Source organism: Entelurus aequoreus, linkage group LG03, assembly GCF_033978785.1.
Source record: "Entelurus aequoreus isolate RoL-2023_Sb linkage group LG03, RoL_Eaeq_v1.1, whole genome shotgun sequence".
NCBI classification, from domain to species: domain Eukaryota; kingdom Metazoa; phylum Chordata; class Actinopteri; order Syngnathiformes; family Syngnathidae; genus Entelurus; species Entelurus aequoreus.
This window is the reverse complement of record NC_084733.1, coordinates 21,408,640-21,531,685: the sequence shown is the minus strand read 5'-3', so window position 1 is coordinate 21,531,685 and position 123,046 is coordinate 21,408,640. Positions and strand designations below refer to the sequence as shown.

Here is a 123,046-nt window from a genome sequence, read left to right as displayed (position 1 = left end):
TATATATATATATATATATATATATATATATATATATTTACTCTTCCGTTCAAAAGTTTGGGGTCACCCAAACAATTTTGTGGAATAGCCTTCATTTCTAAGAACAAGAATAGACTGTCGAGTTTCAGATGAAAGTTCTCTTTTTCTGGCCATTTTGAGCGTTTAATTGACCCCACAAATGTGATGCTCCATAAACTCAATCTGCTCAAAGGAAGGTCAGTTTTGTAGCTTCTGTAACGAGCTAAACTGTTTTCAGATGTGTGAACATGATTGCACAAGGGTTTTCTAATCATCAATTAGCCTTCTGAGTCAATGAGCAAGCACATTGTACCATTAGAACACTGGAGTGATAGTTGCTGGAAATGCGCATCTATACACCTATGTAGATATTGCACCAAAAACCAGACATTTGCAGCTAGAATAGTCATTTACCACATTAGCAATGTATAGAGTGTATTTCTTTAAAGTTAAGACTAGTTTAAAGTTATCTTCATTGAAAAGTACAGTGCTTTTCCTTCAAAAATAAGGACATTTCAATGTGACCCCAAACTTTTGAACGGTAGTGTATATATATTCCTCGCGCACTAATTGACTAAAAGAGCACGCACTTGGTGCGATGATGTCATGTTATCAATGGGAAAATGCATTTTTAGACAATATGATTTGCCTGAGGGGCTAGTAGACCCCGAGAGTAACAAACGGTTGCCTTGTTGCCTTTCCATTAAGAAAAATAAACTACTTTTTAGTGTAAGTTTGCTGATTTCAAGAAATGTAATGTCAAGATAATGGCACTAGCATTTATTTACTTCATTTAAGAATATTTTTCAACATATTGAGAAAAAAGGTCTCATATCTTTTTTTTCTATCAAGAAAAGTGCACTTGTTATTAGTGAGAATATACTTGTTTTAATGTATTTTTGGGTTCATTGAGGTTAGCTACTTTTACTTGTTTCGGAAAGTCTTGACAAGCCAGATTTTCTTGTTCTATTGGCAGATAATGTTCCTTAGTTCAAGTAAAATGCCCCTAATTATTTTATTTTTTTTCTTGTTTTTGAACACTGACTTTTTGCAGTGTATACACCTGTGGCCAGGCCAGTTGATTAGGACACCTGATTCTGATCATTTGGATGGGTGGCCAAATACTTTTGGCAATATAGTGTATTATTGATTTTCATTTCATTTCATTTCATTTTTATTTATCTCCTTCATTGATGTGCATCTTTGATAGACAATTATACCACAATTATTCAGTTACACAGTTACACACCAATGCCTGAGAAGGAGCAGGATGAAGAAAAATCTTATATTTTCCTGCCCCCTTCAACATAATACATAGTCTTACTTAATGATATATGAACCAACAATTACATCCAAATATAACGAAAACAAACAAAAAAACCACACAAAAAAACACAAGTGCAAAACTTCATGAAGTACAAACCGAACAAAAAAACAAAAGAAGTAATATACACCTCACGGGATGATCCAAAACAAATACAAAACCATGCAAAAAATAAGTAAAATAATAAATATAAAGCAAAATTGTAAACACTTATGGCTGTCCATATGATTTTATTGTTCTGTCTTTATATTTTTTTTTCAATTGGAATATATTTTTACAATCTTTTATCTCATTGTAATGTGTATTATTGATGAACATGTATGTAGTATAAAATCTGTGTCATAGGCCTACAATCTTTTAGCAAGTTAGACTTGGCATTATTAGTGAGAGATTTGTCCAAGGCCTGGGTTGACTTTTTAAGATTTCGCCATTGACATATTTTATTCTCTGCTGAGTCACTCGATTGCAGACATTTGGAAAACACACTTGGTGAGAGATTGTTTTTAGGAGACGTCCAGGTGCAGTGGACGAAATGGAATGCTGTGTTTTACAATGATTCAGGCCTGTTCTCCGTCTCCACTTTCTCCCATTCCCACTCATCCACGTCGACCAGAAAGAGGGGCTACTTTACCGTAATCCTGGGCCTCCTGCCTTGACGGGGCTAGTAAATTGATAGCAGGACCTGGCCGGGCTGAGTCAACCAGGAGGAATGGAGAACATTGAGGGTGGTGGGGTGCGGGGGGGGGTGTTTCGGAGGGGGCTGCTGGGAAGTAGCGAGGAAGTCCGGTACGGGAAGACGCCCTGGCGACCTCACTCCTCTGCTTCCATATAACTTTTGGCAAGGCTTATTTTTTGGCAACCACAGTAGGAAGCGCATAAGGCGGAGCCTAATTACAGGCAGCATGGCAAAAAGAGTTCTGGCTCTTCCTCCGCTTGCAATCTCCCCTGTGTCTAAGTACATGGCCCGAGCAGACCGGTTTGTTGGGTTTCTACAAAAAACACCCAGGAAAGCTGGAAGGCTGGCAGCCACACAAAAGCAGGGCCTCTTTTACAAGGGGCCCGCAAAGACACTGAAGGAGGGTATTGTTGGGACGCTGCAAGACTGCATGACGTCAGCCCAGACAGGAATCATGTACGCAGAATACATAATGCAAGCATGGGCGCCTCTCTGAATTGATTAACTAACCAAGGGGCTGGACTCTAAACCATGGGGGGGTCAAACTCGTTTTTTATTGACGGCAACTATGTCTGTGCTCAGAAGACCACATCTAACAGTGAATATGTATGAATATGAACATATAATGGCCTTGTGACACAGTTTACAAAAGCAACTATTTATGATTATGATATTTTTTTACGGCTTGATGGATAACTTGCTTTGAAATCGTAAGTCAAGATGAAAAGGCGATGTTTAAACGTTTATTTTTGGTAACCAAAAAAATAATTAAAAAATGCAGGGAACATTAGAGTGTGCTGATGAGTAAAACATACGCAACATTTTTCTGTCCAAATTGAAAGAACAAATTCATTTAGCCAGAAAGTGCTTTTTTTATTATCAGCCTTTCGCAGGCCACATAAATGATTAGAATCAGAATCAACCCCGAGGGGAATGATGATTTTCAGCACAATCCCATTCAAGAGCAGAAAAAAATTACGGAGAGACAGAACATGATCGCTGACGGGTCTGCCAACTTCCGGCGCCCCTTACAAAAAGGGTGAGAAATAGGTAAACACTGGGGGGGGGGGGGGGGGATTCAGTCTAAGCCTGGGCCCCTGGAGAGGGGGTCCAGACTGAGGCCAAGGAAAAAAACAAAAACAAACAAAAAATAAAAAAACTAATAGCCATAGCACACAAACATGTGTGTAAGAGGGAAACATCAAAGAACACAAAGGACCTTAAAGGCCTACTGAAACCCACTACTACCAACCACGCAGTCGGATAGTTTATATATCAATGATGAAATCTTAACATTGCAACACATGCCAATACGGCCGGGTTAGATTAGTAAAGTGCAATTTTAAATTTCCCGCGAAATATCCAGCTGAAAACGTCTCGGTATGATGACGTTTGCGCGTGACGTCACGGATTGTAGCGGACATTTTGGGACACCATTGTGGCCAGCTATTAAGTCGTCTGTTTTCATCGCAAAATTCCACAGTATTCTGGACATCTGTGTTGGTGAATCTTTTGCAATTTGTTTAATGAACAATGAAGACAGCAAAGAAGAAAGCTGTAGGTGGGAAGCGGTGTATTAGCGGCCGGCTGCAGCAACACAAACACGTAGCCGGTGTTTCATTGGTTACATTCCCGAAGGATGACAGTCAAGCTTTACCATTGGCCTGTGGAGAACTGGGACAACAGAGACTCTTACCAGGAGGACTTTGAGTTGGATACGCGCTACCGTGAGTACGCAGCTGCGGCTTCCAAACATTTGATCGCTTGCCCGTACGTGCGTGCCGCTATGTGCATGTCACGTATGTAACTTTGGGGACTTTGGGGAAATATATGTGCTGTATGAACTTTGCGGAGGTGAACAGTACTTTGGGCTGTGGGATTGAGTGTGTTGTGCGGGTGTTTGATTTGTATTGGCGGGTTATATGGACGGGAGGGGGGAGGTGTTTGTTATGTGGGATTAATTTGTGGCATATTAAATATAAGCCTGGTTGTGTTGTGGCTAATAGAGTATATATATGTCTTGTGTTTATTTACAGTTTTAGTCATTCCCAGCTGAATATCAGGTCCCACCCGCCTCTCACAGCATCTTCCCTATCTGAATCGCTTCCACTGCCCTCTAATACTTCACTTTTACTTTCCTCATCCACAAATCTTTCATCCTCGCTCAAATTAATTGGGTAATCGTCACTTTCTCGGTCCGAATCGCTCTCGCTGCTGGTGGCCATGATTGTAAACAATGTGCAGATGTGAGGAGCTCCACAACCTGTGACGTCACGCTACTTCCGGTACAGGCAAGGCTTTTTTATCAGCGACCAAAAGTTGCAAACTTTATCGTCGATGTTCTCTACTAAATCCTTTCAGCAAAAATATGGCAATATCGCGAAATGATCAAGTATGACACGTAGAATGGACCTGCTGTCCCTGTTTAAATAAGAAAATCTCATTTCAGTAGGCCTTTAAAGACATTAAAAGAGCAGAGCTGATGCAACCAGCCATTTCTACACACAGCCACAAAAATAAAATAACAACAAAAACCCAAAACATATACACTGTGGTGGCCTCTGAGGTGTTCCACGCCATCGTCTGCTGGTGTGGGGGGAGCATGGCCAGAGAGAGGAGCAGACCCAACAAAGCAACCAAGAGAGCCGACTCCACCCTCTGCCGCCCGCCAACTCTCGGCCAGTGTCCAGTCCGCATGGATGAGCGAGGATGCGTCTAAGGAGACTGAGGTGTCCGATACATGCTCATTAAGCCAAGACACTGTGAAGCTTGTCCGTCCCGGCCTTTAGTGCCAGCTCCGAAGCCCTGTCTCTTCATCTGCATCTCCTCCAGTCTCTCCAAACGGACTCTGGTGTGGCAGAGACCCAGCAGCTGGTCTCCATGGCCAAAAGGTGGGCCACATAAATAACGATGCGTGCTACTCAGTGGCCTAGTGGGTAGAGTGTCTGCCCTGAGATCGGTAGGTTGTGAGTTCAAACCCTGGCCGAGTCATACCAAAGACTATAAAAATGGGACCCATTACCTCTCTGCTTGGCACTCAGCGTCAAGGGTTGGAATTGGGGGTTAAATCATCAAAAAATGATTCCCGGGCGGGGCCACCGCTGCTGCCCACTGCTCCCCTCACCTCCCAAGGGGTGAAAAAGGGGATGGGTCAAATGCAGAGGACAAATTTCACCACACCTAGTGTTTGTGTGACTATTAGTGGTACTTTAACTTTAACATAAAAGGACGTGGCGGGCCACATTGGAATTATGTGTCTTGCGGCATTAAAATTATGGGACAGGCCAATTTGTTTTAAAGTGATGAAATGTTATGGCGGACCTTATGAAATGATGTGCCCCACATGAATGTTTGTTCTTCAAAAAAATCTGCTCAAGTCTATGCTTTTGTCTTTGTTCCAGGGAGGTAGAAAAGGTGTTGCGGAAATGGACAAGAAATGTGTGCAATTGCCATGCATTACATGCATTCATGCTGCTCGCTCTCTCTCTCTCTCTCTCTCTCTCTCTCTCTCTCTCTCTCTCTCTCTCTCTCTCTCTCTCTCTCTCTCTCTCTCTCTCTCTCTCTCTCTCTCTCTCTCTCCATATGTAGGTATATATGTATACAGTATATATATACAGTATATGTGTATATATACAGTACAGGCCAGAAGTTTGGACACACCTAATTTCAATGCGTTTTCTTTATTTTAATGACTATTTACATTGTAGATTGTCACTGAAGGCATCAAAACTACGACACCTGTGAAGTGAAACCCCTTTCAGGTGACTACCTCTTTAAGCTCATCGAGAGAATGCCAAGAGTGTGCAAAGCAGTAATCAGAGGAAAGGGTGGCTATTTTGAAAGAACTGGAATATAAAACATGGGTAACAGTTTGGTATGGGGAACACATATTCACCATTAATTAGTTGCTTATTAACATGCAAATTAGTAACATATTGGCTCTTAATTAGTCATTATTAAGTACTTATTAATGCCTTATTCTGCATGGCCTTATTATACAACCAGTAAGCCATTAACCAAGAGTCTTCCCTCAATAACCTCAGAATTATTGCTTATTAGTAACCCTAACCTAACCTTAACCCTTATATGTTCCCTTAGTGTCCAAATAACTCTAATTTAAGTCTTTGTTACTTTAATAAGCAAATAATTAACGGTGAATATGTTCCCCATACTAAAGTGTTACCAAAACATGTTTTCAGTTATTTCACCTTATTTTGTTGAGTACATAACTCTACATGTGTTCATTCATAGTTTTGATGCCTTCAGTGACAATCTATAATGTAAATAGTCATGAAAATAAAGAAAACCCATTGAATGAAAAGGTGTGTCCAAACTTTTGGCCTGTACTATATGTACTATATATATATATATATATATATATATATATATATATATATATATATATATATATATATATATATATATATATATATATATATATATATATATATATATATATATATATATATTTATATATATATATATATATATATATATATATATATATATATATATATGTATATATATATTTATATATGTATATATATATTTATATATGTATATATATATATTTATATATATATATATATATATATATATATATATATATATATATATATATATATATATATATATATATATGTATATATATATATATATATATATATATATATATATATATATATATATATATATATGAGGTTTCTCGTTGTCCCATTGGGTTGAGTTTTTTTCTTGCCCTGATGTGGGATCAGAGTCATTGTGGTTTGTGCAGCCCTTTGAGGCATTTGTGATTAAGGGCTATATAAATAAACTCTGATTGATTATTTCATTGATACATGGTCATGTGTTTTTCCCATGCACATTAAGGAAGCAAAGAATGTGTAGTCAAGATGGGCTTTTGTTGTTGAGATTTTCTATGTGTCCTCACTTCCCTGTAAGCCAGCATGCACTGCTTTTAATGGTTAATAGAGTCTGCATGTGTTTCCTTCATTGCACCACATTTTGTTTGACCCACACACAACAGTGTGTGTGCAAGTGTGTTTCTGTGCGTGTGTGTGCACGTGTGTGTGGGTAAGTCAGCTAAACATACACAGTGGTCGCACGTGTGGCGTCGTAAATTGCGGATTGAAAAAAAGCACAAAAAGGAGTTTGTGAGTGTGAACAAAATACCAGTGTGGGTGCACACAAACTACCCAAATGAAAATAGTAGCTCAGTCAACATTTTACAACTTCAATTTGCCTTTCACAACATACAACCCACTTTTGTGTATTCAGACCATAACCAGATGTCCTCTTTTTTTTTTAAAATTTAAATCATTCATTCCTTCAGTCTGCATGCATTCTTTCATTTTTCTGCAAGTCCCCCTCCTCTTTTTCTTGCCTACCTGACGCTCATCCGTTCGCCAGTCAGGTCACATTCACGGCCTCGTAGGCGGTGGGAAATTAAAAACTGCACATTACCCCTACACTCTGGTGTTAAAAACCTACACCACCGTGAAGTTTAAAACCTTGACTAAGAAGACATCTTTCAAGGAGGATTGTCGGTTGTAAAATCAGGTCTGTTTTTTTGGCGTGTACTGCCATGGACCCCTTTTGGGCCTGAAGGTCCAGAAAACTTCCCAAACTGTCATCAGGTCTTTGAAATGACAAAGAAATACTGTTTTCAGACAGGCCCTTTTTGGGCCATTTTAATCAGCTGCAACATTTTTTAATTTTGCTACCTTCTTGGGATGAACCATGGTCTCGGTTTGGATTTTTAGCCATTTTTTCAGGTTAGGACTGGTAAAAAAAATGTTTTTAAACTTTTGTCATGGAGTTACAACAGTGCCCTCTTTGGGACAGGAGGTCCAGAAAGCACACCAAAAATGACCCCTCTTTAAAGTGATGTGTTTAGGCCATTTTGAAGTCCTATCTGTCAAAAAAGCAAACTTCTTTTAGGCCAGGATGGTCCAGAAAACTTCCCAAACTGTCATCAGGTGTTTGAGGTGACAAATAAATAATCTGTTTTCAGACGGGCCCATTGTGGGCCATTTCAATCAGCTGCTACATTTTTAAACTTTGCTACCTTCTTGAGACTAACCATGGTCCCGGTTTGGATTTTTAGGCATTTTTAGGCGGAGACGGCATGGCGCAGTTGATAGAGTGGCCGTGCTAGCAACCTGAGGGTTCCTGGTTCGATCCCCATCTTCTACCAACCACGTCGCGTCTGTTGTGTCCTTGAGCAAGACACTTCACCCTTGCTCCTGATGGGTCGTGGTTAGGGCCTTGCTTGGCAGCTGCCGCCATGTGTGTGAATGGGTGAATGTGGAAATAGTGTCGAAGCGCTTTGAGTACCTTGAAGTTAGAAAAGCGCTATACAAGTATAACCCATTTACCATTTTGGGGTTAGGACTGGTTAAAAAAAACAAAACACTTTTGTCATGGAGTTACAACAGTGCCCTCTTTGGGGCAGGAGGTCCAGAAAACACACCAAAAATTACCCCTCTTTAAAGTGATGTGTTTAGGCCATTTTGAGGTCCTAACTGTCAAAAAAGCAAACTTATTTTGGGCCCAGGAGGTGCAGAAAACTGTCCTTGCCAGCAACCTGAGGGTTCCTGGTTTGATCCCCACCTTCTACCAACCACGTCACGTCCTTTGTGTCCTTGAGCAAGACACTTCACCTTTGCTCCTGATGGGTCGATGGGTTAGGGCAGGCGTCCAAAATCAGGCCCGCAGGAAGTCCCAAGTATTAAAAAAATAAATAAATAAATACATTTCTGTCTTTTCTTATCCACTTTGTACCGCTTGCTACTCTTGTTGTCTCCTAGCTGCTTAGGCAAATCATATTGTCTAAAAATGCATTTTCTCATCGATAACGTGACATCATCGCGCGTGCGGAAAGTGCGCTATATACAGTATATATCTAATACATATATATATATATAATATATATATATATATATATATATATATATATATATATATATATATATATTATATATATATATATATATATATATATACATATATATATATATATATATATATACATATATATATATATATATATATATATATACATATATATATATATATATATATGTATGTATATATATATATACATATATATATATATATATATAATATATACATATATATATATATATATATATATATATACATATATATATATATATATATATGTATGTATATATATATATATACATATATATATATATATATATATATATATATATATATGCAAAATACGATAAGGGTATCGCAACTGGCTCACCTTTACAGGTACTCGCCCCTGCCACCATCTGTGAGCCTGTGGCCTCGCTCTCTTCATCTCTCCTTCCATCAAGGCACCGGCGGGACTCTGCATGGCAGGGACGTCCTCCTCCCTGAGCCAAAACTAAGCTTTGACCGCATACCTCAACTGGACATGAGTTGGTTGGCATCAGCAGATTCTCAAATGGGCACCCCCCGTCATCAACGTTTCGTCGAATTAAGCCCATGACGCCTTCGGAGGGGCTCGACGGCAGATCCAGCGTCCTGGATCTACCCCGCTGAATGCCACCCAACTCTATGTCCCTAGTCCTTCAGTAGGTCGGCTCTGCCATCGCACCTTTCTTTGTAACCAAATCCAGCGCGATGCTTCCTCTGCCCTTTTAGTGATGTTGGCTACCAGCCGCTTCCTAGCCAGCCCCTCGATCCTAGCAGTCCGAGTGCTCTCCAGAGCGACCGCCCGCAAAGCCTCTACAGCCCACCTCCACCGGTAGGTTCCAGGCCTTCCATCCATTGTGCTGGCTCTCGAGGATGAGGGTTTGGTACTTCTTGAGCTTGCGTTCGTACGCCTCCTCCATCCTCTCTTCCCAAGGTACTGTCAGCTCGATAAGCACCACCTGTTTGGTTCCTCTAGACCACAGAACAATATCAGGTCTCAGGGTAGTGTGGGCTATCTCCTCTGGGAATTTGAGCTGCTTCTTCAGGTCGGCCCGCATCTCCCAGTCGTTTGCTGTGGCCAGAACTCCATTGTTCCTCCCTCCTGCTGCTGCGCTTTCACCTGCCCTGACGAAGTGGATGAAGCGTGGCCCATTAGAGAGCTGCCTTGTCCTCTTCCTGGCCTGCTCAACACCTTCTGCCAGCTGAGCAAGGATCTGGTCATGACGCCACCGGAACTTGCCATCTGCTAAGCTTGAGTGACAAGAGGAGAGGACATGCTCCAGGTTAGCTATCTTCCCGCAGAGTGTGCAGCTGGGGCTCTCTACCATTCCCAAGTATGGAGGTTTGATGGGGTGGGCAGGACATCATATGTAGAACACAGCAGGAACCTGATCCGGTGGCCTTCCATGCTCCAGATGTCCTGCCAGGTTAGAGATCTGTCTTTTACACTCTCCCATCTAGTCCAGCTGCCCTGTTTTTTCATGGCTACTGCCTTGACATACCGGCTTTCCTCCTCAGCCTTTCGGACCTCCCTCTGCACCAAGCCTCGCCGCTCCTTTGGGTCAGCTTTGTTCCATCTTGTTCTGGATGAGCAACCCAGACCAAGTCTTCCCTGGGCTACTGATCCCACAATGTCCGCGTGATGCAGTCGATCCCTCGCCTCCCTCAGTGCTATGCTGGCTAACCACTTTCTGCCTGACCTGACGACAATGCCTGCCTGCCGTACTCGCTTGTCTTTGCTGTCTCGTAGCATCATGGCCTGGCGTGTTTTTGTCACCTTGTACTCCTCCACCACTGATGTTATTGGCAGCTGTAGCTTGCTTCCTGTGCTGTACAGTCCAATGGAACAGAAGCTTCTTGGGACACCCAGCCATCTCCTCAAGTAGGTGTTCAACTTTTTCTCCAGTCTCCAGACTCTCAACTGTGGATACAGGTACCTCATAAACCAGGAGTGGCCAGAGCAGACGGGGGAGAACCCCATGTTGGTAACCCCAGGCCTTATACTTGCCCGGGAGGCCGCTCTTTTCGAGGGATGTCATCCAGGCTTCTGCTTGGCTAAGCATTTCTCTCACACTCAGCCGGTCATTGAGGTCTGCCCTATACCACTTCCCCAAGCACTTCACAGGTTTCTCTTGGACAGTTGGGATGATGTTCTCCCTGATCTTGAAGCGAAACTGGTCCTGAACACGCCCTTTCTTCAGAACTAGGCTTCTGGACTTTGCCGGTTTGAACTCCATCCTTGCCCAATTGGTGAGCTCAATCAGGTCCTCCAAAATCCATCTTCCTTCTGGCACTGATCTTGCTGTGATGGTAAGGTCGTCCATGAACGCTCTAATGGGCAGCATCTGGATTCCGCTTGCAAGGACTGCGCCTCGACCTAACTTCTCTGCCGACTTGACAAGAAGATTCATGGCTGCAGAAAATAAAATCACTGAAATTGTGCAGCCAGTGACAATGCCCACTTCGAGTCTCTGCCAGTTGGTGGTGAATTCTCCGCAGGTGAATCGCATGTTGAATCCGTCAAAGTACTGACGCAAGAGTTTCTGGAATCGCTCTGGTATGTGGTAGGTCTTCAAAGTCAGCTCCACTAACTTGTGGGGTATCGTTCCATAGGCATTTGTTAGATCAAGCCACAAGACTGCTAGGTCTCCGTGGTTCCTCTTTGCATCCTCGATGATCTTGGAGATTACGCTGGTGTGTTCGAGACAGCCAGATACCCCTGGAATGCCACCTTTTTGAACTGAAGTATCCATGTAGCCATTATCCAACATGAAGGTGGTTAACCTCTTCGCCAGAATCCCCAGGAAGAGCTTAGCTTCCACATTGAGGAGGGAGATGGTACGGAATTGCTTAATCCCTGAAGAGTTTTCTTCCTTAGGGATGAAGCACCCCTCAGCCACCAGCCATTCATCAGCAAGGAAGTTCTTCCTCCACGCCACCGTCAGCAGCTTCCAGAGTCGTTTCCTGAGCCTTTCGCAATGCTTGTAAACATTGTACGAGATGCCGTTCGGCCCTGGGGCTGATTTTCCTCTTGCCTTCTTGAGGAAGCTGTTGACTTCTTGCCAGCTTGGTTCCTCCGCCTTAAAAGGAATAGTTGGTTCAGCTGGTTTAATGAGCCTCTCCATCTCCTCCAAAGTGTCCTCCCTCCTGGGATCGCTGTGGACCTGCCGAAGGTGCTCCTCCACCTCTTCCTTTGTTGCTTTCAACTCTCCTGATCTTTTGTCACCCAGGAGTTTCGACAGGTAGTTGAATGGGTTCTTTGTGAAGGCCACCCTTTCCTTCAACCGCCGCTTCCTGTTCCTGCGGTGACACTCAGCTCGTCGCAAGATCTTAATGCGCTCCCTCAGGCCGTTTCGCAATTCTGTGAGAGCTGGTTTCTCATCTGCTGTTGCTTCACGAAAGGCCTTCTTAAGCCTACGCAGATCTCCTCTAAGGATTGCTATCTCCTTCAGGCGTCTGTTTTCCTTGGGCTGGATGTTTACTCTGCCTTTTTGTTGTTTCTTTCCGAAGCGATCAGCGCCAATACTCCAGATTATCGAGGACATGGCCTTGAGCTTCTTTCCCACGTCTCCTGCGATCGCCGCTTCCAGCACCTGGTCGACATCACGGTCAAACATATCCCATTCTTTCCTTTCAGCTGCAGTTGGCCAGTTCACTCGCTCTTTCCGAACGCCTCCAGCACAAGTGTTCTGGCCATATATATATATATATATATATATATATATACATATATATATATGTATATATATATACATATATATATATATATATATATATATATATATATATATATATATATATATATATATATATATATATATATATATATATATATATATATATATATATATATATATATATATATATATATATATATATATATATATACTTCCGTTCAAAAGTTGGGGGTCACCCAAACAATTTTGTGGAATAGCCTTCATTTCTAAGAACAAGAATAGACTGTCGAGTTTCAGAGGAAAGTTCTCTTTTTCTGGCCATTTTGAGCGTTTAATTGACCCCACAAATGTGATGCTCCAGAAACTCAATCTGCTCAAAGGAAGGTCAGTTTTGTAGCTTCTGTAACGAGCTAAACTGTTTTCAGATGTGTGAACATGATTGCACAAGGGTTTTCTAATCATCAATTAGCCTTCTGAGCCAATGAGCAAACACATTGTACCATTAGAACACTGGAGTGATAGTTGCTGGAAATGGGCCTCTATACACCTATGTAGATATTGCACCAAAAACCAGACATTTGCAGCTAGAATAGTCATTTACCACATTAGCAATGTATAGAGTGTATTTCTTTAAAGTTAAGACTAGTTTAAAGTTATCTTCATTGAAAAGTACAGTGCTTTTCCTTCAAAAATAAGGACCTTTCAATGTGACCCCAAACTTTTGAACGGTAATGTATATATATATATATATATATATATATATATATATATATATATATATACATATATATCCATCCATCCATTTCGCTGGAGCCTATCTCAGCTACAATCGGGCGGAAGGCGGGGTACACCCTGGACAAGTCGCCACCTCATCGCATATATATATATACATATATATACATATATATATATATATATATATATATATATATATATATATATATATATATATATATATATATATATATATATATATATATATATATATATATATATATATATATATATATATATATATTTATACACACAGCCCGGCCCCCGGCCAAATTGTTTTAACCCAATGCGGACCCCAAAAAGTCAAAAAGTTTGGGGACCCCTGGGTTAGGGCCTTGCATGGCAGCTCCCGCCATCAGTGTGTGAATGTGTGTGTGTGTGAATGTGGAAAAAGTGTCAAAATGCTTTGAGTACCTTGAAGGTAGAAAAGTGCTATACAAGTATAACCCATTTACCATTTTTCAGGTTAGGACTGGTCAAAAAAAACAAAAACTTTTGTCATGTAGTTACAGCAGTGCCCTCTTTGGATCCAGAAAAGACATCAACAATGACCCCTCTTTAAAGTGATGTGTTTAGGCCATTTTGATGTCCTTACTGTCAAAAAAGCAAACTTCTTTTGGGCCAGAAGGTCCAGAAAACTTCCCAAACCGTCCTTAAAAAAATCCCATTTGGGCCATTACAACAACATTTTTAACTGATACTAGCTTTTTTTTCAAGGTTTGGACTGCTTGTAAAAATCCCTTTTTAATGGAGATACAACAGGACTCTTTTAGAGCAGGGGGTCCAGAAAAAAACACCAAACATTACGTTTTTTTGGACCATTTCAGGGTCCTAACTGTCCCACAAAATAAATGTACTTTAGGATGCCACCATTGCCCGTTTTGGGTCCATAAAATCTTTCAAATCCTCAAAACGGCACTTTTCAGGTGGGGTCGATTTTCAGCTGTTTCACCGGGTCCGGTCCTGTTGCAAAAAGGCCTCAGGGGTTCTCTCCGTGCACTCGGCTCTTTCATTTTCTCTTTCTCTGGCGTCAGACGATCCCAGGAGAAGGTCACTCGGGTGAGATGTCAATACAAAGAAGATGACCCCGCCCCCCTCCCGACCCCCCCACCCACACCTTTTTTGTTATTGTGCAGAAATTACGGATGGCCGGAAGAGCCGTTTTACCTCCAAGCTACAGATAACAGAGCTGCGCACGTTTATCTTCTTCAGTGTCAGGGAGGTAAGATTATACACCACTATAAGGCCACTTCATTGGGTACACCTGCACAATCTGAAAGGAACGAATGCTCACTTTTGTATTATTTTATCAGCATGTGTGTTTATTATTTAGATCGACTTAGGAGGGCCAATAACCTTCACCAGCAGGGGTGTGGCAATGAGCAACACCTTTTGCATCTCCATTTAACTTTAGTATACACAAGAAAACCCAAAAGAGAGTAAACAAATTATACTTTTCACTTAATTGTATTCATGTATCTAAAAGTTTACACATTGTGGCCAGACTATCAGAAACTCCTCTCACTATGATGCAATGCAAACTTTAACCACAGTCCAATGCACTGAGGCTGAGCATGTGTTCCTAATGTTTTGGCCAGCTGCGCCTCTGCCTGTGCCTCCAACACTTTCTTCTCCTTTTCCATCTCTCCTGTTGTCCAGGAGTGTGTGCATGTGAGGGAAGCCTTCATTCATTCATGGTTTCCATAGCAACCAAGCACACACTTGCGTTTGCATGGAGGTGAGAGGTAAGAATGGGACAGAAAGAGGGGAAGCCACACAAAAACTTCCCCACATGATGATGGAGGTTGGACCATCCCTCCCACAACCCCCCGCCCCCCTTCTCTCACCCTACTTATGCAGTTGAGATGGGCGATACTGCACATTTTTGGCGTCGACCCGTTGTCAGGTAAATACTTTGGACAAGCCTGCCTGCATCGTTGCTGATACATTATTTGTTAATACAGTCATGATTTTGAATGCATTTTCATAATCATAAGAAATCGCACAAAACAAATATTTCATGCAAACACACAACAATATTTTGATCATGAAAAATATTTGTGAAACACATTAAACTGTGAATGGTCTGTATTTACAAAACCCAAAACCAGTGAAGTTGGTACGTTGTGTAATTCATAAATAAAAACAGAATTTGCAAATCCTTTTCAACTTATATTCAATTGAATAGACTGCAAAGACAATATATTTAACGTTCGGACTGAGAAACTTTTTTTTTTGTGTGCAAATAATCATAACTTAGAACGTAATGGCAGCAACACATTGCAAAAAAGTTTGCAGAGGGGCATTTTTACCACTGTGTTACATGGCCTTTCCTTTTAACAACACTCAGTAAACATTTGGGAACTGAGTAGACCAATGTTTGTTGCTTTTCCCATTTTCCCATTCTTGCTTGATGTACAGCTTAAGTTGTTCAACAGTCCGGGGGTCTCCGTTGTGGTATTTTAGGCTTCAAATTGCGCCACACATTTTCAATGGGAGACAGGTCTGGACTACAGGCAGGCCAGTCTAGTACCCGCACTCTTTTACTATGAAGCCACGCTGTTGTAACACGTGGCTTGGCATTGTCTTGCTGAAATAAGCAGGGGCGTCCATGATAACATTGCTTGGATGGCAACATATGTTGCTCCAAAAGCTGTATGTACCTTTCAGCATTAATGGTGCCTTCACAGATGTGTAAGTTACCCATGCCTTGGGCACTAATGAACCCCCATACCATCACAGATGCTGGCTTTTCAACTTTGCGCCTATAACAATCCGGATGGTTCTTTTCCTCTTTGGTCTGGAGGACACAACGTCCACAGTTTCTAAAAACAATTTGAAATGTGGACTCGTCAGACCACAGATCACTTTTCCACTTTGCATCAGTCCATCTTAGATGAACTCGGGCCCAGCGAAGCCGGCGGCATTTCTGGGTGTTGTTGATAAATGGCTTTCGCTTTGCATAGTAGAGTTTTAACTTGCACTTATAGATGTAGCGACGAACTGTAGTTACTGACAGTGGGTTTCTGAAGTGTTCCTGAGCCCATGTGGTGATATCCTTTACACACTGATGTCGCTTTTTGGTGCAGTACCGCCTGAGGGATCGAACGTCCGTAATATAATCACTTACGTGCAGTGATTTCCCCAGATTCTCTGAAACTTTTGATGATATTACGGACCATAGATGGTGAAATCCCAAAATTCCTTCCAATAGCTTGTTGAGAAATGTTGTTCTTAAACTCTTCGACAATTTGCTCACGCATTTGTTCACAAAATGGTGACTTTCGCCCCATCCTTGTTTGTGAACGACTGAGCATTTCATGGAAGCTGCTTTTACACCCAATCATGGCGCCCACCTGTTCCCAATTAGCCTGTTCACCTGTGGGATGTTCCAAATAAATGTTTGATGAGCATTCCTCAACTTCCTCAGTCTTTTTTGCCACTTGTGCTAGCTTTTTAGAAATATGTTGCAGGCATCAAATTCCAAATGAGCTATTATATGCAAAAAATAACAAAGTTTTCCAGTTTAAATGTTAAGTATCTTGTCTTTGCAGTCTATTCAATTGAATATAGGTTGAAAAGGATTTGCAAATCATTGTATTCTGTTTTTATTTACAATTTACGCAACGTGCCAACTTCACTGGTTTTGGAGTTTGTACATTAGATGTCACATTCACCCATTTACACACACATTCACACACACACACTGATGGCGGAAGCTGCTATGCAATGTGCTAACCTCGACCCATCAGGAGCAATTGGGTGAAGGGTCTTGGCCAAGGACATAACGGCCGTGACTTGGATGGCAAAAGCTGGAATCGAACCTGGAACCTTCAAGTTGCTGGCACAGTCGCTCTACCATCTGCCAACACTACAGTGCAACCTCACTTTTCATATCATTCGGTTTTTGACGTAAACTTTCACCACCTCGGTTATCGTCCTCGTAGCCCATTTGCCTGCTTATTATTGCGCCTTGTCGAGATTCTGTGCTTTATTAAACTGACCACAAAGTAGGCCAATAGGGGGCCAAAGAAAGTTGTGTGTGGTAGCGCTTTGATAAAGAAGGTGCGAGAACTTGAGGCGAAGCGCGAAGGTGGTGTCTGCGTGGGTTCTCCTTCATTCCGCACTCCATCCAGCTGTGTAATCACTCGCCATACAGCTATAGATGATATCTGTCTATTACCTGACACCTTCTATGTTAGCTATCTCTTTGTTATAATGTATATTTTCTGCTGGATCTACTCTCTATTTTATACTGCCCTTTTTTTTATTTTATTTTTTTGCTCCAGTTGTTACATATACTGTAATATTGTACATGGTCAGAATCAGAATCAGAATCAGAATCAGAATAGTTTTTATTGCCATTGTTTGAGAACGGGTTCACAAACTAGGAATTTTTCTTGGTGCAATCGTGCAACATAAAACACATACAACACAGATTTGGTAATAAAAAGAGCTGTAACTGAGCTATCAGATCTTGTCATATATTATATACAAATATAATATAATATAATAATATAAGGACCTGCGATGAGGCGGCGACTTGTCCAAGGTGTACCCCGCCTTCCGCCCGAATGCAGCTGAGATAGGCTCCGGCACCCCCCCGTGACCCCAAAAGGGACAAGCAGTACAAAATGGATGGATGGATAATAATATAATATATCAGTATATATTATATACTGTATATATAATATGTCAACATTACATATATGTTATATTTTATATTGCTACTATGGTACATTTTTAGTCTACATATTACCTGCATTATCTTTTCCATCTTTACACTTTCCATCCTTTGAAACTGAGCTTCTGTGCGGAACAATTTCCCTTGTGGATCAATAAAGTTTGTCTAAGTCTAAGTCTAAGTCCAAGTCTAAGGTTCTCCTTTTCCTTTTATCGCCGTCTTTGCCAACAGGTTTTCAATAATGATGTTAAATGTTTATTTATTTATCACTTATATGTATTTTTTTCTGCGTGTAAAACTTTAACTGAGCTCTACGCAATGCATTCTGTGTTTGTATTTTTGTAAAGTCAACTTAAATACCGATAAGCCTATGGCTTTACATTTTGTTACATAGATATTTTTTATTTTGCATTCTATTTTAGTTACTTTATTGAGTCCACAACCCCCCTGGCGCTGTTTTGTATTGTTTTTGTACTTGTTTTGTTTATCATTTATTTATTATTTCTTGATTGTATGTAAATGTTGCAGATTACAAATAAACCATGAACAAGTTGAAAAACTTATTCGGGTGTTACCATTTAGTGGTCAATTGTACGGAATATGTACTGTACTGTGCAATCTACTAATAAAAGTTTCAATCAATCAAATCAAAGGTTTATAAAATAAAAAAATAAAAAAATAACAATATGAATAAAAGAATAACACCAGAACAAAAAACACAGATATTTCAGAAAATAAATGTATAAATGAAACTGAAAAATATATAATCTAATATTGCTCGTATCGAGCTAATATCAATATGACCTTGGTATCGACAGTGTCGGTATTCGGATCGACCCCCCACCCCCTATTGTGCACGAGCGTGATCTATACACGCGCGCACACACCAAAACACGCTCACTCTAAAGTCTGGTCTCGAGCAGGACTTTTCACTCCTTCCTTCTTCCTCCGCTAACTTTTCAATGGAAATTAGTCCCGTGCTCGCCACCTTTGCGTCCTCTTCTGCGCACTGATTTTGTTTTTTTTGGGGGGGAGATTAAAAAAAGAAAGTTCCGCAGCAGTCATGCTGGAGAGAATCAGCATTTCGGAATTCGTGGTCCTGACAAAAGAGGACCTGTCCTCGCCAGGCACGTCCACTTTCCAGGCTAAAATGAGCGAATGTCGGAGTACTGTTTCCACCGTGGAGGAGGTGAGTGATTGTGGGTGAGGTGTTTACCTGCGTGTGCGTGCTGGCTGACTTCCGTGCACCTTGAGACCGGACTACTTTCCTTTCTTGTGTCACTTTACCAAGAGGTGTCTTTGAACGCACCTTGGTTCTACTGAAATGTTGTGTGTGTGTGTGTGTGTGTGTGTGTGTGTGTGTGTGTGTGTGTGTGTGTGTGTGTGTGTGTGTGTGTGTGTGTGTGTGTGTGTGTGTGTGTGTGTATTGTCAGCAGGAAAAGTTCAAATGCATTGTTTATTGTATAATGAATTGGCCGTGTTGACATATTAACGTCAGTGTTTGCAAACCTGTACAGTACTCTGTACAGGTTTGCACTCCAGTGGTTCTCAAACTTTTTTTTTTTTTTTACCACCTCAGAAAACACTTGGCTCTCCAAGTACCGCCATAATGACCAACATGAAAATACAGTAACGTAGAAGGCCTAACTATTAATTAAAGAGGTTTTACAAACCCCAAAACCAGTGACGTTGGTACGTTGTGTAATTCGTATATAAAAACAGAATACAATGATTTGCAGATCCTTTTCAACTTATATTCAATTAAATAGACTGCAAAGACAAGATAGTTAATGTTCGAACTGAGAAACTTAATTTTTTTATTGCAAATAATCATTAACTTAGAATTTAATGGCAGCAACACATTGCTAAAAAGTTGGCACAGGGGCATTTTTACCACTGTGTTACATGGCCTTTCCTTTTAACAACACTCAGTAAACGTTTGGGAACTGAGGAGACCAATTTGTGAAGCTTTTCAGGTGGAATTCTTTCCCATTCTTGCTTGATGTACAGCTTAAGTTGTTCAACAGTCCGGGGTCTCCGTTGTGGTATTTTTGGCTTCATAATGTGCCGCACATTTTCAACGGGGAGACAGGTCTGGACTACAGGCAGGCCAGTCTAGTACCCGCACTTTTTTACTATGAAGCCACACTGGCATTGTCTTGCTGAAATAAGCAGGGGCGTCCATGATAACATTGCTTGGATGGCAACATGTGTTGCTCCAAAACCGGCATGTACCCATCCATCCATTTTTCTACCGCTTGTCCCTTTTGGGGTTGCAGGGGGTGCTAGAGCCTATCTCAACTGCATTTGGGCGGAAGGCGGGGTACACCCTGGACAAGTCGCCACCTCATCGCAGGGCCAACACAGATAGTACCTTTCAGCATTAAGGGTGCCTTCACAGATGTGTAAGTGACCCATGCCTTGGGCACTAATACACCCCCATACAATCACAGATGCTGGCTTTTGAACTTTGCGCCTATAACAATCCGGATGGTTCTTTTCCTCTTTGGTCCAGAGGACACGACGTCCACAGTTTCCAAAAAACAATTTGAAATGTGGACTCGTCAGACCACAGATCACTTATGGTAAATAAATGATAAATGGGTTATACTTGTATAGCGCTTTTCTACCTTCAAGGTACTCAAAGCGCTTTGACAGTATTTCCACATTCACCCATTCACACACACATTCACACACTGATGGCGGGAGCTGCCATGCAAGGCGCTAACCAGTAGCCATCAGGAGCAAGGGTGAAGTGTCTTGCCCAAGGACACAACGGACGTGACTAGGATGGTAGAAGGTGGGGATTGAACCCCAGTAACCAGCAACCCTCCGATTGCTGGCACAGCCACTCTACCAACTTCGCCACGCTGTCCCCATGGTAAATGGGTTATACTTGTATAGCGCTTTTCTACCTTCAAGGTACTCAAAGCGCTTTGACACTATTTCCACATTCACCCATTCACACACACTTTCACACACTGATGGCGGGAGCTGCCATGCAAGGCCCATACACGACCCATCAGCAAGGGTGAAGTGTCTTGCTGAAGGACACAACGGACGTGACGAGGTTGGTAATAGGTGGGGATCGAACCAGGAAACCTCAGGTTGCTGGCACGGCCACGCTGTCTTATCCACTTTGCCTCAGTCCATCTTAGATGAGCTCGGGCCCAGCGAAGCCGTCAGTGTTTCTGGGTGTTGTCGATAAATGGCTTTCGCTTTGCATAGTAGAGTTTTAACTCGCACTTACAGATGTAGCGACCAACTGAAGTTACTGACAGTGGGTTTCTGAAGTGTTCCTGAGCCCATGTGGTGATAACCTTTACACACCGATGTCAGTTTTTTGATGCAGTACCGCCTGAGGGATCGAATATTCTCTGAACCTTTTGATGATATTACAGACCGTAGATCAGTGGTCCCCAACCACCGGGCCGTGGCCCGGTGCCGGTCCGCGGACCGATTGGTACCGGGCCGCACAAGAAATAAAAAAAAAATTAAAAAAATGTTTTTTTTTAATTTAAAAAAAAAAAATGAAATCAACATAAAAAACACAATATATACATTATATATCAATATAGATCAATACAGTCCCGTCCCCCCCCCCCCCCCGTTCCGTGGGACAAATTTTCAAGCGTTGACCGGTCCGCAGCTACAAAAAGGTTGGGGACCACTGCCGTAGATGGTGAAATCCCTAAATTCTTTGCAATAGCTTGTTGAGAAATGTTGTTCTTAAACTGTTCGACAATTTGCTCAAGCATTTGTTCACAAAGTGGTGACCCTCGCCCCATCCTTGTTTGTGAATGACTGAGCATTACATGGAAGCTGCTTTTATACCCAATCATGGCACCCACCTGTTCCCAATCAGCCTGTTCACCTGTGAGATGTTCCAAATAAGTGTTTGGGAATCAGTCTTTTTTGCCACTTGGGCCAGCTTTTTTGAAACATGTTGCAGGCATCAAAGTCCAAATGAGCTAATATTTGCAAAAAATAACGTTTTCCAGTGTGAATGTTAAGTATCTTGTCTTTGCAGTCCATTCAGTTGAATATAGGTTGAAAAGGATTTGCAAATCATTGTATTCTGTTTTTATTTACGATTTACACAACGTGCCAAATTCACTGGTTTTGGGTTTTGTATTTCACGAGTATATTTAATATTTTTGGCCACTGTCTGTAACATTATACACTGTTTGAACAGTAACACTGTTTGAATATTTGATTAAGTGAATCTTTGGCATACCTCCAGATCAAGGGTCTGCAAAAACATATTTATTGTGTTTAGGTCAAAATTCACATATGTTATGTTTAAAATGTGTGTGATAGGTTAGAAAAACATGTATTCTAGGTTTAAAAAGTATGTAGGTTATTTTAAAATGTGTATATTAGGTAAAAAAAACATGTATGCCAGGTTAGAAAACATGCATGTCATGTTAGAGAAAACATGTATTGTAAGTTAAAAGACATCTATAATAGGTTGAAAACATCCATGACACGTTAAGCACATATTTGATGTTTAAAAACAGGTATGTTATGTTAGAAAATCATGTATTCTAGCATTTAAAGCATGTTTCCCAGTTAAAAAATTAGTATAGTTGGTTAAAACACATGGATGCCAAGTTAAAAACATGTTAAAAATTTGTGTATTAAGGCGACTTGTCCAGGGTGTACCCCGCCTTCCGCCCGAATGCAGCTGAGATAGGCTTCAGCACCCCCCGCAACCCCAAAAGGGACAAGCGGTAGAAAATGGATGGATGGAAGTTTAAACACATTCGGCACATTAAAACATGTACAGTACAGGCCAAAAGTTTGGACACACCTTCTCCTCATTCAATGTGTTTTCTTTATTTTAATGACTATTTGCATGGTAGATTGTCACTGAAGGCATCAAAACTATGAATGAACACATGTGGAGTTATGTACTTAACAAAAAAAGGTGAAATAACTGAAAACATGTTTTATATTCTGGTTACTTCAAAATAGCCACCCTTTGCTCTGATTACGGTTTTGCACACTCTTGGCATTCTCTCGATGAGCTTCAAGAGGTAGTCCCCTGAAATGGTTTTCACTTCACAGATCAATCAATCAATCAATCAATGTTTATTTATATAGCCCTAAATCACAAGTGTCTCAAAGGGCTGCACAAGCCACAGCGACATCCTCGGTACAGAGCCCACATACGGGCAAGGAAAACTCACCCCAGTGGGACGTCGATGTGAATGACTATGAGAAACCTTGGAGAGGACCGCATATGTGGGTAACCCCCCCCCCTCTAGGGGAGACCGAAAGCAATGGATGTCGAGTGGGTCTGACATAATATTGTGAAAGTCCAGTCCACAGTGGATCCTACACATCAGCGAGAGTCCAGTCTGTAGTGGGGCCAGCAGGAAACCATCCCGAGCGGAGACGGGTCAGCAGCGTAGAGATGTCCCCAACCGATGCACAGGTTAGCGGTCCACCCCGGGTCCCGACTCTGGACAGCCAGCATTTCATCCGTGGCCACCGGACCTGTGCAACTCCCTCTCCATAAGGGAGAGGAGAGCAGATCAGAAAATAAAATAAACGGCAGATCAACTGGTCTAAAAAGGGAGTCTATTTAAATGCTAGAGTATACAAATCAGTTTTAAGATGGGACTTAAATGCTTCTACTGAGGTAGCACCTCTAACTTTTACCGGGAGGGCATTCCATAGTATTGGAGCCCGAATAGAAAACGCTCTATAGCCCGCAGACTTTTTTTGGGCTCTGGGAATCACTAATAAGCCGGAGTTCTTTGAACGCAGATTTCTTGCCGGGACATATGGTACAATACTATCGGCAAGATAGGATGGAGCTAGACCGTGTAGTATTTTATACGTAAGTAGTAAAACTTTAAAGTCACATCTTAAGTGCACAGGAAGCCAGTGCAGGTCAGCCAGTATAGGCGTAATATGATCAAACTTTCTTGTTTTTGTCAAAAGTCTAGCAGCCGCATTTTGTACCAACTGTAATCTTTTAATGCTAGACATAGGGAGGCCCGAAAATAATAAGTTACAGTAATCGAGACGAGATGTAACGAACGCATGGATAATGATCTCAGCGTCGCTTGTGGACAAAATGGAACGAATTTTAGCGATATTACGGAGATGAAAGAATGGCGTTTTAGTAACACTCTTAATGTGTGACTCAAATGAGAGAGTTGGGTCGAAGATAATACCCAGATTCTTTACCGAGTCGCCTTGTGTAATTGTTTGGTTGTCAAATGTTAAGGTGGTATAATCAAATAGATGTCGGTGTCTAGTAGGACCGATAATCAGCATTTCCGTTTTCTTAGCGTTGAGTTGCAAAAAGTTAGCGGACATCCATTGTTTAATTTCATTAAGACACGCTCCTAGCTGACTACAATCCGGCGTGTTGGTCAGCTTTAGGGGCATGTAGAGTTGGGTGTCATCAGCATAACAGTGAAAGCTAACACCGTATTTGCGTATGATGTCACCTAGCGGCAGCATGTAAATACTAAAGAGTGCAGGGCCAAGAACCGAACCCCGGGGAACTCCGCACGTTACCTTAACATAGTCCGAGGTCACATTGTCATGGGAGACGCACTGCATCCTGTCAGTAAGATAAGAGTTAAACCAAGACAAGGCTAAGTCTGTCATACCAACACGTGTTTTGATACGCTCTAATAAAATATTATGATCAACATTATCGAAAGCGGCGCTAAGATCAAGAAGCAGCAACATAGATGACGCATCAGAATCCATTGTTAGCAATAGATCATTACGGTAGTCATTTTTGCGAGGGCTGTCTCCGTAGAATGATATGCCCTGAAACCGGATTGAAAAGGTTCACAGAGATTGTTAGACGCTAAGTGTTCATTTAGCTGCTGTGCAACAATTTTTTAGAGGATTTTCGAGATAAACGGGAGGTGGGACACCGGCCGGTAGTTTACCAAGAGATCAGGATCGAGGTTCGGTCTTTTGAGCAGAGGGTGAATAACCGCTTTTTTGAATGCTAGTGGAACAGTGCCAGAGGAAAGTGATAAGTTTATAATATTTAACACTGATGGACCTAATAATACAAAAAGCTCCTTGATAAGTTTCCCAGGAATTGGGTCAAGTAAACATGTTGTTTGTTTTGTCCCATTTACACATTTTAACAATTCCTCCAATGTTATTTCATCGAAGAGAGAGAAACTATTTTGGAGGGCAGTGTTCGTCGTATATACAGTCGTATCTGTGTTAATAGAACCAAGTTGTGGCTGGGATGCGTTGTCTTTAATCTCTTTTCTAATGAGTTCAATTTTCTTATTAAAGAAACTCATAAAGTCATCTGCCGAGTGGGTGGAGCTATTGGGAGGAGTCCCTTGTTGGGTTAGCGATGCTACTGTACTAAACAAAAATTTAGGATCATTTTTGTTGAGGTGGATGAGATTTGAGTAATATTTAGCTTTAGCTGAGGTAAGCATGCGTTTATAAGTTATTAAACTATCACTCCATGCTTGATGGAAAACCTCAAGTTTAGTCGCGCGCCATTTGCGTTCTAGCTTTCTACATGATAATTTATGGGCTTTAGTTTCTTCTGTAAACCATGGGGTACGCCTTTTAGGGGCCCTTTTTAGCTTTAGCGGTGCTATACTATCAATGGTGTCGCGTAGGGCGTCGTTAAAGTTGTTAGTGAGGTTATCAATAGAGCCCACATAATTTGGGAATGGTGCTATTACCGAAGGCAGTAGGTCAGTAAGAGTCATCGTTGTGGCAGCATTAATGTTGCGGCTGCTATAGTAGTTATTATTATTATTATTAGTTTGTTGACAATGAGTCAGAACTTTGAATTTTATAAGGTAATGATCGGACATTACTTTAGTGTACGGGAGTATCGTAACTTTAGAGGTGGTGACACCCCTGACAAGCACTAGATCTATCGTATTACCGTTGCGATGCGTGGGTTCATTTATTATTTGTGTAAGACCACAGCTATCAATTATAGTCTGGAGCGCCACGCATGGAGGGTCCGATGGGGTATTCATATGGATGTTAAAGTCTCCCATTATGATTATATTGTCGGCGTGCGTCACTAGATCAGCAACGAACTCTGAAAATTAATTGATAAAGTCTGAATAGGGCCCTGGAGGGCGGTAGATAACAGCCAGGTGCAGAGGCAGCGGTGTGACAAACCTCATAGTAAGCACCTCAAACGAGTTATATTTATTATTTACGATAGGTGTAAGATTCAAGTTTTTTAGATGTGCTGCCTTGAAGCTCATCGAGACAATGCAAGAGTGTGCAAAAAAGTAAACAGAGCAAAGGGTGGCTATTTTGAAGAAACTAGAATATAAAACATGTTTTCAGTTATTTTACCTTTTTTTGTTAAGTACATAACTCCACATGTGTTCATTCATAGTTTTGATGCCTTCAGTGACAATCTACAATGTAAATAGTAATGAAAATAAAGAAAACGCATTGAATGAGGACAAGGTGTGTCCTGTACTGTAGGTTAAGCTAAAAATATGTTTCATTTTAAAAACATTTCCAATATCTTATGTCAAAAAACAGGTATGTCTGACTCCATCCATTCATTTTCTACCGCTTGTCCATTTTGGGGTTGCGGGGGTTGCTGGAGCCTATCTCAGCTGTCTGACTCATGATAAAAAATAATGTATCATAGGTTAAAAAAACACACCAGGTTAAAAAATGTCTATTTATTTAAAAAACATGAATACCAAATGGTAAAAATGTGTATATTAGGTTTAAACAAATATACCTAAAAAACATGTAGGTTAAGCTAAAAACATAAGTTTTGTTTTAAAAACATGTTATGTAAAAAAAAACAAAAAAACATGTACAGCATGTTATGTTAAAAACAGGTATGTCATGTTAGAAAAACATGTAGGTCAAAAAACATGCAAGGTTCAATATGTGTATATTAGGTTGAAAACATGTATGTTATGTTAAAAATGGGTTTATTAGGTTAAAACATGAATGCAATGTTAAACATATGTTATGTTAAAAAATTGTATACTTGGTTAAAACACAAATGCCACGTTAAAAACATGTATGCTCAGTTGAACACATTTGGCTAAAAACATCAATTGTTTTTAAAAGATTGAAAGTTAGGACTATGGTGTTTATTTTAAATATGCATACAATTACAATATAATACATCGCCTATTTTCAGTTTCTCATTACAGCATGTCTGAAAAGTTGGGTTAAAAATGTCTATACAAGGTTATGTTGAAAAACCTGTCTTAGGTTAAAAACATGTATGTTGAATAAACATTCTATTGTATTGAAAGGAAATTGTGTTATGTACGTTGAAGACCGAAATATCATCAATCTTTGTAAACAAATCTTTTGTAGGAAACTCTTGACTTGTCTTTAATATTTAAAACAACATGTACGGTATTTTATTGTTAGGTAAATATGTTTGGGTCATAGAAGACTCCAAATTGTCTTTACTGTTATAGCTTCTAAATTGTTATGTCTTGAGATCGACATGTAATCAAGTCCAAGATGTTCCCCAATTGTTGTCACACAGCATAGAAATATAACACGACTAGAAATGTGCATCTGGCACTTTTGTCTTTTAGCTCATTTTCTCTGAGTTTGTTGCCTAAATGAAACAGTTTTTTTCTCAAAAGCTTTTCTGCTGAAGGAAAAAACATAGGAGAGGCTGCTGTGAACTTTGCCATAAAGCAAATAATCCAAGTGTGCATGCAATTTTGTCCTTCCTCTTTGTCTTGTGTGGACTCAACACTGGAACATGTTTTTGGACTGGGCTGCAGTGACGTGTCAGCAAAAAAAAAAAAAAAAAATACCACAGCAGATGAATATAAGACGATGCAGTATAATTGGGATCGTTTTGCAAAAACTGGCACATAGAGTATGTAAAATGCACTAACCCCCCTGTAATTGAAACATGACATGGCTATATTTAGTGTGGGGCATAGTTGATTGAATGGTAAGGGGTTACTTCTGGTTATAGGGTTAGGCAACATCAACATCCATCCCCCACACCCCTCCCTCACGTAGATGCCACTGCCACAGTAGACGATAATGGTGGGTATTTTCAGTATTTCTATAAATAAATAGATAGAATCAGTTTTCTGTGATATGGAATCCTGTAAGTGCGTCATCGTGCTGACTGCTTACCAAATGGATCACGTTTTAACGACGTGAATATGCTTCTGCAAACAGTATATTGGCGTCATGCAGGCAAACAGAAACGGGCGCACGCCGTCCAACTAAGTTTTGGATGCATTGCGCATTCAAAGGTAGGTTCCCCTGACCGCACAGCACTGGTGTGTTTACACTATGACGATATAGTAAACAAGATGTGTTGTAATGTGAATGCCAGGACATTCGTTTAGCAATAGCCAGAGGTGGGTAGAGTAGCCAACAATTTTACTTTGTAAGAGTACTGTTACTTAGAGTAATATGACTCAAGTGAAAGTAAAAACTAGTCCTCCAAACAACTACTTGATTAAGGCCCTGTCTACATTAAGCCGGATAACTCCTTAAACAAATAATTATTTAGCCTAAGCCCCATTTCAGCCACACTAAACCATCGTTTAAGGTTCCCCTCCTTGGATAATTTTTTACACGGGTAAGTGCGCCGTGTATTTCTTGAATCTCTGGCACTTAGCTTTGTATGGACTCATCGATCGTTTACAAATTGAGTTCGGAGAGGAAGTGACGTCAGAAAGAACGCACCATAGCCAGCTTCATAACAGACGCTTGTGGAAATCACACATGAATACCTTAAGAGAAGAAAACGCGCGATTGCAGCTATTTGGGATACAACACATCTTAGACGGCAACATAGCAATGTGAGCGACTGTTATGGATAAGGCCTGGAAGAACGGAAGCCTGGTGGGATATGTTTGTCAACACCTGTGTTGTGCCACAAGAACTTTCGAATGTCCAGGTCAGCTGTGATTCTACTTAGCGATAAACTTCGTCCATTTGTCGAAGGGGAGACAACGAGAATGCGGGCTCCCATGGACGAGGGAGTACTACGGAAAACAGCGAATGCATTTGGACTGGCAAAGCAGAATTTAAGTTATTGTCCGCGATAAATGTCGAGCGATTACTCAACGTCTAGTTTTGTACTCCATAATTATTGTGAAGCCATGAAGTGGTTACGGCCGTCAAGTACGACCACCAATTTCAGCCTACAAGCACAGTGTCCTGACCAGATATCTAGATCCCTAGATTGATTGTTGTAAAATGTTATTTATCACATTGCTTACTTTCCCACGACCATTAAAGATATGATTCATGTATGATGGCTCAGGTGTGATTCACTACAATAGTCTAACAGCTGTTGATGGTGAGGCAAGCAAGGTTTACTGTTAAAAGAAATATGGCAATAGTCTACATTGAAACACAGGGTAAGGATACACTTCCAGGTCAGAGGTAACTATGACGCACGCATTCTTTTTCGCGGATGCGTACTAGGTCGCGTTGCGCCGGCGGACGGAGGGGGAGGAGGTCTTAAACGGTGGCATTGTGTGTGTGTGGACAAGGCTAAGATTAGGTGGGATTTACCCTGGATAACCGTAGTGTAGAAGGGGCCTAAGTAAGTACCGGTATTCAGTGAAAAAAATCTACTTAAGTACATGCATGACTGGTGAGTAACTTATTAATTTAGAAGCTATTTTTTAATGGTACTTACACACACTAATTACAGTTGGAGTGTGCGTCTATGTGCGTGTCTGCATGAGACAGATGGATGGACAACACGTATCACAAAAGATGCACATTTTGCAGTCAGTTACAACGTTATAACAAGGCTAATATTAGCATATGTGCAGCTAAAAAATATATAAAAAACATCTACAACTTACTGCGACATGTTTACCCCTGTTGTCTGAAATGTGAACATTTCCATTGACACAGATGACAGCGCATGATATGAATGTTATTTTTCTCAATTTGTAAGGTAAACATGAATTGAAGATAGTGTTTAATAATAATAATCAGGGTTTCCCCTAGATTTCCAAGATACCTGTGGCGGTGGGGGCGTGACTAGGGGCGTAGTAGGGGCGTATATATAATTTGCAAAATTTTTCAGTTGTTGCTGCTCATTGTAGAATGTACTTTGTTGAAAAGCTTTTTTGTAGAGATTTCTCCAATCCTTTTAGTAATTTTTTTAATTAATTTTTTAAACCACTGGTAACAAATCCAGCATATACACTACTGTTCAAAAGTTTGGGGTCACCCAAACAATTTTGTGGAATAGCCTTCATTTCTAAAAACAATAATAGACTGTCGAGTTTCAGATGAAAGTTCTCTTTTTCTGGCCATTTTGAGCGTTTAATTGACCCCACAAATGTGATGCTCCAGAAACTCAATCTGCTCAAAGGAAGGTCAGTTTTGTAGCTTCTGTAACGAGCTAAACTGTTTTCAGATGTGTGAACATGATTGCACGAGGGTTTTCTAATCATCAATTAGCCTTCTGAGCCAATGAGCAAACACATTGTACCATTAGAACACTGGAGTGATAGTTGCTGGAAATGGGCCTCTATACACCTATGTAGATATTGCACCAAAAACCAGACATTTGCAGCTAGAATAGTCATTTACCACATTAGCAATGAATAGAGTGTATTTCTTTAAAGTTAAGACTAGTTTAAAGTTATCTTCATTGAAAAGTACAGTGCTTTTCCTTAAAAAATAAGGACATTTCAATGTGACCCCAAACTTTTGAACGGTAGTGTATTTCTGGTGTTATTGTAGACTGTGCTTGTGTTTAGAGACTCTAGTTCTGTCGCTTCATGTCCCTGACCAAAGGCCAGCTGCAGAGAGCATGACGTCACACTTGCTTCGTGCAACTGCGATCCTTCCTTCCTTAAAAGTAATTGTCATCTTAAATTTTGTAAATTGCTGTCCGCGGCTATATCTTGGATACATTCAAATATGTTCCCAGCGCAGACATGATGCCTCTTCCCCAGACTACCCCGTTTAATGGCTTACGTCATCACAACATCCGGTGTCGGCAGAGCTGTTCGGGTGATCAAAGTACGTCTTTTTTCTGCTGCCAAATTTCCGGCGCATCACTAGTCAATAGTGCGAAAATGATAAACCATATATACCCATTCATACTGTAAAAACCTGCTGGTCTTAGAGTGTATGTTTGTGTGTTATGTTTATTTTTCTCATGGTCTTGAACACACGGTGTTGGCGGAGAATAAGGAGGTGTTGTTTTGTGTCTGGGAGTGAAACACGGTGGCGGTTGTGTTTGTACGGAGGAAATACTTGTTTGAATTAGGCCCGTTGTTAGCATAAGATTGGCAATAACAGCCAAAAAGAGTGTCAATACATAAAGGCTTAGTGGCCACATGCGTGGACAGCACCTTTTAGCTCTTATTTCCAAAATTGTGTACACTACTGAATTGGGGTCTTATGGCCGCTTATGTGGACACTTATACTGCCATCTGGTGGTGTCAGAAGAGTATAACATACAATGGAATTTGGTGATTCTTAGTTTTTATTCTAATTAGGGTCCAATTAGCCCAAATAGCAAAGAGAAATACAAAAAGCATGTAAACAAACAGCTTGGGCCTTAAGAGGTTAATTTGTTTTCATGTTGAAAACCCTCATTTTTTAGGAGTTGCGGCTAATGTTTTGCCCTGGTGCACCACCACAAACAAATACAATAAAGAGAAACCCTGATAATGATATGTCACTTTTTACAGTGTGTAGTGTGAGTGTGAGCATGTGACTGCCAGGCTCCGTTTAATTGGTGAAATTGAGTTAACCATCACTAGTGCTTACTTTGTGGGTTTGGTGTCAGGTCTTATCCAAATCCTCTTCGTGTGTGTCCACCCACATGGATTTCAAACAGACTTACGGTTTGTTGCCACTGTGTTTATCTTCTGCCACGGCGCCAAAAAAGAAACCTCCCATCTCATATCTTGGCTTTAATCGCCTGCCCGTTTACTGAGTCACATTTCACAGCACCCACTCTGCCTTTTAATTAGTGGACCCCACGCTTTAGGACTGGAGGAAACCTGACCAAAAAGTGACAAAGTGAAGGCGCATGTAAGGACACAGAGGCTGTGTTATAAGACTAGATTTCTGGCTCATTAGAGCTTTTTTCTGGTGACGTGTAAAAGCAGCGTGTGTGAGGTCCAATAAACAAGATTGAAACGCGTATTGCAAGAAACAAATAGACTGCTGTTGTTGGTCGGATATGTCTGGAACCCCTGGGAGTCTCCCCCAGGAGCCTGGGGGCCCTTAAACTATGCCACGATGCTTAGACTCTGGATAAATGTCAGAAAATGCATGGTTTGCATTCGGGGTATCAAGTTTCCTTGGAGGCCCTCTTAGCCTAAAAGATGACGACATCCAAAGAAAAGAGAGTGACATTGGTATGTCAGGCAACTTTAGCTGACTTCCAAAGTCCAGTATTTCCCATTGAGAGTAATTCCAAAAGTCGCGTAATGTTGGACTTTTAGGTAAATCAAAGGAAAGATCTTAACAAAAATGGCAACGATGCCAAAATGGTTCCATGTGGCATTGCTCACAGCCACTAAAGCATGCTGACTTATGATTGCTGTGATATGCTTAATCGGATTTGGTATCTTTAGGTATGATCTTCTCAACGGACAAAAGTAAATCAATTAAACGTAGATAACCTCTTGTGAGTAAGCATCCTCTGCAGTGGATGAATTTGTTGGGGGAAAAATTAAAAAACACATTTTTGATTTTGCCTTAGCAAGAAACCGCAGCGCCACAGAGCCAATCAATGAGCTTGCGGGGTGTCTAAAGGAAAACAGGCTTTAGCTTGGGCTGCCATTTTGCTTGACTCGTCTCCCTTCAATTAGGGGTGGAACAATTCGACGACATTGTCTGCAAAACGCCAAAAGAAATTTTTTAGTCGGTGACGTTGTGTTTTTTCCGAACGGAAATGAACATGGGCGAGTCAGCGCATCTTGCAGGAAGAGAACAATATTGGCGGCGATTGGCAACAACACACATGGAAAGTATGGGTGCAGTTATTGCCAGTTAATTAGACAATAACAGTGTTGACAGTAAACAGGGATGGATGCTGAATTCGGTACTTAGGTACCGACTGAAGTCCGTTGGTACTACTGGGTACCGATTTTAAATAAAATAAATATATTTTGGTACCTTTTTGTTGCAAGTGACGCCATGTCTGCACCGGCTCAAAAACTTGGCCGGGAAGCAAGCAGTCAATCACACAAAGCGGACTCATCCCAACTGCCTCGAGGTAATTTTACAATTTTACCGTGCCAACAAAGTCAAACAAAAAAAAAGGCGCTCAACTTTTTAAAATGCTCTGGCTCGATGTTGATTTATATTGGATTTACCATAGATACATGCTACCGATTAGCATTAGCGATTTTACATGGCGATTTCATTTGTCCCATTCTCTTCTGATTGCAAAGCAATTTTCCATCAGTGTGTTAGCATACTATATAATGATATTCAAATGAAAAGGACAATTGTGTAACAATATCATGTGACAATAATACATTTATATGGTTGGGGCCATGTTGAGGGGCAGCCGTAGCTGCGAAGTGGCCAATAATGAAAATTAGTTTGACACCCCTGCTTTAAAATATGAGTTTGATTTCTATAATATAGTGACATTTTGATTTACTTAATTGGTTCTTGAACAGGGTTCGTAAAACGAAAAGGTGGTATAGTGAAGCAAATTTCTCCAAAACAAAACCCCAATGTAAATATGAATAATGGGCTCCAGCCTCAACAAAAATCTATTTTTAGTGAAGGTTTGTACACCTTGAACACAATATAAAGTGCTATGCAGTACCGTGCACTATATTAAACAAATATAACAAGAGGGTGATGGATCAACTATATATTTATTAAAAACAAAAACAACAACAAGCTGGACTGTCCTGTATGTGCTGCTTTGCCGACACACGCACACACACAAAAGTCCCTTTTGTGCCCTCACAAACGATCAGAAATCATGAAGATCCTTAACTCTAACAACCATATCGCTACACTAATAAACATTTAAAGAAGTAAACTCCATTTTCGATGTCATCGACAAAGAAGCAGCTGGCGTGAGCAGAGAGAGAAAGGAGCAGACCGAGAGGGTCGAGGGGGGGAGGGGCCGTGTGCTCTTGGAAGGACGAACGAGGGGTAGTCTTCTCCTCTGCTGTGATATAAGTCTGCTATAACATCTTTTTCCATAAAAGTCACTACAATTAAAAACTGGCTGTGGTACAAAGCAGTCTTCCTCAATCTCTTCAATACAAGCAAGCACGAAACGGCTGCCAGCGGTACGCAACATCAACGAATAAAAGGTTTGCACACAGAGACATACTTTGCTCAGTCTAAAAGATTGTAAGCCGAAAAGTTTGCAAACAGAGGGGTCTGTAAATCGAGGTTCCACTGGAAAGATATGTGGTAATAAAAATGCTGAAATGTGCTCTCATTGTCTTGTTTTTCTTTTGACAGTCCCTGGAAAAGGATCATATCGCTCTGCAGAAGATGAAGAAGATGATTAAGGCCATCCACAGTTCCGGAACCAGTAAGTGTACCAGCCGTTCAAAGCTCATCGGCTCTTGGCGGGCTGCACTTTGCACTTGACATTTTGATAACTCTCAATAATAAAACCTTCATAGTAAGTACTGTAGGAATGAAAGTGTTTACGTGCATCGGTAGGCCAACCTTCAAATGGCGCAGGATTTTGTCAGCTCGAGTGCGCTGTGAGGTCAGTGAGTAATTGTTCTGTAAGTGTGTGGGTCATGTTGGCCCCTTCAGACACATGCACCAGCTCGAAGGAAGTGGGTAACATACGGTAGAATTCTTATGAACTTCCCATTCCGACCCAGAAGTGAGTCAGAGATCCTCTGTCCAGAATTTAAGCAGGCAAAAACAGTATCACGTATACAAAGATAGGGAGGGGGTCATTTATCGTAAACCCCCCCGCCTTCTCTCATTATGTTGTTTTGGGCTTCAATCACTCTCGATGTCAACACTGTATGAGTCACTGTGTGCTGATCTCACTGGGTCACATGTGCAGAAAAGAGACTCTCTCTCTGGTGCCACAAACCTCAAAGCGTACGACTCCTCTGCCAAGTAAGTGTGCTGTTTAAACAGATGAGTTGTAAAACGTATCCCTTTTGTGCACATTGTGTGATGGATTCATGCATGGAGTTTGTCAGATATATATATTTTTTTTACCTTCATTTAGCCACAACCGCTGTTTTTTTGTTTCTCCAAACCCGCATTGAAGTTGTCCTAAATGTGTTTTCTGCATGTTGTCCGTTCAAGCTGTGTCAAACAAGTCGTTTTTTCCACATTTTGCTCAACCTCAAGTGGAAACTGGAGCAGAATATATTCAATCTACTGGCATAGTTTCGCTTTTTACAGCTCGTGTGGTGTTTAGTCTGCTACAGGCGCTATTGCTGTACGCCTGGGCTATATGTTCCACTGCAACCTATTAATTTGCCCTCATAAATGCTTCACAGTATGCAAACTATAACCATAACACATTGCCAATCCAAACAGAGCATGGATTTTTGATTCTTGACCTAATATTGTGGTCAGCGAGTGAAATTTACCTCATGTTTTCATCCAAAATATGCAATGATAAAACCTGTGACGTGAACCTTTTGGAAACCTTGGCTTATATGAAGAAAAAACACAATCATAACCCCCAGGCATTTACGAATTTAATAGTTTCCTAACCTCAAGTGGAAAACCAGGGCCTTACCCCAAATTATCCCAACTTCAGCAAAACTTTAAAGCTGCCCGGACATTTTCTTTTAAACCCTGTAGCATTCAGCTAACTTGTTTATCCCTTGGCACCATTCTTTATTGCTTTTACACAATCAAGAGAATGTCAGGAGGGTAGGCCTTTTTGTTGAGGGGTTAAAGGGGGTAGACCCTTACAAATAGGTTGTGGTCCGATCATGACAAACCAATCGTAATTGAATACAGGCGAAGCAGGAAAAAAAAGAGTGGTGGAATATGCTTTAACAAGATTTTCACATCTGTGTCGGATTTAATCGACCACAGTTGTTTTGTGCTGTTTTTTATGTATGGTTTCATGCGAAGTGTGTTACTAAACAGATGGGAACAAGCCGCATTGGTTGCTACGGTAATTGATGTTAGGAAAATGTTTTTCTTTTCTTGCATGATAATCACAGGAGCATTATATTAGCTCTTGTTGGTTTGATTTAAGGTGGAAGTCCATGTCCAATGTGAAGCAAACTAATCGATTCCAGGGTCAAAATGTCGCCATCAGAAAATCAGTGTTACCTTTGTTTTAAGTTAAAGGCCTACTGAAATTATTTTTTTTTATTTAAACGGGGATAGCAGATCTATTCTATGTGTCATACTTGATCATTTCGCAATATTGCCATATTTTTGCTGACAGGATTTAGTAGAGAACAACGACGATAAAGATCGCAACTTTTGGTATCTGACAAAAAAAAGCCTTGCCCCTACCGGAAGTAGCGTGACGTAGTCAGTTGAACATTTCCGCAAAGTTCCCTATTGTTTACAGTGATGGCGGCCAGAAGTGAGAGCGATTCGGACCGAGAAAGCGACGATTTCCCCATTAATTTGAGCGAAGATGAAAGATTTGTGGATGAGGAAAGTGCAAGTGAAGGACTAGTGGGGAGTGGAAGCGATTCAGATAGGGAAGATGCTGTGAGAGGCGGGTGGGACCTGATATTCAGCTGGGAATGACTAAAACAGTAAATAAACACAAGACATATATATACTCTATTAGCCACAACACAACCAGGCTTATATTTAATATGCCACAAATTAATCCCGCATAACAAACATCTAGGTGTTTGTTATGCCAGCTCCTAGCTCCCGTCCATATAACCCACCAATACAATTAAAACACCTGCACAACACACACAATCACTCAGCCCAAAGGACCGTTCACCTAACCCAAGGTTCATAAAGCTTATATATTTACCCAAAGTTACGTACGTGACACGCACGTACGGGCAAGCGATCAAATGTTTGGAAGCGCAGCTGCGTACTCACGGTAGCACGTCTGCGTCTGTGTATCCAAATCAAAGTATTCCTGGTAAGAGTCTGTGTTGTCCCAGTTCTCTACAGGCGTCTGTGTATCGAAGTCAAAGTCCTCCTGGTAAGAGTCTCTGTTGTCCGAGTTCTTAGATCTTGACTGCATCTTTCGGGAATGTAAACAATGAAACACCGGCTGTGTTGTGTTACTGACTTCCCTCGCAAAATACTCTGCTTCGCACCGACAACTTTCTTCTTTGCTTGCTCAGCTTCTTTCTCCATAATGCAATGAACAAATTGCAACAGATTCACCAACATAGATGTCCAGAATACTGTGGAATTATGAAATGAAAACAGAGCAATTTTGTATTGGCTTCAATGGGCTACCGATACTCCTGTTTCACTGGCTACGTCACGCGCATACGTCATCATCCAAAGGTGTTTCCAACCGGAAGTTTAGCGAGAAATTTAAAATTGCACTTTATAAGTTAACCCGGCCGTATTGGCATGTGTTGCAATGTTAAGATTTCATCATTGATATATAAACTATCAGACTGCGTGGTCGGTAGTAGTGGGTTTCAGTAGGCCTTTAACATTCCTTTACTGTCATAAAAGCCTAAAACAGGTATAACACTGTATAACCAAGCCATATTCACACAAAGACTGATGTTTTAAATATGCATATTTTTTCATGCGTTTTGGCCTTTTGTCCACATCCAATGCAGGTTTTTGTTCTTTATAAACACAGCTTGAAGGAGTAGAGAGTTTCAAAAACTCTGGGTTTAATTAGGGCTGGGCGATATGGCCGAAAAAGGATATCTCGATATATTTTTACTTAAACTCGATACTCGATATATATCTCGATATATTTTCCCGTGAAAGTATACATATAAAGATATTCATTTTTGAGCGCGATTCACTGAAATTGAAGTGAATGACAGCTGTACTGTAAACAGTCAGTGGCACTTTTATTAACCCAGTTAGTCAAGATGGGTATTAACAGCACAGAAAATAAACTGTTTAAGTAGCACAGAATTACATAAACTTATCTATCTATGATCTTCCTCACTTCGGCATACATTTTCGGCAGCATTTCTCGTGCGAAATATGCCCGGGTTGGCAACTCGAGAACAGTTTTGATTTGTGCTTACATGGTAAACAACTCAAATGAATGTTTTATCCAGACGCGTACATTTGTCCAAATGTGGCCAGGTAGATGCATTGTGGGTTTCCTGGATGTCGTCTACATCGCTAAAAGAAAATTATAAGGAAGATAATCCCTCTGCCATCTTCCACTAGTTTTTTTAATCTATAAATCGCCCGCTTGAATATTCCCTCTTCTCTTCTACGACTCGTCGTCGTTATTTGGGATGTCTGTTGTGATTTCCCTTCCTAGTTCCATGACCCGCCCTATCTTGACTCTGATTGGCCTAATCTCAACCAATCGTAACTCATCATAGTAAACAACCAACCAATCATGGATGTTCTTATACGGGCAAGTAGGGCTGGGCGATATGGCCTTTTATTAATATCTCAATATTTTTAGGCCATGTCAAGATACATGATATATATCTCGATATTTTGCCTTAGCCTTGAATTAACACTTGATGCATATAATCACAGCAGTATAATGATTATATGTGTCTACATTAAAACATTCTTGTTCATACTGCATTAATATATGCTCATTTTAAACATTCATGCAGAGAGGGAAATCACAACTAAGTCAATTTACCAAAACTGTATTTATTAAACAGTTATTAAGCAGTGGCATAAACATTCATGTCATTTCCAAAACAGAAAGTGCAAGATTGTCAGAGACATTTTTAAAACAAGCTATTAGTGCACTTTTGTGCATGATGTCACTAAGATGACATATCAAAACAACACTAAATTAAAGTGTACTTGTAGTGGCGTTATAAAACGCCACTACAATAGTTTAAAACAAATAAACTGCACTTTTGTGCATGATGTCACATAAGATATTTCAATAACTGTCAAATAAAAATGAGCTGCATAATAGAAAATCAAATAGTGTATGTGATTCGCTATGTGGTAGGTTACTGCGGACGTTATCTCCTTCTGTTGTTGACTTTTTTTTTTCATACGATGTTGATGTGGAAATGGTTGCTTGGGCATTTTGTTGGTGTGGCACCGAACGGAGATGTTGACATGCGGAGTTTCAAGCACTCCTCATTCTCTAGTGGGTGACTTTTCAAATGATGGTACATTAGTAGAGCTGCTACTTTTTGTAGCAACGCTTTTGCCGCATACTTGACATATTACGGTTGTCTGTTCGACATGTTCCCACTTGAAGCCAAACCACCGCCAGACGATGGACCCCGTGCTGTTTTTCTTGGGAATTAATTCTTCCTTCATTTGTTACCAGATTGGCACCTTCTCTCTCTCGTATTACCACTCGCACCTCTCCGCTAGCATCACAGCTAACGTTACCCACGCTGCTACCTCTCTGCTCCGCGAGGGCATATGACGTTGCACGTGTGACAGTATGTGACGTATGTAAGAAGGTGCGCTTGTTTTACGTCTCTGTGAGAAGGAGAGACGAGAGAGAGTGAGAAACGCCTGTAGTGTAATGCCCGCAGCTAAAAGCAATTGCGTGAGAACGTATACTTGAATATCACGATATAGTCATTTTCTATATCGCACAGAGACAAACCCGCGATATATCGAGTATATTCGATATATCGCCCAGCCCTAATTTGAACAGTGTTTATGTTGTGTACAAGGTTTTGATTGTAATATGTTGTGTAAAGGAAATTTCACATTCTATGAAGCTCAAGATCAGAGCCTGATGTCTTCTGGTTTTACTACATCTTTTAGTTTTTAGGGTTAGGCGAAATAAGTGCTCAACTTCAGCCAAAACCCTTTCGGACTGTAAAAGTGTCAATTTATGAATGTAAAACTGTTTGTTGACCACTGCCCGAAAAAATAAACTAAACTAATTACATTTCCATATCTATGGTTATCACATACAGTATTTCTTCCTTGCCATCATTGGTACCCTTCTGTGGTAGTGTCCTCAAAAACAAAAACAAGCCAAACACACTAGGGGAGTTAATTCTTGAGATCTGTGGTTCTCAAACTTTTTCACCAAGGACCACCTCAGAAAAAACTTGGCTCTCCAAGTACTACCATAAAGACCAACATTAAAATACAGTAGAATAGTTGGCCTAACTTTCATTAAAAACAAGGCAGAGGTTTTATTTAACAAGTATGTATGAGACTGTAACATTACATACAGTTTGAACAGCAACAGTTTTAATATAGGAAAATAACACATTGTACTTTAATCAAGTGATTCTTTGGCGTACCACTAAATGGAGCCCACGCACCACTAGTGGTTCATGTACCATAGTTTGAGAATCCCTGTTTTACATGCTCACAAGGTTTTGCTGACATTTGAATTGTTGTTTGAACTCTTAATTGTACCACTTTAGCACTCACTTTAATTGACGAAATACTGAAGAGTGAGCTTTTAAGTCTTTATAAACTGGATTGTGTTTGGCAGCGGCACAACTAATCTATCCCACATGCTCTCTTCCAGCCCATGTGGAAGCCAATGAGCAGTACATCGAGGTGCTGGAGAACTTGGGGAACAGCCACCAAAGCCAGGACAACAACGAGGTCTCCACAGGCTTCCTCAACCTGGCCGTGTTCACCAGAGAGGTCACGGCCCTCCTCAAGAATCTGGTGAGGAAAGTGGAGAAGGGTAGACAATTCAAACCATGCACAGGAGGGAGGACTTTAATTTGAAGCCAGTCGAGGTTACGTTGACATTTCTGTAAAAAAAACTGTGTTTTTATTAGAGCTACAGGTAGTAGGACACCATAGCCTGCACAATTAACATATTCATTAATTTGTGTTTACTTCAATAGAGTGTGTGTGGGCAAATGCACGCTTGCAAAACCTTCAGGAATGCCTCAAATTGATAGTTTCTATGGCGGTGATAATTAAGACCAGACTTTCATGAGTGATTCAACTACTCACACACACACTCATGAGCACACACACTTTCTCTGGTCCTAATGTGTGTCAATCATCGCCTCACAGGGGAATGAAGGGGGATCGGTGCCATTTAATTGGTTTAGGTCTCTTAATAAACTTACATTTCTGTCTTTTTTACCTTTTACATCTGATAATTTACATTTAAACTGCTCAGAATGGGTAGTGGCCGACGTTTTGTACAAGGTCCCTTCCTATGCAATGGATGACTCATTTGTGTAACAGAACTGAAAGTAACAATTTTTAGCAGACAATTACAAAGTACTGTACATTAGTGATTTAATTATTATTTTTTTTTTAAATAAACAACATTTAAAAAAGGTAAATAACAGGACTGTGTCACTGTCCTTCCTATGACCAACATAGGTCCTGAATGATGCAACTTCCTGTTGACAATGTGGCTTGTGGAATATTAAAACAATTTTCAGAGGGGGGTAATTTTTGAGAGTAACAGGACTGAGTATTTATTTATTTATTTATTTATTTATGAAAAAAAAAAAAAAAAAATATATATATATATATATATATATATATATATATATATATATATATATATATATATATATATATATATATATATATATATATATATATATATATATATATATATATATATATTTTTTTTTTTTTTAATTTCACCCCCCCAAATTTTTCAAGCGTTGACCGGTCCGCAGCTACAAAAAGGTTAGGGACCACTGGTCTAAGGCACTGCATTATTACTTATTTTGTGCTTTTTTTCCTTATGAGTGTGACCTCGGATGAACCTCGGTTCAGTTTACACTTCACCACACGCGCACACACTCACTCAGACGCACAAAGTTTGAAACCTCAACTACTTCCCTGTGCTCTGGCTTGTTCCAGGTGCAGAACCTCAACAACATCATGGCGTTCCCTTTGGAAAATGTGCTGAAATTAGAGCTGCGCGACAGCAGACTGGTGAGTGAAGAGTTGATTGCAGACACCTGTGAAAGCTCTTATTTAAAACAACTACAGCATATAACAAGCACAAACATTAAACATTTCTTACTTAAAAAAATTGCTCAGTGGACAGGATAATCCAGGATTTTATTACCTAAAAGTATTGAAAACAAAATGCAACTTGAAATGATGCTCTGTGAGATGTTTTTTTTAATATATATATATATATATTTTTAATTGGATGGTAAGCTGCCAAATACACACTTTGGATAAGAAAATAAATACAAATTCATAAATTTTCAGTGTGTGGAGTTACACCATAAGAATAATAGTAATGTTAATAATGCCATTTTTATTTGTAGTAGTAGTAATGTGGTCTTATATTGTAGTTGTGGTATCAGTATTATTATATAGAATAAAATATGTATATATATATGTAAAACACTTTACGTGACAAGCGATTTTGCATATTTGTACCAAAATTATTCATGTTATAATTATCTGAACTTCTATTTAAAATTTTACATTTATAGGAAAATGTCTGCTCCCTGTAGCATAACAATTGTAGACAGGATTTTACACACAAACAAAACTGATATAAAATAACATAACCTTCTAAGTTAAGGTAATAATTTAGAAAAAAAAAAATTCAATTAAACCATCAAAAAAGGTTTGTTTATGTAGATTAATTGTCTTAAAGCGATGCCTCTTATAATAATAAAACATCTGCTAGACTGTAATTCCCCCCGTCAGAGCCTATTATTTATACAGTGGATGAGATATGAGTGTTTATACAGATGAATGAACAAATAAAGCAAACATTGTTCCACGCAAATACATCCTGCGTTCTGTTTGACTGTTTGAGTCACCATGGCATCAGACGAGCAATAGTGAGCTAATGCATGTGTCAGCTACTGTCTTTGTGCTGTATTAATGTGCTGTAATAAAACACAGCACATTTCAAAGCTGTGCATCAATGCTTTTGTGTTGTGAGAAGCCGGTTAAGCCAGATTGCGCACTAGTTGGTGGTTAAAGCACAACCTGAATGACACTGTGTAAAACCGGAAAATAATGTCAGATTGGAGATTTTCTTGTACTTCTAACTTAATATTTACATTTGTTGATTACTTAGACGCAAGTCAGTTGAAATTAAATCCAATGGAAAGTCATGGAAAAAGTTCCAGAGTCGAGCTATGGCCATTATACTACCTTTATTAGCTGTCTGTATTGGGAACGGTTTAAGTAACATTTTGAAATGTTTCAAATTGTCAAACAAGTCAATGATGACATGTACTCTATGTAAACACTGAAGAACGAGTGGCCCCAAAAGGCCCCAAAAAAGCCAAACGCGTGAATGAATCCTTTTGATGCTCACTAAACTGAGGTCTCGCGTGAAGTCATTCACGGATCACTGGATCAAATGCTAAAGTTTTGTGCGATTTCAGAAACGTATATATTTTTTCAAAATTTGAATTCTATGAATTTGGTTATTGTCTGATTTAGCTAAGATAAGATGCTAAAGTCGCTATAAAAGGCAGGGTTTTTTTCTTTCCGAGCTTGGGGTTAGCGTAAAACTGCACGTAAGAAAAGGAAAATAATAAAGAACAAGCTCTTTTGTAACTTGTAATTGTTGAATTTTTTTATGTCGTAAATTTGAACAGTTGCGAGATGGGATCAATAGAATTCCACTCAAGTCCTCTAGGTGGCAAAAGTGTGTATCACATGAATCTGTATCAAAATTATTTTCAGGAGATTTTGCATAATTTGATCTAATGTTTATTGCTAAGCTAGGAAGCTAAAGTCGCTGTAATGGTCAGAGCTATTTCTTTCCTATCTTAGCGGCTAGGGTAAAACAGTACATAGGAAAAACCGAAGACGAAACGATAAACTATTTTTTGCTCTTTTCATGCTTGTTGTTGAAAATTATATTACTAATATTGTATTCAAATCCTGTTGTGTGTATTACATCATGAATCTGTACCTTGTATGTAGTTTTTGCGTAATGTTAGCTAACATTTGTTGCTAAAGTTGTTGTAATCGGTAGAGATTTTACTTTCCTAGCTTAGCGGCTAGCGTAAAACTGTAACTATAACTTCCGTCTGCTCCAACGTTTCACCTGGCTCAAAGTGGGCTGGCTCAGGGTGGAGGACAGAGTAAAACAACTTGCACTGAGCCTAGTCTAGATTTGTTACATTTTGTCAAATTCGTTACACCTCCCTGATACCGAAGTACTTGTCAAACTACTTCCATAACGTAAATGACCGCCATAACCACAACACCAGAGGGAGCTCCACAAACTACGTTAAACCCAGATTCCGATCTATCAAATGTCTTAACTCATTCTCCTTCTATGCCACATCAATATGGAATGCACTCCCAACAGGTGTAAAAGAAAGTGCATCTCTTCCCTCCTTCAAAACCGTACTAAAAGAACACCTCCAGGCAACTACAACACTAGACTAACACCCTCCCCCCACCACATGCCACCTCCCCGGATTGTAATTAATCAAATGTAAATAATCAAATGTATATACTTGTTCTTATGCTTTCTGAGCTCACTATGTTCACTGCTCGCTGTACATATCCTACGAAGTCAGACCTACACTGTTTCAATGTCCATTTCTCAGATGATATAATTGTTGATGACTAAAGTGCTGATATCAACAAAACTTAAAATGACCAAAATATGGTAAATATTGACCATATTATATATTTTTATAAACGTGTATGTTATTATATTATATATAAACCTGCAGTGTGTATATAAAACGTTGACGGAGGGTTTTGAAGTTGTTTTAGAGTGCTTTGAAGACTGCAATTGTGACTCCCATTAGCTGCATTTTGCAAGCGTTTTTTTGTCATCTTTAAAATCCTAAAGAATCCTGTTCTTGTCTCATAATGATTGTGAATGATAGGCAAAACTCCAAAGAAAGTGCAGTTCCCCTTTTAATGTTGTACATTTTAACATTTGCAAGATGTACTCAATACTATTCCACTCCAGGCTTGGTGATGATGATAGTGTGCAATGCAATATGAATCTGCACAGAAAGCCACTACATACAGAATTTGCCCAATTTTAGCTAACAAATACAACAAATGAAACTGTTTCCAGCGAAAAAATATAAAACTATATTGGAAAATACTGCTTGGGTCTGACCTTGCACCCCTGTGTTTTAATTAATGTTGTGCTTTTTTAATGTGTTTCCTCAGGAGCTGAAGAAACAGATGGAGAGGAGTTGGAAGGAGTATGACCTAAAAATGTAATCAAACCTCTAACCTCATTTCCTTAACATTTAACTTTATTGTTTAGTATCTCCAATGATTAAATTAATGCCAATACAAATATTTAGAGCAAAGCTGGAAAAGGAGCGCAAGGAGAAAAACAGGCAGCTCATCAGGACAGAGGGATCAGACGGAGGCGAGGACATGGAAAGGGAGAGGAGGACCTTTCAGCTGCAGATGTGCGAGGTGAGACCAAACGCTGCGCTAATGCACACCTTGCACATAACTGAGCTAGCCCACATGGGTGGTCTTCCTTCGAAAGACTTCCAACTGTGACCGCATACTGTAATCCCTCATGATCAGTTTAATGGGAAGAAGATGTTGAGGCGGGGTTCCAGTTGGCTGCGTCCTGCACGATTGTCAAAAAGTTGGAGTCATTGATTCAAAAAAGCTTGTTTTATGACTCAGAATTTGAGGGAGTTGTTGCACAATGCATAACTAAACACTCAGCTGATATATGTTATGTTAGGATACAAACAATAATTTGTTACCTTTTATATTTCTTAATATATTTGCATTGGATTGGTTTTAGCATCTTTTTGCTTTTTTAGTGCCTGACCCTTGTTAGAAAAAGTGTGGACACCCTTGATTTAAATGATAGGAAAATTCCCAGTGGGATGTATTGTAGTGTCCATCCCTTTTCTACCGCTTGTCCCTTTTGGGGTCTCGGGGGGTGCTGGAGCCTATCTCAGCTGCATTCGGGGTACACCCTGGACAAGTCGCCACCTCATCGCAGGGCCAACACAAATAGACAGACAACATTCACACTCACATTCACACACTAGGACCAATTTAGTGTTGCCAATCAACCTATCCCCAGGTGCCTGTCTTTGGAGGTGGGAGGAAGCCGGACTACCCGGAGGGAAGCCCCGCAGTCACGGGGAGAACAATATACTGTGTATATATACACAGTATATTGTAGTGTTCTACAACCAAATGCTCCTGTGTCTACATGTGCCACATGTGGGGGTATATATGATTTAACATATTAAGTTTGTTGTATTTTGTTTCCATGTTCTCAGTACCTTTTAAAGATCCAAGAGTTGAAGGTCCGTCAAGGCCCAGATCTCATCCAGAGCCTCATCAAGTTCTTCCAGGCCCAGCTGAGGTCCGTGTAAACCTTTTTGTGTTTTGCCTTAGCACTTTCCATTTCTTTTCTGAGTGTCAAATGAATGTTTCTTTTGGCATGGGAAAGTGGCATTTCTTGCACAGCTAACCATGCCAACTGGAACCATACCCGTATGTTTTTTTTTAAGTGAGCTGTTCCAGCATGTGATGTTGTTTGGAATGAAGTGACACCGTGATTCACTCTTCACCCCCCCCACTCCCCTCTCTTCCTCCTCCTGCCCTCAGCTTCTTTCAGGACGGGCTAAAAGCTGCAGAGAATCTCGCTCCCTTTGTGGAGAAGCTTGCCTCGTCTGTTCACACGGTAACAAACAGTTGCTTTGTGCATGTTTTTATATTCACCACACCTTTGGACACGTTTCAAAGATTATATTACAAAACCAAAAACCTGTGAAATTTGCACGTCGTGTAAATCGTAAATAAAAACAGAATACAATGATTTGCAAATCATTTTCAACCTATATTCAATTGAATAGACTGCAAGGACAAGATACTTAACGTTCGCACTGGAAAACTTTGGTATTTTTTGCAAATATTGGCTCATTTGGAATTTGATGCCTGCAACATGTTTAAAAAAAGCTGGCACAAGTGGCAAAAAAGACTGAGAAAGTTGAGGAATGCTCATCAAACACTTTTTTGGAACATCCCACAGGTGAACAGGCTAATTGGGAACAGGTGGGTGCCATGCTTGGGTATTAAAGCAGCTTCCATAAAATGCTCTGTCATTCACAAACAAGGATGGGGCGAGGGTCACCACTTTGTGAACAAATGCGTGAGAAAATTGTTGAACAGTTTAAGAACAACTTTTCTCAACGAGCTATTGCCAGGAATTTAGGGATTTCACCATCTAAGGTCTCTAATATCATCAAAAGGTTCAGCGAATCTGGAGAAATCACTGCACTGATTATATTACGGACCTTCGATCCCTCAGACAGTACTGCATCAAAAAGCGACATCAGTGTGTAAAGAATATCACCACGTGGGCTCAGGAACACTTCAGAAAACCAGTGTCAGTAACTACAGTCGGTTGCTACATCTGTAAGTGCTAGTTAAAATTCTACTATGCAAAGCGAAAGCCATTTATTAACAACTCATCTAAGATGGACTGAAGCAAAGTGGAAAAGTGTTCTGTGGTCTGACGAGTCCACATTTCAAATTGTTTTTGGAAACTGTGGACGTTGTGTCCTCCAGTTCAAAGAGGAAAATAACTATACGGATTGTTATAGATGGAAAGTTCAAAAGCCAGCATCTGTGATGGTATGGGGGTGTATTAGTGCCCAAGGCATGGGTAACTTACACATCTGTGAAGGCACCATTGATGCTGAAAGGTACATACAGGTTTTGTAGCAACATATGTTGCCATCCAAACAACGTTATCATTATTTGAGCAAGACAATACCAAGCCACGTGTTACAACAGCGTGGCTTCGTAGTAAAAGAGTGCGTGTACTAGACTGGCCTGCCTGTAGTCCAGACCTGTCTCCCATTGAAAATGTGTGGTGCATTATGAATCTTAAAATACCACAACGGAGAACAACTTAAGCTGCACATCAAGCAAGAATGGGAAATAATTCTACCTGAAAAGCTTCAAAAATTGGTCTCCTTAGTTCCCAAACGTTTACTGAGTGTTGTTAAAAGGAAAGGCCATGTAACTCAGTGGTAAAAATGCCCCTGTGCCAACCTTTTTTGGAACGTGTTCAAATTCTAAGTTAATTATTTGAAAAAAAAAAAAGATCAGTTCGAACATTATCTTGTCTTTGCAGTCTATTCAATTGAATATAAGTTGAAAAGGATTTGCAAGTCATTGCATTGTGTTTTTATTTACGAATTACACAAAGTGCCAACTTCACTGGTTTTGGGTTTTGTACATTCAGGGCTGTCAGTGTTAGTGGTATAATGCGAATTAATCATTATTCATCTAAATAATTTTTTTAACACAATTAACCCCTCATGATTACCGGTACTTAAAATTGTTCAGTCATTCTATCAGGTATAAAAAGTGGGGGGTGTCCCGATCCTATATTGATATCGAATATCGGTCCGATATCAGCAAAAAATTAAGTATGGGCTTAGATCTAAAATCTCTGATGTAGGCGCTCCAATACAAACAGTTCTGCAATGTGTTTATTGTGCAAAACTCGACAGCCAGTTAACATCTAAATGTCCTCCAATAAGCACACATGTTTGTTTTTTATTTTATTTTAGTGGAGTCATTAGAAAATGGATGGATGGATGGCATTTACAAAAGGTAAACACCATAGGCTATAGGCTACTAGAAGCATGCAGTTATACAACAGCTAAGCATGCGATAGCAGACAAACAACACTGCAGTCTAAAAGTCATTTGTGAAGTATCAAATAATTACAGTTGCATATTACTTACAAATATTAAGTCTTCAAGGCAGAAGCGTGTTAGAAAGTATTCAGTAATAAACGTGCTCCCATCATTCAAGTGAAAAACTTAATTATTGTGTAGAATTGTACAATTTCCATTCCAATAGGTTAGTTTTTCATACCTACCGTAGTTATTTGAGTAAATTTCCCTTATAAAGCATTTTCTAACATTCCATACTACAAAATAGTCCAAATATGTTTGATTTGTGCTGGTATCGTATCAATATCCGTGTAGGCCTATTCTCTTAGTATTTTTTTCTGCTCTCACTTTCTCTTCCTCCTAAATCTCGCAAAAAACAGACAATCAGAGAAAAAATTATTTGCGAGGATTTTCAGGACAAACCTTTGTGTGATGCTGCTGCTATTAAGCACACTAAAAGCATGCTAATAATAAGAGAAAGAAAATACACATTTTGAAACACAACATCATGATCATTTACCAAATTCGGTTCCTAAAGGGGTTTGTAGAACCTCACACAGAAACTTTCAACTGTTTGTTTTCCAAAACAAACGACCAAAGGAACCACAATGGCTAATGGAGTAAATACTTCTCCTGTTTGTTGAAAATGAAAGCATCTCTAATGCTTCATACTTCAACGTGTCCCGCTCTGCTCAAACCTGTCCTGGCGAGGTGGATGGATGAATGGATGGAGCAGAAACGGTTTAGAGGCTACATGTTTTTCTGGTTTGGCACAGGCGTTGCACGTCTTCGTTAAGACTCGTCAACAAGTCATATCAGTGCGCGCCATCCTTCATAGGGAAAACGGCTGAGGTGTTTCCGTTGAACGGACTCGTGTCGGACACCGCATGAGTCACGCTACTGTTGCTCGCAATTTGAGAAACAAGCGTGTTCAGTGTGGGCGCGACACACCCCGCTTCTCAGTCTGGTCTGCATTACTGGGGACCGTGACGCAAAGCTCTTAACTACTAAGATAACCTCCTCCCCCTCACTTTTTAGGAAACAACTCAAGATGTGGTCCCTGATGCAATCATTCAGTGGCGTTTTTATTATGAAAGAATCAATGGAGCACCAAACACTTTTTTTAGCATTACACTAGTTCAGGGGTGGGCAATTAATTTTTACCGGGGGCCGCATGAGCAACCAGAGCACTGCTGGAGGGCCACACCGACAATATTTCAATTAAATTTTGCTCAAATTATTTTTGATATACCGTAAGATAGATAATAATAATAATAATATTTTCATTTAACCTAACTTATCTTTATACAAAAGCAGATGGCTTTTGATGCTTTTATTTTTAACACTTTCTTACACAACACTTCCTGATGTGTAATACAATGCAAAAATTTCAATTTCTGTCACTTTATCCTGCATCCTCTTTGTTGTGAACGTAGCACGCCTGTAAGGTGATTGGCGAAGAAAGAGGAAGCGTTGCTGTTGCGGAAATGAGGAGTGAGGATTGGTTTTCCTTTTGGAAAGAACAAGATAAGTTGAGCTGTGTTAGTATAGCATGCTCAATAAAAGTTTAAAAAGAGCATCAGACTTGGTGTGCACTTCTTCTGGACGCTACAATTGATGTCAGAAGTGGGATGAAATGCCTCCCAGTTCGCCTTGCCATCAAACCTGGGAGTCTTCATTGAGGGCGGAATTCCCCCTGTGGCAAGCAGTGTGGCTGCACCTGTAAACGCTGTCTCTCTCTCTCTCTCTCTCTCTGTCTCTGTCTCTGTCTCTGTCTCTCTCTCTCTCTCTCTCTCGCTTTGCGGCGAGCTCCTCACGTGGCACGTACCTCCCGATGACGTAGCACACAAACAGTGCAGTATGCGCAAAGTTTTACTTCTGACACCAATTGTAGCGTCCAGAAGAAGTGCACACCAAGTCTGACGCTCTTTTTAAACTTTTATTGCGCAAGCTATACTAACACAGCTCAACATATCTCGTTCCTTCCACACGCACGTCTCCTCACTCCTCATTTACGCAACTCAAGAAGACAACATCTACTTCAGCAGGTCGTTACACTATATTCTTTAAACACAGCAACCAGTGTACCACAAATTAAGCACACGGCTTTACCTTTACTTGGCAGTCCATGTCTTGTTGAAAACACTCCATTCGTCATCAACTTTTCTCTTTTTAGCGTCTCGGGGATAACCGGGCATCACTTGTCGCTGTGCGCTTTCCCTTACAGGACATACGCCCATATAACACTTTTCAAAATAAAAGCAGCACAGTTGTATTGCACGCACGACAAAGATGTTTTTTTAAATTTATTTTGTAATTTGTGATTGCCGCTGCGCGCACGAGCATACGTCCACACGGAAGTAATACAAATAACGCTTTTCAAAACAAAAGCAGCACCGTTGTATTGCACACTCGAAATAGATACTTTTTAAAATTTATTTTGTAATTTATAATTGGCCTCACGCGGGCCGGACAGGGACGTACAAAGGGCCGGATGCGGCCCGCGGGCCGCAGAATGCCCAGGTCTGCACTAGTTGCTTGGCATATTTTGTGGCCTTTGAATAGCAACACTAAGGAAATAACCTTAAAAACAGGATTATAAAGATTAGGATCAATACACACGTAAGAGTGGGTAGCGAATATGGTACTTTTTTGCACCAACTGAATCCCGCTGGTCCGAGCGACTCGGATGGCATTTTTGCACTTCGGCACTTGGCGATCACTCCGGCAGCACTGAGAGCGAACTCAGCCAAACTGCCTCTAGGTAATGTTGCAATTTTCAATGCCAGCAAAGAAATTGACTAAGAAAACGCTCCAACGCAAGTAAAGTAAGGCTCCACTTTTCCAAAAATGCGCTAGCTTGATGCTAATGTACATTGACTTTGCTGTTGACATGCTACTGATTAGCATTAGCAATTTTACATGGCGATTTCAACACCTCCAAATTTGTTAATGAAAACTCCAACTCAGATGCACGTTATAATCACAGCTGGTGCGTAATAAGTACAAAACTTACTGTATTGGTGGGTTGCAATCACTTGAACCAGAGGCATTTCGGGTTTCGGGCAAAGGTGTAGACTCCCGTTGGGCTACTGTTTATTTACCTGCATTAGTGCAAATGTGGGCGTATATTGTCAGGTTTAGAGGCAATTATATAAGCAATCATAACAAAATATTTCATATGGATTCATACACTCTTAAGACATTTTTTTTGGAAAGATTTAAACCATTCATCATTACCAATATGTTACTGTTTGCTACGACCTCACTTCATTTGACCCTCACAATTGGATTTCAAGAAGAAAAGATTGAAGGCGCATCATGTCTTTACATGAAGGGGTCCACAAGTTAAATATTGATAGGTGAAAGACAAGTTGAAAGTACTGTATTTGATTGACATAAAGAGTGCCGTGCTGCTGTGATCGTGACACTAATGAGAAAAAGTGTAAAGTGGGTTTTTTGTTGATTTCCTGCTACAAATATTAGTCGGTCATCTACAATTCATGTCTGCAGTTGTTTTTATGGTGTGAAGTTCATATTTTGTCTCATTATTTTGCTATAAATGTCCCTGTTGTTCAGCAATGTTTACTAGCGATATCAAGATTCAGTATATGCTGTTGAGCCTACGGGAGATTTATTCATCTAGTTTATTAATACTATTAAGGATATTTTCTTGATGCTAACAAACATCACCAAAGACGCTTTAATGTGGTCATTCGTGTCGAATAAAGCACTTGTCTTTCCTGCACAACAACAATAAGCATTTAGTTTCTGTTATGAAAATCGACAACAAAAATACAGTGCATTGGACCAATAACCACAATGTTTATTACTAGGACTTAACATGACTTAAGTGCATTCGAACAACCAGGTCTCCTAGTTATATTTAGGCACAGCAACCACAATAAAACACAAACTAATGTGATCTCTTGTCCTTTGTTTATGTTTAGTTCTGCTATCAAACACTACTAATATCGAAAACATTTTCAAACAAACATTTTACAAAGTGATTGCTGCAGACACAAGCGGTCTGATTGTATTCTAGAAGATGATGAAAGTTATATTTTTAAGAGCCATCTCCTTGGACACACTTGTTTTTTCCCTGACTTAATTACCTTTATGAACCACTTCTTTCTGGACTCTATGAAAGCGCTTTCCTATCGCTCTATTTGATTGACTGGAACACCCAAGAACAGAACAGCAATATGGCATTTTCCGCTCAAACTTTACACTCACTCTCACTTGTTTTAATGCTACGCCAAAGCTGCTTGACCATCATGTGAATTAAGCCACAAAGAAGAAAAATGGCAACCCATCAATAAACACTTTTTAGGGCGCAACAAAAAACAAAGCAAAACACCATAAACTATACACTAGCCATTTAATGTCTTAGACTTGCAACTGTATTTGCAACTTAATGTCATACTTGCAAATTGGATTCATAAATGTGATAGTTAAACACTATATAACAACTGGGCAGCAGCTTGTTTTTATACTGTATGTTGCAATAAAAAAAATATTTCAGAGTCTTTATCAAAAACAATATTAACACACACAAAAGTATGGAAAAATTGTACTGTTGAGTAAGATGGGAATTGATAACGTCAGGAATTGGTACCATAAAGGTACCCATCCCTATATACACACATAAATTTTACTGTTGAATTGCTGGCTTGTTGTAATCATCCATGTTATCAATATGCTGTCCCTAATAGATTTATTTGTTGTGGTGCTGTTGGGTTTGTGTTGTAGGTGCGATTAGACCAGGACGAAGACGTCAAAAAGCTGACACAGCTGAGGGATTCTCTTCGTTTGCTGCTGCAGGTGGACGGCAAAGAGGCAAGTCATTACAAACGTGACGACCTCATATAGAGCAGTTTGAAAAAGTATCGTTTGAGGAAAAAATGTTGCAACTTTACGAGAATAAAGTCGTACAAGAAGAAACTTTTTTTTTGCTCTTGTGACAAAAAAAGGGTAGGTGCTGGGTAAATATCAGATGTGATAAATTATGTCAAAACGATAAATCTGATAATTTTAAAATATAATTTATCCAAAATAAAATGTAAAATCCCCCAACGAGGCGAGATTATACATACTGTGCTGTAGGTAGGTGAAGATGAGCAAATCAAGCGCTCCTTTACTTGATTTATTGTAAACATCCCCGTTGCTCAGTGTAAACAAACATGGCGTCGATTGTGTGGGACTTTTTCACTGGTAAAGAGGAAGACTGTTTGCATGGTATTATTCACCAAATGTTCTATCCGTGTTGGCCCTGTGATGAGGTGGCGACTTGTCCAGGGTGTACCCCGCCTTCCGCCCGAATGCAGCTGAGATAGGCTCCAGCGCCCCCCGCAATCCCGAAGGGCATAAGCGGTAGGAAATGGATGGATGGATGGATGGATGTTCTCCAAACATTCTGTAAGGATAGGACAAAAACACAACACTTTATCAGACCCATGAAACGCCAGCATCACTATGACAATGTTTTGAAATTCTAAAAATACACTAGCGCTGGTAAAGAAGCTGCTCTAAAGCCATCTGTTTAGAGAGATGCGCAAAAACTGCAATCTTAACTTATTAAATTAATAGATATAACGTTATCGGTTATCAATATCAGTCTGAAAGGGGACCTGCACTTTTTTTTTGTAAATTTGCTTATGTTCACAATCATTATGAATGACATGACGGTGGATGTTTTTTTAAATGCATTTGAATTAATAATACATTTGATCAAAAGTCTGCTTACAAAGGAGCTTATAGGAGCTGCTCTATTCTGCCTATGAAGCCCTTAAAACATCCAAACACCTCCATGAAGGTTTTGTATACACACTGTAAGTATTTATGCAATGTAGTAACGGTCACATGCATAATAACATTTAATATTTATGTATTTTGATCATTTATTTTTTTCTTCACCACTGATTACTCTCTTCATAAGAGCCAACAAACATAATAAATCTGCTAGCCTGCTAGGACGTTCATATATTTCCATTTAGATCATAATCATAATCCTCGCAAAGAAACGAGGGGATCGGGGGTAACCAAGGGTGTTAAGATGTCGTTATCGCCATTCCTGGGTCTATATTGGATGTCAAAGTGTACCAACTTCTCGAAATATGTCCTCAGCCCCACAGGCATGATTTATGAGCTACAATAAACTTCCAAAGAGCAGGGAAGCGAGGAAACCGCAGACCACTCGATGATGATCTAAATAGATCGTCTGCGTTAGTAATTATATTAACAATATCCCTAATACTTTAATATTCAAATCACGAAATATAAATGGAGTATTGTTGGCAGTTTTTGTACGTTTTTTTATTAGGTTCTATGGGCAGAATAGAGGACCTCCTTTAAAAAATAAAAAAAATAAAAAATAAATCCAATCCGTCGACATGTCTTTCATAATGATTGTGAAAATAGGCAACGTTTTTTAAAAGTGCCGTTCCCCTTTAAGAAATAGGAAGTTGTCTGTATCGGCTTGAAAAATAAATAGTGTCCCTAAATTTTACTCGACTTAAAGGGGCTGTTTGCAATATGTACACAGATGCCTAGAGGGCGTCATCTTTCCAATGTATTTTATGTAGTATATCTCGCCCTCTCACGGCTTCTTCTACATAATGACGTTATTACGTACGTATGTAACACATGCCCGGACATTAGCTTTAGGTGTTAGCTAATAATAGCAATTTGGATAGCTATATCATACTATATTATGAGAACTGTGTGGCTCGGTTGGTGGAGAAGACGTGCCAGCAACCTGAGGCTTTCTGGTTCCCTGGCACGTCTGTTGTGTCCTTGAGCAAGACATTTCACCCTTGCTCCTGATGGGTCGTGGTTAGGGCCTTGCATGGCAGCTCCCGCCATCAGTGTGTGAATGTGTTTGTGAATGCGGAAATAGTGTCAAAGTGCTTGAGTACCTTGAAGTTGGAAAAGCAAGTATAACCCATTTACCATTTATGAGAATACATTTTAAATTTTATGAGAAAAAAATCATATCTTCTCGGTAAAAGTCGTAATACTGCAAAAATTACATGTTATTCCTAAAAGAGTTAAGTTTTTGTTTAAACTGTGATCTTCCTAGAAAAAAGCCACAATTTGACAAAACGAAAATGTGTGATTTTACAGGAAGGATATTACAATTTTGGTCTTGAAAAGTCTTGAAAAAACAACCATTATGTTACGAAAACAAAGGTGTAATTTTACAAGAATAAAAAGGTTAATATTATACAAGAGAAATACCTTAATGGAAATAAATCATAATTTTACAAAGATAAAGTAATCGTGAAAGAACAACGTTGTTATATTTGCAGAATGAAGCCTTTTTTTATATGGTGTGATTGCGATCATGTGATGTTCCTTAATTCTTATTAAGCATGTCGCAAACAAACCATAACCAATAAAATAAATTTATGACATGTCTCTAGAGAGAGAGAGCGCGTCCATCAGTCTCGGACTGTTGCGTTTATGAGTGTGTGGGAATTTTGACATTCCCTTGTTGAACCATCTATTACTATGTCGCAGGAATACCTCAACAGGAAAAACTCTGGTAACGGCTACAGCATCCACCAGCCACAGGGCAACAAGCAGTACGGCACTGAAAAGTCGGGTTTTCTGCTCAAAAAGAGTGACGGGTTCGTATCAGCACCTTATCATCTTCATGTCTGATTCTAAACAAACGTGAATATCAAGTTGAATGGCTGTCACATCACGTAATGCATGGAACCAAAGGGGCAGAGTTTGTGGTGGTGGTGATGGGGGAGGGAAAGGAAAGAAAACGAGGGGTCTCAAACTTTGCAACCCGTCCAGCTGTTTTCCATTACCCTGACATTAAAATTCAAACAGGGCCCCTCCTAACTTTTTGGTAACATGGCTTGTTGAGTGGACCCATGTCATAATTTTCTCACACACACCAGATATAACAGGCAGTATTTTGAAAATACTTTTACATTTTAAAGGTCTTAAAACATCTTTAATATAAAGTAGCTATCTGACGGAATAAATAGTTAAATTGCTTGATTGAGAAATGTGCCCCCGCCTTCCGCCCGATTGTAGCTGAGATAGGCTACAGCGCCCCCGCGACCCCGAAGGGAATAAGCGGTAGAAAATGGATGGATGAGAAATGTGCTAAAGTTAAACTCAAAGCATTTTTCTCTCTTTGTTTGCATTAGAAGTGTGAAACCTTTTACACGGGGGCCACAAACAGAAAGGAAATCATCAACATTTAATATCTCTTTCTCGTTATGTCTTTTTGCTGTATTTTAGGCCTTGTTTGCACTGCTGGTCAACTCCAATTTTTTTGTATCGGATTTTTTCTTGTCCATGTGAACAGTGCATTCCAAATTTTTCATATCCAACCAGGCCTCTTTCTTTTGTGGAAATAAATCAGATATATATGCGATACGTCTTCAATGTGAACGCTCCCGCGTTCCGGTCGCATTCATCCGACCAGAACGTCATCAAAAAGCGATAGGCTCCGCCAAAATAGATGGTTACAAAATAAATGATTGACAATGGAGCAGAAAACAGGTGAAAATAGTGTTTTAGGAACTCACAATTCAAATTTGCCACTCTTGTCTCCGACTGCTCGCCCGCAAAATATCCCGTTAAACTGTTAGAGCCAAAATACTTTTAGTCTTCCTTATTAATCTTCTACACACAATAATTCGGTTCAGAAATGTTGACTTCGATTGCAAAAAATCCTTGAAATGGACCAGTTCTGAGGCAGACTAGAGTACCGTGTTTACTTCCAAATACACTGCAGTGTGTGCGACGTCATGTCCGCATGCGGGTCAAGTTGCATTCACATTAGAAATCACATTTTTTTGTAATGTGAACGGCCACATAAAAGATTGGATTTGACAACAAAATCCGAATTGGACATCTGACCCTGCAGTGTGAACGTAGTCTTATTCAGTTTCTGGTAAGTTTTTACCTACTTTTAATCCTCCAATTTAAAAAAACAAGCCATGGGCCACAAATGGTCCTTGAGCTACATTTTGGACACCCGTGGTTTACACTGGATTATTATCCTTTATTCATATTCTATCATATTTGCATGCATAAAAACAATACAGCTGCTTTGAAAGCCTGCAAATGTTTCTTGAGTGTGGACGTGACCTCCAGTAACCTCTTTTTCTCCTGCAGGATTAGAAAGGTGTGGCAGAAAAGGAAATGTGGAGTCAAATTCGGATGTTTGACAATATCTCACAGCACGGTGAGTACCAGTAAACCTGACCAACTGTCTTCTCTTCATTTAATAACCCTTCCATTTTCAAACATAAATGTTTTGCAATATAATCTCACAAAACTTACTCCAAATGTGTGTGTGTGTGTTCAGATCAACCGACCACCGGCCAAGTTGAACCTCCTGACCTGTCAGGTGCGACCAACTCCAGAGGACCGTAGAGCCTTTGACCTGGTTACTCGTGAGTTCGACCTTTGATGCTTTACCCAAACGTCCTGCAAATGCCTGACATTCTTGATTTAGATATAATGCTTGTATAAAAATATTTAAAATTATTAAAACTAATATTTTGTCATAATTCAATAAATATAAATCAGATTAACTAATTTTTTAAAATGTTAGTTATTCAAAATTAATGGTGCGCTGCATTGTCATAAAACAAAAGGTCATTAGATAAATAAAAAAAGTATTTAAATGAATACATTCTTGTTAACGAAATAGAAAAAAATACTTTCCACACAATTATTTTGGGTTTATATGTCACTATTTAATCAATTAAATTAACAATTTGTTGTGCTGTTTCAAATGTCTTTACGTTATGTGTACAGCTCCACTAATGGACATTGGAGTGTTACTTTCAAAGGCAAAATTAAAGTATTGCTAGAAACATCATTTTATATGGGACTTTATTGTATTATATGTATAGTACATGTTCCAAAAAGAAAAAAAGCATAAAACACTGTATATTTAAATATACTAAATGTAAAAAAGGGAGTAAATATTCAAAATAATCTAGTTTGGTTACGCCATCATGAGCGCAACACAAGGTTGTAAAAGTTTCAACTACAATTCTAAATAAGATGTCAAAAGCAAACTGAAATCAAATACACACAGCTTAAAGATTCATCAATACCTATTTATGATGATTTATCAAAATATAAAAGAAATATACCTGAACAGAACGCTCATGATGGTTACACCAAAAATTAACGCTATGAATCGCGTTTTTCCAAGTTTTTGGGGCATTTTTATGCTATTTCCAAGCATCTCCTTTTTATTATCGTTGATTTTAAATGGTCAAACTAATGCATATTATATATGCAGGCCCTAGTAAACAAAAAAAAGTCATATTTATTTTGATTGTTACATTTTGAAGTACATTTTTGCAGGTGGGTGCGAATGTACCCATTACCAGAGATGTACACATATACTGTAGTAATTATACCACACAATTTGTCATTTTGATTAATTCCCAGTTTTTTTTAATTTGTATTTATTTCAGTTTGGCTGGCACAATGACAAAATAGAATAAAACATGCTTCTCATCGTTATGCAATTTTTTTTATTTATTTGTTTTTTGGTTTTGCATTTTTACCATATTTAATTTTTATTATAACATGTTTTGTATTTCAGTTTGGCTGGTATAATGAAAAAAAAAAGAATAGAACATGCTTCTCACCATTGCACTTTTTTTTTTGTTTAGCATTTTCATTATAACATGTTTTAAATGTATCTACCTTTTTGTACCCCATAATAATAGGTCATTGTTTGATGTTTTTATTTGTTTTATTATTTGCTCAAATTTATGATTTAATTATTTTACTAGTATGTTTTTTTCCACAATACTTTCTAATATAATGAGATAGAAGTAGTAAAACAATCGTGTGCTGCTTTCACTTTCATTTATGGTCACACTTTATCTCCACTTTGTCTGTTTAACCAACCTACATTCATTGTTCTCTTCTTTTATTTGAACTTTATTTAAATCAAACTCTTTATCACTACCAATGCTCCTACTCCACAGATAATCGGACATACCATTTCCAGACAGAGGACGAACAGGAATGTGTGATGTAAGAATGAATTGTGCATTCATTTGTCTCCTTATCTCATCTGTTTACTATGCTGCTAGTCACTGCTTGTCATGCTCTGTTAATTTGCAGCTTAGATGTGTATTAAAAAGAGTTATGTATGTGGCACAATAATGTAGTAGAGTAAAACTGAAATGCACCAGCACACTTTAATGAGGTCCTAAAAGAAGGCTGATTGTTTGTGGTGTACCTAATCAAATGTCCTAAAGTTGTTTATGCAACAAGGAGGACACTCTACAGGAAACAAAACACAGAGTCTTATTCGAAGGATCACTTTAGACCAGATGGGTGGAAATTCCCACTACCTCACTAATGTGCAAGGAAGCTTTGTGTGTTGATGTGGGAATAAAGAACAGTGCATTATGGGTTTGATGTGGCTGACTCCCTGGAGGATGTTTGGAAACTAACTATTTGTACAAAAGAAGTACAGTGGAAACCGCTTAAATTGGTCCAGCTTCTTTAGACAACCCATCTGTGTTGACCAGCTCATTTAGTACTTGTCCACCGCATTCTTATTACTAAAAAGTGCTCGTTTAAGCCGATGTCGACATAGTATTTCAGACTCAAAGCGGTAATTTCTCTGAAAAATGTCTGTTTATTTCGGCGTGTGTTTTAGTATTGTCAACTTCCTCGTTTGTTGCCAAGCCATGCAACTAAAGCGTGCACAGTGCGACTTCCTGTTGAGTGCAAAGTTAGCTTCAGAATAATTTTTAGAGTGTTCGCTACCTAAAGAAAAATGTGTGCATTATGATTAAAGGCCTACTGAAATGCGATTTTCTTAGTTAAACGGGGATAGCAGGTCCATTCTATGTGTCATACTTGATCATTTTGCGATATTGCCATATTTTTGCTGAAAGGATTTTGTAGAGAACATCGACGATAAAGTTTGCAACTTTTGGTCTCTGATAAAAAAGCCTTGCCTGTACCGGAAGTAGCAGACGATATGCGCGTGACGTCACCGGTTGTGGAGCTCCTCACATCTGCACATTGTTTACAATCATGGCCACCGGCAGCGAGAGCGATTCGGACAGAGAAAGCGACGATTTCCCCATTAATTTGAGCAAGGATGAAAGATTCGTGGATGAGGAAAGTGAGAGTGAAGGACTAGAGGGCAGTGGAAGCGATTCAGATAGGGAAGATGCTGTGAGAGGCGGGTGGGACCTGATATTCAGCTGGGAATGACTAAAACAGTAAATAAACACAAGACATATATATACTCTATTAGCCACAACACAACCAGGCTTACATTTAATATGCCACAAATTAATCCCGCATAACAAACACCTCCCCCCTCCCGTCCATACAACCCGCCAATACAAATCAAACACCCGCACAACACACTCAATCCCACAGCCCAAAGTACCGTTCACCTCGCCAAAGTTCATACGGCACATATATTTCCCCAAAGTTACGTACGTGACATGCACATAGCGGCACGCACGTACGGGCAAGCGATCAAATGTTTGGAAGCCGCAGCTGCGTACTGCGTTACACATACAAATTAAACAAAATGCTTATGGCAACATTCTGGTTGCGTACTCACGGTACCGCGTCTGCGTATCCAACTCAAAGTCCTCCTGGTAAGACTCTCTTTTGTCCCAGTTCTCCACAGGCCAATGGTAAAGCTTGACTGTTATCTTTCGGGAATGTAAACAATGAAACACCGGCTACGTGTTTGTGTTGCTGCAGCCGGCCGAAATACACCGCTTCCCACCTACAGATTTCTTCTTTGCTGTCTCCATTGTTCATTGAACAAATTGCAAAAGATTCACCAACACAGATGTCCAGAATACTGTGGAATTTTGCGATGAAAACAGACGACTTAATAGCTGGCCACAATGCTGTCCCAAAATGTCCTCTACAATCCGTGACGTCACGCGCAGGCGTCATCGTACCGAAACGTTTTCAGCAGGATATTTCTCGCAAAATTTAAAATTGCACTTTAGTAATCTAACCCGGCTGTATTGGCATGTGTTGCAATGTTAAGATTTCATCATTGATATATAAACTATCAGACTGCGTGGTCGGTAGTAGTGGGTTTCAGTAGGCCTTTAAGATACACAACAAAATGACCACACAAGCTCTTTTAGATAAGGTATGATGTATCATACAAACGCGGAACTATCTAAATTGAAATTTGCACACATTGAAGAAAACAATGGCCGTTTTTGGTCAGCTGTTGGGGCTTCAGCAAAAGTGCCAGCACTGTACCAGAAATGACAAAATTAGCTGTATACAGCTAAGGTTCAGCCTGAGTGCACTGTGCTATTAATAATAAACATGTTTGATCCTCAGCTGGGTGTCGGTGCTGCAGAACAGCAAGGAAGAGGCCCTGAACACAGCACTGGGAGGAGACCAGCTCCACCTCCAGGACAGCTGCCTGCAGGAACTTTCCAGAGCCATCATCGCAGAGCTCCGCCACATGCCGGGCAACGAGGCCTGCGCTGACTGCGGCGCCCCAGGTCACAAGATTTATTTCATAGTCTGCCAAGGAGTTTCCAATGGCGTGGGTTTGTTTATCTGACGCCCTCCTAGAACAGTTTGACTTGTATCATCTTTGGAATCATTCATAACTTGAACACATTTTTGTTGTATTTTAACCAAATCTGCCATTTTGTGTGCTTAATCTGAAGTGTCAAATCAAGTTTAAGACAGATCTGATCCACATTGCACATTTTACTGCAATTTACACCAACAGGCCACATCACAAATCTTTACCTATTTGAGCCAAATTTGCCAGGTGTATGTATGGTCAGAAGCTGGCGTGTCACACCAAATTTAATCGGGTTCCGATCCAGATTGCCCATTTGACAGCAACACATACCGACTAGCCACAACATTAGGTACAACTCCCCGCACTTGTAGGGGCAAAGCGTCCACAAATCTTATCCCATGTGAGCTAAATTTGCCTTGTTTATTCATAGTCAGAAGCTGGAGTGTTACACCAGGTTTAATCTAGATCTGATCCATATTGCAGATTTACCAGCAATTTAAACTGGCCACATCATTAGGAACAACTCGCCGCACCTGTTTGAGCCAAACTCCCACAAATATTTCACTATTTGACCCAAATTTGCCATGTGTATGCATGGTCAGAAGCTGGCGTGTCACGCCAAATTTAATATGGATCTGATCAAGATTGGCCATTTGACGGCTATTTACACTAACCGGCCACAACATTAGGTACACTTGCTCAAGTTTTGATCATTAATTAAACAATATGTTTACAGCAGTGTGTCAACCACCACCCCTTAGGTATCATATCACTAAGATTGGTTGTTTTGGTGTTCCCAATGGAAAATCCAACATGTTCAGACACATAGGTTTCAGTTTGAATTACTTCTACTGTTAATACTACAGTTACTATGTGTGTCTATTCGTCTTTTTAGAGAGTTTACCTGTATTTTTCTATTTATATCATAGATCCAACATGGTTATCAACCAATCTCGGCATCTTGACTTGTATTGAGTGCTCGGGCATCCACAGAGAACTTGGTGTTCACTACTCCAGAATCCAGTCCTTAACCCTGGACCTGCTGAGCACCTCTGAGTTACTGGTACCAATGAAATAAACTGTTTTAGCCCATAAAACACACCATTATGTCACTAAATAAGTAATATAAGCATTTTACGCGACAGTTGGCAGTGAGCATCGGGAACACAAGATTCAACGACATAATGGAGGCGGGGCTTCCGAGTGATGCTGTCAAACCTTTGCCCCAGAGTGACATGTGAGTCTAGTGTTTTTACAATTAGCAAGCCACCTATACAAATGTTTATATGTTTAAAAATGTATATATTTTTTGTGTGACCACCAGGAATGCCAGAAAAGAGTACATTGTTGCAAAGTATGCCGAACGTCGTTACGTCCTGCGAAGAGACACGCCGGAACCGGGACAGCTCTGTGATGCCGTGAAGAGTCGAGACCTGACTTCTATTCTGCAGCTTTTTGCCGAGGGAGCAGACCTTACCAAACCACTTTCGATAACGGATGTAGAGGTGACGGCACTGTTTATTACAGCTCATCGCAGCATATGATAGCATGTGAGCAACATTAGTTAATTAAATACAATGGAAAATATGCCCCCTAGTGGCTCTGAGCAGCATGCAACATCATTGCCACAATGTTTAGCAGCTGTTCTTGCTATGATGTCACCGTTTACTGAAAACCAATTTGTGTTTCAGCTCACAAACTAACAAAAACAGAGATGCATCTGAATGAATATCAACAATGTAACAAAATGATTAACATAACTAAATCATACACATAGTGAAAATAAACCTAGAAAAGAGTGGAAGAATATCGATCTCATCACGCTATCATACTGATACTATCCTCTGAATCGATGCTATTGATATTTGGGGTCGATCCCACTTTCCAAAACACAGCTGTCATATAAATGAACTGCTAATATGACACATTTGTATCAGTTTTAATTTAAAAGCGGTCCAGGGTAAACGACTCCGCCATTTTGCCTGAAGCCTCGTCGTCTTGTGTTTCATCTAATTGTCCCCTGCTGCTAGCTATTCACTGTCTGCTCAGTGTAACATAACCAGTGTGTCTGACGTGTGCTTTGTTTGTAGTGCTTGGATCCCGTTTGTTATTTCAGCTTTTCGGTTGAAGGAGCTCACATCTCTTGAGGATAAGTTCGACTAGCTAGTTAAAATATGCATGCATGGTTCCGTATTGCTTTTCCTTTAATCTCCTTGCCAGCTTAATCTTTGCAGTTTTATTAAAGTTAATAGAAAACAAAAGATATTGCACAAGAATCTCGTGACATTAGCTGCACGCCCTGCACTGTTTTTTATTGCAGTGACTCAGACGTGTTGCAGATGACAGTTGGAAGCAGTCACTAATTGAGGTCATGCCCTGATGTGACCTTTGAACCCCAGCTACTTTCATGGATTTTTGATCATTTAACGCAGTGTTTCTCAATTATTTTCTGTTACGCCCCACCCCAGGATAAAAAAAAAATGTTGCGCCCCCCCTACTCTCTGCCGTGATTACAAATAATATCCTTTGTCTGTAAAATTATAAGTACACCTCTGCATAACATTGTATCTTGCTTAACATTAAATACAACAAAATAGAAAAATTTACAACAAACATATTGACATTTTTTAGTCTGTAACAGAAAATATATAAAGTGCACCAATTTGCCTGAAATAAAAAAAGAAAACAATTCCTTATTTAAACTTTGAATATTTTTTTAAATGACTTGAACCATTTAAAACTGAAAAATACATTTAAATAAACTCAATAGATAATACATTGAAATGTATCAGCAATATTAATTCAGAGCACAACATAAAACATTTTATCCTACAAAACAAAAATGTATAAAACAAATAATTGCAGAGTTTTCTTTTTATCAAAATGAGGAACTTAGGGTTAATGATTACACCGAGCATGTTTTGTAATGCACAGCTTTTCAAAGCAGTGTTTGAAGCATGATACTGATTAAAAAATGTTCCCTGGGATCACGCCATGCTCCCCTAGGGGGATCCCGCCCCACTATTTGAGAAGAACTGATTGAATGTGATCAAACAAACCAAAATACATCATGTTTTGACTGGTAGCGCTCTAAAATGCAACTTGTGCCAATTTACTATCTAATGTTGAATTATGTTCAAAATTATTGTCTTAAAGGGCCTGTTTGCAACTTCCTGACAGTAACATTTTTCAAAGCAAAAAATATAACAAGAACACCACCGGCTAGCTTATTTTACCATTAGTTGTTTAACAGGCTCATTTGTTTGACAAATTCTCTTTATTTTTCACAATTACAGAGCTTAAAACATTTTACCGGAATATAATTAATTAGTGTTTACGGTGGTCACTCGCCCGGTCTCGTCAACACGTACGCGCAGGGAGCGTGTGCACATATACAAAAGCAGTCCAAGAGTAGCATCAAACAATTTGCAGTCATGTTGTTATGATAGAATATACATTCAATCACAGCTAACACTAGCTATCCAAATTGCTATTATTAGCTAACAACACCTAAAGCGTGCATGTGTTACGTACATACGTAATTACGTCGTTACGTACGAGAAGCCATAAGAAGGCGGGATATACTATGTAAAATACTTTGGAAAGTTGGCGTCCTCTAATATTAGACTGATAGATCTTAGATCCCAGGCGTCGAACATCGTCTTGCTTTCGAAACAAAAGAACTTCACAAAGTATGACTGGAAAGCAACATTATTCTACCATTTCTTTCATGCATATGTGTAAGTTAAAATCATTTGGGTTCTTGCAGACCACAATCCTACAAATGACTACCTGATTTGTTCAAATAAAAGATAATGATGTTCTTGGTGATGCTGCTCCACTCCAGTCCTGTAGGTAGCAGTAATGTGGCTGAAAAATGCTGCATATAGTACATCTGGAAAGTATTCACGGTGGTTCACTTTTTCCAAATTTTTTTATGTTACAGCCTTATTCAAAAATGAAATACATGTATTTTTGTCCTCCAAATACCCAATAATGACAATATGAAAACATTTTTTTTTAAGCCAATTTATTAAAAATAAAAAACTAAGAAATTAAATGTACATAAGGGGCATCCTGTTTTAATTGATCATCCTCAAGATGTTCCAATAGCTTAAGTAGTGTCCACCTGTGGTAAATTCAGTTGGTTGGGCATTATTTGGAAACCTGTCTATATATAAGGTCCCACGCTTAACAGTGCTTGGCGGAGCACAAAACAAGAATGAAGTCGAAAGAATTGTTTGTAAACTGTCAAGATATGTTATGTCTGGAGAAACTAATCTGGGGAAGGGTACGGAAAAATATCTGCTGCCTTGAAGGTCCCAATGAACACAGTGGCCTCCATCATCCATAAATGGGAGAAGTTTGGAACCACCAGGACTCTTCTTATAGCTGGCAGGCCGTCTAAACCGAGTGATCAGGGAAGAAGGCCTAGTCAGGGAGGTGACCAAGAACCCGATGGTCACTCTGTCAAAGCTACTGGAGTCCTCTGTGGAGAGAGGAAAACCTTCCAGAAGGACAACCATCTCTGCAACAATCCACCAATCAGGCCTGTTTGGTAGAGTCTTCAGACGGAAACCATACCTTCGTAAAAGTTTGCCAAAGTGCACCTGAAAGACTCTCAGACCATGAGAAACAAAATTCTCTGGTCTAATGAGACAAATATTGAACTCTTTGGTGTAAATGCCAGGCCTCATGTTTGGTGGAAACCAGGCACTGCTCATCACCAAGCCAATTCCATCCCTACATTGAAGCATGGTGGTGGCAGCATCATACTTTGGGATGTTTTTCAGCGGCAGGAACTGGGCGACTAGTCAGGATAGAGGGAAAGATGAATGCAGAAATGCACAGAGAAATCCTGGATAAACTTGCTCCAGAGTGCTCTTGAACTCAGACTGGGGCGACGGTTCATCTTTCAGCAGGACAGCGACCCTAAGCACACTGCCAAGATATCAAAGAAATGGCTTCAGGACAACTCTGTAAATGTCCTTGAGTGACCCAGCCAGACCTGAATCCGATTGAGCGTCTCGGTAAAGATCTGAACATGGCTGACGCTTCCCATCCAACCTGACGGAGCTTGAGAGGTTCCGTAAAGAGGAATGGGCAAAGAAGAATTGGTCAAAGAGGAATGGGCATAGAGAAATGGGTGAAACTGCCCAAAGATAGGTTTACCAAGCTTGTGGCATCGTATTCAAAAGATTTGAAGCTGTAATTGCTGCCAAAGGTGCATCAACAAAGTATTGAGCAATTTTCAAATTTCTTCCTTCCTTCTTTTTTTTTTTTCATAAATTTGCAAAAAAGTCTTAAAAAAAATAAATAAAAGAAGAAGCTTTTTCAGTATGGGGTATTGTGAGTAGAATTTTAAGAACAAAAATTAACTTATTCCGTTTTGGAATAAGGCTGTAACATAACAAAATGTGGAAAAAGTGAAGAGCGGTGAATAGCTTTTTTCCATGGCAACTTGAGGGTCACTTCCCCCACTTGGCCCCAAAGCAAATAAACTGTAACAGCAAAAAGTGACAATGAATGAATCCATCCACACTTTATCTGGATCTTAACCAAAATGTTATGGCTTTTCTCCTTGGCCCATTCACAACCCCACGGTTGTGTAGCTGGGTTGTCTCGGGGGTAAAATTACACCAAAAAGTCAATCAATGTTTTTGTCACTTGTAGGCTGCCAAAGAAACAGCTCTCCATCTGGCCGTGCGCCTTGAAGAAAGAAGCTCTCTGGCTATCGTGGACTTCCTGTGCCAGAACAGGTCAGACCATCAACATTCAGGCTGTTAGCCATCATTTGATGATTTATGTCTTGTTCAGTTCTCTCAAAGCTGATTAACATTCCTTTTTTGATGCCACAGCAACTGTCTGGAGAAGAGAACAGCCGAAGGCAACACAGCTTTGCATTATGGCGTCCTTTACCACAAGCCTGAATCCCTCAAGTTGCTGCTTAAAGCCAAGGCCACTCTTCACATCGGTACTTTTTATTTGGTTATTCTGTTTCTACATAAAACATTAAATGTGTTAAACGTGTTTTTTTAATGCTTTCCTTCCAGTGAACTCTGCAGGAGAGACAGCTCTTGATATGGCCAGAAGGCTGCAACACACACAATGTGTTGAACTGGTGAGTTTGCTTAGGACAAACTATGTAGTTCTGGATTGTTACTTTGAATGACAACAGCATGTTTGCCTCCAAAAATACAAACATTTATTTGAGCTGTATAAACAATATAATGTGTACCTCAGGGCTGCTGTCTATTTATATCAGGGTGGGTGGTGGCTGGTACGGGGGAATGAAGTAATTGTAAAATTTGCATAACTGCCAATTGTGTATTTGCAAAAAGTGAACAGAAAACATGAAAAGCAAAACAAATAAGTTTAGAACTACAAATTACCTTTTTTCACAACACTAAACAAACAAGACGGAGACGCATGTGGACCACAAAAGCATTTGGCACTTCTTAGGAATATCCTTCGTCACTCTAAAAAAGGGCTCTTCACGAGTTTTGTCACCTGTAAAGAAGATTGTCTAGAACAGGGGTCCACAAACTTTTTGACTGGGGGGGTGGGGCGCGCATTGGGTTAAAAAAATTGTATGCATTTGCTCGTTTTGACGTTAGTTTTTCTGACAAAATGAACCGTAATAATATATACAGTAGTTATTAGAGATGTCCGATAATGACTTTGTTGCCGATATTCCGATATTGTCCAACTCTTAATTACCGATTCCGATATCAACCGATACCGATATATACAGTCGTGGAATTAACACAATATTATGCCTAATTTTGTTGTGATGCCCCGCTGGATGCAATAAACAATGTAACAAGGTTTTCCAAAATAAATCAACTCAAGTTATGGAAAAAAGTGCCAACATGGCACTGCCATATTTATTATTGAAGTCACAAAGTGCATTATTTTTTTTAACATGCCTCAAAACAGCAGCTTGGAATTTGGGGCATGCTCTCCCTGAGAGAGCATGAGGAGGTTGAGGTGGGCGGGGTTGAGGTGGGGGGAGGTTAGCGGGGGGTGGTGTATATTGTAGCGTCCCGGAAGAGTTAGTGCTGCAAGGAGTTCTGGGTATTTGTTCTGTTGTGTTTATGTTGTGTTACGGTGCGGATGTTCTCCCGAAATGTGTTTGTCATTCTTGTTTGGTGTGGGTTCACAGTGTGGCGCATATTTATAACAGTGTTAAAGTTGTTTATACGGTCACCCTCAGTGTGACCTGTATGGCTGTTGACCAAGTATGCATAAGTACTCTAAAGGATAGGTGATAAATAATGCCTTAATCGGACGGCTCCCTTTTTAATGAGCTTAAAATCATGTCTTAAAACATATTTTTACTCCTTGGCTTTTAAACCAGCATGAAAGTTGTGTGATTTTAGTCTATTTTATTTTCTTCTACGTATTTTATGTATTATTCTCTTTATAGTTAAATGTTTTATACAATTGACTCTCCTTAGTTTTATTCTGTTTTTTAACTCCTGTGCAGCACTTTGTGCAACTTTTGTTTTTTGAAATGTGCTATATAAATAAAGTGGATTGGAATTGAATAATCATGTATGAATAAGAATCAGGTTAGTGATTAGTTGAGATTATTGTCCTTAGTTAGATTCTATTAACAACATATGTCTGACCTGTTTTCTTGAAATAACTCATTAATGCATCTTTTGAGTTTTTAAAGCAACGTTTAAAATTCGTAGCTGTTGTATAAAAAAAACACCCAACCAGAAAAAAAGTTTTGTGCTCCTTGTGTTTGCAGTTAGAGCTGGCTCACAGTGGGAAGTTTAACTCTCAGATTCACGTAGAGTTCATGTGGGACACTCAAGCTCAGGAGATCTATGACAGCGAGGACGACCTGGATGACAGGGTAAACATCTCACCGTGTATTTACACATCTGGAATGAATGGATACAATAAATAAGAGTTGCTGTCTGTTATTCTAGGTAAGCCCATTACCAAAAACACGTTCTCCCGTGTCCTCAAACGGAGGCTTTGGATCCCGCTGGAGTATGATTAGTGGTGCTGGTGGCAATCCAGGCAGCAGACCTTGTCAGACCTATGAGAACCTAGACTTCCTGTACAGAAACCCACCAGCCAACAGCGCCCCTTCTGGAACATCCATGCCACCACCGCCGCTGCCTGCTAAATCCACCCCAAAAGGTAAACAAGCATTATTACCTTCTCAGTGGCCTTGTGGTTAGAGCGTCCGCCCTGACATCAGTAGGTTGTGAGCACCCATTGCCTCCCTGCTTGGCACTCAGCATCAAGGGTTGGAATTGGGGGTTGAATCACCAAAATTATTCCAGAGCGCGGCCACCGCTGCTGCTCACTGCTCCCCTCACCTCCCAGGGGATGGAACTAGGGGATGGATCAAATGCAGAGAGTAATTTCATCACACCTAGTGTGTGACTATCAGTGGTACTTCAACTTTTAACTTGAACTTTACTGTAAATGCAAAAATGCTGATGCAGAATAAATGGGACAGGTCTACCTAATATCGTGAGTAATTGACTTCTGATTTTCTCACTTAGGTCGCTCCGACCCTCAGCTCTCGGTCACAACACAAGAGGTCAACGTCCCTGCACCAAGACGCAGCTCCAACCCGACCGTCAACACCCCCATTCCACAGACGCAGGCCAGACAGAGCCCTACGTCTCCCAGTGTAGAAAGTCAAAGCCCAGGTGCTGGAAAACCACACAAGGGGAGTGTGTTTAGGGTTCACAGATTCAGTGGGGAGGGGCAAGCCTTCACTGGCTCCACTTCACAAACTGCTACCACATCCTCCCAGAACCACATCGGACCTGTCAGGTAAGAGACTAAAAATGGACACTCCACCATCTCCACATTGCTGGAGGGATCTGTTTTCCAGCTGCCCTCAGTCTCCTCTTAGATAAAATCTGTTGAGATGTAAATACAGGAGTGTCATTCCCCTCCATTGTGGTCGTTTCTTTGCAACTCTGTTCCAAATGATGCGTTTGATGTGACTTGGTTTTTACAGTATGAGTTACAGTACTGTCAGAGCGGAACACTTGACTGAGGGAACCCAATACTGTGTAGTTTCGTTTTTTTGTTTTCAATTTCGCCTCTAAATTTGACGGTTATAATAATTACCACAACATACAAATCCGATTCAATATTGATTCATTATAAATCTTAACGTAAATTTACAATGGAACTAAAACTTGACCGGTCTAGCAAACCGGGCAACCACAGATCACTGGATTTCCCTTTTTTTCTTGTTGCTAGGCAGAGTTTTTAGGGCTTATACAAAACTATCCAAATGTCTGTAGTCCATCCCAACCTAGCAAATTACAAATATGAGACAAGTTTATATAGGGGAAATGCTTATTTTGGCGCCCTTTGACATAAGCGGTTGCTGGCATAACCAAACCAAAGCTAGCCATCTCTTGCACATTTACTTGTGACCTTCAACAGAGATATGAGTAGGGCTCATTCTGTTTTTTTTAAACAAATATTTGTATTTAATTTAAAAAAATATTTTTACAAACAAGGCAATTCACACACAGGGTGATCTCAATGGCTCCTCGGAGGAGGTACAGAGTTGTTGGTTTTACATAATGTGCAAATGCAAATGACAGGTGTAAACATGTCAGCCCAGAGGCGACACAAATCCTGTCAAACTTTTAACAGACATGAATAACAAAAATGTGTGTACATACAAGCGCATAAAAAATTGAAAATTATAGTAGTAATAACCATGACTTAAGTGTATGTATAAGTGTAGCAATAATAATGTAAGTAAATAAAATAAATAATTAAATTAGAACAGAAAAAAGGGGGAAATAAAGCAGATAACAATTTTAATTCTATTTACAGGTTAAAACTTTTATTTTGAAGCCACTTTGCACTGAACAGGGAACCTCTGTGTGCACATTTTAGTGCTGTAAAACCAGACAGTAGTTCTGCTTCTGTTGTCATGTTTAGCGATAAAGATGAAGTGTAGAAAAAAAAAAGTCGATATGAACGGACCATTTTTCATAGAAAGGACCCTTTTGGGGGTCAAATTTAATGTTCACAAAAGGGGTCTATTGTGTATATGGACACTGACTTAAGCGGTAGAAAAAGAGGGGGTTGTTGAGTTCCACTGTATAGACATACGTTATGTACAATTCAGTCACTGTTCTGTATTAAATATAAAAATACATTATTGGAAGGCAAAATGTGCATTCTAATGCATTAGCCTAAAACTTAAAGTTGCCCGTTCACTCCTGCTTTGTAGTCTTATCATTGTCATGTCATGTGACCGCTTGTCTGTGTCCTGTCCCAGTTCAGAGAAGACCACATCGTACCGTCGGACCAGCAACGGAAGCAGCATCCAGGGGAAGTGTGCCGCGATATCTCCCACCAGCAACCAGGAGGAGCCGTATTGTATTGTCGGGGGAAACTGCGCGGGCCTCGGTCCAGTCCCCGCTCCGGCAACACCCTCTTCCTCACCTGGCGTGACCCCTTCACTGCGAACCCGCAGGAACGCCATGGTACGACCATAAATGATCCCTTTTGCTTCAAGTCTGTACATTTCCTACTGAAATATGTACCCTTGTCTTATTCTTATCCTTTGTGCAGAGTTCAGGCAACAGACAACACAATAAGCGGGTCAAGGCTTTGGTCGACTGCAGGCCCACCAGTTCAGAGCAGCTCACTTTTCTCAAAGATGAGACTATTGTGGTAACGCTTTCTAGTGACCCCCACTGGTGGGTAAGTGCAACTACCAGCTCTTTAACTCTAATAAATGTTTAGCTGGATATGAATTGGCGAATGCTTTGAAGGAGAACTACACTTTAAAAAAAAAAAAAAAAAGAATGCCTGCCAGGAACAATCCCTATGTGAGACAAGAACAAATGTTTTTCTTTTTTTAATGCACTCTAATTTCTAAAATATGGCAAGTACACGGTGGCTAACGGGAGAAATGATATTAACCAAGTATTTCCGTTATTGTTATTATAAGTGCTAACGTTGAGAAACTACTTTTAGCGGCGTCGTGATCACAGAGGTAACTAGCTTATGCAGCTATTGATATACTGAGCCGGTGAGCTGCTGCATTGCCTCTGAGTTGGTAGAAGTTAATTATAGATTATAAATAATGCCTCTCACCTGAATAGTAAAGTTAAAGTTAAGGTACCAATGATTATCACACACACACTAGGTGTGGCGAAATTATTCTCTGCATTTGACCCATCACCCTTGATCACCCCCTGGGAGGTGAGGGGAGCAGTGGGCAGCAGCGGTGGGCAGCAGTGGTGGCCGCGCCCGGGAATCATTTTTGGTGATTTAACCCCCAATAGAGGGTTGTGGCCATAAACCGAGGAGTTTGTCAACTTAGACCCAGAGATGGCAAGAAAGACATGAAAAGACGCTCGTTTACGTCCCTTTTTTTATCCTTCGTGAGGATTATGACTAATTATTCATCTAAACAAGAAGATATGAACATTCCATCAGTTGGCATCCCAGTGAGAGCAGACTTTGTGCAGTAAGTGATTGTTTTATTGTGTTCGTAGTTTGTATTTCTTGTTTAGCACTGAGCAATACTGCTGCTTGCTGGATCTACCCAGCACATAGAACTCGTAGCTCATCCACCGTATATTTAGGTTAAAAATATAAGGTTCTGGATCATCATTTGTCCCAAAGTAGTTGCGTTGTCTTTCATAAAGTCTGCCATGATTAGTAGTGTTGTTGTTGAAATTAATATGTATGCTTGAAATAAGCAACATACTAAAATGTTACATGTTATTATGAATTTGCCTATTACTAGATTACATATATACTTACATCATGTATATAAAACATTGATTGAGGTTTTGGGATGTGTTTAGAGCGCTTTATAGGTGGAATAGAGTAAATTACATTACCTCCATTGTTAGCCGACTTTTGCTAGAATCAGAATGCATAAAAAATTGTGTACTTGTCTCAAAAAAGTGCAGTTCCCCTTTAAGAAAAGAAGGAACATTTTTTGTTTTGTTTTGTTTTTAACATTTTAACAGCCACATCATTGTGCTATTACAAATAAACACACATTTTCTAAACATTCAACTTTTTTCAAACTAATTGCTATTGCTGATATGCTGTGATGAATTTTCCATCTAAATTGCTTTCGTTTTAGTATCCCACAGCATCCACATTTAATTTCTTAAAAAAAATATTACAAATGTGTGAAATATTTGTTCTACTTTTGTTTCATCAGATGGGTTACATAGAAGGGGACTCGTCCAGGAGAGGGACCTTCCCAGTCAACTACGTTCAGAAAGTGTCGGATTGAACCGATGTTTGTGAACCAGGAATTGAAACGGCATTGGATGCTCAGTGACATAATAGCCTTACAGCGGCTCCAAGTGGACTTTATGCTGTTTCCTTCGCGCAGCTTACATGGATTTACTCAAAGTGGAACGATGTGAGTAAATTAAGGACACACACCCAGCTGCGCGAGGACACAGTTCTGGGATTTAAACTTCCAATAAGGGAATCTCAAACTTTAACACTAAAAATGTAATTGCAGCTTTTTTGTTCTCTAAAACCTTTGTATTAATAACTACAAAGGCATTTTCAAACATTTCTGTACATTCCGGGCTAATCCCTTTTTAAAATGCACTTTACACTCATGCAGGATGATTATTTGAAAAAAAGGCCAACTGCTGTCTAAAGAAGACCAAGGTCTTTTTAACTAAAGAGAAAAAAAGTTTTTTATTTCTTGCTCCCAAAAATCTTGTTAAGCCTGCAAGTATCTAGAACTATTGTTAGTGATGGAATATTAATGATGAGAACCAGGAAGTGACATATGAGTGGTTTGTGAATACAGTTACTGGGGGCTTGTGTGCATCGTAACCCAATGGACTTAAGCACAATTGCACTTAATGTACATATTAAAACCATTTTTTGGAATTTAAATTGAGCAAAAAGTATGCTATGTTTTTTTATACTGACAAATAACCAAAACATGTAACTTGTGTTATTGAAATGTATATGCTAACTGATGCTTGTCTAAAAATGCTGAAATGTGTGTTTATGTATTTTTGCATTGGATGCAATTAGTGCAGGTGTATCTAAGGTTTTGCCTGGTGAGTGTGTAGTGCAAGGCAGATGATAATGATGATGATATGTTTACAGACACAAGTAGAGCGGAAGCTCAAACAGAACTAAAAGTCTAAGTGCTTTTTTTTTCGCTCGATACCAGCATGCATTGATTCAATTATTTATTGCAGCACCGCACGCATAACAAAAACGTTCAGTACTTCCCTTTTCTCTTGCATAACAGGAAAAACACATTTACAGTAAAAAAAAACACATTTATATTCATTTTAATCTGTTAATTATGTTGTTCAATCGTTACATTCCAATTAATAAATGTTCATTAACTGTACACTAGTGGTGATCAAGCTTTTTAAGCGCTGGTGCCTGATCTCAGCCATGAACCAAGGCAAAAAGATCTGCACTCAACACAACCGAGAAAATGCAGTGAATCCGGAAAGTATTCACAGCGCTTCACTTTTTCCACAATTTGGTTGCTACAACCTTATTCCAAAATGGAATGGAATTTATTTTGTCCTCAGAATTCTACAGACAATACCCCACAATGACAATGTGAAAAGGTTTTTTTTTTAAACATTTTTCGGCAAATTTATTAAAACTAAAAAAACATGTACATAAATATTCACAGCCTTCGCTCAATACTTTGTTGATGCACCTTTTGGCATCAATTACAGCCTCAAATTGTTTTAATTTAAATTGGGGGACGGCATGGCGCGGTTGGGCGAGTGACCGTGCCAGCAACCTGAGGGTTCCTGGTTCGATCCCCACCTACTACCAACCTCGTCACATCCGTTGTGTCCTTGAGCAAGACACTTCACCCTTGCTCCTGATGGGTCGTGGTTAGGGCCTTGCATGGCAGCTCCCGCCATCAGTGTGTGAATGTGTGTGTGAATGGGTGAATGTGGAAATAGTATCAAAGCGCTTTGAGTACCTTGAAGGTAGAAAAGCGTAATACAAGTATAACCCATTTACCATTTACATAATACAATGCCACAAGCTTGGCACACCTACCTTTGGGCAGTTTCGCCCATTCCTCTTTGCAGCACCTTTCAAGCTCCAGGATGGGAACCACTGGTTTTCATCCAGGATGTCTCTGTAAATTCCTGCATTCATCTTTTCCTTTATCCCGACTAGTCTCCCTTTTCCTGCCTCTGAAAAACATCCCCACAGTAATTGTAATTTCTGCCAAATGTGCATCAACAAAGTATTAAGCAAAGGCTGTGAATACTTATGTACATGTGATTTTTTTATTTTTAATAAATGTGCATATTTAAAAAAAATAAAAATAAATAAATAAATCACATCGTCATCATGGGGTATTGTTTGTGGAATTTTGAGGACGAAAATGACTTTATTCCATTTTGGAACAAGGCTGTAACAAAACAAAATGTGGAAAAAGTGACTTTCCGAATGTACTGTATACACCAGGGGTCCCCAAACTACGGACCGCGGGCCGAATCCGGCCCGCCAGCGTCCAAAATCCGGCCCGCGGGAAGTCCCAAGTTAAAAAATTAAAAAAAAAAAAAAAAATTACCATACATTTTTTAAATTTCTTTTAATTATCTTTTTTAAAAATCTGTCCTTTCTAATCCATTTTCTACCGCTCGGTGTCTCCTAGCCGCTCAGGCAAATCATATTGTCTAAAAATGCATTTTCCCATCGATAACGTGAAATCATTGGGCTTGGAATATATATATATATATATATATATATATATATATATATATATATATATATATATATATATATATATATATATATATATATATATATATATACACACACACACTACCGTTCAAAAGTTTGGGGTCACATTGAAATGTCCTTATTTTTTAAGGAAAAGCACTGTACTTTTCAATGAAGATAACTTTAAACTAGTCTTAACTTTAAAGAAATACACTCTATACATTGCTAATGTGGTAAATGACTATTCTGGGGACGGCGTGGCGAAGTTGGTAGAGTGGCCGTGCCAGCAATCGGAGGGTTGCTGGTTACTGGGGTTCGACCCCCACCTTCTACCATCCTAGTCACGTCCGTTGTGTCCTTGGGCAAGACACTTCACCCTTGCTCCTGATGGCTGCTGGTAGCGCCTTGCATGGCAGCTCCCTCCATCAGTGTGTGAATGTGTGTGTGAATGGATGAATGTGGAAATACTGTCAAAGTGCTTTGAGTACCTTGAAGGTAGAAAAGCGCTATACAAGTATAACCCATTTATCATTTGTTTATCATTCTAGCTGCAAATGTCTGGTTTTTGGTGCAATATCTACATAGGTGTATAGAGGCACATTTCCAGAAACTATCACTCCAGTGTTCTAATGGTACAATGTGTTTGCTCATTGGCTCAGAAGGCTAATTGATCAGAAAACCCTTGTGCAATCATGTTCACACATCTGAAAACAGTTTAGCTCGTTTCAGAAGCTACAAAACTGACCTTCCTTTGAGCAGATTGAGTTTCTGGAGCATCACATTTGTGGGGTTAATTAAACGCTCAAAATGGCCAGAAAATTCGACAGTCTATTCTTGTTCTTAGAAATGAAGGCTATTCCACAAAATTGTTTCAAACTTTTGAACGGTAGTGTGTGTATATGTATATATATATATATATATATATATATATATATATATATATATATATATATATATATATATATATACATACATATATATATATATATATATATATATTACAGCCCAGCCCCCGGCCAAATTTTTTTAATCCAATGCGGCCACCGAGTCAAAAAGTTTGGCGACCCCTGGTATACACGGTTGCAATTCATAATTAGGAAGTGAAAAAGAGAAAGAGAGTAAATATTGCGATCGTTATTTTTGGTATGTGCTCAACAATGGTTTAGGATTTAGGATGTCAAAATGTGCACCTTCAGGAAATGTACACACGGAATTACATGTATTTCTTCCCGTTAAAGTATTTTAAAAGAAACAAATAATTGTTATAGTGTAGTCAGGGAAATGTAATCAAATGTGCATCATACTCAGGGCTGTGCAGGAGTTGTTTTAATGGGAAAATATTAAAAAAGGCTGTCAGTGTGATGTGTTGTACACCACTGCATACCACAATAATAAATCTACTGTTACTTTAACATCTCACAATAATGAGCTATCTTTTGAGAAGGCTAGGAATCTAAATAAGTTTGTACAATTTGACAGCTGCATCCACCCTCTTTAGTATTCCCATCATGCTTGCCTCTGTGCTCTTCTCCAAGCTCACCCCTTCCCTTGGCAGCTGTAGTGCGCCTGCTTCATCCGACCCTGTGTCCAGTATGATGACTGTCCAACCTGTCACTTATGTAACAAAGTCCCAAATAATATTGATGCTATTTCTAGCCCACAAACACACACACACACACATACCCTTTCCTAGATCTGTGCTGTATATATGTTCATAGTGTATGTATGCACAATACATTGTGGGATGCTAATCCATCAAAATGCAAGAATGAATAAATCTGGATTTATTGGAAAAAGCTTGCCTTATTGGCTCTTATAATATAGAAATGTAACATCCTACATATACATATGTAAACCATGAGATGTGCTTAATGCGTCCATTAAGTGAGCAAAAGCGAAAAAATCAGCTTAATGTAACTTCACATACCCTGGCTTACAATAATGAGCACTAAGTTGGCCGTTTGATGCATTTCCATTTTTTTTTTTTTAATCTAAAGTCGCCGTTATCTAACTTGGATTTTAATACATTCAGCAGTAAAGAGGATCTAGCGGAGAAGTGAATGATTAAATTACAACATAATACTGCCATTCCAATGCAAAGTAATGTGTCCTCTTCTGCTGAATCCGAACGGAACCATTAGGAATTCACAGAAAAAACAGCTTTATATCTTATGTAACAGTTTTAATCATTTAATCCTAATGATGTGTCCCTGTCTCGTACATTGCAGCCCGGCGCTTAAATAAACAGTCCAGAAAATACACATGGAACGACAGTCAAAAAGTAAGGAGAAAACATTTGAGGAACATTCATTCTTTTTCTGTGCAGGACAAAACATGTTTGCAAAAAAAAAAAACAGCTGTAGGCGTTTTATTCTATTAGAATTTTAGCTCATTTAATTGTCAGGAATTAAGGCTGTGAATTGAAAAATGAACACTTACAATCATTGTGAGGGCCAATAAGATAGTAAACATTAGTGCTGAAAGTGGAGTTTATAGCAAAACAAGTGATTTGAAGAAAGAAACAGATTAAAAGCATACAACTCACAAATCTACACATTTGTTTACAAAATAACATGGAAAAAATATATTTTTACATTTCAATTGTGTATACAGTATATCTATAATTGTATTTTAAATGTTTTCAACATCAGCCTGTTTCACATAATTAATTTTTTTAGTTTAGCACAACATTTTTTTATTAACTCGTTAGATCAAATTCGTATGTCTTTTTTGAACTAACAAAATGCAATTATGTGTTTACCGGCTGACATGAACATTTTAAATAAGGTCAATAAGAACATGTTTTCAATTCAGAGGTCCAAACAAGATAGGATCACAAGTATTACATTAAATAGTCAACAATCAAAGATCTTTAGAAATAGTCAACATTACATTCATTCTGGACGTGGGCCTCGAGATCTTTGGGAAATGTTTTCAGTAGCCTAAAAACAGCATTGTTGTGTCCTTTTTGGACGTGTTTGCCACTTTACCATCACTATGTCAACAGTGTTATCATTGCCAATGCACAGACATTGCATAAGGCATATGAGAAGCGCTATAGGCCCGTTGTATAGCACTATATTTCTATTTACTGTACATATACAGTAGAATCAGGAATACATGTACTGTATAAAGGCCTAATTTGCACTGTAGCTCTTTGCTCAAAATTGTTTGGTTGAGATGTGCCCAAAGATGGCACGCAGGCGTTCACCTTGGCTGAGTGGAATGCTTGATCGAGACTTAATTCAATTACAAGGTTGTTATGGCTATTAAGGAATTTTAAAAAGATGATAAGTCTCCCTTCTGCTCGACTGTGTTCCCATATCAAACAGATCCGTTGAGCCCTTTTAAAAGAGTTGATACGGGGAAAAACAATCAAAGCTGACATTCTATTTACTGTAACTTGTGCATTTTAGGGTGTTTTCACTTTGACGTCCCTTTAAGACAAACCAAACGGTTAGTTTTCTCTATTGGCGTATTTTGCTTGGTCAGGTGTAAACATAGTAATCCATTCTGATGCGGACCAAATTTTTCCAAATTATCGCGACCTCAATCTAACTATCAAATCAATCAGGTTTGACCATTGACCGTTAACAGTTTTATGTGTGTGAAAGCACATCATTAAAGTTATGAACAATCGTCTTTCTCCACATTGTGATTATTTGTTTTACCAACGCCAAATGTTCTTCTTGTAAATAAAAGCAGAGATCAATCTCCCATGAGTAGGCATGTACGCGGTTAGCGTATCATCTGATAGCGCAATTATTAAAAGTATCAACAAAGGCCAATTTCGCAAAATGTTGCGGTTTTTTTTACTCCCAAATGTGTGTGCCTGACTTTCTTACTGTTTACATTTTGCAACCAATAAAAGAAGAGATCGATCTCACATGGTTGGCACAATTATTAAACTTTTCAGCAAAGGCCTATTTGGCATCATTTTGTGATTATTAGCGCTTTTTCGTCACAAGTCTGTATGCAAAAATGCTCTCTTGTTTACATTTTGCGAACAGTAAGAGAAGAGATCGATCTCACATAGTTCGACATGTATGCGGTTAGCATGTCATCTTACAGCACAATTATTAAAGTTATCAACAAAGGCCAATACGGTACTATGTTGCAATTATTAGTGCTTTTTCATCAAATTTATTGATTACATTTTTGATCAATAAGAGAAGAAACCGGTATCACAATTTTTTTAGCATGACTATGGTTAGCATTTCATCTTACAGCACAATTTGTAAAGTTATCCACTAAGGCCAATATGGTACCATGTTGCAATTATTAGCGCTTTTTCATCACTAGTCTGTTCGCCACATTTTCTTGTTTACATTTTTTGAACACAATTTTTAGCATGAATATGGTTAGCATGTCATCTTACAGCACAATTATTAAAAGTAATCAACAAAGGCCAATGTTGCAAAATGTTGCGGTTTTTTACTCCCAAATGTGTGTGCCTGACTTTCTTACTGTTTACATTTTGCAACCAATAAGAGAAGAGATCCATCTCACAGCATGTATGCGGTTAGCACAATTATTAAACTTCTCAACAAAGGCCAATTTGGCATCACGTTGTGATTATTAGCGCTTTTTCGTCACAAGTCTGTATGCAAAAATGCCCTCTTGTTTACATTTTGCGAACAGTAAGAGAAGAGATCGATCTCACATACTGTAGTTCGACATGTTGTATGATATTATATGGTTAGCATGTCATCTTACACAATTATTAAAAAGTTATCAACAAAGGCCAATATGGTACCATGTTGCAATTATTAGTGCTTTTTCATCACATTTATTGATTACATTTTTGATCAATAAGAGAAGAATTTTTTTAGCATGACTATGGTTAGCATGTCATCTTACAGCACAATTTGTAAAGTTATCCACTAAGGCCAATATGGTACCATGTTGCACTTATTAGCGCTTTTTCATCACTAGTCTGTTCGCCACATTTTCTTGTTTACATTTTTTGATCACAATTTTTAGCATGACTATGGTTAGCATGTCATCTTACAGCACAATTATTAAAGTTATCAACAAAGGCCAATATGGTACCATGTTGCAATTATTAGCGCTTTTTCATCACTAGTCTGTTCGCCACATTTTCTTGTTTTATATTTTTTGATCACAATTTTTAGCTTGAATATGGTTAGCATGTCATTTTACAGCACAATTATTAAAAATATCAACAAAGGCCAATTTTGCAAAATGTTGCGGTTTTTTACTCCCAAATGTATGTGCCTGACTTTCTTACTGTTTACATTTTGCAACCAATAAGAGAAGAGATCCATCTCACATGGTTTAGCATGTATGCGGTTAGCACAATTATTAAACTTTTCAACAAAGGCCAATTTGGCATCATGTTGTGATTATTAGCGCTTTTTCGTCACTAGTCTATATGCCCTCTTGTTAACATCTTGCGACCAGTAAGAGAAAAGATCAATCTCACATAGTTCGACATGTATGCGGTTAGCATGTCATCTTACGACACTATTAAAAAGTTATCAACAAAGGCTAATATGGTACCATGTTGCAATTATGAGCGCTTTTTCATCACTAGTCTGTTCGCCACATTTTCTTGTTTACATTTTTTGATCACAATTTTTAGCATGAATATGGTTAGCATGTCATCTTACAGCACAATTATTAAAGTTATCAACAAAGGCCAATATGGTACCATGTTGCAATTATTAGCGCTTTTTCATCACTAGTCTGTTCGCCACATTTTCTTGTTTACATTTTTTGATCACAATTTTTAGCATGACTATGGTTAGCATGTCATCTTACAGCACAATTATTAAAAGTAATCAACAAAGGCCAATGTTGCAAAATGTTGCGTTTTATTTACTCCCAAATGTATGTGCCTGACTTTATGGTACCATGTTGCAATTATTAGCGCTTTTTCATCACTAGTCTGTTCGCCACATTTTCTTGTTTACATTTTTTGATCACAATTTTTAGCATGACTATGGTTAGCATGTCATCTTACAGCACAATTATTAAAAGTAATCAACAAAGGCCAATGTTGCAAAATGTTGCGTTTTTTTTACTCCCAAATGTATGTGCCTGACTTTCTTACTGTTTACATTTTGCAACCAATAAGAGAAGAGATCCATCTCACTTGGTTTAGCATGTATGCGGTTAGCACAATTATTAAACTTTTCAACAAAGGCCAATTTGGCATCATGTTGTGATTATTAGCGCTTTTTCGTCACTAGTCTAAATGCCCTCTTGTTAACATCTTGCGACCAGTAAGAGAAGAGATCGATCTCACATAGTTCGACATGTATGCGGTTAGCATGTCATCTTATGACACTATTAAAAAGTTATCAACAAAGGCCAACATGGTACCATGTTGCAATTATTTGCGCTTTTTCATCACTAGTCTGTTCGCCACATTTTATTGTTTACATTTTTCTATCACAATTTTGAGCATGAATATGGTTAGCATGTCATCTTACAGCACAATTTGTAAAGTTATCAACAAAGTCCGATTTTGTACTCCATCCATCCATTTTCTACCGCTTGTCCCTTTCGTTGCGATTTTATTTATTTTTTTACTCACAAATGTGTATGCCTGACCTTCTTACTGTTTACATTTTGCAACCAATAAGAGAAGAGATCGATCTCACATGGACGCGGTTAGCACAATTATTAAACATATTAAACAACAATATGGCATCATGTTGTGATTATTAGCGCTCATGTTGTGATTATTAGCGCTTTTTCATAGTCTGTATGCATAAATACCCTCTTGTTTACACTTTGCGACCAGTAAGAGAGGAGATAGATCTCACATAGTTCGACATGTATACGGTTAGCATGTCATCTCACAGTACAATTATTAAAGTTATCAACAAAAGCCAATATGGTGCCATGTTGCAATTATTAGTGCTTTTTCATCACTAGTCTGTTCGCCACCTTTTATTGTTTACATTTTTCTATCACAATTTTTAGCACGACTATGGTTAGCATGTCATCTTAAAACACAATTTGTAAAGTTATCAACAGAGTCCGATTCTGTACTCCATCCATCCATCCATTTTCTACCGCTTGTCCCTTTCGAGGTATGTTGCGATTTTATTATTTTTTGACTCACAAATGTGTATGCCTGACCTTCTTCTTGTTTACGTTCTTGCGACCAAAGAGAGAAGACGAGGCGAAGTGAACCTGGATCACTTGGTGTTCCAATGCAATTGCACAGTGAAGTGATCTGAAGTGACACCGGTTTGCTTCAAAGTGTTCCAGAGTGTTCGCACAGGTGCAAGTAATGCTGACTGGTAGAATGAGACCAAGAATGAAAACACCCTAATAAGTTACTCACATTCTTCCTGATTGCAAAGCAGACTGGTACCAGACCAGAACCTTACTGGGTTTCATATACCATCTCAGCATTTTGAACGGTGACAGACTCGCAGCAAAGTATACTGAAATATTGATGCTGGAATATCATGTCCCTTTTCCCGCTCGTGCACTCACACACCACTTCCTTTTCCACTGAAAGCTGAGCTGAGAGTGCTTGCAGCCTCTCAGGGGGTTCACCTTCAAATAGATGTGGCTTAATGTGCACACTCCCCGGTCACAACATTAGGTACACCTGTACAATGAAATACATGAGCTGTACCTTCAATTCTTCCTTTCCAAAGATAATAACCATCAGTTTTCATGTAATAATGTACGTTGTTTTGCAGGTTTTGCAGTTTCTAACATTATTTTTGTCAATTGCCAAGATTTAACATTTAATTTCCAGACATTTCCCTAGTTTTAAGAGCTATTTACTTATTTTTAGTTATTGACTGGACATCAGTCTTAATTTTAGCATGAATAATTGTATTCTGTCTATTGTAGTTTAAAAATGATAAAATTGAGAAAATGACTATTTAAATAAAATATTTTAGTTTTCCTCACATATGAATAATCTTGTTAAAATATTCTGCAACATCCCGAGTATGTTTCATTTAAGAATTGCAAGTTGAATAATGCTTGTTTTCAGAATAAAATACTTTTTTCTATCTTATTTCTAGATATGAATCTTGATTTAGGATATCTTATGAAGTAAAAATAGCTTGCTGCATGAACAGATAACTTCACTGGTTTTTAGTATTTTCCCCCCTAAAATCTAGTCTTTTTATCTTATTTTTATTGTTATTTTTTGTGTATTGAAACCAGTTAGAACTCATTTTGCATGCCTTTATAGTGGATGACTGGACTTCAAGTCACCAAATGTGGTTTTATCCTTTACAGCAGTGGTCCCCAACCTCTTTGTAACGCTTGAAAATTTGTCTTACGGACCGGGGTGGATGGTATTTTTTTTTTTTTTTTTTTTTTTTTTTTTTTGTCATAAAAAAATACAATCATGCGTGCTTACGGACTGTATCCCTGCAGACTGTATTGATCTATATTGATATATAATGTAGGAACCAGAAATATTAATAACAGAAAGAAACAACCCTTTTGTGTGAATGAGTGTAAATGGGGAAGGGAGGTTTTTTGGGTTGGTGCACTAATTGTAAGAGTATCTTGTGTTTTTTATGTTGATTTAATAAAAAAAATTATTTTATTTTATTTTATTTTTTAAAATTTCTTGTGCGGCCCGGTACCAATCGATCCACGGACCGATACCGGGCTGCGGCTCGGTGGTTGGGGACCGCTGCTTTACAGTGTTCACCCAAATGAACACTATTATTAGATTTTTAAAGGTCTTTTTTTTTCTTCTTTTTTTTTTAGATAGACTATCTTCCGTCTGCTAAGTGCCAACTATAGGTATGGAATAAATGCATTGCGCATCTACAGTATCACCTTGATTCTTGTTTATCTCTTTGTTGGATACGTTTTGTGTGGATAGAGCAGAGAGAGAGCAAACAGTGGTTGCTAGGAGACAGGAGGCCACAGGTGGAATCATCCTGGTCTTTCGTGCCTCCCCCCGAAAAAGAGCGTTTTAGCAAACGACTCACAGAGAGACATCAAGGCACATTTTCTCCGCATTCTGGCGCTTTCTCTCTGACTGATCTCATTAAATTCCTTTTGATACATCCTAAAAATGTCATTGTCCTACTCTATGTGAAGCGTGACTCACTTCATACGTGACTCATCCATGCAGCAACGTTCAGGCAGCCATTACCAATTCTCTGCCGAGGTCCAAACTTGAAAAGCAGCACGGTTTCCATGACAACCGGCAATAGCATCTTCTTGCCAGCTCCTGAATATTAAGACCTGAAAGGACCAGCCTCAGGGTAGAAGTGCAAACAAAAATGAAGTGATGAGAGCGAGATAAAAGACGGTGGAAGCGTTTCGGTAGTAAACAAAAAAGACAAAAGAAAAGAGGTCTACTTGAGCTTCACAGGCCAAGGCAGGCATGTTCGCAGTCCAAGCATGGAGGAGAAGATGATGGTGGGCCTGTGCTTCTTGAACTTGAGGCCCTTCTTTAAGCGCTGGCTCCCCTCAGCCACGTAGATCTCCCCCTGCTGCGAGGCGCCGGACATCCTGGCGAGCAGCTCCCCGTGCAGCACCACCTCCTGCTCGGAGTGCACAAACACCTCGCGGAGCTCCTCCAGGCGTCGCTCCATCTCCCTGATGACACGCTGGCGCTCCTCCACCTCTAGTAGGCGCCGGCGAGCGGCCTCGAACTCCATGCTGGAGCTCGGCGTGACCATCCTGGAGGAAGGGGCTGTGGCCGAGGCGGACCCCGGCTCGGAGGCGGCGAGCAGCGCTCCCGTCACCCTCCGGAAGTCGCCCATGGAGATGGAGCGACGGGTTGCCGGGGAGGCCAGCGCCAGGAGAGCGGACGCGGATGTGGAGGGTGACATGACCGAGTCGGGAGGAGGCGGTGAGGACGTAGGCTGGTTGGAGTCGAGCTGTAGGTTGTCTTCATCCTGAGGGGTTCTCTGTCGTCTCTTCATGGCCGCTGATGGTCCTGCTTCTCCCCCGTGCGATATATCCAAGAGCGGGCAGATGCAGCCTCCATTCATCAGTGACGAAGGACGTGAGCCGGGCTCTCTCTCCATCTGTGCAGGCTGTGACGATTCCTAAAGGGGGTGGAGCTTCTCAACATCCTGCCTCCTGATTGGCTCTAGCCTTCCTCTGTGCTGCTGATGCTGCTCTTTCTGTCTCCATTAAGACCTTTTTTTCCCCCTGCCCTTCCATCACTCCGGCGGTTGCCCCTAGCAACACCCACCAGGAAAGGGGTGGGGATAAGGGGAGTGATGCTCCAGTTTATGTCGTTCCCTTTATCACCTTTCTGCCCGTATTGGCACCATTTCCTGGTACTCCTATCTCACACTGTGACCCATTTACCCATCTTGTCAGGTTCAAACACTGATGACATATATTAAACAAGACAAGAGGCAAGTAATTAAACAGAGACAGAATTCAATTTGGACTCAATTGAGGAGACACGCCTGGACACACTGTCCTCTTGCACAGTCTCCAGCACGCTCTCCCAAAAGATTGCACTCCTCCTCCTTTATTTGACTTTCTCCGACCACCTGACCACCGCTTCCACTTCCAGAGGGAAGTGGGTCGTAAACAGCGTTGCCTTTGGTTACAGAATAGTTCAAAATAAGAGGTCGTAAAATAGTTAAAAAAAACTTCCATAAAATAGTTCAAAGAGAGTTAGTCGTAAAATACTTCAAAAAGAGGTCCATAAAATATTTCGGAAAATACTTCAAAAAGAGGTGGTCTGGAAATTGGGCAGATCCTTGGTTCTCTCCGCTTTGAAGTCCTTGGGTTAGAACAATATCTTTCTTTTGATTACCATACATAAAAAATAAATGATAAATGGGTTATACTTGTATAGCGCTTTTCTACCTTCAAGGTACTCAAAGCGCTTTGACAGTATTTCCACATTCACCCATTCACACACACATTCACACACTGATGGCGGGAGCTGCCATTCAAGGCGCTAACCAGCAGCCATCAGGAGCAAGGGTGAAGTGTCTTGCCCAAGGACACAGCAGATGTGACTAGGATGGTAGAAGGTGGGGATTGAACCCCAGTAACCAGCAACCCTCCGATTGCTGGCACGGCCACTCTACCAACTTCGCCACGCTGAGAGAAAACAGGAACACCTTCATCTTGCCCCCCCCCCCGCCCCCCTACACAGTGGAGTTTTACGAGCCTTACTCTTGATAGGTTTCAAAGACAGCTTTTGTCTTCTTGTCAGGAACTCAATGTAATACAAAGTTTTTGTGATAATTTAGAAACAATTATTCTAACACATCTAGTCCAGTGAAAAACATTTAAAAAAAAATGAAACTCAGCAGCTGATATTGACAGTAAAAAGTAGTTCTCGCAATTGTTGGATATAAATTAAAACCATAACCAAGCATGCATCACTATAGCTCTTGTCTCAAAGTAGGTGTACTGTCACGACCTGTCACATCACGCCGTGACATATTTTGAGTTTTTTGGTGTTTTCCTGAGTGTAGTGTTTCCTATTTTGTTGTTGATTGTCATGTCATGTACTGATGTACTTTGTGGACGCCGTCTGCTGCTCCACGCGCTGTAAGTCTTTGCGGTCGTCCAGCATTCTGTTTTTGTTTACTTTGCAGCCAGTTCAGTTTTAGTTTTGTTTTGCATAGCCATCCCTAAGCTTTAATGCCTTTTCTTAGCGGCACTCGCCTTTTGTTTATTTCTTGTTTAAGCATTAGATACCTTTTTACCTGCACACTGCCTCCCACTGTCGTCTGCATATTGTGATCACCACAAACAATGTTCCCGACATCCACAAAGCAATGTATTGTTATTTTATTCATTTATATATATTTTTATTTATTGTTGGCCCTGCTGCCACCTACTGATATGGAAGAGTATTACACGGTTACTCTGCCGCACTCTAGACTGCACAGACACGCAACAACGGCACATTATTTTAAAGTTAAAGTTAAAGTACCAATGATTGTCACACGCACACTGGGTATGGTGAAATTTGTCCTCTGCATTTGACCCATCCCCTTGTTCACCCCCTGGGAGGTGAGGGGAGCAGTGGGGAGTAGTGGGCAGCAGCGGTGCCGCGCCCGGGAATCATTTTTGGTGATTTAACCCCCAATTCCAACCCTTAATGCTGAGTGCCAAGCAGGGAGGTAATGGGTCCCATTTTTATAGTCTTTGGTATGACTCGGCCGGGGTTTGAACACACAACCTACCGATCTCAGGGCGGACACTCTAACCACTAGGCCACTGAGTAGATGCGGATTATAATCACTGGTGTGCAAAAAATATTTTTAACCCAGTTAGGTGAATTGACATCATTTCCCACGGCACACCAGACAATATCTCACGGTACACTAGTGGTTGAAAAACACTGATCTAGTCTATTCTAAAAAGTATTTCACTCTTCACTTGCAATAGCGGTCAATATTGCGTACATATACATTGCTTTTACATATATACATTTTACCTTTATAAAATACACCAACATCATGCGTGATCATGTTAAACGGGTTACAATTGTATAGTGCTTTTTTTTTTTTTTACCTTCAAGGTACTCAAATCACTTTGACATTATTTCCACATTCACCCATTCACACACTGATGGCGGGAACTGCCATGCAAGGCCTTAACCACGACCCATCAGGAGCAAGGGTGAAGTGTCTTGCTCAAGGACACAACGGATGTGACCAGGAACCCTCAAGTTGCTGGCACGGCCGCTCTACCAACCGAGCCACGCCGTCCATGGTGGCTGTTTCCATTATTTTGGTTAGTGGGTTACCTTATTTTGCTATGAAGCAGAGCACTATTTTTAGATAATTCATAAAAAAAATATTAAATATACTAAAAATATGTACATGATATTTTTTTATTATTTTATAATCCAAAAATTATAAAACGTTCCGAATAGAATGTATTTTTAATTATTTAAACAATAAACCACTGAATTAACAGCAGTGATGTAATCCTATGTTGTAAGAAGATTCTTACCTCCAGCACTATCTAAAAAAGATATGCAGTTTTTTTTTTTTTGTTGCTTTTTTGTCCATGGTGTACCCCCCCTTCTGCCCGATTGTAGCTGAGATAGGCTCCAGCGACCCCAAGGGGAATAAGCAGTAGAAAATGAATGGATGGATGTTTTTAATTGCTTTAAAGGGAACTGCACTTAAAAAAAAGGCTATCATTCAAAATATCTTTGTAAGACAAGAACACACATCTTTTTCTTAGTTTTTTCGATGGATGTAATTTTTTTTTGGGGGGGGGGGGCATTTTAAGTATTAAATAAATGGGAACTGTGCAATTCTGCCTAAAAAGCCCTTAAAATACAATATTTTACCTTAAACTTTATGGTGTTTTTACAGCATGTTACTGTAGATGGAAAACCGGTACTGCTGTTTTGTTTTTTTTACAGTAAAAACAACTTGCTGCTCAGTTGCCAGTTTTTTACTGTAAATGGAAAACTGCTCTTTTTTACGGTAAAATTCAGGCAACTGAGCTGCCAGTTTTTTTATCGTAAAAAACAACTGTAGATTTTGCAGTGTTTTGCTGTAAATGGCAAAACCGTGCCACGTTTTTTTTACACTAAAAAACAGCAGCTCAGTTGCCAGAATGTTATCGTCCAAAAACTGTGGTACTGTTGTTTTCATTTACAGTAACGTGCTGTAAAAACACAATACATTTCACAATTTTACTATAATTTTTTTCATCATTTAAATGTTTTTACAATGTATAATTATAACAAAAAATGGTTTGAATGTATGTTAATGTATTTGTTGCATGATTATATAATATTTAAGTTAAAAAAAATATGATATTGCATGCCATACAGGTATTTTTCTGTCAAAATGGAAAGAACAAAAACATTTATATTCAGTAAGAAAAGACAAAATACGTAATGGACGCATATTATTTCCAGGCTTCCGAGGGGCCAAATAAAATGAAGTGGCGGGCCAGATCTGGCCCCAGCCCTGGAATTTGACACATACAATCAACTCAAGGACAAGCGATACAAAATGGATGGACAAAATATATGTAAAAATAAAATACAAATAATATCAGGGTGTACCCCGCCTGAGTGCAGCTGGGATAGGCTCCAGCACCCCCGCGACCCCGAGAGGGACAAGCGGTAGAAAATGGATGGATGGATAGACAAAATATATGTAAAAATTAAATTTTAATAATATCCGGGGTGTACTCCGCCTTCCGCCAGAGTGCGGCTGGGATAGGCTCCAGCGTTCCCCACCACCCGAGAGGGACAAGCGGCAGAAAATGGATGGATGGATGGACAAAATATATGTAAAAATAAAATATAAATAATATCAGGGTGTACCCCGCCTTCCACCTGAGTGGAGCTGGGATAGGCTCCAGCATTCCCCGCCACCCCGAGAGGGACAAGCGGTAGAAAATGGATGGATGGATGGACAAAATATATGTAAAAATAAAATATAAATATCAGGGTGTAACCCACCTTCCACCTGAGTGCAGCTGGGATAGGCTACAGCACCCCATACAATCAAATCAAGGACAAGCGGTACAAAATGGATGGACAAAATATATGTAAAAATAAAATACAAATAATATCAGGGTGTACCCCGCCTGAGTGCAGCTGGGATAGGCTCCAGCATTCCCCGCCACCCCGAGAGGGACAAGCGGTAGAACATGGATGGATGGATAGACAAAATATATGTAAAAAATTACATTTTAATAATATCAGTGTGTACCCCGCCTTCTGCCTAAGTGCAGCTGGGATAGGCTCGAGCACCCCCCGCCACCCGAGAAGGACAAGTGGTAGAAAATGGATGGATGGATGGACAAAATAAATGTAAAAATAAAATAAAAATAATATCAGGGTGTACACCGCCTTCCGCCTGAGTGCAGCTGGGATAGGCTCCAGCACCCACCGCCACCCGAGAAGGACAAGTGGTAGAAAATGGATGGATGGATAGACAAAATATATATAAAAATAAAATATAAATAATATCAGGGTGTACACCGCCTTCCACCTGAGTGCAGCTGGGATAGGCTCCAGCACCCACCGCCACCCCGAGAAGGACAAGCGGTAGAAATGGTTGGATGGATGGAGAAAATACATGTAAAAATAAAATATAAATAATATCAGGGTGGACCCCGCCTTCCGCCTAAGTGCAGCTGGGATAGGCTCAAGCACCCCCCGCCACCTCGAGAAGGACAAGCGGTAGAAAATCGATGAATGGATGGACAAAATATATGTACAAATAAAATATAAATAATATCAGGGTGTATCCCGCCTTCCGCCTGAGTGCAGCTGGGATAGGCTCCAGCACCCCCCGCCACCCGAGAAGGACAAGCGGTAGAAAATGGATGAATGGATGGACAAAATATATGTACAAATAAAATATAAATAATATCAGGGTGTATCCCGCCTTCCGCCTGAGTGCAGCTGGGATAGGCCCCAGCACCCCCGCCACCCGAGAAGGACAAGTGGTAGAAAATGGATGTAAGGATAGACAAAATATATGTAAAAATAAAATATAAATATCAGGGTGTATCCCGCCTTCCACCTGAGTGCAGCTGGGATAGGCTCCTGCACCCACCGCCACCCCGAGAAGGACAAGCGGTAGAAAATGGATGGATAGACAAAATATATGTAAAAATAAAATATCAATAATATCAGGGTGTACACCGCCTTCCGCCTGAGTGCAGCTGAGATAGGCTCAAGCACCCCCGCCACCCTGAGGACAAGCGGTAGAAAATGGATGGATGGATGGACAAAATATATGTAAAAATAAAATATAAATAATATCAGGGTGTACTCCGCCTTCCACCTGAGTGGAGCTGGGATAGGCTCCAGCATTCCCCGCCACCCCGAGAGGGACAAGCGGTAGAAAAGGGATGGATGGATGGACAAAATATATGTAAAAATAAAATATAAATAATATCAGGGTGTAACCCACCTTCCACCTGAGTGGAGCTGGGATAGGCTCCAGCATTCCCCGCCACCCCGAGAGGGACAAGCGGTAGAACATGGATGGATGGATAGACAAAATATATGTAAAAAATTACATTTTAATAATATCAGTGTGTACCCCGCCTTCTGCCTGAGTGCAGCTGGGATAGGCTCAAGCACCCCCCGCCACCCGAGAAGGACAAGTGGTAGAAAATGGATGGATGGATGGACAAAATATATGTAAAAATACAATATAAATAATATCAGGGTGTACACCGCCTTCCGCCTGAGTGCAGCTGGGATAGGCTCCAGCACCCACCGCCACCCGAGAAGGACAAGTGGTAGAAAATGGATGGATGGATAGACAAATTATATGTAAAAATAAAATATAAATAATATCAGGGTGTACCCCGCCTTCCACCTGAGTGCAGCTGGAATAGGCTCCAGCACCCACCGCCACCCCGAGAAGGACAAGCGGTAGAAATGGTTGGATGGATGGAGAAAATACATGTAAAAATAAAATATAAATAATATCAGGGTGGACCCCGCCTTCCGCCTAAGTGCAGCTGGGATAGGCTCAAGCACCCCCCGCCACCTCGAGAAGGACAAGCGGTAGAAAATCGATGAATGGATAGACAAAATATATGTACAAATAAAATATAAATAATATCAGGGTGTATCCCGCCTTCCGCCTGAGTGCAGCTGGGATAGGCTCCAGCACCCCCCGCCACCCGAGAAGGACAAGCGGTAGAAATGGATGGATGGATGGACAAAATATATGTACAAATAAAATATAAATAATATCAGGGTGTATCCCGCCTTCCGCCTGAGTGCAGCTGGGATAGGCCCCAGCACCCCCGCCACCCGAGAAGGACAAGCGGTAGAAAATGGATGAATGGATGGACAAAATATATGTACAAATAAAATATAAATAATATCAGGGTGTTTCCCGCCTTCCGCCTGAGTGCAGCTGGGATAGGCTCCAGCACCCCCGCCACCCGAGAAGGACAAGTGGTAGAAAATGGATGTAAGGATAGACAAAATATATGTAAAAATAAAATATAAATATCAGGGTGTATCCCGCCTTCCACCTGAGTGCAGCTGGGATAGGCTCCTGCACCCACCGCCACCCCGAGAAGGACAAGCGGTAGAAAATGGATGGATAGACAAAATATATGTAAAAATAAAATATCAATAATATCAGGGTGTACACCGCCTTCCGCCTGAGTGCAGCTGGGATAGGCTCCAGCACCCCCGCGACCTCGAGACGGACAAGCGGTTGGAAATGGATGGATGGATGAAAAATACATTAATAAGTTAATACAAACTTAACATTGAGAGAATAATAGTCGTAATAATCGCAATAAATGAATAAAGATAATAGAAAACATAAAAGTTTAACATGTTCACTAAAAATTCTGATTAAAAAGCTGTGTCTTTAGCCTTTTACTTCTTTAAAAATTTTATTTTTTTCCACATGTGCCGTACAACCTTGGGATTTTATTATGAAAAGAAACGATTCGGCGGATGTGGGGTTTTATTTTTTAAAAGAAACGGAGCGGATATGACGTTTTATTTTGAAGCTGTTTTTGACGCCGCTCTGAGCTAATATGTCAGGGGCATCGATCAATGTGCTGTCACGTCTGTGAGACACTGCGGCTTCAATAACATGAGAACAAACGGTACGAATGGTCCAAAACCACTGCTGGCTATATTTAAAAATACTCAAACCGGTGCCTTATTATGTCTTCGTCTTCCAATGTTAGCTAGCTGAGTCAAACTGGCTGTGCTGTCAAACTAAGTGATAATGTGTGTGTATGTGTGGGTGTTTTTAAATAATGGCCTCCATTACTGTAGCGGATGTGAGTAAGTCGGGACGCGTTTTGTGGAGATTTAATGTGTTAATGTCTATATTCAGCTTCCAACTTGCCATGGATCCGTTCTTCGACGACAGACCCCCGCAGCTGATTGCCCTCGAACGCAGTGGGCACACGGCGGTGGTGGAGGGGAACCTGCTGTACGTGTGGGGGGGCTACATGGTAAATAAACATTCTTTACCACAAATATTCACATATTTTCAGTTTTCTCTTCACAACATGTCTGAAAAGGATTAGGAAGAAGCAGAGCTTATCTCATCCTCCCCCCTCTTCCATTTCAAAGCACACATTTGTTTACTTGCTGTTGTCATTTTTGTAACTCAACTTAAATCAATGCTTAAAGGCCTACTGAAATGAAATTGTCTTATTTAAACGGGGATAGCAGGTCCATTCTATGTGTCATACTTGATCCTTTCGCGATATTGCCATATTTTTGCTGAAAAAATTTAGTAGAGAACATCGACGATAAAGTTCGCAACTTTTGGTCGCTGATAAAAAAGCCTTGCCTGTAACGGAAGTAGCGTGACGTCACAGGTTGTGGAGCGCCTCACATCTGCACATTGTTTACAATCATGGCCAGCATTAGCGAGAGCGATTCGGACCAAGAAAGCGACGATTACCCCATTAATTTGAGCAAGGATGAAAGATTCGTGGATGAGGAAAGTGAGAGTGAAGGATTAGAGGGAAGTGGAAGCGATTCAGATAGGGCAGATGCTGTGAGAGGCGGGTGGGACCTGATATTCAGCTGGGAATGACTAAAACAGTAAATAAATACAAGACATATATATACTCTATTAGCCACAACACAACCAGGCTTATATTTAATATGCCACAAATTAATCCGCATAACAAACACCTCACCCCTCCCGTCCATATAACCCACCAATACAACTCAAACACCCGCACAACACACTCAATCCCACAGCCCAAAGTACGGTTCACCTCCGTAAAGTTCATACAGCACATATATTTCCCCAAAGTTACGTACGTGACATGCACATAGCGGCACGCACGTACGGGCAAGCGATCAAATGTTTGGAAGCCAAAGCTGTACTCACGGTAGCGCGTCTGCTATCCAACTCAAAGTCCTCCTGGTTGTGTTGCTGTAGCCAGCCGCTAATACACCGATCCCACCTACAGCTTTCTTCTTTGCTGTCTTCATTGTTCATTAAAAAAATTGCAAAAGATTCACCAACACAGTTGTCCAGAATACTGTGGAATTTTGCGATGAAAACAGGCGACTTAATAGTTTGCCACAATGGTGTCCCAATATGTCATCATACCGAGACGTTTTCAGCAGAATATTTTGCGGGAACTTTAAAATTGCACTTTACTAATCTAACCCGGCCGTATTGGCATGTGTTGCAATGTTAAGATTTCATCATTGATATATAAACTATCAGACTGCGTGGTCAGTAGTAGTGGGTTTCAGTAGGCCTTTAATTAATACAACTGTTCTCTAAAATAATCTTCTTCTTTGTATGTTGTAAACACTTTGAGTTTGAACAGTTGTAATAAAATGTGTCGTGTGACTATCAGAAACAAATTAGTCATTGGAGAGTAGAGAGCAGGGCTCTGTCTGACACGCTGGGTCCAAGGAAGCAACATGAAGTCATTACTGCAGTTTTGAGGGCAGTGTTGGGTTAGTTACTGAAAACCAGTAACTAGTTACACGTACTAGTTACTTTATTTCAAAAGTAACTCAGTTACTAAATCAGTTACTTACACCAAAAAGTAATGCGTTACTGTGAAAAGTAACTATTTAGTTCAGTGGTTCTTAACCTTGTTGGAGGTACTGAACCCCACCAGTTTCATATGCGTTTTCACCGAACCTTTGTTTAGTGAAAAATCAAATGTTTTGTTTTTTTATTTAATCTTAATTTATCAATATTAATCATGAAATGATGTTATTATATTAAATACTAATACAGATATATTTTACAAACAGAACGTTACAGGAATGTACACATGATCCCATGTTTACATATCATTGTGCAAAATGTGAATGTTTTAGTGGGAACTAAATGCGATGTCGTAAAGGGGTACAAATTATTTCCAAAGTAGGACCCCCACCCAGACATACAATACTAGTACACAGCTCATGAAAAACAATATGTTGTGTTACTGTCATTGTAAGTGGGCCAAAACACTTATTTTAGAAAATAATCCCATGGAAATGACTGCTGTCATTTGATTATAATAATAAAACATCCATCCATATTCTACCGCTTGTCCCTTTTGGCATCATTAACTTGGTATTTAGTCAGGTTTGGGACAGGTATGCTGCTGGTGTGGCCACAGTGTGCACATCTAAGTTAAAGTACCAATGATTGTCACACACTAGGTGTGGTGAAATTTGTCCTATGCATTTGACCCATCACCCTTGTTCACCCCCTGGGAGGTGAGGGGAGCAGTGGGCAGTGGTGCCGCGCCCGGGAATCATTTTTGGTGATTTAACCCCCAATTCCAACCCTTGATGCTGAGTGCCAAACAGGGAGGAAATGGGTCCCATTTTTATAGTCTTTGGTATGACTCGGCCGGGGTTTGAACTCACAACCTACCGATCTCAGGACGGACACTCTAACCCAGACCTGGGCATTCTGCGTCCCTGTCCGGCCCGCGTGAGGCCAATTTATAAATTACAAAATAAATTTTAAAAAGTATCTATATCGAGTGTGCAATACAACGGTGCTGCTTTTGTTTTGAAAATCGTTATTTGTATTACTTCCATGTGGACGTATGCGTGTGCGTGATTGTGAGTGAATGTGAACAGCTGCAATCATTAATTACAAAATAAAGTTGAAAAAACATCTATGTCGTGCGCGCAATACAACTGTGCTGCTTTTATTTTGAAAAGTATTATTTATGGGCGTGTGTCCGTGTGTAACCTGCGAGTGAAGGTGCACATGCAGCGACAAGTGATGCACGGTTTACACCCGAGACGCTAAAAAGAGAAAAGTTGATGAAGAATGGCGTGTTTCCAACAAGACATGGACTGCCATGCAACGTTCCCTCTAAGGTGCGTGCCTGCGCAATTGCGCACTGCTCAAGCGTCTGCTGCGCGCAGCAAATATATGCCGCGCACCAAATCAAATCCCATCTGAATTCTAAACAAAATAAACATATTTATTCTATGTAATTTTGCAATGCAACTTTGAGTGACAGTGACAACAAGCGGCCCTAACGGTGTTCGTCAACATCGTTCAATTGAACACCGTTCAATTATTGTAACGTCTATCGAGATGCTTCGAGGCCAGGAATTATATCGATCACTTTATTGAGCAAAACTGTTTATATTCGGCCATAACCACACCAAAAACATAAGTAAAACACTTCTATCTCGAAAAACTAGTCATTTTCTGCCGTACAAACCAGGCCAAAACCAACTTGTCACCAACATGCATAGCACTAAACCACTGGTGCGTTTATGGCCACACAAAAAGTCGGACAACTCAAACACCACACAAAGTTACACTATGACTCCTCAGTCATACGTGTGCTTATTTTACTGTCATTTATTATTAATGTTAATTTATTTATATTAGTCATGGACTGCTGTTACACACACTATGTTGAAGTATTACACGGCGTGGGGACGGCGTGGCGAAGTTGGGAGAGTGGCCGTGCCAGCAATCTGAGGGTTACTGGTTCAATCCCCACCTTCTACCATCCTAGTCACGTCCGTTGTGTCCTTGGGCAAGACACTTCACCCTTGCTCCTGATGGGTCCTGGTTAGCGCCTTGCATGGCAGCTCCCGCCATCAGTGTGTGAATGTGTGTGTGAATGGGTGAATGTGGAAATACTGTCAAAGCGCTTTGGGCTCCTTAAAAAGGGGTAGAAAAGCGCTATACAAGTACAACCATTTACCATTACTATTATTATTGATTATTATTATTATTATTTATCTTACGGTATATATCAAAAATAATATTGAGCAAAATTTAATTGAAATATTGTCGATGTGGCCCTCCAGCAGTGCTCGGGTTGCTCATGCGGCCCCCGGTAAAAATTAATTGCCCACCCCTGCTCTAACCACTAGGCCACTCAGTTGGAGGGAACATTGTTTGGGGGTATCCATAATACGGCGATAGGGAGAAGTTTTTATTTACACGATGAGTCGGATGTGTTCTGACCTCCGCGGCGGAGGCTCCGCCGAACCCCTGAGGCCGACTCACCGAACCCCTAGGGTTCGATCGAACCCAGGTGAAGAACCACAGATTTAGTAACTTTTTTTTTTTAATTCTTTTTTTTTTAAGGTTTCCATTAATGCCCTTTTAGCCTTCATTTCAGTACTGTTATTGCACTGGAGAATAATACAATCTGTTGATCAACTTGACATGCATTTGTATCACTGAACTCTGCTAAGCAATGTGGTCTACATACAACACAAAGACAAAGATATGTTTCAAAGGGCCAATTTATTTTGGGCCACAACAAATTGACAAAACTATTTTAAATAGCTGCAACACAACATACATAAGTAACAAAGATAATAACAACATGTCACAACATAGCTGTAAACCTGGCTTCACCCAAGGAAGGCACACATGACATGATTATACAGTATGTCATGTCACTATATACAGCACACATACTGCTGGTGTTTCCTCGCTTCCTTGCTCCCTGGAAGTTTATTGTAGATCATAAATCATGCATCTCACCTAGGCAGAAGTCTGAGGACGTATTTCGACAAGTTAGTACATTTTGACAGCCATTTAGGACCAGGAAATGGCGAGAACGACACGGAAAGATGCTTGGTCCCCGCGGCGCCACCCCGTTTGTTCGTGAGGATTATGGTCATTCTTCATCTAAATGGGAATATATGAACATCCCAGTAGTCGGCATCCTAATGACAGCAGACCTTTTACAGTAAGTGATGTTTTATTATGTTTGTTGGCTCTCATAAAGTCTGCAGTGAGTAATCAGTGATGAAGAAAAAAAAAGCAAACATTGTGATGCGTTTTTTAAATTAATGCGCTGCGTATGCTTAAAATGATCAAAATATGTAAATGTGCTGTTACTACTACTACTACTGCTCACTAGTGTTACCATATCTGAGTTGTTGTTTAAGAAACATGGGGAAACAACTACAAATGTGGGCTTCATTCACTAACGGAATAATACATATTGTTGGATATAGAGAACATACAAAACATTTACTTATTTATTGCATCAAAAATATTGAAATTCAACGACTTAGTGCATTTGCAAACAGCTAAAATTATGTACAACGCAAACTAACTTGTCGGAATACGTCCTCAGACTTCTTCTGCCAAGGTGCGATGCATGATTTATGATCTACAATAAACTTCCAGGGAGCAAGGAAGCGAGGAAACACCTCACCATTCAATTATGTCGAAATTCTACAAAGGCTTGTAATCACAGCGCTGCTATAAATAGTTTGTCTGCGTTAGGGCTTATAATAACAATATCACTAGTACTTGGTTTACTTGGTTAATATTCAAATCACAAAATGTAAATGGAGTTATGTACCTTCCAATTACAATACAATGGTAAACAATTCTATAGTAATTAGGAATAAAAGTGTGTATATCAACTGTGTATATATATATATATATATATACGTATATATATATATATATATATATATATATATATATATATATATATATATATATATATATATATATATATATATATATATATATATATATATATATATATATATATACAGTCATGTTCATAATAATAGCAGTGTGTTTAAAAAGGTGTGTAAACATCAAAATTCTTCAAATAAATTTAATTTTAATGAACAGAAATGCATTGGAGAGACTGCACATTCAATTTCAAAGCCAGAAAATTGGAAAAATGTAATTCAATTTGACAATATTTTACAGAAAGTCAAGAAATATAATACAAAAAAATAGCAGTGTGGACATCTTTCTTTATAAAACTCAAATGTACTGTATAAACTAAGAAAGGCTTGCAGATTCAACTTTCCTTAGAATTATTAACTATAATTTAGTTGCATAACCACGGTTTCTGATAACTGCTTCACATCTGTGGTACATGGAGTCGACAGGTATTGCAGCCCAGGACAATTGTACTACGTTCCACAATTCCTATGCATTTTTTGGTTTTGCCTCATGAACAGCATTTTTTATGTCAGCCCACAAGTTTTCAATGGGATTAAGGTTCGGGGATTGTGCTGGCCACTCCATTACTTGAACTCCGTTTGTCTGGAACCATGATTTTACTCGCTTGCTGGTGTGTTTGGGGTCTTGTCTTGTTGAAACACCCATTTTAAGGGCATTTCCTCTTCAGCATGCAGCAACATGACTTCTTCCAGTATTCTGATGTACTAAAACTGATGCATGATCCCTGGTATGCGATAAATAGGACCAACACCATAGTACGAGAAACATCCCCATATCATGATGCTTGCACCACCATGCTTCACGGTGTACTGGGGCTTGAATTCAGTGTTTGCAGGACGTCTGACAAACTGTCTGTGGCGCTTAGACCCAAAAAGAACAATCTTACTCTCATCAGTCCCCAAATTTTACACCATTTCTTTTTAGCCCAGTCAATGTGTTTTTTGGCAAATTGTAACCGCTTCAGCACACGTCTTTTTTTTAACAATGGGACTTTGCGGGGGCTTCTTGCTGCTAGCTTGTTTTCACATAGACGTGGTCTGATTGTTACAGTACTCACAGGCCATCTTAGATCTTCTTTGATCCTCCTGGAGCTGATCATTGGCTGAGCCTTTGCCATTTTGGTTATTCTCCGATCCACTACAATAGTCGTTTTTCTTTTTCTTCCTCGTCTTTTTGGTTTCGGCTGCCATTTTAAAGTGTTTGATATCATTTTAGCTGAACAGTCTATCATTTTCTGCACTTCCTTATAGGTTTTCCCCTCTTTTATTAAATTCTTAATCAAAGAACGCTCTTCTTCTGAACAGTGTCTTCAACGACCCATTTTACACTGTTTTTCCAAGGACAAATGCACAGCCAGCATATGCAGCGTCAGTTGCCTTGATCCTAAAATAAGGGCCACTTGTTTAACTTTTTTTTTTTACACATAATCAATGATGTCACTTATGGAACGCAGCACTGCTATTTTTTTGAACACGACCCTTTCAGTAAATGATTCAGTTTCACAGAATCAGCAGCATGCACATCATTCCTGTTGGGTCTGTTGGTTTTCTATACCTTTACTAAACCTTCTAGAAACTTACTTGCAGTGTAGAAGTTGAAATTCTAACAAAAACAGTGATTTATCTTGCTAGTGATGTGGGACTGCTATTATTTTGAACACAACTGTATATCCTTTGAAATGGTTACTTGCATTATTATCCTATATTATGATTACATTACATTATAAAGACTGTATTGTTATTGGTTATTTTTTCAGTTTAAGAGTATGATGTAGACAAAGCTCTGAGACTATCTGCATAAAGCCAAATCTTTTTGAAAGTAGATTATTGCATATTGTTGTAATTTGTGGCACTTGGAGAGAAGATTGCATTTACTTTTTTTTTTTCAAAAAAGGGTTCCAGGTTCGATCCCCGCTTCTGCCAACCTGGTCACTGCCGTTGTGTCCTTGGGCAAGACACTTTACCTACCTGCTCCCAGTGACACCCGCACTGGTTTAAAAATGTAACTTAGATATTGGGTTTCACAATGTAAAGTGCTTTGAGTCACTAGAGAAAAGCGCTATATAAATATAATTCACTTCACTTCACTTCACTTGGGGCTTGTACATTTTCATTTTGTCCATCCCTAAACTCTACATATATAAATAGAAAGGTTTGTGTTATTAATTAGAATTAACATTTCATTTCAACATTCCATTTCACATAGTGCCTTTTTGATCTAGTGTCTGTTTATTATTATTTTTTTGTCTTTCTTCAATGTGCAGACAAACTATTTAGACCAGTAAAAAACAAACCATGGGCCGCACTTTGGACAGTCCTGGGCTTCTATAGTTTAGTGTAAAATATCACAGTGATTGACTTTAAGCAATGATTTTCTTCTCCACAGTCAGTTGATGATAATGAAGTCTTCCTACCCAACCATGAACTCTGGGTATATGACCTGGAACAAGGTGACTGGTAAGAATATTAAATAAATATTAAATCTCTGTCTAACATTGTTGCATTGATGAGGTATTTATGTTAAACATTGATTGTTTGAATAAGTTGCTCTTTGCTTATTTGTTTAAAGGCAAAAGTTCCACATGACTGGTGAGGTGCCACCCTCCATGTCGGGATCCTGTGGCTGTTACCTGAATGGTAACATGTACATATTTGGAGGTTGTCATGACAACGGGCAGTACGATCAGGTGAGACACACAGGACTAATGCTGTTAGTTGTTGTCACAGTTTTGACTTTTTGATCGATCAATTACTTGGTTGGACTAGAGCTGTGGATGCACTTAGCATGTGTCCAAATACTTTTGTGCATATACAGTCGTCCCTCGCCACATCGCGTGTCAAATATTAGACTTAGACTTCCTTTTATTGTCATTCAAATTTGAACTTTACAGTACAGATAAGAACGACATTTTGTTGCATTAGCTCGGTGTAGTGCAGGATAAAAGAGCAATGATGTGCAGATATAAATAAATTGATAACTGTACAGATAAATATATTGCACTTTTTCATATGCATCCACATTTATGGATGTATGTTATATTGTCTTTATATTCCAGCGAGTTAATCCATTTTTGGGGGGGGAATTGAGTCTGATAAATATAATATAGTCTGATAAATATTGCAGCTTCATTGCATTGCAGATTTTTATGGTATTTGTTAAGCATATTCTTCAACATTTTTGCCCTAAATTAAGTATTTTCAAGCCCAATAATTGTGGCTAAAAGCACTAAAAATATCAACAGTACTGTAATATTGGCCACTATCAATCAATTTAGTAGGTAGTAAACATTTTTTAGGCTCGAGCTCTGAAAATGTTAGCTTGATAAATGATTCTCCTAAGCGGAAATTAATTTATGGCGGTCATGTCTGGAACCAATAAACAGCGATAATCGAGGGATTACTGTACTGTAAATTACTTGCCATATTAAATAAACAGATTACAGAGAGATCCATACAACAAACACCATTATATCACTAAAGGAATGTGTGATTTTGGGACAGCTCTATCGTGTCAACCTGACAGATGGTAAATACAATTGGACGCACATCAGACACCACAGTGGCTGTCCTCCATCATCACGAGACAAACTCTCCTGCTGGGTTCATAAAGGAAGGTAAAGCAACACTTCCTCACAAAGATATGTTATAGGGTATATGTATCATTTATGTATAGCTTGCTTTCATATTTAATTAAGAGAAACCACTTTGTGTTCTCCAGAATAATCTACTTTGGAGGATATGGTTTCAAAAGTCTGGAAAAGGTCCACAGAGGAGACCGAAGCTTCACTGTAGATGCTTTATCAGAAGTTAGTTATTACACAAATAAATAGTCATTTTTTATGGTAATGTTCATTGTTTTCTGGGTTAACTTTAGTAATAGTGCATATTTCATTTATCGAGTAACAGTCATTAAGTATATGTTTTGCATGTTTATATGAACTAAAAATAATGATTACAATGTGGAAAATGCGCACATTCCAATCCAATCCAATAATAGGTTTTTTATGGTCATAATTTATGAAAATATTTGTATTAAGTTGGTAATTATTTTATATTGATGTATTATAAACTGCTCAATAAATAAAAGGAACCCTAAAATAAACATCCTAGATCTGAATGAATGACAAATTCTTAATAAATATGTTGTTCTTTACATAGGTAAATGTGCTGACAACAACATAACACAAAAATGTTCAATGGAAATCAAATTTATAAAGCCAATGAGGTCTGGATTTGGTGTCACACTCAAAATTAAAGTGGAAAAACACAATACAGGCTGTTTATTCCATTTGCACAACAGCTTGTGAAATTGATTGTCAATTTGCTTCCTAAGTGGATGGTTTGATTTCATATAAATGGGATTGATTTAAAGTTACATTGTGTTGTTTAAGTGTTCCCTTTTTTCTTTGAGCAGTGTATAATAATTCACTTAATTTGAACACTTAAAAGGGGGATGTCATTTTGATAATTAAGTATAAAATAATTATTTATGATAATGATTTGTCATTATTTCCGCATTTTTTAAACATTTTGGACTAAGAAGAATCACAAGAAAAAAACAAGTGTATATTAGTAATAATCTATTTTTGCCTTGAAAAGGTTCATGGTTATTTAAGATGATTTATTTGTAAAAAAAAAAATGTTTTCATTTGTTAATAATTCTATTTATATTTTTTCTGGAATATGATCTTGAAGTTTTATGTTGAGGGAATATATGGAGTACACATTCCAATAATCCAATAATGACATTAAATTTTTTGTCCGAAGAAAAATGTACTTATTATTTGTTTATATTATCTTTAGTGAGTGCTGTCAAACGATATATTTTTTAAATCACATTATTACCGCTTTTGCATTTTGATTAATCATAGTAAATTACCTACGTGAATAATTAAAATTCCATTTTAAAAAGACTTCAATATTTTGAAACAAATGCAATTTTAATGTCATACAGAAGCATTTTTTTAGATGTTTACACATCTAAAAAACACATTATTATCAGAGGGCCACATGTAACAGTGAATATTTATGAATGTAAACGTATAATAGCCTTGTCAAACAATTTGATTATTATATGTTTTACATATTGATGGATAACTTGCTTTGAATTTGTAACTCAAGATGACAAGGAAATGTTTAAGTGTTAAATTTTCATAACCCATCCCCACCCAAAAAATGTTTTTGTAAAACATCATATAATATTAAAGTGCAGAATATATGCAATTGCATATGCAACATTTTTCTGTAAAAATGTAAATAAAAAATACATTTAGCCAGAAAGTGCTTTTTTATTTCCAGCCTTCTTCAAGCCACATAAATAATGAGGTGGGCTGAGTTAAAAAGTTGTGGCTGGCCACATAAATGACATGGTGGACCACATAAAATGACGTGGCGGGTCACATTAGAATGATATGGCGTGCAAAATTAAAGTTATGCAACGGGCCACATTAAATTAAGTGACTGTCCACATAAAATGATGTGGCGGGCTGGATTTGGCTTTCGGGCCTTGAGTTTGACACCCGTGGTTTACATGAATGCATGCCATTTATTTGTTCAAAACATGCCAGCAGTTTTTTCTAAAGTAAATATAGGTGTATCTTGAAGTGATATTTGCCAGCGAGCACTAGGGCTGAACTACTAATTGCATTTGCAATTAGTAGTTCGAGGTGATCTAATGCGGTTTACTAACCACAAGGTCTGAAGTTTGACTGGTCATGTGACGAGCGAGCGGAGCAGGTGGGGAGAGTCATTGATATCACAGCAGAGCAGTAAACGCTGCAATGTGTTTGTAATTAAATACCTGAGTTTGTCAATCAAATTTTGAAATGATGGACTATCGAGTAAATATTGGGTCAATGTGTTAAGATTTGGATCGTGGCAACATTGAGGACAACCATAAAAACCTGCAGCAGATAAAGGAGTGCACAGTGCTCTATTGCAGCTAGCTAGCAAATAGTAGGGGTGCTGGAAAGCATCGAATTGAATCAAATTCTTACTTTGTAATGATTCTGAATTAATTAATTATTTTCAAGAATACATTTTTTAAATTACTTTTAGGCCATTTCAGTTGGGTTTTGCAGTCAAGGTAATCATGTGAGGTCAAATTAATTTGCGTGATTAATCGCATTAGCTGTGATGGCCCTAATTAATTGTAAAATTGAATGTATTCATAAATTACTTTTTTACATTAGACATTTTTCTGTAAATAGGGAAAATGTCTGGGCTCTGGCCTGAATATTCTTTCACAATTACATAAAGTTTTGTCCAGATATTAAATGTGGGTTGTGTTGTGTGTTGTTTGAGAACATCTTGTGGGGATGGAACAGTGAGATCCACATATTTGACCCCAGACAGTCCAGTTGGACTCAAGCGAAAACACGCGGACAATCTCCCGCCCCTAGAGCGGCCCATGCCAGTGTCATGCTGGGGAATCGGGGCTACATCTGTGGTGGCAGAGTTAAGGTAGGAGCTCTTTATTAAATGGGGATGCACGATAATGGACATTTGAACCGATAACCGGTAATTTCCAGACCTTTACAACTGATAACCTTTGAGTGTGTGTGTGTGTGTGCGTATGTATATGCGTGTATATATGTGTGTTTATATGTATGTGTGTGTATATACTGTATGTATATGTGTGTGTATACATGTGTACATGCATAAATGTATATATGTATATATGTCTATGTGTATATATGTGTGTATGTATGTATATTAATATGTATGTATATATGTATATTAATATGTATGTATGTATGTATATTTGTATATTAATATGTATGTATGTATGTATATATGTATATTACTATGTATATATGTATAATATGTATATATATATATATATATATATATATATGTACTTTATGTATGTATATGAATTAGAGGTGGGGGAAGTAATCGATTTTTAGATGCATCGCAATTTGGATAAGGACAATTATAAAATCGATAAGTAAATGACAATCGATTTATTTATTGTAAATAAAGTAATGCAGACAAGTTCTAAAATGTGGCTGACCGCAGCCGTGGCACCTCAAAGAGAGATCTGACCACCTCCTTTCTTATAGAGCGCTTTGTCATGATCCGTTACCCGGGTCATGGCATGATTTCTGTTTAGTAATTTCCTATGTTTTAGTCTGTTTCTTGGGTGCACCTTGTTTACTGTTGGTTTCCATGGGCACTGATTCTCCTCACCTGTCTTTGTTTAGCAATTAGTGTTCCCACCAGGTGTTTTGGCTAATCACTCCCCTTTATAGTTTTCTGTCACCCAGCACTAGTTGCTGGGCCAATGCTTGCTATACGCAGCATCTACGTTGCTTCTTGTTTCTCACCACGTGTAAGTGTTTTTCTCTGCTTAGAGATTTCCTAGCTGTTCACCCTTGGTACCATTTTGTTTTTTTGGCTCCACGCTTGTTTAGCGTCGTCAGTTTTTGTATTTTTTGTCCTGTCGTTTAATAATTAAAACCTTAATCCTACCTGCACGCCGCTCTTGCTTTTCTGTCTTTTTGAGGGAACATGACCAGCGCTGCCATGCACTCACAACGTGACACACTTATGTTCCAGTTTTAAACACATTTTTATTAATTAATTTCTTGCACTATATTAATTTATATTATGTGTTGTCAACTTGTACTTCTTTGTCATTGCCTGAAATAAATAAATAAATAAATGAAAAAATAAAAAATAAAAAAAATTAATAAATTTGATGGAAATTTGTTATACAAATGCACAGTTTTTAAAAGTTGCAAGTGATAAACACATTAGTGAAATTAAAAGAAATGTAAAACTGCATCAATATACATTAAAGATGCATCAATAATCGATTTTTTATCGAATCGTAGCTCCTGAATCGTAATCGTTATCGAATCGCGAGGTGCTCATAAAAGATTCCTACCTCTTATATGTATATTGTGTGTATAAGTTTATATGTATATGTATATATATACATATACATACATATATGTATCTATGTATATACATATGTAAATGTATGTGTGTATTAATGTGTGTGTATATATATATGTATATATAAATGCACATATATGTGTGTATATGTATATATATATGTATATAGGGATAAGGATAATGTCAACTGATATTGTTTTTAACAAACAATTAGAATCATTGCTTAGAGCAAAAAAAGTTGGAGTTCATTGATATTTCAACTTTTGAATTGTGTAATTGATAGACAATTAGCATCGAAAATGTCCTGTGGCTTTACGTTTGCTGCACTCGCCGCTATTAACGCCAGGTTTTGGCTTAGCAGCACAGGCAGCTTTGAACTGCTTCCATAAATCTTTACGTTAGTGAGTTTTAAGGTGACCTATCCGATTTTATTGTGTTAAAGCTCTTTTACCCTCCCTGATTAATTTCTGCAGAACACGTTTTGCAAACTTTGATTGAAATGATAATTATCGGCTGCCAATTATTTCGTGCATCCCTTTTATTAAACATTATCCATACTTTCTGCTTTTCATTTTACTTTTCTGCATTGTTTTTTTTATGCAGGAAATGAGATTAAGTGACATTCACTGCTTGGACCTTGACTCATGGATGTGGTCAGAAATGTGAGTGGCTGTGATGCGTCACTCTTGAATGTTATTGTTTTTGACATTGTTGTCAATGATTGTGCATAGAGTGCCAGTGTCGACTGTTCCAGCGGGAAGGTCCTGGCATTCGCTCACGGCAGTGTCTGATAGCACCATGTTTCTTTTTGGCGGTCTCAGCGTGGACGGCAAGCCACTGAGTAAGAAAACTACCTGACGTCACTTACACATGCTTCTCTTGTTGTTTCTTTGCATTTTCTTTTTTCCTGCACCACCAGGTGACGGCTGGCTGTTTGACGTGGAGACCAAGACATGGAGAGAGGTGGAGCACCCCTTTAAGGACAAGCCAAGGTAGCAGCTTATAGTAAAATGTATACGCACACAATAATGCACAATAAACTGTGGTACATTGTAATCCTGTCTCAGGTTGTGGCACTCTGCGTGTGCCGGCAAGGATTCTGATATTATTGTCTTTGGAGGCAGCTGTGATTACATCCTTCTTGTTGACACTGTGAGTAGCTACATGGCAAACTATAGTAGGCATATGTCAAGGCTGAAACAATTATAGACTCTGAATGGATGCAAGTCTAAAACTAAAACCACCTGTCTGCATTCATACCAAAAACATGAATCCGTTCTGCCGTGTCTTGTTAGCTGAGGTCAATAACGGAACAAAACCGACTCATTTCCGAAAAAGGAAACTACATTTACCAGGAACATTCATTCATCCATCCATCCATCCATTTTCTACAGTTTGTCCCTTGTAGGGGGGGGGGCTGGAGCTTATCCCAGCTGCACTTGAGCATAAGACAAGGGCCAACACAGATTGACGGACAATCATTCGCACTCACATTCTCACAGCAGGGAGTTCATTGATATTTCAGGTGGAAGGAAGCCGGAGTACCCGGAGAGAACCCACACAGTCACGGGGAGAACATGCAAACTCCACACAGAACGACCCCGAGCCCAGGTCCTTCTCGCTGTGAGGCACGAGAGCTAACCACTGCTCCCCTGTGCTGCCCTTACCAGAACACTATATGTAAATTAAAGTAAGCAAGTCAAGCATTAGTCATTTGAAATGTGAAATCAAACCATGGAGGCATTTACTGTATAAAACAATCCTGTCTTTCTGCACCTTCACTTCCTCCAAACGAGCCGTTTCGGAATTTGCACAAATTTTCCCAAGTGTGATGTCAGAGGATATCGCCATATACAGTAAAGATTTACTTGAAGAGCTTTGCGCGAGTCTGCCATTGACGCCGTAATCAATAAGCTCCTTCTTTTTCTCTATCCTCTTGTTGTGGTGCAGACTGTCTCGTGCATGCACATGCATCCTCCGCTGTTGCCATTTCTAATACAAATTAGTGTAAAGTTCTAACATACACTATATTGACAAAAGTATTTGGCCACCCATCCAAATGATCAGAATCAGGGGTCGTAATCACTTGGCCCGGCCACAGGTGTATAAAATCAAGCACTTAGGCATGGAGACTGTTTCTACAAACATTTGTGAAAGAATGGGCCGCTCTCAGGAGCTCAGTGATTTCCAGCGTGGAACTGTCATAGGATGCCACCTGTGCAACAAATCCAGTCGTGAAATTTCCTCGCTCCTAAATATTCCAAAGTCAACTGTCTGCTTTATTATATGAAAATGGAAGAGTTTGGGAACAACAGCAACTCAGCCACCAAGTGGTAGGCCACGTAAACTGACAGAGAGGGAGGGGTCAGCGGATGCTGAAGCGCATAGTGCAAAGAGGTCGCCGACTTTCTGCACAGTCAGTTGCTACAGAGCTCCAAACTTCATGTGACCTTCCAATTAGCCCACGTACAGTACGCAGAGAGCTTCATGGAATGGGTTTCCATGGCCGAGCAGCTGCAAAGCGTCGGATGCAGTGGTGTAAAGCATGTCACCACTGGACTCTAGAGCAGTGGAGACGCGTTCTCTGGAGTGATGAATCACGCTTTTCCTTCTAGCAATCTGATGGACGAGTCTGGGTTTGGAGGTTGCCAGGAGAACGGTACATTTCGGACTGCATTGTGCCGATTGTGAAATTTTGTAGAGGAGGAATTATGGTCTGGATTTGTTTTTCAGGAGTTGGGCTTGGCCCCTTAGTTCCAGTGAAAGGAACTTTGAATGCTCCAGGATACCAAAACATTTTGGACAATTCCATGCTCCCAACCCTGTAGGAACAGTTTGGAGCGTGCCCCTTCCTCTTCCAACATGACTGTGCACCAGTGCACAAAGCAAGGTCCACAAATACATGGATGACAGAGTCTGGTGTAGATGAACTTGACTGGCCTGTACAGAGTCCTGACCTGAACCTGATAGAACGCCTTTGGGAAGAATTAGAATGGAGAGCCAGGCCTTCTCGACCAACATCAGTGTGTGACCTCACCAATGCGCTTTTGGAAGAATGGTGGAAAATTCCTATAAACACACTCCGCAACCTTGTGGACAGCCTTCCCAGAAGAGTTGAAGCTGTAATAGCTGCAAAAGGTGGACCGACATCATATTGAACTCTATGGGTTAGGAATGGGATGGCACTTCAAGTTCATATGTGAGTCAAGGCAGGTGGCCAAATACTTTTGGCAATATAGTGTATATCTGTCAGTAGACTCCATATGGAAGCGCTAAAAACTACAACATGGATGGATGGTGGGGGGAAGACACAGTCGGAGTGGAGCCAAGTAAATAGGACCACCCACAAAACAGCGCATCCAAGAGATGGTCAAAAGGCGGCTTGAAGATGGACCAAAGAACCACCATTACATGTTATGTAGACCACAAGGAAATCTTTTAAATGTAAATATAGATGCACACTTTATGTTTAAAACAATTTCAGGCATTAAGAGGAACACTTTTCTAAATTTTTATAAGGAAAACATTTTTTATTTTATATCACATTTTCTATTTTGGGATTATTTTATATTTTTAGAGGATATTTTTTAAAATTACTTTTGATTTTGAAGTTATTGGTAATTTAAGGGTAAAACTGTTTTATTTTATATTTTATTTTATTTTATTAATTCCTTATTGATTTAAGGTTTGTCATTTTCAACCTATGAAAGCATATACCTTGTTACACCTGAGGCAAAGGGTTATTACCATATTGTAATGAAAATAGAAAATACTAACTAAAATAGCAATAATAAATGTATTTAATGTTTTTCATTTTGCCAGTAGGTTCCTAATATTAGAAGAAACAGTTTTTAAAAATTATTTATTTTTAATTCACATCCCAAAAATGCTGTAAAACCAGGTAAACCTCCAAAGTGACCCTTTTAAATAGGTAAAAATTTAAAATAAAACACTTTCTTGTCTGTTAGGATGAAGGTATTGACGATGTCCCGGACTTCCTCGTGTACTCCCGGCAGGTACGCCCCTACCTGACCAGCCCCCTACCCTGTGACACGCTAGATTAAAAGGATTTTAGGCTACATTTAAATAACTTTCTTGTGGTCTAGAAAATATGTATTGGAAACTTCTTTGGTGTACATTTTGCGTAAATTTTACTCTATAATCACTTTTTTAATCCGTTCTTTGAGTCTGTCTGCAAGATGTTCAATTGTGGCGGCGTTCCCAGATTGTGATGAAACCACGCCCCACCCTCTCCAAAAGTATCATAGATTATATTTAGAAAATGCTCGCTGTTTAAATATATATCTTGAAGATGAACATCACCAATATTTTTTTTTCAGTTACGGTCGAAAATAAACTTCAGAAATATGATATCGATTCACCGATCACAACATTAGGTGCACTTGCACACTCAGATAGCTACAGTGCCTCATAAAAAAACTGCTTTTATCAGCATTTATGTCACTACAGGTAGCATATGAGTGGTGTTATGTGCATGCCAAGATTATATACAAATAATACTTTATTTCACCTTCTCTTGTTTCCTCAAACCTTGTAGTAATGCCACAGTGTTGCCTCTTGTCCTGTGGGAGTTCACCGACTAATCCAATTTTGTAGTGTCCCAAATGTTGTGGATAAATAAACAGAAGTGTGTATGTTATAGTATTTATTTAAAAAATATCAAGGAGACGGGAGTGCATGAAACAAGAAGGAATATTTGGAATTTCAGTCTCAGCTGGCCAACTCATCAGAGAAGAGCAGGCTTTCCGACACATTATGTCCAAGAAGGTCCACATATGTACGTCCGTCAATGTGTGACGTCACTGATTCCCCAATGTAAGGAAAATACTCTCAAACCCCATGAACAGACTAAAGGCATCTAAAACTCCACGTCCAAATGCATGAAACTTATGATTTGATGCTCTGGCATTGTTTTACATGAGTAACATTGTAACAGTTGTAAATCAGAAAAGACAAAATTCTTAATTCTTCATTTTGTCTTTGTGATGTCTCTTCAAATGAAAGAACGTGTACATCAGGACAAAACAGGCGGTTACTTAAAACCCACTTGGTAGATTAAGGCCTTGTCAAAAAAATGTCCTAGGTACGCATTGACTATTGAAACCATGAATCAACGATTCATTGCGACGCAAATAAACATTTCTTATTTGGCCCTCTGTAATAAAGCGTAATTGTTCACTGCTTGTGCTAAAAAGTACACACGCTTTCATTCCGAGTCATTTCATTTAACATTGTGGCTTATTAGTCGTAGATGACTAATCAAATAATGTTGCTGCCCCAATATATTTACCTTTTTGAATGTGTCCTCAGGGTCACTGCAATGATGCTCTGGTCTTCCAGATGGCGCCACACCCACTGTTTAGGTAAACACTTCTCTATTGCCTGTTCTATTTCTTACGTGGACGTCAAACCTTTTTTTTTTTTTTTTTTCATCCTTGCAGACTTTGCAAGGACTACATCGCAAAGAACGTGAGTTCGTGTGAAGCTCTCAGACAGCAGCTGCCTCTTCTTCCTACCAAACTGCGGGCGGTGGTGGACAGGAGAACATTGTTCTACAGGCCTTCAAAGGAAGTCAGTCACACTCACACTCAACTCCTTTAAATATCAACAACAAAGCATTTTTATTAGCATTTATATTCATTTTTGAAATACATTCATTTTAACGTTTAACGTCAAATGTTGGTTACAATTTTTATGTTATGTTTTAAAAATATATATTGTAAAAACGTGAAAGGAATTTTCCCCTCATATTGTGGTGCAATTGTAAACAAAAAAAACATGTTCTTGTCATTATGATTAAATGGCACAAAAAAATGTGTATTCTATCTTTCTATTTAAAAAACACAGCACACGTTTGTTGTGGGAAGTCACCAGTCGTTCAGCGGACCTTAGGCACAGAGGAGTGTTAAGGCCACACAGAAAATAGTAAAATATCATTTGAATACTGCTAGACCCAAAATTAAATAAGAGACCACCTGTTGTGGGAGTGTGAGAAAAACAGAATTATTTCATCAGAAGTCTTTTTTCTCACTTTCTGGTAAGATATTCGTTTAATAATAGAACATCCATGCATCCATTTTCTACTGCTTGTCCATCTCTTCAATGTTTTTGTCCGATTGCTCTTGTTAAGACTACATATTATAAATATGTCATTTGCAAGTTTACGGTATAACTTTTTTCTCATTACGACTCTATTCCTGTAATTCTCTCTTTTGTCTATAAATATTATTACTAATATTTAACACCTTTTATGTTCTGTTACAAATTGTCTTCTAAAATGTACTATACTTTTTAAAAAGATTATCTTGGATGTTACCTTTTTTTTAGGAAGCCTACAATTTTCACATTTCTTTGTTTGATAATGTTTTTTGTCAACACTCAAGGTGCGTTCCATTTGTACTGGGATGTCGGAAATTCCGAGTTCTGAGTCGGATTTCCGACGCCCCGAGGTGGTTCCAAATTTGTAGGTACGGTATTTGTGTATTTGCCGCTGGCTGGCCCTTCGCAGTGGTCACTCGGAGTGATGTACGTTTGAATGCGCCATCGTGAATAGCGACAGAACCGCTGTTTTCAGAGTTCAACTGCATATGTGTTGTTTTGGTCACTACTAAACACCTATACTCATGACGTAGAACACATATCCATGTTTATTCAAAACATAAGATTTTTTGTTTTGGACAAGTAGTTGCGCCACAAAGCATGTTTAGCCTCGACAAAACTCCCCTTGCAAAAAAATCTAGTGAGTAAAAACTTCCTTTAAAGTATAAATTATGCATGTATCTGTAAGTCAGCAAAATGTGTTTTCAATTAGTAGATTTGCACACTGATTTTTTTAGACCCGTCACCTTTATTTTACTGGTCGCTGTGATATGAACTGGTCGCTGTGATATGATTTACGTCACAAGTGAAGTTGGACCAATCTTGTTTTCCGTCACTTCCTACAATAATTTAATGAATTTGATCAATTAAAAATACACCATAACTGTGAAACCTATTTTTCTGTTTCTTTGTTTAACAAGCTTTGCAACAATACCGACCTTTTTTAAAATGGGATAAATATTAAGAAAGTTGTGAAATTTTTAAGAAAAAGGTCACACCTACAATCTTGATCCCCATAGACTAAAAATTCACAACTTTCTTAATATTTATCACAGGATGACTTATATCACTGAAATTGTCTTAACAAGACCTGTCTGATATGACTGAAATAACTTATTAAAATTTTACACACCTACCTAAAATGTGGCTGCCCTGGATGTAAACAATGACACGTGGTTCTAGAATATCTGTTATGAGCATTTCTGATTCATTTTGGTTGCACTAAATCAGCCATATACAAAGTAGTGATGGATATATTTGGTAACGTTATTGTAGTCTAAACTACATTTATTTCATGTGGTATATGTTTTGCTTTGCGAGCAATAGCGTCGGTGTTTGCTTTTCATCCAATGTGTTTGAAGGTTGCAGAAAGAGTGCATAAGTTGTTCATATTCAGACAATGCAAGCGCAAAAATGGCTTTTGTGGTATGTGCTTTGGGACTAGGTAAAACTTACATACATTTTGCAGACGGTGTATTTTTCCACTTTCTTCTTTTTTCCCCAAATACTGATGCTGCGTGTGCATAAAGACCACAGCCTAATAAATCCACAAAAAATAAGACAAACGGCTCCGTTCACTATTTTGAACATGCATATATACTTTTGCCACTTGAAAACCAGTTAAATCCTCAGCGACATTTCAACTCTGTAAGAGCCTTTCCGTTTTACTAATATTTATCTTTCCCCGTTAATATAACGGTTTTATTCTTTTCAATGTGGCCCGAAAAAAACTCTATTGTCAAAAGGTACTTTTTTTGTTGACATACACATACATGCTGGTACCTCACCACTAGATGGCAGCAGACATCAATGGCTGAAAGCTGAGAAGTTCGGTCCAATAAAGACTTTTTGTGGCAGACATTCTTTCCTTCAGTGGGTGGAGAAGTGCTCCGTAAGTGGTCAGGAAGGAACCCTTAAATAAACATAGCCAGAAACACATGGCTTCCTTTGCACGTTGGCTGCATTAACCAAAATGTGCTCATGTTCATGTTGCACTTCTACATAACACAACACTCTTCTCTTCCATAGCAACACCAGGGGCAAAATGCGCCTTCGGGGCAATTTTTCCATCAAACTACACATTACACATGAAGTGTGTCGTCTCTACATGTTAAAGCTATCCTGTCGAAAAACACAGTGAAATGTCAGCTAAAGTCTCTCTCGATGGTGTCCATCAGTTCCTCTTCTGAGCCATCGTACAGCATGACTGGCGTGGCTGAAATGCTGAAGAAAAAGGACACATTAAAAAAAAATATATATATATACATATATATATACAATACAGGCCAAAAATTTGGACACACCTTCTCATTCAATGCATTTTGTTTATTTTCATGACTATTTACATTGTAGATTGTCACTGAAGGCATCAAAACGATGAATGAACACATGTGGAGTTATGTACTTAAGAAAAAAAAGGTGAAATAACTGAAAACATGTTTTACATTCTAGTTTCTTCAAAATAGCCACCCTTTGCTCTGATTACTTTTTCGCACACGTTTGGCATTCTCTTGATGAGCTTCAACAGGTAGTCACCTGAAATGTTTTTCACTTCACAGGTGTGCTTGAAGCTCATGGAGAGAATGCCAAGAGTGTGCAAAGCCGTAATCAGAGCTATTTTGAAAAAAATATATATTGAAAAAAATATGTATATATATGTATACATTAGTAAAAAGAATGAAGTAGAACAAGAAGATATGAATGAAAACAAATATGTACAAAATAAAAAATAATAGAACAAAACATTTTCATATTCATTGCTTCTTGTTCCTAGTTTAATCTGCTATATTTGGGCAGTTTGATCCTCCTGGGTGTTTAACTACATCACTGAACCCAACAATCCATTATTGAACAGAGTGATCGACTTACTTCTGTGATGGTGGAGGATGGTGGAGACCCAGCGTTGGTCCTGTTGTCAAGAAGGCACGAGGAGAACACTGACAATGGGAAATGCAATTTGTTATTGTTGTCGTTAATTGCATCAAAAATAGTGGCTTCACAAAGTTTACAATTAATAGTCATTTTGTTTTTGTTCAGTTGCTGATTTCCTGCAGATGACGTGTAAACAAAACATGCCTCCTAGTGGCTTTGAGCAGCGTACGAGATAACAGCGGAGTAACATAATCATCGTAAAGCGGTATAATATTCATGCACTTTTTGATTAAATATACTGAAGACAAATTTGATTGAAGTACAACAATATATTTTAAAAGTTACAAATTACTTAATACTATGGGTCAATTAGTAGACTTAGTTCAAATTTAAACTTATGAGTATGCACATTACTTTCATTTTTTTGTTTGAACAAAATATGACATACTGTTTTTTAATCTGAGTTAATGGCTCATGTGTAAAGCATTAGTACAAAATATTTACATTGGAATGTTTTACTTTTTCATTGAATATATTATTTTAATAGTTTTTAAATGTATTTCATTTTCTTTTATTTTTCACTACTTAACTTTACCTAATTGTAACACACTAAGAAAAAAGTGAAAGATAATAAAAAAATATCACTTAAAATTATAATGAATACTTATTGTTTTGGTTTGACAAAAACATTGATTCAGCTAATAAGTTGCTTTATAAATAAGTGGATATATATATATATGCATATATATATATATTTATATACTGTGTGTATATAGATTGTGTAAATATATGTTGTGTGTATGTATATATATATATATATATATATATATGTATATATATATATATATATATATATATATGTATATATATATATATTAGTATACATATATTTATATATACACACACAAACACACACGTGGTTAGAGCTATTAACAACACTAAATTGGCCTTAATGTGTGAATGTGAGTGTGAATGAGTGGCGACTTGTCCAGGGTGTACCCCGCCTTCCGCCCAAGTGCAGCTGGGATAGGCTCCAGCACCCCCCGCTACCCCGAAAGGGACAAGCGGTAGAAAATGGACTTAGAATGTATATATGGATATTTTAATGTTTTTATTTATTTAACATTTTATACTTGGGGACGGCGTGGCGCGGTTGATAGAGTGGCCTTGCCAGCAACCTGAGGGTTCCTGGTTCAATTCCCACCTTCTGCCAACCTAGTCACACCCGTTGTGTCCCTGAGCAAGACACTTCACCCTTGCTCCTGATGGGTCGTGGTTAGGGCCTTGCATGGCAGCTCCCGCCATCAGTGTGTGAATGGGTGAATGTGGAAATAGTGTCAAAGCGCTTTGAGTACCTTGAAGGTAGAAAAGCGCCATACAAGTATAACCCATTTACCATTTATACTTAATTGGCTAAAATTACAGTTTTATTTTCATCATATTGCAACATAAAATAGTAAAAATATTGAAGAAAATATTTAATAGTTACTAAAATGCATGTTTATGTGTTAACAGATGAATTGTGTGTAATTTATACATGTATTTATATAAGATATATATATTTTTTAAATACTTCACGTGTATTTAAAGGCCTACTGAAATGATTTTTTTTTATTTAAACGGGGATAGCAGATCTATTCTATGTGTCATACTTGATCATTTCGCGATATTGCCATATTTTTGCTGAAAGGATTTAGTATAGAACAACGACAATAAAGATCGCAACTTTGGTATCTGATAAAAAAAAAGGCTTGCCCCTACCGGAAGTAGCGTGACGTAGTCAATTGAACATATACGCAAAGTTCCCTATTGTTTACAATGATGGCCACATGAAGTGAGAGAGATTCGGACCGAGAAAGCGACGATTTCCCCATTAATTTGAGCGAGGATGAAAGATTTGTGGATGAGTAAAGTGCAAGTGAAGGACTAGTGGGGAGTGTATGCGATTCAGATAGGGAAGATGCTGTGAGAGCCGGGGTGACCTGATATTCAGCTGGGAATGACTAAAACAGTAAATAAACACAAGACATATATATACTCTATTAGCCACAACACAACCAGGCTTATATTTAATATGCCACAAATTAATCCCACATAAAAACACCTAGGTGTTTGTTATGTTAGCTCCTAGCTACTAGCTACTAGCTCGAGCTAGTTATAGCTCGAGCGGGTAATATGGACGGGATCCTGTATATATAACGAGCCAATACAATTCAAACACCTGCACAACACACACACTCACTCAGCCCAAAGAACCGTTCACCTAACCCAAGGTTCATAAAGCTTATATATATAACCAAAGTTACGTACATGACACGCACGTACGGGCAAGCAATCAAATGTTTGGGAAGCGCGCGGGTGGGACCTGATATTCAGCTGGGAATGACTACAACAGTAAATAAACACAAGACATATATATAGTCTATTAGCCACAACACAACCAGGCTTATATTTAATATGCCACAAATTAATCCCCTGCGATCCAGCGATCGACGGAGCTAGTAGCTAGGAGCTTCTAGCTCCTAGCTACTAGCTCGAGCTAGTTATAGCAAGCGATCAAATGTTTGGAAGCGTACTCACGGTATCGCGTCTGCGTCTGTTAACGAAGTCAAAGTCCTCCTGGTAAGAGTCTCTGTTGTCCTAGTTCTTCGATCTTGACTGCATCTTTCGGGAATGTAAACAATGAAACACAGACTGTGTTGTGTTGCTGACTTCCCTCGCAAAATACTCCGCTTCGCACCGACTTTCTTCTTTGCTTGCTCAGCTTCTTTCTCCATAATGCAATGAACAAATTGCAACAGATTCACCAACACAGATGTCCAGAATACTGTGGAATTATGAAATGAAAACAGAGCTATTTCGTATTGGCTTCAATGGGGAAGCCATACCTCTGTTAAACTGGCTACGTCACGCGCATACGTCATCCTCCAAAGGCGTTTTGAACCGGAAGTTCCCCGGGAAATTTAAAATTGCACTTTATAAGTTAACCCGGCCGTATTGGCATGTGTTGCAATGTTAAGATTTCATCATTGATATATAAACTATCAGACTGCGTGGTCGGTAGTAGTGGGTTTCAGTAGGCCTTTAACGTATCACATTACATTTTTGCATCATAAAATTATAATTAAAAAAAATGAAATGATGGTTCACCTTTAGTAACGTATAAATGTTTAGTACTATATATACACGTTTCTAACTAAGTATTGGAGTGCACATGATTGTACAAGTGTATTAACATGACCTTAGCGACAAAATAAAGCAATATTACTGTATATAGTTAACAGTAGTAATGTAGTATATTATTGTTGTTATAATTACGTTGTGTGTGGCAGTGAAGGCATCATGGCTCCTCTTGTTGTTGTTTGTTCCCCGGGAGCCATGTGGCCCTTGTGCCCCCTTCAGGCCAGAGGAGGAGGAGGAGGAGGAGGACGCCCCCCTGCTGACCCTCATCTTCCTCCCGGCTACTGAAATGACAAAGTCCGTACGTTCTCGACCTTTTGGAGCTCTTCTTCACACAAGTCCCCTTCCGTGTCTCCACCACCACCACCTCCTCCTCCTCCTCCTCCTCATAGCCGGCGAGGACGGCGTCCAACTCGACGTCCACGTCCTCGTCGTCCCCGGAGTGCTCCGAGTCGTGGCCGGCGCTGTGACAGTCCGCCGGTGGAGCCCTGCGGCGGGCGTCGATCCTCAGGAGGTGGAAGGCTCGGGCCGGAGCGTGTTGTTTAGATGACCCGACCTCCGTGGTGGTTTTTGCCGCCTTGTTCGCCTCGCTCAGCCCCGCAGGTGCCACTTTAGTCCCGCGGCTCGTCCCGCTGCCCATCGCGTCTTCCCTACAACATCAAACTAAAAAAAAATTTTTATTTATTTTTTTTTTACGTTTAAAGTTTCTCAGTAAAAACGGACCTTGCGCCTTAAGTGTGACTTTGGAGCTCCTGTCGTGGGAGCTCCAAGTAAGTGAAGCAGAATGTAGTTACATAACACTTGGACCCACAACCACATGCTGGAAAAAGGAAAAAAAAACAAACTCCGCCTTCTTCTGAAAAGGACAAACATGAATAGTGCTTGATGGTTCCAACTTTCCCCCGAGTACCTGAAGGGGTCAATGACATCATCTTGCTCCCAGCATGATTTATACAGCAAACGCAGTGCTCGGCTAATAAGACTTAGTGAGGTCAACACGGCTCCACTTCTTCATTAGGAGGAACAAAGAACATTCTTTTCTGACAGCTGATGTGTTTTGTCCACTTGCACACACAAAAGACACAGCAGGCACATCTCCATGTGTCCACTGAGCATCAACACATTTGCTGGCTTGCAGTCGCCGCTCTTTCTGTACCCAACACTAAATGTTTCCATATTAGGAAATCATTCCGAGAAAACGAGGAACATTTCTGGGTTTGTTTGAATTTAGGGGGGGAACTAAGTGTATCCCAAGTGTTTTTTTTTAACCAGCCGCGTCCAAAGTACGGCTCCAGGGCCATTTTTGTGACCCACGACTTGTTTTTAGAATATATACACACACATATGTGCATATATGTGTGTGTGTGTATATATATATATATATATATATATATATATATATATATATATATATATATATATATATATATATATATATATATATATATATATATATATATATGTATATATATATATATGTGTATATGTGTATATATATGTATATATGTATATATATGTATACACTACCGTTCAAAAGTTTGGGGTCACATTGAAATGTCCTTATTTTTGAAGGAAAAGCACTGTACTTTTCAATGAAGATAACTTTAAACTAGTCTTAACTTTAAAGAAATACACTCTATACATTGCTAATGTGGTAAATGACTATTCTAGCTGCAAATGTCTGGTTTTTGGTGCAATATCTACATAGGTGTATCGAGGCCCATTTCCAGCAACTATCACTCCAGTGTTCTAATGGTACAATGTGTTTGCTCATTGGCTCAGAAGGCTAATTGATGATTAGAAAACCCTTGTGCAATCATGTTCACACATCTGAAAACAGTTTAGCTTGTTACAGAAGCTACAAAACTGACCTTCCTTTGAGCAGATTGAGTTTCTGGAGCATCACATTTGTGGGGTCAATTAAACGCTCAAAATGGCCAGAAAAAGAGAACTTTCATCTGAAACTTGACAGTCTATTCTTGTTCTTAGAAATGAAGGCTATTCCACAAAATTGTTTGGGTGACCCCAAACTTTTGAACGGTAGTGTATGTATCCAGTGATTATACTATAAAGTTATTTTCCATTTAACTTCACCAGTTTTAGATTATTTTTATTAGAATTTTCACATTTGCCGTTCAAATACTGAGAACAGACTTGTGGTGATCAGCAGCCAGTTGAGGCACGTCACTGACTTGAGCCTCACCATGATTGCGCAATGACTCGGCTAACTGCTGGCCTGCTGTGCAGTGAGACCGTATTGCTATATGAATTATATTATACATTTCCATAGTTTAGTTAGCTGAGGTATATAATGTACAGTGTATTTTGTCAACAACTGTATGTGTGTAAGTATTTCTTGTGCTGAGCAATCATAAAACTGCTGCGAAGACGCACTGGCTGAGGCTCGCAGTAATCCCGCCTCCTGGTGGATAATGCACTCCCGCCGTACAATGCACCCCCTGACGGGAGTGTTATATCAACTAAAGCCCACACTTAAAGTTTCCACGTGCAAGATTGAATCTATTTTTAAAAACTATTTAATAAGAAGCCAAAACATGCAAAAACAATAATGTTCGTGTTGGAGGAGTTGTGAATGACTGAAATATGAAATCCGTGCTGCAGTCTGCAGGTGTACTAATGTTGTGGC

The 123,046-nt window shown here is 39.3% G+C and overlaps 3 protein-coding genes and 1 long non-coding RNA gene across 5 annotated transcripts; 2 read left to right on the top strand and 2 right to left on the bottom strand.

The window, feature by feature from the left end:
- Positions 1-18,983: 18,983 nt before the first annotated feature.
- On the top strand, positions 18,984-75,267 carry asap3 (ArfGAP with SH3 domain, ankyrin repeat and PH domain 3). Its single transcript, XM_062041458.1, has 26 exons — positions 18,984-19,272; positions 34,512-34,584; positions 40,612-40,757; positions 41,931-42,005; positions 45,198-45,247; positions 45,338-45,455; positions 46,292-46,377; positions 46,623-46,698; positions 53,459-53,545; positions 56,228-56,337; positions 57,851-57,920; positions 58,044-58,131; positions 59,695-59,743; positions 62,057-62,223; positions 63,185-63,318; positions 63,401-63,492; positions 63,580-63,760; positions 67,929-68,014; positions 68,114-68,229; positions 68,309-68,376; positions 70,015-70,122; positions 70,199-70,415; positions 70,787-71,063; positions 72,544-72,751; positions 72,840-72,971; positions 74,455-75,267. Exons 1-26 carry the CDS (start codon positions 19,147-19,149, stop codon positions 74,527-74,529), a joined length of 3,015 nt encoding a protein of 1,004 aa, XP_061897442.1. The 5' UTR covers positions 18,984-19,146; the 3' UTR covers positions 74,530-75,267.
- Positions 75,268-81,809: 6,542 nt separating this feature from the next.
- On the bottom strand, positions 81,810-86,935 carry LOC133646272 (TMF-regulated nuclear protein 1-like). The gene has a single exon (XM_062041456.1). The coding sequence runs from the start codon at positions 86,876-86,878 to the stop codon at positions 86,306-86,308; it is 573 nt and encodes a 190-aa protein (XP_061897440.1). The 5' UTR covers positions 86,879-86,935; the 3' UTR covers positions 81,810-86,305.
- A 7,447-nt stretch (positions 86,936-94,382) lies between these two features.
- On the top strand, positions 94,383-114,128 carry LOC133646270 (kelch domain-containing protein 1-like). Of its 2 annotated transcripts, XM_062041454.1 has the most exons (13): positions 94,383-94,514; positions 94,751-94,871; positions 102,713-102,783; positions 102,896-103,013; positions 103,828-103,940; positions 104,045-104,132; positions 106,630-106,788; positions 108,832-108,890; positions 108,960-109,069; positions 109,148-109,220; positions 109,296-109,380; positions 113,560-113,612; positions 113,691-114,123. In XM_062041454.1, exons 2-13 carry the CDS (start codon positions 94,764-94,766, stop codon positions 113,848-113,850), a joined length of 1,197 nt encoding a protein of 398 aa, XP_061897438.1. In that variant the 5' UTR covers positions 94,383-94,514; positions 94,751-94,763; the 3' UTR covers positions 113,851-114,123. The 2 variants fall into 2 exon arrangements, with proteins under 2 accessions (XP_061897438.1, XP_061897439.1); XM_062041455.1 differs by lacking the exon at positions 104,045-104,132 and having other exon boundaries at positions 106,677-106,788; positions 113,691-114,128.
- Positions 113,816-121,343, bottom strand: LOC133646271 (uncharacterized). The gene is made up of 3 exons (XR_009825265.1): positions 120,538-121,343; positions 117,217-117,284; positions 113,816-116,571 (listed from the first exon to the last, which is right to left on the bottom strand). It is a non-coding gene; the product is annotated as an uncharacterized LOC133646271 (long non-coding RNA).
- Positions 121,344-123,046: the final 1,703 nt, after the last annotated feature.

Excerpts from the sequence above, each read along its gene's own strand:
- asap3 (XM_062041458.1), top strand. The coding sequence starts at position 19,147 with ATGCTGGAGAGAATCAGCATTTCGGAATTCGTGGTCCTGACAAAAGAG. Across the intron at positions 46,378-46,622 it reads TTCTTCCAGGCCCAGCTGAG|CTTCTTTCAGGACGGGCTAA; the intron begins GTCCGTGTAAAC and ends TCCTGCCCTCAG. Across the intron at positions 68,015-68,113 it reads GACTTCCTGTGCCAGAACAG|CAACTGTCTGGAGAAGAGAA; the intron begins GTCAGACCATCA and ends TTGATGCCACAG.
- LOC133646272 (XM_062041456.1), bottom strand. The coding sequence starts at position 86,878 with ATGAAGAGACGACAGAGAACCCCTCAGGATGAAGACAACCTACAGCTC.
- LOC133646270 (XM_062041454.1), top strand. The coding sequence starts at position 94,764 with ATGGATCCGTTCTTCGACGACAGACCCCCGCAGCTGATTGCCCTCGAA. Across the intron at positions 104,133-106,629 it reads CTGTAGATGCTTTATCAGAA|AACATCTTGTGGGGATGGAA; the intron begins GTTAGTTATTAC and ends GTGTTGTTTGAG. Across the intron at positions 113,613-113,690 it reads GCGCCACACCCACTGTTTAG|ACTTTGCAAGGACTACATCG; the intron begins GTAAACACTTCT and ends TCATCCTTGCAG.